This window comes from Prunus mume, linkage group LG2, assembly GCF_029339155.1.
Source record: "Prunus mume cultivar Tortuosa linkage group LG2, ASM2933915v1, whole genome shotgun sequence".
NCBI lineage: Eukaryota > Viridiplantae > Streptophyta > Magnoliopsida > Rosales > Rosaceae > Prunus > Prunus mume.
Window position 1 is genome coordinate 32,172,897 of NC_142699.1, and position 106,204 is coordinate 32,279,100.

Here is a 106,204-nt window from a genome sequence, read left to right on the forward strand (position 1 = left end):
ATTGATTATGTTAATCACTGTTTCAAGCTCAACAGTGAAACAAGCATATGGTAACTTTAAACTATCTTTTAATTTGTTCAGCTTTATCAGCCCAAACGTAAATTGGATAACCAGTACTAGTAACTATCTTCAAAAAAGGAGGGATAAAATCGTCACATATGAAAGGTATCAAACACAAGCATGGAAAGCAGGAGTACATATAAATATCTCTCAGGTATGGATAGGCCACTATGGAACTTCCTCACAATCAGTCTTCTTTGGGCAACAGAATCAAATGTATTAAAAGCAAAATTTCTAGTATACCTACTATGATAATGGATCCCCATACACACTCAAAAGAGAAAGAGAAATAGCACCAGTGCCAATAATGTTGACATTCTGAATACAAATCAAAACACTACCACCAAAATGATGAGGACACTATAATAGATGTATATGCGGGCACTCATAGAGTGGGGGAAGAAAAAGAAAAAAAAAAACCTAAAAAGAAGTGACTAGAGATTTGAATAGAGTATGGAAACCACAGAGTTAACAATAAAGAAAAGTAGTTAGAAGAAAGAAGGACAAAATAAGCACACAGGCTACAATGATGTTAAACCAATAATTCATATTACACTAATCAATTAGAGAATGCATAAACAAAAGGTACCCGAAAATAAAATTTTGAAACACACTTACAACTCTACGAAGAATAGGTTCCAATGATGAGCATAGCTTCTGCAGACTGTCCACCTTGAGAGCTTCTATAATTACACTGCAAATATATATTCAATGGAATATAAAGAACATGACAGAAGACATATTGAACCTTTAGACAAAAATTCATTTAAGTGGCTAATTCATGCATGCAGAAACTTATGCCCAATACAAACAGAGGAACATAAGGGAACATACAAAAGCACCAGACATATGATCTTGAAACTGAAATGAGAAATTATAAAGGAACCGCAAAAATAACAAGTCATTGGGTGTGTCTCAATGAAGAGTTATAGTACCAAATACAAAAATATCACAATCTGATGAGAACAACATGGCTGTAATTGTGCTGTGCAATGGTCATGAAATACGCTAAAGTTAAAATCATATGTCACTCTTATCTTCTTCTAAGCAAGTCATTAAGAAATTTGAGGTAACTTAGCATTTACTCAAAAACCACTTCTAATCGACAACTAAATTAGTCAAAGAAGCACATTGCTCTAGTTCTCGAGTGCGCATCAGAGCAACTAGACGGTCCAAATATAACTATATCAGCTCAAACTAAAAGGGGTTTTTCCTACAATTCTCAAATTATACGACTAATTATTCAAATTAGCAAGCAAAGAATATAATCAACAAAAAGAATTCACATAATCAATTGAAATTAAACAAGACGAAATCCGTTACCTAGCGAGAGCCGGCCGCTTTCGTTCCGGCTGCTCCTCCTCTCCCCCTTCCATTGGCCTTTTCCCTCTCATAGAGTTGGTCCTCTCCATGAGTCTAGTCTGCCTCTGCATTTTATACCGATTTTCAGAACCCTAGATTTCCAGATCTGCAGAACACCAGAAAATCAAAAACAGCTACTTCACTACCAAAACTCACATCAAGAAATGCATAACAGCTAAACACATAACTATCTACAAACTTTTCAAAACTAAACTGAAATTCAACAAACAAAAAAAAAGGTCCATCAAATTTAAACCATAATACCTCGTTTTCTGCTGAAATTTGGAGTGATAATAGAACTGAGCTGTGCGGAGAGGTTATATTTGTCTGTCAGTTTCTTAAATTTGCAGAGAAAACGCGCGAGAAAGTGAGAGAAAGTAGTTTCTGTTTGGAGAGAGAACGAGAAAATGGGGAACCTGAAATAAGGGCGAGCAGTCTCTATTGAGTCTACTCTGGCGACTCTTCAGCAGAAGTGTCAATTATCCAGTGCTTCTTCGACCACGGTACTCGCTTCTTCTAGTTATGCCGTTTTATGTCACGGGAAGACGTTTTGGGACGATATGGCACGTGGCATGAGTCCATTGGATGATATAAAGTGTTGCGTAGGTAAATAAAATCGCTGGCAATGTCTGTAATTGGGGTCCACTTTTCGGTCAATGCTTTAAGATTGTCCGGAGGCAATGTTGTGTTGAATCGTGACCGTACGTTTGACGGCCGAAAAATGAAATATAAAATTAGTTAAATTACCGGCCGAAGAGATATTAATTAAAATGACGTCACTTGATGGAGGTTGGCTTACGTCCTTTCTTTGTCTCTTTTATTTTCAATAAACTTTTTATTTTTCTCTTCTTTTCTGTTTTTTTATTGTGTTTTTTACTTTTCCTTTCTTATTAGTTTGGTATTTTGTAGGTTTTCTTAGTGACATTATTCACTCCTTTCTAATTTTGTACGAAATATATAGTTTGGGTAAAAGAGGGATTCAAACGTGACCTCAGGTGTACGGATAACTACTCTTCATCACTTGAACTACAAGCATATAAGTAAGGGGAGAAATAAAAATGAAAAAAGAGTAGTGGTTATTATTGTAGAATAATAACGTGGCGAAACAATTGTGAAAATGATATTTTAATTATTATTTTATTAAAATAAATTTAAATTACATGTTCAATTTATTAATATCTATTTTCATTATTTTTTTGTTTTATTTTTAAAGTTTATGATGAGATTAGCTATTCTCACCACAAGCGCCAAAGCAAATACACAACCTAGAGCCGTAAAAACTTACATGTGGCACCAAACTGCCAACTACCACCGATATGGTTTATGGACTTACGCATGATAAAACATGGACATAAAGAAATGCTTTTATAAGGGTTGACAAAAAGGCTCCTCTCTTAGCACTAGTAGATGCAGTAGTACATAAAAATGAACTTCACTTATTTTTTTTGCACTTAACTGAGAAACATTTACAAATTGCATATGTAATGCACTAACGTGGAACCCTATAACATTCAGACAAGATCAATCATATAACAAAAGATTTCACTTTTTTTATTGCTAAAGTTCAAAGTAGTATGCACACTTACAAATAACAGGCTCATAGAACCCAGAAGTTAACCAATTAGTTCTTGTGGTTGGGTATAGAATATACTATTATTCTAGGGAGACTTTTCCCGCAAAGACAGACTGCTCTATGAAAATCTCCTGCCCACCCTCCTCATGACTCTAACCATGTAATGAGGAAGCTCGCTTACCACCACAGCATATTGACACGGGGGTTGGTGGGAGGCATGGATATTTGTGTGTGATGAGTCATATTGGATTTTGAAGCTACTATTCGTCCAATTGCGTATTTATGACAGCCCCCCAACCCTCAGTGTCGGCTAATGATTTTAAACAGGGTAATGATTTCTCTATTCTAATTTTATCCACTTACATTTATTTTTTAGTTATAAAATAGAGTGTAAGTGAATAAAATTATAGTGAGAAAATCACCACTCTTTAAATATTACCATTTACATATATAAAATATGAGTCAAGTTGAAAATCATTTAAATAATTAGTTTATCATAAGTTATTTCAGTGTTTATTAAAAAGGTTGACTCATTTTTTACTTTGGTAAAATAAAATTGGATGTGACAATTTGCGCCTACCACATGTGATGACACTTGGAAGGGTCTCTCCAAAATGAAGATTTAAAAATAGGTTCAGATCCTTTTTTGTTTTTGTTGTGGAAAGGACTTATAACTTTCATAAAAGCTTCGAAATGCAATACAACTTCGAGGCCGCCTTAAGTCGCATCGGTGTGAGTATTATTCAACTTGCCGTTCGCTTGGAAACGACATGTTATTAGTCCAATTTTGACTCTGAAATTCGCAATTGCCAATGACTTGAATTCCCCTTTTTTGGCATATTAAATTGTTGCGTAAAGTCGGGGTCAGGCACATTATCTCCCTGTCATAATTCTTCGCTTTATCAATAAGTTTCTCTCATTCCGTCGAGATTCTCTAAAAAAAAAAAATTGCATTTAAGACAATGTAACCTTTACTTAGAAGATAAATATCAGGAAAACTTGATACTTTATATAATGCAAGGAATATTCAACTTTTTGTGTGCGGACTGTGGAGTACAGCGTTTATGTGTGGTTATAAACGGCTAAGATTAGCATGTACCATATACAAACAATTAATTCAACATGATATAATCCCTCCCCTCCACTTTTGTCTTTACGAGAAAGAGATGACAGACCAAAAGGACATGGACCAAAAGAAAACCTTTCTATAATATCCATTATCCAGTATTTCATTTCTTTGGCAATCAACCAGATAATTAGAGAAATGGAAGAAAAAGAAATAGAACCTTTGTAGGATAATTGACAGGAGATATCCTTTGGTAGCATCATCACCATGGGCAGGACAAAACCTAGAGTCTAGTAAAATGTGGTGGATACTATCTTATAGGCTATAGCTCAAGTTGGTATTAGAGATATGCAAAGCCAGCAATTCTGACCGTTGATCGACGTTGCCCCTACATTTGATCAATGATCAGAAATCACCTACAGGTGCATGATCAACGGTCCTTAGTATTCTCGTATGTGTAACAGTGTAACAGCATATCACACAACACCTTGGTAGACAAATTACATAAGCACCCTCCAATCATTGGACAGCATTAGTGGAATTTCAAAGCGTCGGGACACGAAACGGGAGAGAAAGAAACTGGACAAAGGCATTTTCTCGTGTCCTAACTCGTAAGCGGGAGGCATCATACAGGCAAGAAAAGGTGAAAAAGACCCATCCTAAGATAGGAGGGAAAATAAGTATCCCATTGTTAAATTTACTCATTTGCCCTTGCATTTAAGAAATAAATTAATAATATTAAAATATATGGATAAAATACAACTGTCCTTCCCTTACTTTTCCCTATCTCCTCCTATCAAATTATAGAGAGTATAAGCAAATGAACTGTCACACACACTCCCTTATCTTTTATTCCCCAAGGGGTGAGGGAAGGCATTATGAGGGCTAAAAGCCATTGGCATACGGACAAAATAGCCACAAGGCCAACGCATGAGACCAAAATGTAATTAACAAATAAATAAGAATTGCAAGTTGTGGAAAGATTTACTTGAATTCATAGTTGCAAATATTTTAATTGTTTTGAGATTGGCTAAGTTCTTCAAGCCTTCTGTAAACTTTAGTGAGGGCTTCGTTGCAGACCTTAGGAGATGTGCAGGGTCCGCACATGAGATATATGACATGTCCCAAAGGCCTCATGTAAACTCCATCTTCACGGAGCTTCTTCAGAAGGGAGCTTGCATACAGTGACCCATACCTATTCAAAATTCACAGAACAAAACATTTCAAACAAGGGTTATAAAGATTACAGGACACAGCGCAGCGCTGAAATTGTCAGCTATCGCAATGTTGAGTCAAAAAGCTACCGTTGATGATAACACTATAATCATAGCATAGCATTATGATACATGGAAACTTGTTCTTAATCTATGAACTATACAAGCACCTCTACATCTTGTCCACAAGCGAAACATTCATGCACACATACATACATACTACGTACATACACCCACACACACACACACACACAGATAAAAAGATATATCTATAAAATAAAAACCTATTAATTTTTAGAGTAAATATTAAAAGATAGAAGAAGATGTAATGATATAAAGGGTTGGCTGGCCGATTGAACAGGTGACTTCAGGCCAATGATTTTAAAAGTCAACTTGTGGTCTAAATTGTTAAAACTCATAACATTGGAACAATTGCTAGCATCATTATGCTGCACATATCGTATAGGATGATATGGTATTACTAAAGAGCACATGATATTTCAACTTATAATTTTCCAAAGGGTACGGGATGATTTGGTGTATGTGGGGGAATCACATAAACATACAAAGTAATAAGACCATACCCAGCGTTGCAGCCTTCTACTCGGAGCTCTAGAGCACAAAGCGTTCCCAACACAACTACTCTTTGAATTGCAGGATGTGAAGAGATCTGGTACACTAGTTTGTCATCCCATAACTGCAAGCATTTGGAATGATACCATGTGGTAAAAAAAAAAATTTTAAAAAAAAAACACAGAAAAGGAAAGGAATAAAAAAACCACACACAATGACACTGAAAGAACAGCAAGTTCTAACAAAATTTTAAAAGAACAGGTTTCAGAATTTAACTATTTTAGGCTCCAATACCATGTTGAAATATGGAACCAATTAAGCATCATAATGATGTAAAACCCTTTTTTTTTTTTTGGTCTCATAATGAATTAAATCTCAGGCTAAACACATTAAGCTACCCCTTTTGCAATTCTTAACAGCTCTCTCTCTCTCTCTCTCTCTCTCTCTCTCTCTCTCTCTCTCTCTCTCTAATCAACTTGAAATTATAGAAATCAATTTAATGCCAGGTAATTACACCTTCACATCTATTATTCAAATTATACAAGAAAAATGCTGACTGAAAATATATTGAAGGTATTGGATTTGTATGTAGTATTATACAAATGAGACACACACAAGACAATTATAATACACATACCTCGCTAAGTAAGCTTCCTTTGGAAGTGATATTAGGATTTCTCTGAGAATCCTTAAACCATCTTATAGATTTAGCAGCTGCTGTGCACCCGATGGCATGTGCAGAATATGAATGTCCATGCAGAAGGGCCTTTAGCTATAACATTAACAGAAAGTGCTTCTTAGTCTATACATGCATAATACCAACACCAAGAAATGTAAACAAATGCTATACCAGCCCAATTCCCTTTAAAAACATTGCTATACCACATCAATCTGTGTATTCAAATTTGAGCTTAGAGTGAATAATTTAACATATCTTAATAAATGTAAAATCAAATAAGCAATCAAATCAAGTTGTAAAATAAACTTAAGTGTTTCTCATACAACTCAACACACCATAATAAATTACCTTTGAGTCTCCAATAAATGAGTCAAAGACGGCATTGGTAGCCAATGTGGCAGCCAAGGGTACAGTCCCACCAGTCATCAGCTTCCCAAAGCAGGCTATATCTGGAAAACAAGATAGTAGTTCTGCGGCTGACTGTAAAACAAAAGTAACTTCCCAATTAATTAAATAAAAATGTATAATAAAATTTTTGAACAAGAGAATGAAATGAAACCAAGGGTTCCAACCTCTGTTCCTAGACGCCAGAAACCAGTGAAAACCTCATCAAAGATAGTGGGAATATTTTTCTTCCGGCACTCATTCACCAGAACCCGCTGGAAAAGTGGATCAACCATATGCATTCCTCCAGCACCTTGTATAACTGCAGAACAATTCCAAATGAAGAATGGAAAAATTGCTACATTAGTATAAAAGGGAAAGATATAAAGCAAAAAGATGTTATATAATCTTCAATTATCAAAAGAAAACTTAGGTTATAAATCTCAGCCTAATCAGAAAGAAAAATGCCAAACACACCCATGCACAGTCTATAGAGTAGCAGAAAGCCCATCAAAATGACTTCAAATATAAGATATCTCAAGTATGAAAACAAGTGGTGGCCCAGAATAGATGCATCACACCTCACACAAGCAGGTGCAGATTCACTAGATGAAGATCAGGCTTGGGAATTCATAATTAACAATTTTTCATGTTAGGAGTCAAGTAAATTTTCAAGAAGTGTCCAATATAAGAAACTTAATTAAATATATTACCTGATTGATAAAACAAAAACAATCTGATCCAACCAGATATAAAATAAAATTACTGGTATAAGTAATCTTGCCTGGTTCAATAATCAAAGCTCCAATGTACCCTTTTGATTCAGGAAACTTTGATAATTGTTCTGATATATATGTTGAATAAATACCAGCAAGATCTGACTTGTCCCTGCTCTTGACAAAAATATCATCACGGGAACCAAAGGCTGTAGAAGTGCCAATGAATGTAAGAATATGGTACCTTAGTAACAGGTCGAAATAGAATAGGTGTGACAAAAGAGATCACTTACTCATATTTTTGAGATTCAAACTCCGAGAATGCAACCCTTCAGGTAGGGAAAGGTTCCACATATTGTTGGACAAAAAAACCATCGGAGGATCGAGAAAAAAACCTCTTCCATTATACCTGCACGTAAAAGTTATAAATCTTGACAAGGCTCAATGACAAAATAGCTTGTTCTCTATTGCTGCTAGTTAGCTCTATTCCAAGAAAATATTCTGGAATCAAGATACAAATGATCAAGGTAAAGAAATGACATGCAATTCTAAATTGCATTAATGTCCTCATTCTTTACATATGAATGTATAAATGATATTTATAAGTCTTGCAAGCAAACAATCGCGAGAGTCAAGACCACTGAAAGAAGTGATTTTCAGTGTGCATATATTTTATATGCTTTCAGCTTAGTACAAGTAGTAGAAAATGGACAACAAACATAAACATAAAAGGTGAAATAAGAGGGAGCTTTCTTAAGTGAAAAGTTGTTGATACTTGATTTCAAGGAGGAAAAAAAATGGTTATTGTGAACTACCCCACCCCCACTTTGAAGCAAATAATCTAGCATCTTCTATCTATGTCATCAGTAGCCAGCAATATATTCTCTATTGGATGCTGACTTACTCCAAAGTTGATATATAAGTATACAGATTTGGAATATTTCAAGTATCTTGTGACAGAAAATTCATACCATGGTTGTTGGAGGAAGCCTGTATAAGATGATGGTGCTTGTGCTTCCATAGCACCCAAAGTATCACCATGATAAGATCCTTTAAGAGCCAGGACCTGAAATAAACAACCCCTACGTCAAAAGAATTGAAGATTTAAAGGATAGTTACAATAGACAAGGCAACGACTTGGCCTAACTGGGCAAAAAGTAGCCTAAACAATAATAAATAGAGAAAAAAACAGCAGCTAGAAATGTTAGCTTATCTAAAGTTTTGACCATAATTCTTACCCTATCCACCTCGCATAAACTACTCCAGTACTAGCTAAACATGTACAAGTGAAACAACGGAGATAGTAAAATTGAATTCAGACCATAATTCTAAAATTGAATCCATATGGTGCCAAATAAAAAACCAGATACTCATGCTCCAATGCTGAAGATACTTAGTTAATGTACAAATGGCAAAATAGTGTGTGCTTTCAGTATCATTTGTCATCTCAACTATTGAGGAATATTTTCCAACAAAATTTCATTTACTCATGACAATTCAGTTGATCCACAAAAGCCGGAGGCTTAGGAATATTTTAACCAACAGAACTTTTTCTTTATTGGTTTCAGGGAGCAGAGAAAACTACTTGTTGAATTTCATAATGACAATGATTATGTACAAAAGAAGGAAGTGAAACAGTTTTTCTCTTGTTAATTAAACTAATGGTGATGAAGAATTAATGAGGCCTACCACAAGCTCAGGATATCTCTCAGCTGTATTTTCCTTGAGATGATCTAAAAGAATTCCACGATCATAAGAGAATTTACGGAATGCCATTTTCAATGCAATCTCAATTGCTGTAGATCCATTATCTGAAAAATATGTTCGAGAAGCCCAACCTGCGTCAATTGACATCAGCCACATATAAGCAGATGGTTAAAGACCAAGGAAAAATATTTGAATATATGTGACAAATTTACGATATTTTGAAATACATTACTACCCTTTGGATTCTACATGTACCATAGGTTGCCTTTGGCCTATGGCATCACAGAGTTAGTCGAATACCCAAATAAAAGATTCATTAGCCACTTGATAAAGCATTGAAAAACTGTAACTAATATAAGTGTGTTTTCAACCACAAAAGTAGCATACAAGAAAAGTGAATAAAAGGAATACAAGTTACATAATACCAACCTTTTCCAACACCTTCAAGCAAAAGTTCAGCACATTCCAAGGCTGGCTCATAAACATTCTCAGGAAACATTACATGCCCAAATCTTGCAGTTGCATAACCCATATCCCTTGCAAGTTCAGTCTGAAACCACCTAAACAAAAACCACATTAAAAAATTTAGACATTCCATATTGTTCTTTTATATGTCAAATAAATAAAATCATTGATCAAGGGGGCACAACCTGTGCAGGCAAAAAAGATACCTTCCAAAACTTAAAAAATAAACTAAAAGAATCCAAGAAAAATTGAACAGTGAACTAGGGGAACAGTCCTTGTCTTGACAGTCCATATGGTAGCCAAAAATTAACAGCACAAACTTTGCTCTCAATGAGAGGGTATCAGATCAGCTCAAAAGATTCAACTCCATGCTCTCTACTGAAAAGTCTATAAGCATGCTCATACATTTTGCATAGTCTAAGCATAAAGTGAGTGCATGCATAAAACAACAATGCAAACAGGCAACATTATAAGACATAACATACAGGATACATGAGACCATAGGCATCCATTCAGGAATAACATGACCAAAGAGATTGCAAAATATAAAGATTATAAAGCAGCATTATGGCTTTGCATACCGTCAATCAATAGATTGAAATCAAGTATCAGGGCAAGCAATTAACAGAAAGATATTTATAAAGATGACCTGTAAAGTAGCATCAGGTCCTTGAGTCCACCAACTGGCACATGCATCAAATTGTTGAGTTATGACATCATCATCCTGAGCCTAAAATTAAATGAAACAAAGTTAGCTAGGCATTCTATGAAACAGTCAACAACAGAATATGTATCACTTGGAAGAAGTGCAAATAAGTTCTTTATACAACTAGAACTACAAAAACAAATGCGGTATAGGGAACCAATACATATTCCTTTCTTTCATTAAACATTTGATTAAAAGAGCAAAAAAATATATATGACTAGAAATTCTAGAGTCCACTTCTTCCCCATACTACTAGTGAACAGGAAAACATATTAAAAAAAATAGTAGGGTATGCGGTATAAAAACAGTGATCTTCTCAATTTAATGAATGGGGAGTCTGCTTTGAAATCGTCTGCCCTGTACCCTCCCTCCACCCCAAGGATCCCATCCCAAATTGCATGAGCAACAGGTCTTACATGTACTTTTCCGAATGCTTGATTATCATAAAAGATTCCTAACATATCATAGGATTCCCTTAGGTCCAAGATATGAAAGAAACAAATGTTTCCTTGCCTTGGAATAAGTAGAATCAAATGGATTGGTACGATCCAACCTATTATCAGAGATCAATCCAAGGATTTATTTACTTCCCCACCTAGCTACTCTAGGTTGGGGGTAGGTCCAGGGGACATCATTTCATTAGTGAAGCCACATATGCTATCTGGCACAAACCTTGAAGACTGAAAAATTTTCACCGCAGCGTGAATCAATCACTGTAACATCTCCTTCTGATACAAATGTGTGCTGAGTAAATGGCCACCAGAAGACATCTACTGCCCTCCTTGGCATGTCATGCAATCTCTTGATTCTTTCGGTGTAAGCTGACAGCATTATTTCCATCAATGAATCAAATACATTATGAGCATCATCATACCATTCCATAAGGTCATCTGACAAGTCTTGTGGAATAGGTGGCAGTACAAGCACTGGAACACTAAACAACAAATGATAACAGTTAGTATAAATAGATTGTGCAGGACTAGAAGGAAATATTAAACACGTCATACAACAAAAGCATAATTATCATATCAGGTCAAAGACAGTGAAATCCAAATACATAAGCAATGTTTACACATATTTGTCCAGATATAGTTACATATAGTATATAACCACTATTAATAAGAGCAATCCAAATTACCTGTTTCGAAAGTATGATGCTAAAGGCACCTCATTTACAAGGCCGTGATCCTCAAATACAACAGCAACAACATCATAACCTCGAATTTTCAAACTTTCATAAGCTGAAATGGTTCCAGAAATACCACCTAACCGTCCATCTCCGACAAGAATAGCTGGTAAACGGAAAGGCCTGCTCACATATACTAACTTCTCACGTTTAGAAATTTGTTTGACTAGTAATAGCAAGAGCAGGGATACTCAAAGAATGTATTATAAACAACCAAACTACGAATTTGAAGTACCTGTACAAGTCACATTGAAGCGACCCAGAAGGCCCTGGACTGGCAACCCCGCCAGCCGTCTCAACCACGCAAAAAGAGTCCGCTTTCTCCTTCCCAACCCCAATCTGCAAACACCTCTGCAGCATTTTGAGCAAGGCCGAGTCTTCCACCGCCCCGCTTTCCCTCTCAGCCGCCAAGTGCGGCGACACGGGATCTCCCCACGCGTACATTGTCTTACAAAGGAGCTCCGAAATCGGACCGGTTTCAGAATTGTCCCCAACAACCCTCCTCTCCTCACACCAGTCCAAATCGCGCATGCCCTTGTCGAAATTTTTTGGAGCTTGGGGGGCTGAGATGGAGCTGGCGGCCGAGGCCGAGGCCTTGAGGACGTGATTGGAGGCGTGGAGAGAGAGGTGGGGGGAGCGGCGGACAAGAGAGGTGAGCTTAGAGAAGACGAAATGGGAATCGGAGTCGGCGGGGTAGCCGGTTTGGATGGGCTTGAGGTAGAGGAAGGAGCGGCGCCGGTGGCGGGAGAGGAGAGAGGAGGCGGCGAGGCCGGCGGAGACTAGGGTTTTTCCGAGGGAGGTATTGGAGGACCAAATGAGGTAGATGGGGTGAGAGAGAGGGACGGTGAGAGGCGGGGAAGGATTGGTGGCGCCGGCACCGGCAGTGGTTGAGAGGTGTTTGATGACGTGGCGGTAGCGGAGTTGGTGGCGGGTGGGGCGGAGGAGGAGAGAGGTGAGGGTAAGCATGGTGGTGGTGGTGGTGGAATGTGGGGTGTGTGTGGGGTGCAGAAGAGAGAGAGTGTTGGTTGGGGGTTTGCGAGGGTTTAATTAAGGAGGGAAAAGGATGTTGGTGGGAGTTAGATATAAAATGCGTTATTCGTTTCAACCTGAACCTATACCAAAACAAGGGCCAAAGGGGAAAATAATCAGAATTTTCCTCAATAAATTTGCGCAAACACAATTTCAACGCACATTTTACGCATTTTTTTGAACAACAACAAAAAGAAGAAAAAACTGGAATTGACCATAATCAATTCCGTTTTCTACATGAAATGCAAATTCACAACAAATTTCTCTTTATTAATGGATCCAAAGATGTAGGTGTCGTAGGTAAACTAACACTAAAACTGAAAGTTGTTGGCTCAAAAATTAACAAGTGTCGAATAAAGATTCGGCCAAAAAGCGCCGACATGAAAGCCTTCGCTCAACTAGGAAGAAGACAAAAACCTTGCAAAATGCAAGGGTGGGAAAACCTAGCACAAAGGAGTTTGCTTTTGGTTCATGCGAAAGCATGCTTAGGGATGAGAAATTAATTGTTTCCTCATATTTGGTAAGTTTAGTTATGGGAAATAATTGCTTGGCGCATAGGAAAATAAAAGGGAAAATATAACCCTCCTCTCATCTTGGGTTTCATTTTCCCTTCCCATGGAAAACTTTGGGAAAATGAGTTAGCATTAAATGCACATTTTTCATGATCATTTTGTCCCAATTAATAGTTTAGAATTACAATATAGCATTAAATACATTTTTTTATATATTTAATTTCATATGAGTACAATTAGAAAATTAAACAAACTTTGTTTCATATTCCTACGCAAACCAAACATGGGAAGTGAAATAAAGTGGTATTTCTTGGTTACTTTCCCAACATTACCAAACATGGAAAAAGAAACTTTCATTTTTCATCCATTGAAAAAAGACATAGGAAATTATTTCTTATCCTTATTGGAAGAATAAGGAATCCCTGTCGTTCCCATTTTCGCGAATCTCTTGACAAAGCCCCTTCACTTTTCACCAAAACCCCTGACCTTCCTTCATGAATGACCCTAGTGGACTATAGGAGTTATGTTTCTTGTAAATAAGAACTAGTTAATTATAAGTTTAGTTTTTATTTTATTTTATGTAATTTGCTAAAGATTGGTTTAAGAGAGGTACAAATATTAGCCCCTAACAACTAGGGATGGCAACAGGCAGGTTCGGGGCCGGATATGGTAATATCATCCCCGTCTTAGCTCCCCACCCTCACCCCACCCCGTGTCTCTACCACCATCCCTTATAAGAATTTTCGGGGAACTCATGTCCCCGTCTCCATTGGGGGGTTACCTCCCAAACACACCATGAATTCCTAATTTTTTTTTATTTTAAAAAAAAAAATCCATCCTACATTATAACACTTATCTTTCACCTTAAATTATCAATTAACTCATTGACTCAAGATAATCTCAATTCAATTTGACAAAACTAAACAAATATCATATTATATTATATACTACTTAAAAATAAATATATTACTTTACGCATAAAAAATCAGTGACAATCTACAACGATTTTGCTAAAAGTAGCAAAAGACTGTGTTGCTCTTCATTTGCTATTTTCTTTGAAAATGGAAAAATCTATTCCCTTTATAAAGTTGAGGGTGTAAGGGTTGTTGGTTTTGTTTGTCATGAGAAAAATTATTTAAAATTAACAATTATTATATTGTTTAAATATTTCCATAAAAGGTGAGGGCGAAGATGGAGGCTGCGACGAAGGGAGAGAGACATTATCTGTGAAGACTACATGTTTTAGAAGAATATAATATATATATATATATATAGCTTCTATTGAGGATCCCTCAAATAGGCTTATTTGAGGGACACCCCTTGTAGGCCTTACTCCGGATTGTATTTCACTAATCTAAACTGTCTATTTTGTAGATACTCATTCAAAGATCATATCTACAAAAAATCACTTGAATTCGATATCATTTGACCACTCAATTGAGTTATTGAAATTTTAGTACTTTTTTGAAGCACCGTGTTCATTGATTTTATAAGACACAATTGGATATTGAAACGGTTTCCGATTTGTCTAATTTTTTGTAAGGAAGATTTATGAATGAAGACCTAAAAAATAGATTGTTTGGATCATTAGAAAAAAAATTGTAGGGTACCTTAAAGGACGTCTCTCAAATATTTATTTGAGGGATCCCTCAATAAAATAAGACTATATATATATATATATAGATAATTTGGAGATTTGATATTTACTGAGATTATCTATAGATTATTCAAGGGGTTTAGAGGTGTCAAATGGTTATTTGATGAGAGCTAAAGATATTTTAAGCATAAGGTGGATTTCATTAAGCATGAGGTGTTGGTCAAGAGTTGTCTTTTGAGTAGTAGGAGATGGCGTCAATTGCATGCATGCAATAGTTTATGCATGAGCTGCAGATTCAAGCTTGAGGTGGCTAATTTAGTTAATGTGCAATAACATGAGCTGTTGCTTGTAAAAGATTTCGTGAGTCACATTGTGTCTATCTTCTTCTAATTGGACCGAAGGAACACTTAATCCAGCAGTAGCTGCAATTAAATTCTTATAATAGGAATTTGCCGACTTATCATCTTACTTCTTCATTGTAGTCATATCATTCTCTCTAATTTCGTTGCACAGCTGCCAACACTTCATTACTATCATTTCAATTCTTCAATTTATTCTTCTAGAATAGCATTCTACCTTGTACTAGAGAAAGTAAGTGAGAGAAGAAAAGATGGAGAATTGCTTGGACAAGAGGTGAGTACAATCATCTGTTGTGAGTACAACCATATGTTACATATTATTATTACTTGAGTTTGGAGAACATTAAAAGTTCTTGAATAAATTGATTATATGTGGTTTTAATAAATTTTTTGATTTAAAACATATGAACTTGTTCGTCAACACTTCATAGGTAAGTAAAACATGTTTTATATGTTTTTAACTATTTTAAATGGTGTCGAACCATGTGAAAATATGTTTGTGAATGCATTGGTGGAACTCATATGAGAATGGATATATATATATATATATATATATATATATATGATAGTTGTATTTTCATAGAAAATAATGTTTAATGTGAAAAGGAAATTTCAATTGTTTTCGGAACCAGAATGTTTCACAACAAGTAGAGCACTCATATGAGCTGTAAAAAACTTACTGGGTTTGTCAATGACGACTCGGTACACTATTTGACGGTGTAGGGGTTAACTCTATTAGTAAAGAAAATCAAGGATATAAGTAAGAGGCTTCATGTACAGTTTTGCAAGGTGTGCTTTGTTTCCATTGCTAGTAACTTAAAGATTTCCACTGATAATAAGCTTTGAATGAGCAATTATGTAATAGATTGAAGTTTCAATTTATTATGTAATGATGTAGTGTAATATATGACTATGAAGTATGAGTTTGTACTAACATTGTGAGTTTGGAATGGTTGTGTACTGAAAGAGAAGTAGAAACGTTGTGGTGCATTTTTGTGCATTCCAAGCTTCATGTTCCGAATTGTGTTTTTTATTTTATAACTAAGTTGGTTTTAGTTTTGTTAGAAATACGGGTTGTGACAGCTTAGTATCAAAGAATTTGGTTAACTCTAATAGAACTCTAGATTTTAGAGTAATGGATCTTCTGGACTAGACTCTTGAGTGGTCAAGTATGAATCATGATCTTAGAGGTATAGTCCTCTGAATGTTGTTGATTTGTTTTAGTTGTGGTAGTGTTGCTATCATACTTGTTGTATCTTAAGTCATTGCACAAGTTTTGATTAACTGATACTTTTGATTTGTAAGGTATAGATCTTATTAGAGGCAAAGGTCGAGGCTGAGGTAGAGGCAAAGGTTTAGCTATAAGCCAAGCTATACCACATGGTGGGAATGTTCTAGTTTTGGATATTCATATTCATGGTGTGATACCACTTGAAGGAGTTGTGTACATTGACCCTGATATAGCAGAGTTATTTGAAGAATTTCTGTAAACTAGAGTGCAAGAAGTTCCAGAATCGAAACATGTTGGTCCACCAGTGAATGAGCAACCATATCCTATTTGACTTCCTATGTTGATTAGAGAACTTAGATGATTGGAAGCATAATCATTTGGTGGAAATACAGATTTCATGAAAGCTGATCAATGGATTGGTAATATGAAGAATTTATTTGAAATGATTGACCGTACATAAGTGGAGAATAGAAAGTTGGCTACTTTTCCCTTACAAGATGAGGCTCGTGTTTGGTGGGAATCTGTCAAGAAGGCTAATGATGTCACATTTATGGACTAGGACGGGTTTAAAACACTCTTCTATGGTAAATATGTCCCTCATATTGTGAGGGAATGATTGGATATTGAATTCTTGGAACTAAGCAAGGATTTATGACCGTGGGACAGTATAAGGCAAGATTTTGTGAATTGTATCGTTTTGCCCAACCCATGGGTGAGATATAAAGGGCTAGGAAGTTTGAGCATAGGCAAAATGATAATATCAAGAAATTAGTGGTTAATTTGTGCCACAAGACCATGACAGGTGTTGTGGGATGTGTCATTTTTGTTGAGAAGAACAATCTGGACTATTAGAAGAGTCAAGAGGAAAAAAAAAGATTATAAGGGTGAGGAAAAGGCACTAACACAAAGTAACAAGAGTTCTTGGGGAAATGTTCGGAAGAAACAAAGGATGAACAACCAAGCTCCAAACAAAAATGTAGTACCTGCTCAACAGTCTAGGCTAGTGAAATGCTACAACTATAATGAGATTGGTCATACCTCTAGAATGTGTTATAAACTTAGGAATCCAGTTTGTTTTGCATGTGGAAAGCCAATGCACTATACTAATGTTTGTACCCAATGAAAATAGGACAATAAACCAAGGGAACAACCTCAAGTGCATGTCAGAGTATTTGTAGTAGGGCAAAGGAATGTAGAAGTTTAAGGTACACTAACTCTCTTTAATAGTCTTGTAAGAGTGTTATTTGTAATTGGTATTTAGGTAAAGTGGCAAATTAAAACCTCAATGGATAAATCTAAGACAACAATGATTAAATGTTCCTAGTAACAATATAACTAGTTAACGACTAGTCATAGACCTATGAACAAGCAAGAGATACACATATCCAAATCCCCTAATCAAATAGATCTGACAATGATAATGATCGACTGAACCTAGCAGAAATATGACTAGTCAATAAATTAGTCATAAACCTATAAACAACCAAATAGTTCACAAATACAAGGTAAATTAATTAGCCAAAACTAGTATGAAGCTAAGCAACAGTATAACTAGTTGTATAGGCCAATGAACATGTAATACAGAACCTAGATTCATAACATACCAATTATCAAAACCTGCAATCCTAAAAAAAAGCTAAGTGACCCAAGGCACTCAGAATGATCTGTCAGTTTAGGCATCCTCAGTGCTAGCAACAACTAGAGTGCAAAGTGTGTGAACATCCATTGAATCAAAATAGAGATACTTAATATATTATAACTAGTCAACAATAAAGAACATCAAACCCAGAAAATTGTTCACCTAGAAACCTACCATTGGGAAAAACTTGGGGCCATTATTAGACCATGCAATCCACTAAGCAAAGAAGATTCTTACAGAGAATTCACGCACAAGCTCAAGAAATCCTAAGTCTATTTAGGAAACAAGCTATACCTCATCCATGTGATGTTCTTTTCCAAACTTAGCAAAGCTTGCAGCTAGTCCTTCATGGCAACGACAGCTACCTCCTCAGCTCATTCATCCCATGGCACCAGCTTACACAGCTCAACTCCAAACTGGAACAAGAAATTTGGATTCCAAATGACATGACCAATTTCTTCAAAAAACCATACTCTTAAAAAAATCAATCTAGAATCTAACCTAGATCTATATAAGTATGTGTTTGATTTAGCTAGACGTAGATTTTATTTTCCAAAGCAGTTTTCAAAATCAATTTGAAAAACTCATTTATGAAAATGGAAAGTTCACTCAGAGAGAAGGAGTGCAAATGAGAAACCTCAAAAACCTCTCAATAAACCTCTCTCAAGTGACGGCTGCCAAAAAGGAATAAAGTGTACATTTACCCCAAATTCCTAGGTCATAAAAGGACAAATGACAGCAGAAGAATATTAGAGAATAAGACAACTTTATTAGGATCCAGTTGGAATCACACATGAGTTAGCTATCCTTATGATGTAATGAAGATGACTAGTCATACACATACAAGATGACTAGTCATAACCTAATGCATTCTAATGAATGTAATGTGAGAAATTATTTTTGCCAATCCATGATTATATTGAGCCTTCTGAATATAACAATCAGAGGAGAACAACTTGAGTAATTTATCTTAGTTTAATCTTGAGCTTGGGTAATTATATTATGCAATTACAAAGTTGTCAAGGGAAGCTAAAAACCTTAGCTAAACATAACCTAACATTATTTGATACCAGAGCTCCGCATTCATTCATATCTATGTCCATTGTAAGCATGTTGGGATTAACTCATGTACCTCTTGATATGCCTTTACATGTTAAGTCACCACTAGGGGATTTTGCCAAGCTTGAATTGGTGTGTAAGTCTTTTCCTTTGTTGATTGGAAATAATGAGTTCTTTGTTGATTTGATTGTGCTTGCAAACAATACTTTTGATGTGATACTCGATGTTAATTGGTTACAACTCAATCATGTTGTGATTGATTTTATGAGATGAAAGTATCATTTCATGTTCCACAACAACCAATCTTTCATTATAGATGCATTAAGAATGATGTAGCAATGAGAGTCGAGTTCCTAGTTCTACTTAAGAGTGTGGAACATAGGTGTAACACCCCGACTCCAAATTTATTGCATATTTTAATTTATTTAAGTGAAATTACGAATTTACCTTTGGGATAGGGGTAATTTGGTTTTTTTTATCCGAAAGGAATTTGAGAATTCCGGCTATAATATTGCGTAGAGCACGACGAGATGAGTCCGTAGACACGTAGTGGGCTCGAATCGGAGTTGTAACGAGAGAGTTACGATCGAATGAAACTCAGTGGCACGATAGTAATTATTTGGAAAAGGGATTTTTGATAAAAAGTCATATTTGCCCTCATCTCTTCCTCTCTCTCCCCTCCCCGCGCACAACACCCTTCCCCTCCTGTTTTCCTGCGATCGGTGGCTTCAGAAGCCACCGCCGCCACGATCAACGATCGGCCTCGAGGCGGTCGAGTTCGAACCGCCGCCACCCAAAGAACCGTCCGACCATCACCGACATCGATTATAGCGAATTGCGGAAGAGCTCGGAATCGCGCGGTTTGTGAAACTTTGCGGTTTCGTTCGTCGTCGTCCGGCCACCATTTCCGACGATCCAAGTATGGATCTTGAACCTTCGAGCTGTTCTTGCTGCATGTTGTGTTAGATTTGGAGATTTCTCGCTTTGGAGATCGATTAAGCGATGAAAGTTTTTTCGATTTTCGGCCTCCGATTCCGGCCACTTCCGGTCATTTTGCAGGGTATGTCCCATAACAAAATGAGGTTTTACACCTAAGATAGGAAGCTTGGCCGGCGATTTGGAGTTTTTTGGCCGCGGAAATTACTCAAGGCACCCAAGGGCTGCCGGCGCGTGTGGCAGCCTGTTGGCTAGGAAAATGGACCGGCTTTGGGTTCTAAAATGATCTCCTGGTCTCCACGAGCGCATAGGATTTTGCATATCTCAATTTGGATACCGTTAGAGTGCCGACGGATATCGCATATTGCACGTTATCCTGGTTCGCTAGGTTTGGACCATTGGATGGTCCTGAATTGTTAATATGTTAATCTAGACATTCCTAGGATCGTGTAGGATTCGACGGATCATAAAACAGAGTCCCGGATACTCCGAAAATGCCAACCCTAGGTTTAGGGTTTTAGTGACCGTCCGATCATGAGCGATCCGACCGTTCGATCTGGACCAAACTTGCAGGACATGTGTCCTAGATCCTGTAGAACCTATAGGAACTTTTAGATCGGAATTTGGAGGTCGTGGGCCCCGCGGGCCTGTTTGACCAAGGGTGGGTAGTTTGACCCCGGGATTGACCGTGAGACTTCCTAGGTAGTGTTACCTTCCTAGGAAGATTAAAATGACCGTAGTGACGGGTCTTGATTGTATGTTGGCTATGTGGGATTAGAATATTAGTATATTATTTAAATTGAGGGATTATCGGATGCTCTACTAGGGTTGAGGTTTATGAAATAGAGGATTATATAATTATATATATTTATGCGTATATTTAAAGGTATTAAAAGAGTTTAGAATGTCAGTTTGAGGTGCTATACGTACTACTATATGTACCTCCCTGGATATTGATTACACTGTGTAAGTACCGTCATGAGATTGTGTTAAGGTCACACGTGTCGTTGGATTAGCTGGCGTGTTGACAGACCCCATGCGTGGCGTTGGTATATCTGGGGTATGGGGAGAGATGTGATATTGTGTTGAGGTCACACATGTCGTAGGAGTAGCCGGCATGTTGTGGACCCCATACGTGGGACGGTGCGTCCCGACGTATGAGGGGAGATATGTGATTGTGTTGAGGTCACATGTGTCTTAGGAGTAGCCGATGTATTGACAGACCCCATACATGGTCGGGTACGTAGGCAGCCTGAGATAACGCCTAGGTGTAGCTGCGGATTAGATTTAGTTAGGTACTTTGTTGAGATTGGTTCGGACCTTGTCGTTGGTCCCAAAATTTGGGTGAAAGTGTGATGCAGTCGTGTTAGGAGGTTGGAGCCTCGTGTGCTAAATGTTTGGGAAAGTTAAATGATATAAATTACTTTTGGCTTACTTAAGTACTTTCGAATATGTTTTGGCTTAAGGAATGTGTTGGTAGTTTGTTTTGAAGTATTTGAAGGCCAGAGGCCGATTGTTTGAATTGCATAAAATTATCTGGTGCGTGCTGCCGGTTGAGATATTAAAATGTGAATTTTGTACAGGTTGAAATGTGGGGAATGTTCAATTTATAGGGGAGACTTTGCTGAATTTTTGGTAGAAAGTCTCGTGCCCTTGCTCCTTTTTGGAAAAAAGAGGTTATAGTTTAGTGAGTGGGCCCGACATCGGTGTGATGCCGGAGTTTCCACAGGATTCGTCTTGGTTCTGGGAAATTGGGCGGGTCCTGTCAATAGGTTTGTGATTCTGGAAGTCTCAAAGGTATGTGAATATGTAGATGTATTCTAAGATATTCTGGGGTTACCTCTAATGAGGGTAATGGAGTTTGGTATTGATGTGATTCCAGGTACATCACCTATATCAAAGGCACCAACTAAACTAAAAGAGTTGAAGATTCATGTTGAGAAATTAGTTAAGCAAGGTTTGAGGTGCACTTATTTTATTTGTCAAGAAGAAGGATGATACACTTCGGTTATGTGTGGATTATCGATAACTTAACAAGGTGACAATTAAGAATAAGTATCCATTGCCAAGGATTGATGATTTGTTTGATCGACTTAGAGAGGCAACTGTGTTTTCTAAGATTGATTTGAGATAAGGTTATCACTAATTGCGAGTGAAGGATGAGGATATCCCTAAGACAACATTTAGGTCAAGGTATGGGCATTATGAGTTTCTTGTCATGCTCATTCGTTTAGCCAAGGCACCTATTGCTTTCATGGATTTGACATTATGAAAAGGGAAAAAAGGGATGTTAGGGATATGGTGAATGACATAGCGGCTTGGGTGGTGGGGTTGGTAGGGGTGATATAGATATGGGAGGGGAGGGGAAGTTAAATTGGAGATTGTCCTTGAATTGCTTAAATTGAAAATCATAATAGCAAAAATAATCAAATTGAAACCAAATGGACCTTAATGGTAAAAGTGATAAATCATAAGAACCAAAATTAACTTTTTACCTAAAAAATAAACAAGAAAAAGAAAGATGTGTTCCCAACAAGCTCACACAACTTTTTAATGGGATAACTACAAGCATACTAGGATCAAAGGGAAAACCAGCCCTAATTATATGGACTAAAATTCTAATTTGACTCTGACCAATTTTTTTTTCTCTTCTAATTTGACCTTTTATTTATTTAATTTTTTATTTGTCATTCATTAAAAACAAATATTATTGTATTTTTTTTGGGGAAATAGCTCAAAATACCACTCATTTTATAATTTTTTGTGAAAATACCACCCCTCCCCAAAAATTTTAAAACTATCACCTATAAATACATCTTTATTGCAGACTGATTGCACCAAAATCACATATTTAGAAATTTGGTTCTCTCTTAGCTTGCTCAGCCCTCTTTTCTTTCTCTGTCTGTCTCTTTGTCTCTCTCTCTCTCTCTCTCTCTCTCTCTCTCTCTCTAGCGCAACTCTCTGTCTCTCTTTTTGCTCTCTCTCTTTCTAGCGCAATTCTCTGTCTCTCTTTGCTCTCTCTCTCTCTCTCTCTCTCTCTTTCTCTTTCTCTCTTTCTCTCTCTCTCTCTCTCTCTATCTCTAGCGTAGCTCTCTTTGCTATCTCTCTCTAGTGTAGCTCTGTCACTCTCTCACTCTCTCTCTCACGCAGCTCTGTCTCGTTCTCTGCTCGAATCACGAATTCCTCACTCGACCCCATATTTTAGGTATGTCTTTTGAATAGTTACTTGCAACCTTAAAGCTCTACTGGATCGCCGCCTCGAAAGGTAGGGTTGATGATTATTTTCTTAATATCTGTGGAATTATGTGAAATTGGTTTTGTTTTGATTGCTTGGGTTTCTGTTAAATTGGTTTTGGGTTTAATTGCTTTCGGTTAGGTTTTTTGAATCTTCATGCTCATCCATTTGGGTTTTTACCAATTGCATTTAGATTGATCTGGATATATGAATCTTTAAACTTGGGATTTTCCATTTGATGTAGTGGATGCTATTGTGTTTCTATTATTTTACTGTCGTATTGTTGTTATGTTGTTGTTATATTGCTATTATATTTTGGTTATATTGTGTTTATATTGCTATTGTATTGTCTGCTTATTGACTGGTTATTGTGGTTGTACTGTGGTAATAAAATATTATTTTGTCATGGTCAGAAATGGAGACAATTGTTATTCTGGTTTGCTACAATGGAAAATGGGTAACCTCAAAAAAGATGTGCAAATACGAAGGGGGTGACTCAAAAGGCTTAATAGTTCCACGGACCATCACCCTAAACCAATTTCAAAGAAATCCATAAACCAATTTCATACAAATCCATACACCATAAACCAAATTCACAAAAACCCCAAATTTCTAAGAAAAAGGAAGATGAACAGTACGTCGCGGATATGAACCGTGGAGTTAAGTTTGGATGGTGAGGAGGAAGATGACTGCGTCGAGAGAGAGAGTTATACGAGGGAGAGAGCTGCGCAAAAGAGCTGAGCGATAGAAAGAGACGGGCTGAAGAGAGACAGAGCCAAGAGAGTTGAGAGATAACCCAATTTTTGAAAAAGTGATATGGGTGCAATGAGGGGTGGGCATCTCATCCGAATTATCCGCGTACCGATCGTACCGTACTCACGGTTTGGTTTGGTTTGGTTAAATAATTATTTTTTAATTTTAATTATTCTGATCCAATCCTTACCGAGATGTTTGGTTTGATTAACGGAACAATATTTCTAACCTGACGGAAACACGTACCGATCTGATATTTATACTTATTCTATTATTTTAACTACAAAACAAGAAACTAAAGATAAATACAATCAGCACTTTGTATCACTCCTTTATCACTGTTGTATCACTTCTTTATCACCATTCTATCACTGCTTTATCACTTCTTTATCACTTGGGTACTGTAGCACTTTTTGGTCAGAGATGAATTTATGAATTTCCTATGTTTTCCAGTTTCGACCTTTGTCCCCTTTTTTATCTGTAACTTTCCAACCGTTGATCCAAATTTTATTTTCTTTATATGGTTGGATTTAGCATGAAAAACTAAAGAACCCCACGTGGAACAAATGTCAAAATCATTTACATAAATGTAGAGAATTCAGTAAAAATAACACTCAAATGTTCAAACAACAAACACAAGTGGCTCCCATTACATCTTGAGTATATATTGAATGATATAGTGACTAAGTTATTTGATTTCATACTTGGATGAATTAGACTATTGGAATTTTATATTTTACAAGGATAATTTTGTGTATTTGTTCAAGAACTTATGTTATGTGAGAGTATTATAAATTGTATTTTTATTAGTATGTTTTATTACGGTATTACAGGCATATCGAACCAATCTGAACTGAATATTAGGTTAACCGATTTGAACTCTGCCGAAGTCTTTGATTTGGTTAACGGAAGAGAAAATGGTCTACCGAAGTCTTTGGTTTGGTTAACGAAAGAGCCTTCTATTGTTCCGAATCGATATGTGCCCAGGCCTAGGTGCAATCACTTGACAATAAAGATGTATTTATAGGTGGTAGTTTTAAATTTTTTGAAAATGAGTGGTATTTTTACAAAAAATTATAAAATGGGTGGTATTTTGAGCTATTTTTCTATTTTTTTTTAATCCCACCACAAGAATAGAAGAGATGCAAAAATATAAAAAGGGATATAAAATAGAAGTTAAAAAAAAACAAAAAAAGGGAGAGTGATTAGTCCATTAATGATCATCATATTATCAAAAATCTGAAACTGAAACAAAATTAAAAAACAGAGAAAGCGAAAGAGAGAAGAAAAGGAAGAAAAAAAAATGTCCGGTAAAAGAAGAGGCTGGTCAGATTCAGCACCACTACTTGGCCAGCAACATTCACAGCAAAAATCTCAACATCCTTATCGACCTCGTTCAGTCTCTCTCGAGATGAGCACCTCCGCCGTCCCAGTCACCGCCCGCTCCGTCTTCCTCGGCATCGACGTCGGCACCGGCAGCGCCCGCGCAGGTCCCCTCTCTCCCTCCATTTTGTCTAACGCAGAAAATAAGAAATTCGAATATATTTGTTGTTGGCAATGGCATATTTAATTGAAGTTATATCAGATAGGAAGAAGCTTTTGACAACTATAATTGTATCGATTTAGCCGCGAATTTTGCTTCGGCAGTAGTTTTCGTTGGGTTGTGTGAAGTCCTGAATCTAAATTGGTGATGGATGCAGGGCTGTTTGATGAAAATGGGAAGCTTCTGGGTTCTTCGAGCAGCCCGATACAGATTTGGAAAGATGGTGATTGCGTTGAGGTAAGGCTTGAAAAGAGGTGAATTTGATCACTACATGGTATATTGGAAACTAAATAGACACATAATGGTGATTTCTCTATAGCTAGTATATGTAGAGGGCATTGCAAGTGTCAGGGAAAGGAAAATGATTGCTTCTAACTTTTTATTTCCTCCCCGAATTAGCAATCTTCTACAGATATTTGGCATGCGATAAGTGCAGCTGTGAAAGCAGCGTGCTCCCTCGCAGAAGTTTCCAAGGAAGAAGTGAAGGGTATGGGGTTTGCGGCTACTTGTTCGCTTGGTGGGTAACTTTCTCCTTATGTTTTAACATGATGTTCGGTTACTTAAGCTGCTTAAGTGCTTATTATATGTTATGCACTATAGAAAAGACGGAAACTATGTACAATCATTAATCAGGACCAGATGGTTTTCCTTTGCAGTTGCAGTGGACGCCGAAGGCTCTCCTGTTACGGTTTCTTGGAGTGGCGATTCAAGAAGGAACATAATAGTATGGATGGACCATAGAGCTGTAGAACAAGCTGAAAGGATCAATTCACGTAACTCAACTGTATTGCAGTACTGTGGTGGAGCTCTTTCCCCTGAGATGCAGCCTCCAAAGGTACTTACACAGCTAGTCTGGTCATAGCATGGTATTCTGTGTTACACAGTTATACGAGTCCTTAATGAGTTATTTCTTTTAACCATATTCCACTTTCACTGCCACTATCTTACGTCATAGGTGTCTCAATCATATTCACGTGTATAAAAAATCTATATAGGAGGGCTATAGAGTTATAGACGTACCTTTACAGATTAGTAGTGAACATACTAGTTTATTTTATTTCCTTTTGCACATGAACTATTGTACTAAATTATTTATTTATTTTTTCTATGGGTTCTTTTTTCTGTCAAATTAAGAATATCTTTTGCAGCTTCTATGGGTGAAAGAAAATCTGCCCGACTCTTGGTCAATGGTCTTCAGGTGGATGGACTTGAGTGATTGGTTATCATACAGGTACTTAGATCTGCCAGCCAGTCATTTGATATGTGAACCTTTTCAAAACTCCAGGTGGTGCTAATCAAGTTTGACGTGAATTTATTGATAAATCTTATATTTTTGCACAACTTTAGGGCCACAGGAGATGATACACGGAGTCTGTGTACCACAGTCTGCAAGTGGACATATCTTGGTCATGCACACATGCATCAAAACAATGAGAAAGATTCTCGAGATATGGAAGCTTGTGGATGGGATGATGATTTCTGGGAGGAGATTGGATTGAGTGATCTTGTAGATGGGCATCATGCTAAGATAGGTAAATGCTTGTAGACCTAAGTTCTCTATATGTGTATATCTACTCAACTAAGTCTTTATCTGAAAATAGTTTTAGTCTGCTTAAACATACAAGTCAATTTGAGTATTTAATTTCTTGTGCTACCATTTGGGACTATTGGCTTCAGTTAGTAACTTGAGATGAAAACAGGACGAAGTGTAGCCTTCCCTGGCCATCCTCTGGGTTCTGGTCTCACATCAACTGCTGCGAAGGCAAGATATTTTGTACTGAAGATTTCACATTGATTTCAAGTGGCGCTCCCTTGAGGTCCATTAACTAAGCATACAATTTTAGTTGCTAGAATATGAGCACATCCCATTTTTGGTGGGCTTTGGAGGGCGATTCACCATGATAATTTTTTGACAGCTATTCTGTGGTTAGTTTTTTAATATTTGAAGTAATTTGAATTTCAGGAATTAGGTCTTGTAGCAGGGATTCCTGTTGGAACGTCCCTAATTGATGCTCATGCCGGTGGTGTTGGGGTAATGGAAAGTGTGCCTTTGTCCGATTCTGAGCCTAAAGGTTGACAAGGCCTATTTGTTTTCCTTTTAGTTGTTCTAATTTAGTTTCTTTGCCTAAAGGTGATGCATTCTTCTAAATAACTGCTATATGTTCAGAGTCTGATAAGGAAGCTCTATGCCGTCGTATGGTGTTAGTCTGTGGAACTTCTACTTGCCATATGGCCATATCACAGAACAAGCTTTTTATTCCAGGGGTCTGGGGTCCATACTGGTCAGGTATGGAAATTTATAGATCTTTTTCTGTGTGAGTTTAATATCAATTTTATCATGTGATTGCTACATTTTTTAACACCCAAAACCTTCTATCCTTATGGGGATAATTTTTCAGTTGTTGTGTCATTGTAAATGGCACACTTTAATTACTCTTTTTCTCTTCAACATTTTCAGCTATGGTACCCGAATATTGGCTCACAGAAGGTGGCCAGAGTGCTACTGGTGCATTATTGGATTACATAGTAGAAAACCATGTCGCTTCACCTCATCTTGCAAATCGTGCTGCTTCTCAACGTGAGATCCATTGCTCAACTTTTTTATGCTAATAGCTGCTATAAATGAGTTGAATGCCATTCGTGGGAAAATTAAGCTACTGTCTCTGTCTCTCCCTAGGTATTTCTTTGTTTGAACTTCTGAACAAGATATTGGAAACAATGATGCTTGATCTGAAGCGTCCATTCCTTGCTTCTTTGACTGAAGATATGCATGTTCTTCCTGATTTTCACGGGAACAGGTATATCTCTATACATTGAAATCTTGATTTCATTTTTCGTAGTGTGACACATCTCTGCTGAAAGTTAAGCTGCTATGTTTGTGATGGCCCAGGTCGCCAATTGCAGACCCAAAAGCAAAAGGTATGTTGTGTGGCCTAACACTTGATACAAGTGAGAAGCAGTTGGCTCTTCAATACCTTGCCACGGTACAAGGTATTGCATATGGTACGCGTCACATTGTAGAGCACTGCAATGCCCATGGTCACGAAGTAAGAATGCATGCTTCTCAATTCTCTTATTTTGTATACATCACTTTAAAATAGATAAGTTCAGAAAAGGGCTTTTCTTATTAAACTTATAATATTCTTTAATGTATTTACAGTCTCCCCCTCATTCAGAAGTATCACTTTAACTCGTCTTGAACCCATAGTGTATGTTACTTCCATAACTAATGTTACTCTTATTTTACAAAAGCATCCAATTTTCCCTTAATTTGTTTTTTAAAATTGTAATTAATCATATAATGAAGGATATGATTTATATAATTTTGACTTTGAACTTTTTATTTATGACATGTAATATTTATAGGTTGTCGTATAAAAGAGAAAGTTATTAGAATATATTTCAAACGGAGTACCTGAAATGGCCTCAATGCTTTAGAGAGCTGCCTTGGAGAAAGGGATCACATGCCTATGACTATTTGTAACCGGTATGCTTGGTAATATGAAAGTAGACATCAATTGCGCTAATAAAACTCTAGAAGTGATGTGGTTTTGGTGTCTATCGAGAATAAAGTGTGGTTGGTGATACCTTAGCTTCCAGTAGGCTCTCTCTTGATTTGTGCTGTACCAGTTTGGACGTCAACCTGCCATGGTACCAAACTCAAAAACAGAAAGGAGCCATGCAAATGTTACTAGAGAAAGGGAAACGATAGAACTTCTCAAAGTGTAATGGAGTGGAGGCTACAAATTTAAAAGAGTTGTCATGGAACTCTGAAATAACCTAAAACCTGTAACCTTTTTTGAGTATCTGTTTCTTCCTTTGCAGATTGACACAATACTAGCATGTGGAGGCCTTGTTAAGAATGCGCTATTCATTCAAGAACATGCAGATATAATCGGTTCTCTCTCTCTCTCTCTAACATACACATCAGCTGCCCCTCCTTTATGTTTGTAACACGCTTTTTATTTGTCTTTACATTGTTCTTTTATAAAAAAAACCTTTTTCTTCAGAATGAACTTTTATTATCATCATTTTAAGATTTATTGTATCATGCTTCTCTTTTATTTGAACTGGCTCTGTATGCTAAAGATTTTACGGAAAAACATATGAATATATGGTTGATGTATCTACCGTGGATGTGGTTTGGCCAAATGAAACTTAATGATAATAATTATCCTTTTAATACACAAGTCAAAGCCTTTGTTTAATCATGTACATAAACCTTGGACCTACCGTCTGTGATGCATTCAGGTTGCCCTATAATTCTTCCACGAGAAAGTGAGCCTGTGCTCTTGGGTGCTGCCATTCTTGGTGCTGTTGCTGCAAGGAAATATTGTAGTCTGCATGAGGCAATGAAGGCCCTAAATGCAGCGGGTCAGGTACTAATAATGGTTTTTTGAAATCATTTTATTAATTTATAGAGAGAGTTTTTTCACTGCGGGACAATATTAGGTCTGAATTGAAACCTCGCAACATTTTCCAAGGCAGAGCTTGCATCTAGTTGTTTCCGTGCCTACTCTGAGGCATAGGGCTAAATGTGGTTCTTTTTCTTTCCTTTTCGTTTTTTCTTCTGAAATATCCAAGGTTTTGATACACAGGGTACAAAAACCCCTAGATTAGTTCATCATTTAGGAATGTTTGCCAGGGTTTAGTATAAGGTTTTATATTGGAAAAATAATTAACTAAAAGTAGTGAGTTTTTGAATCACAAAGATTGAACTGGTCTTGGAGGTGCCAATGGTGGTTACCCTATCACCAATCATTCGTATATTATTATTATTATTTTTTCGACGTGGACTTTATACATTTTCTATAAATATATATATATATATATATATATATATTTTCTGCATGTGGCAGGTCATCCATCCATCCAAAGACCCTAAGGTGAAGAAGTTCCATGATGCCAAGTACCGCATTTTCCGTGAACTTTATGAGCAGCAGCTATCTCATCGTTCCCTAATGGCTGAAGCCTTGGCGTAGGTTCTTTGTGTCAAACTGGTGGCAGTAGGATGGTCCTCTGGCTCAATTGCTTCATTTCTGTCTCTGGGGGCCCTCTGTATCGGAAGCGAAAACTGCTTGGCCTTTGTGAAGTTACATGTTTGAACAAAACATATTTTTTTTATGTAAAGCAATGACTTGAGCAACTCATTAAGGAAGTTTTTCAAAAGCCAAAGGAATGTACAGGTGAAGCAGGGCCCAAAAATTGAAAATTAGTACAGAAAGAATATGTATAGGCTCATTTTGCCAAGTAGTTTCTCACTTTGTCGTTCATATTTGAAATAATAATACGACAGCCATTTACTTTCACAAGTAGTGCTTTGTGCCTCACCTTTTGATGTTAATCAATTGTTGATAGCAAAATTCAATATGATTCCAACATTTGTTCATATTTGAAATAATAATAGCGACAGCCATTAAATTATAAACCAAGCTAGTTCATAGCTCACAATAAGTGCCAAATAGGGTTTAACACCATAGTGCATTGAACCTAAGGTTTTTTTTACCTAGATTGACCTTAGGCTCTTTCATGCCACTAAGTATGAAAAACCTTTTGATAATGCTTTTATTTAATCAATTGTTGATAGCAAAATTCCAACAATATTTTTTTTAAATGGAGATAAATGATTCCAACATTTGTTTAACATAATAACCTTTGCATCGAGTCGACGACCACCATAATTAACATAATTAAGTCTCTTAGCTTTAAAAGAAAAATATTTTTTAATAGTTAAAACAAGCAGATCTGTACAATTTGAAGCAAACTTAGCAGCTCATAAAACAGTTCTACAAAGCATAAATTGTAATGTCTGAGTTTTGGCCTAGGACAAAGTTTTACATTTTGATTACATGTGTTATTCTGGTTGATGGGATCTTCAACTTACTGCAGTGCTTTTTTAAATTAAAAATAAAATATTTCCACATAGAACAACATACAAAAATGACTCCTGCCTATCTTACAAAACCAATATGATGATACATCGTAATTTTGGAGAACTTATCTAATTGCAAGCGAAGGAAAGCGTGTGGAAATTGATTTAAAGAGATTTCCAAATACTCCATCGAAAAAATAGACTTCCAATATGACATTTTCCTTGTAGGGTTAAGGTCAAGGAGTTGCAACAGATCAATCTCAATGTCGTGATAATACTCCTTTCCTCATCCCTAGCGAATGACCAAAAAAAAGAAAAAAAAGAAACTTTTAATTTTGTTTGGCAGGACTGGATGTTTCTGCACTAGAATTGCTCGTTAGCACCTTCAGCTGAATAGAGATTAGCTGAAAATCGATACCAATGTTGAGATTGGCAGAGCTATAAACAGGTTGAGCCATGTGGAGACTGGCAAGTTGAGCAGAACTGCAGGTGAATACCTATTTTGGTTGATTTTGAGTTATCTAGATGCTATCTAGACAATTTTAAGACACTGAGATGTCTTTGAAAAGTTTTGTTGAGGTTTTCAAATGATGAAATACTTGAAAGTTTTGTTGAGGTTTTCAAATGATGAAATACTTGACTTCTTCTTGATCTATTTAATTTGCTGAACCAAATGTGTAAGAGAAATTAATCTCTTTTGAATTTTGTCTGATTTACCTTATTTGGATTGCGAGGGAAATCTTGAGTTTTCTTGGTGTTCTGGACTTCTTCTTGAGTTGGATTGCTCCTTAAAGAAGATTGCTTGCTTGCTTTTGGTAATTGCAAGATCGTGTGATCTCTGATTTATTTTGATCAATTGGGATTGATTGTTGAGTTTTTGTTCGCCTGATTGGTTGGTTGGTTGGGTGTTTTCTTTCCAGTCTAGACATTCTTGTATTTATAGGAGAAAATGTGATGATTGAATAATACTAGATATTTCCAATTTTTGTACTAATCCCTCATTAATGCACAAGTGGCAAAGTTTTGTTAGATAATGCATTGATCATTTTTTGTCATCTGCTCATCAATGTTTTGGAATGCCTCTTGATCGTTCCTTTTGCAAAACACTGAACTGAAGTGATCAATAATTCCTAGATTCTTCCAAAGTTGGTATCATAAATATCCAAATATCATGGCAGTAGAAAAAAAATCCAGCGATTTGCAATAAATAGCCGTGACTTTTAACTAAAGCAAGCCTGACTTTACTTTCCAGCTTTTTTTTTTTTTTTTTTTTTGTTTTTTTTGTGTGTGTGTGGTCGAAAAGATCCTGTATTCAAAGCATAAGAAGCCCCAAAGCAAAAGGCCCATATAGAGATAATAAAGCTAACCTTGCAAGGAATAGACAATGCATGGAGAGTCAAAATAAAGCAAACAATACATTTAAACTGATCAAGAAAGAAATGTCAGGATAGACAATCCAACCACAAGGATGTTAAAATGATTCAAGACCAGCCAAAAGCCAAATTAAGCATGGTAAGGACAGGGGAGTCCATCCTTGCAAAGAATGTGCACAAGAGAGGTGAGGAGTCCTTCAAGCCAAACTTTTGTACCTTCCAGCTTTTCAGGTCATAATTTCTTTGGAATTTAGTCACCAATAGTGAGGATTTAACGTGACAAACTTTAACATCTAAGAAACTGTGCATTTTGGCTCTAATGGGTCCTTTGCACAAATAACAGAGTTAAAGTGAGGTTAAGTGGGATGTCAGGTGCCAAAAAATTAAGGCATGAATAGGGAGGGATAGACAAAAACATGGACGAAGGATCTGTAGCCATATAATATCCTTATATATTTAAACTTCTTTAAAATTCATTAAAAACACAATTGAATACAAAGTTGGTTAAATATGCCAATTCCACCCAACCTGATTTTTGGGTTGTCGGCTAGATAATGGTTAGAATTTTTTTCTTGTGTTTAAATTTAAAAAAAGGTATGTTGTGAGTATAATGCTAAAAAGACCACATTTTTGTATCACATTTGCATACTGTATTATGTGGCAAGTGATGCATACAACCAACATCCAGATTCTGCATCTGCAAGAGGCCTTTTTTAAAATTAAAAAATTTATTTTAGAATTAAAAAAGATAATGGGTAGTTGTGTTCCATAAAAATAGGACCCATTATCTGATTTTTCTTTTAATATGAAAAAGTGTGAATTTACCACATTATCCTCATTTAATTAATAATTTCAATTCTTAATGTTTGCATTAATCAATGGACATTTTCTGGTATTTTGAATGTTTCACTATTCTCCGCCTTTCGCTTTATATAAAAAAATTCATTGGTAAGGCCTAGCCCAGCCCAGTTTGGTCAAGCTCAAATAATCCAGCCCGTGTGGGTTGGATTTAGCTGAAGTAATGAAACTCATGCCTAACACAGCTTAGTATGAAAAAAATGCATAAGCCCTAAAAGCCCAACCCAAACCTAGCCTAAGCACTAAAAGCCCAGCCCAAACCTAGCCTAAGCCCTATGCGGCATCACACCATTTTTTTTTTGGTCTTAGTACAATTGCTTCTTATTGAAGGAATCCCAAATGAGTACAAAGTTTAAAGAATTTAACATAAAATAAGAACAATAATCTAACTTGTTAAGGGTGCAAAGAAAACAGAAAAAAGGTAAGGATTTTCAATACATTGGTAACTATTGATTTCTCAGAACTTATTGTAGAGGTTTTTTCATTCCGGCAGCTGCTGTAAAGAGCCAAATGTATGAAATTGCCCCTTGAATCTGAGTTCAAGGATCAGACCCCAAGAGTGTTTCGAAAGGGTAGCTAAGCCTTAGGAAACACATTGGTCTTCTTCACTAATGAAACCAACAGTCGCTTACAGATAAATTCTTGGCATGAAAGCTGAGCATTCATGAGTTTAGCATGAGATAGAGAAAGAGCTGTGATTTACTATGAGAAACAGAGGTTTAAAGCAAGGGGGAAGGGATTTTAATGGGATTCATAGAGAGAGAGAGAGAGAGAGAGAGAGAGAGAGAGAGAGAGAGAGAGAGAGAGAGAGAGAGAGAGAAGAGAAGTGGGTGGTTTGAGCAATTTTCCGGCAGCTTGACAAAAGCTTGGTCAGACTTTGGAATGGCTTACCAGAAGAGAAAACAAGAAGAGATGAAGGAATATGGCTTGAATTTGAAGGGTTCCAAGGATGAGAGGTGATGCTTGATTTTTCTGGATGAGGTTGCTTGCCTTTTTGTGAGTTGTTTTCGTAGGAAGAAGGTGCCTCCCTTTTATAGGCACTGGAAGCTCATTCTTCCCAAGAAAACCCTAGTTGGTTCTCTCCAATTTTGCTAGGTCTCCCCTTTCATTTTTCTTCTCTCCCTTTGACTCATCCTATTTTATGAAATCTTCTTATATCCAAACACACAAAGACAAGATTTTTGGGACTCTAAGGCTTTCCCGCAATTGCTTCAATAATGAACTCCCATTTTTGGCTACCTCCTCACCTTTTTTCCTTCCCTTTTTCATGGCAAGAGCTAGTGGGAGAAAGAAATGGGTAAGACCGCTGGTTTGAAGGGTGTTTTGCTCAAGTATCTTTTCGTTTTTTGATGGCTTGTGTTGGGATTTGTCTTTGGCCATGTGCTGGAGATTCCTAGTAGCTTGCAGACATGAGTGGCTTTTGGCTTTTGCCATGGTTTTGTCTCCAGTCATGTGCTGAAGACTTTCAGATATTTTCTTGGTCATTTGGGCCTTCCTAGGGTGATGGGTTAGTTTACTAAGGGAATGGGCCAGCTTCCTAAAGTGATGGACTATTGGGTTTTCTCTCATGCTTACCCATATATTTGGGCTCAAGGAATCGGTGTAACACCCCGACTCCAAATCATTCCCTATTTTAATTTAATTAAGTGAATTTACGGAATTGCCCTTAAGGTGAGGGTAATTTGGTCATTTCCTTATTCGAAGGATTTTTGGGCCACGGGTGGTTTGGTTGCGTAGGTGGCTCTGAGATGAATTTGTAGACAGGCGGTAGGCTTGAATCGGAGTTATACCAAAGTTTTGGCGATCAAATTATTTTCGGTGGCAAAACCGTAAATAATTCGAAAAGGGTATTGGTAAAAATCAGATATCAATTTCACCTCACCTTCTCTCTCTCTCTCTCTCTCTCTCTCTCCCCCGTGAGTCTTCTCTCTCTCTCGCGAACTCTCTCCCGCCACTGTTCACCCGAAAACCACCCGCCACCACATCCAACCACCCCGACCTTCGAGACCGGTCCGTTCGAATCGTAGTGAAGTCCGATCCTGAACCACCCAAATCCCGACCGGAAAGCTCGAGAACCGCGCAGCTGATCGATGGTTCGAATCTTACAAATTCGACTTTGCGCCGCCGTCTCTGCCGGCCATTTCAAGTAAAATTGGTGGGGTTTCTCTCTTTTTACGTGTTCTAGCTGGCTGTTGCATAGACTTGTTCAATTGGCTGTTTAGAATCCGGTTTGAGAAGCTAGGTTTTGGCCAATTTTCAATTTGAAATTCCGGCCAGTTCTCGTCCGATTTGGGCTTGGCCGTAGTTGAAAAGAATGCTCCACTCGTCGAGAAGAAGCTAGGGTAGGAAGGGTGAGCGTTGGTGTGGAGATTTTCCGTCGCCGGAAATTACGCTGCACACCCATGCATTGCCGGAGCGTGTGGCGGTGCGTGGGCAAGGGTGGTGGAGCTGCTAAATGTCCTGATGAGATCCTTAGAATGTCACGAGCGTGTAGGATTTCGCAGATCTCGATTCGGAGGTCGTTTGACTATCGAACCGATTTTCGCATATTGTGCGTTATCCTAGTTCGATAGGTGCTAACCGTTGGATCATTTCCAAATTGAAGTATGTTGCTTTAGACCTTCCTAGGATCGTGTAGGAATTTGCGGATTGTGAATCGGAGCCCCGGATGTTCCGATTCAATAACTTAAAGTTTACGTTTTACGAGAACTGTCCGATCGTGCAATTGTAAGCGATCTAACCGTCCGTTTCGGACCAAACTTGCAGGACGTGCATCTTAGACCTTGTAAAACCTTTAGGAACTCCCGGATTGAAAAACAGAGGTTGTGGGTCCCGTGGGCCCTGGTTGACCTGATTTGAGAAGTTTGACCGCCCAGTTGACCGAATGTCTCCCGAGGCTTTTCTATCGTCCGATTTGGGTAGTTGGACCTTAGAACGTCTCTTTCCGCGTACACTCACTAGAAACCCGAGAAACTAGGTTTTTAATTCAAAATTTTGTTTCGAAGCGCTTGATGTTAATCGCGTGTTCGTATTCTAAAATACGTACTCCGACCAAGCATAATGTTTATTAATGTGCATGGTTTTATGATGGGACCCTCTCAAGGTCAAGTAGTGTGGGACTACTTGTGAGTGGACTTTGTTTTTAATTAATGTGCATGGTTTTATGATGAGAAAATTTATGCATAATGTTTATTGGTATATATGGATATATTATTTCTTCAATGGTGGAAATTGATATTTTTATGAAGTATTGGCATTTTGGGTTTTGATATATTTGAAATGAGTTTGTGGAAAGGGTTGAGTATTGAAATATCTGTTTGGAGTGCTTAAAGTACTACCCTATATACCTCCCCAGATTTGGAACTTGGTTATTGATACTTGAGATACTTGGAATTGTCGGAACTCGGGACATCCTTGATGGGATGTTGCTGTAGACCCTGGATTTGGGGTAGTGTGCGTGTATGACTGGTTTTCAAGCGTACAAGCTTTGAGTATCTCGCTGTATGCGTCTGGTGAGAGTTAGCCCCCCAGTTGGACGGCTCGTTTCCTAGTCACATGGTGAATTGAGGAATGGCTCTGCCATATAGACTAGTCAAACAATCCCCTGGTTGGATTGTTTCCCTAGTACAACTAAATGTTGGTTATATATATAATATATATATATATTTTATTACTATTATATTATATATGATTATTATGTGTGTATATATATATATATTTATATATATGAACATTCATTCGTTTTTGTTTCTCAGTAAGGATACTTCCTCGCCGGTCGTGCCGGTGGGACGTTTTCGAGAGTTTAATCTTTCGGGACTTTTAAGTTTTGAATGGTGGGTTTGTGAAGTGTTCACAGATTTCGAACTTGGTATCCGGTATTTATTTTAGTATATGTTTATATACTTGCTTATGACGATTTTAAGATGCATTTGGAATTCTTGCATGATTTTCTAACGGTGGGGTTATATTACGTTGATTTGTTTGAATTGAACTTTTTTTTTTGTCCACTCACAATTTTCTGTTTTGCGCCTCCCCCAAGAGTGAGCTTAGCGATCGAGCCGGATCTGGTGCTTCCGAACCTTGAGTCTTTGTAGGGACTCATTCATCTTTCTTTTCCAGTGGAACTCTGTTTATGTTGTATTTGAATTTCTTAGATATGCTATGTATCGCCCGCTTGGGGTTTGAATTGTGAGGCCGAAGGCCTTTGTTGTAAATTTTTTAACGCTTTTAAAGCATGCTGCTGGTTGGGTTTATTAATTGTAAACTTTGAGCAGATTGAAGTTTGGGAAATGTTCAATTTACAGGGGAGATCAAATTTTTGGTAAAAGTCTCGGTCTTTAGTAAGTGGGCCTAGTATCGGGGTGATGTCGGTAATTAGGCGGGTCCGTCCCGGTTTCGAGGAAATTCGGGCGGGTCTCATCAATCGGCTTGAGTTTTGGTGCTCCTAAGTAGCCCAAAACTTCCACTCCTTGGACCATCAATAGGCCTCATGAATACTCGTAATCATCCATACCACAACTCGCTCAGCAAGCCCCGGACATTTGCATGGGTTGGGCTCACTTAAGCTTGTAGCGTGGCGTGTTGCTTATTTTCTTGGTGTGGCATGTGTGCAAGCGCATATAATGAATTCTTGCATACCCAAGTTGGATTTCTTCCCAAGTTAGGTGTTATACTGGGTTATAAATATATTTGGGTTTAGCCTTGAATTTTTTGGGCCTCAACACATATTTAATGCGAGGAATACATAATTTATATTTTTTACCTTCTTGTATAAAAATCAGTTTCTTATCAGTAGTATGATATTGCATCAATTGGGTAATCGTACAAAAATCTGTTTCGTGCGGATCTCTGTATAAATTTTTTGGGTTATGAATGAAATCCCCTTTTCTCTCAAAGAAACAAACAAATACTTCACTTCCATGATATAAAAATCTTTTTACATCAATGGATGGGAACATTTGCAATGAAATGTAGAAGATTTTTCTTCACAATATTAGAAATTTAAAAAGCTTTTATTTGCTAACGAGTCTAACCCAGTTAAAAAAGTCTTTAAATTGCAGAACAATAATTCTATATTCGGATCTCATGACATGTTGATAGTGTATGTAAAAAATCTTCGTTCATTTATAATTTAGACTGTCGATTGTATTAAATGTCGCAGGTTGCAGCGCACGTGATGTAGGCTCAACTCAAGGCATATCCCAAATTCCTGAGGAGATAAATAAGATGCTAGAGGAGAACGCGAAAATCAGGTGGTGCCACGTGGCACGCTACCTGGCAAGCAGGCATCGCATCTGACCCAAAGCCAAGCGAACCAAGACACTACGCCTATGGCGGTCCTTCATCTTCACGTTCATCTCCTTCCCCTTTCATCATCACCATCATCTTCTTCACCTCATTCACAGAGCCTAAATTACTCTTACTTTCCACGCCTCTCCAACTCTATTTGCTCTGCTTGATCGTAGGCTCGCAACTAAGGCCGAGGGGGCTGAAGACGCGTCTAAGTGGCACAGAAGATTCCTTGGGGGTCTGTTTTCAATTGGGTATTGAGTTTTAGCATCTGGGATTGCCCAGTTTCCCCATTTTCAGGTACCCAATTCTTGTTTCTGTGGGAAATTGTTGATCTGGGTATTCAGTTTGGATCTAGTTTGATAAAGTTTGGGACTTTTGGGGTGTGGTGGTGTGATTTTGATTGGCTGTTGGATGAAATTTGGTTGTTTTGATCTTATTTTTTTGGTCTTGGCGATTGTTGCGATGGTGGCCGTGATAGGTGTTCGGAAATATGATGGTTTTGTGTGGTTTTGATGGAGTTGTTATAAATGGAGGATTTCTCAATTTCGGTTAGTGAAGTTGAAGAACATGCTTATAATTATCGGTTCAAATCTTCAAAATTTGAAATATATATGGTGTGAGTGTTACTCATGTGTAATAAAGGAATTGCGTGCTTGAGCGAGTCTGAGAACCCAATTGATCAGCAACACCTTCATCAAGCTGTGTACTTGATGGATAGCCCTTCCGCTACCCCTCACTTTGGTTCTAATTCCACCGCTGTTTCGAGCCCTAATTGGAATGAGGAGAGCCCACGTGTTAAATTTCTATGTAGCTTTTCGGGTAGTATATTGCCTCGCCCACAAGATGGGAAGCTCCGGTATGTGGGTGGAGAGACACGAATTGTGAGTGTTCCACGAGATATTAAGTATGAGGAGTTGATGAACAAGATGAGGGACCTTTATGAAGGGGCAGCCGTGCTCAAGTACCAGCAACCTGATGAAGATCTTGACGCACTTGTATCGGTTGTGAACGATGATGATGTGACTAATATGATGGAAGAGTATGATAAGCTGGGCTCTGGTGATGGTTTCACTAGGCTCAGGATTTTTCTGTTTTCGCATCCGGACCAAGATGGGTCATCACACTATGAGGGAGATGAAAGGGATAATGAGAGGAGGTATGTCGATGCTCTCAATAATTTAAATGATGGTTCCGACTTTAGGAAGCAGCATCCTGAGTCCCCTTTTATTAATCCAGTTGATGATATCCATATAGCTGAACAGTTTTTTAGCCCAATAAGTCTTGAGGGTGGCCTTCAGAGAAGTTGTGATATGTCCGCACCTCAATATAACTTGCATCACCTCAAGATACCTCATATAGGATCAGGGCAACACCATCAACCGATTACTCAGAGGTATAACGAAATGGAAGCTCCTTGGAGTCCTGCATACTATTCTCCTAGGCATCATGGGCATCTTGATCCAAGACCAATGCCAGAATTTCCATCTTCTCCTTCCTCTGCACGGTACCGTATTCCATTTCCAGATTTACCTGATAAATGTTTAGATAGAATGCCTGAAGAATATGCACGACAGCCATTGAATCATCAGCCTGCATATGAACACCAAACACAATATACTGAGAATGTTGTGTGGCTTCCAAGTGGAGCTATATCTGGTGAAAAGTCTGGCTTTCCTGGTAACATCTTTCATGGAACCAATGTTCTTGAAGGAAACAGTATTTGTGAGCATTGCCGGATGAATTTCCAGAGAAACCAACCACATTTTGAGCAATCCAACATGGTGAATGGATTTCACCAGGTTGCTAACCCAAGCAATGAGTGTCCTCCACATAGAGAAAGTTTCATAATGAATTCAGATGCAAAGTTGCACCATGAGATATACGCAAGTGAACAGAATAATGGTCCTCCATCTCTTTATAATGAGACTCCAAATCATGAAAGAGGATGGATTCCACATCATCATTTGAATTGTCGGACTGAGGAAGCAAGACCACATGTCTGTGGAGCTGGGAAATTGAATGATCACTACATTGTAGATGGTCCCAGCATGAATTTGCCTCATGGTCCTAGTAATATGGTTGATGGCCATCACGTCTCTTCAAATTATGTTCATCAGCGAGTTGGACCTGAAATTGGAAATGAAGTATTTCATGACCGACCTGTGCCTGCTCCACCCCATGTACACGTTGCTCCTTCAGAAGAGCGTGGGGTTCGTTATGGGAATCCTCCTTATGCCTATGGAGGAGATAGTCCTTACCCGGTGTCTCATGGACATGTACCTGGACCTGCAGTATGGAGAAATGTTCAGAGCCCAATGCATGCTGCGCCCTCTTACGAAGCGTCCAATTCTGCTCCACAAGTGAATGGTACTGTTAACCCAGGATTTCTCAGGCATGAGGATAGTCCAAGGTTTGGCCTTACAGTAGACAATCAAAATATTTGGGCTGACTCGCAGCAAATGTTAGGTTTCGATGGAAAAGTTGTTCCGGACTATTCGTATGGCCACACTTTGAAGTTTAATCCAAACACACTTGGTCAGGAAAATCATCCTCCATTTCCTTCAGACCCTACTCAACCCACACCTGATATGCTAAATTGTGCTAGTCCTTTGGACCCCGTTACTGGAGTTGTGAGGTTGGGGGGAGAAAGTTTGCCTGGAGAAGAAAAGGAGGTAAATCTTGTGGAGAAGCTAGAGAACTCTGACATGCAGGGTATAAGTCAGAACAAATTTTCCGATAAAAATTATGAAATGGTATCTCCTGAGTTGATAAATTCAAATTTCCCTAAGCTTACTGAAGTAAGTGGTGATGTTGTCAAAACTAGTGACAATGATCATTCTACTCCTGAAGTTCCAAAGCTTTCTGTTAGCCATTTGAGTTTCATACCTGAGTTGATGGCTTCTGTAAAAAGAGCTGCATTAGAGGAGGCTGAGGAGGTGAAAGCCAATGTTAAAGAAAGTGGAGATCCTGAGAAGGATAGTTCAATAGCCGAAGAAGCAGCTGCAAACAATTTGGAGCGAGTGGTGAGAACTGAGTTAAATATCTAAAATGAGAAATTGTTCTGTAGTTATCTGTTTTCTCTTCTTAATGCACTGTTGTGTTATAGAACACTCCTGGAGATGGGGAATTGGATTCTGATAACGATTATCTGAACAATTCCAAAATTGAGCCAACGAAGGCTGAGGCAGAAGCTATTTCCAAGGGATTGCAGGTCTGTTTGCTTCAATCTTATGTATTTCTTAAATCCTACAGTCATCATTGGCTTATCCTCATTATTTCCCATGCTATTTGTCTTGGTCTTTCGTGTGGTTTTCTTTAAGCTGTATGATTGTTCTTTGGACAGACAATAAAGAATGATGATCTAGAGGAGATTCGAGAATTGGGTTCTGGAACTTATGGGGCTGTTTTTCATGGGAAGTGGAAGGGGTCTGACGTAGCGATAAAGAGAATAAAATCCAGCTGTTTTGCTGGAAGACCATCAGAAAGAGAACGCTTGGTAGGATCTTTGCACTTTTCCAATCTAGATTATTACAGTTGCTATTGACCTATTACAGAACACTGCCTTGCTTCCCCAGTTTGTGGTTTGTTGATATATTGTTAGTTCTGACATTTTAGATGATATTCTGGTTCCTGCAAATTAGTGCCACAGAGAGAAAAAAAACAGTGACTGCATTATAGGTGTAGTCATCATGGTTATTACATATTATTCACTTTTTAGAACTTTTGTCATTGAAATGAAATTGTCCGGAGAGAAATTATACTTCCGGAAATAGTATTTAATTCTGTGTATTATTATTATCTGTGGCTATGAAATACAACGTTTTCTTTGTTGCTGTGACAGATTGCAGATTTCTGGAAGGAGGCTTTGATACTTGGTTCATTGCATCACCCAAATGTTGTTTCTTTCTATGGTATTGTGCGTGACGGTCCTGATGGGTCGTTAGCAACAGTGACCGAATTCATGGTTAATGGATCTTTGAAACAGTTTTTGCAGAAAAAAGACAGGTATCTAGTGTATTTTCTAGGAAGCAACATTTCTAATTTGTTCTATTGTTCTCTTCTCAATTTCTATATTTGAAGGTCTTATTCTTCACTCAAGCATATGATAAATCTTTTCATTATATCATTGATCAGAACAATTGATCGTCGTAAAAGATTGATCATTGCTATGGATGCTGCATTTGGAATGGAGTATCTGCACGGGAGAAATATAGTACATTTTGACTTAAAGTGTGAAAATCTTTTAGTAAATATGAGAGATCCACAGCGGCCTGTATGTAAGGTTGGCTGATTTAAATACAGATCTGTCACCTCCTTTTGACTCTTAGTTTCCAGCTCCATTACTCTTTTTCTAAGCATGCTTTGTGTTGGGAACTCACATTATGTGCATGTTCTTTAGATTGGTGATTTGGGATTATCGAAAGTAAAACAGCACACTTTAGTGTCTGGAGGTGTTCGTGGAACTTTGCCTTGGATGGCACCTGAACTTCTTAGTGGGAAAAGTAACATGGTAACGGAAAAGGCAAGTGATGCTACACTTGGCACATATGTAGAAGTTTTTGGTCCTCTCAGAAGAATGATTAGTATATTAGTCTTTAGTTTGTTATTTCATGTGTTGTCATTTTCAATGTTGTAGATTGATGTTTACTCGTTTGGAATTGTTATGTGGGAACTCCTTACGGGGGATGAGCCATATACGGATATGCATTGTGCTTCTATAATTGGTAAGAACCAATAATTTGTAGGCTTATATTCTGCTTATTTTACCATAATATGATTCCCTCCATTTTGTTCAAAAGGTGAGGTCACTGTCATCATTTATTTAATAAAACAACATCAATCTCCGAGAAGTTACTTATAACCTTAGCTACAGATCATCTGTGTTTAATGCTAGCTCATATGGGATCACATTTTGATTCATATCTTCTAGCTGAATTCTGTTTTTGACTCACTTCATATATACAACTGCTTGACACTACGAAGTAGATTTCCATTTGTTGCTGGACTTTTCATTCATTGCTTTTGGGTTACAATAATTGAAGAATGTTGATTTGTTCTTAAAGATTGCTCTGTAGTTTTTAAGACTATTTACTTACCCTTGGCATTTATAAAATATTTCAGCTGGTTTGACACTCTTAACCTTATTTACCAACTATATTCTTTGCAATTTGTTTTCATGTTTTGTTTCTCTGACCTGGTAGTAATATCATCTCAGACTTGGTAGTCACTATTATATTTTCTTTCCACGGTCCATTTTGATACGTTATACATTGCTGTTGTAACATGTTTAACACTACACGGATTAACATGTAAACTCTAAATTGTATGTGTATATGCTTAGGAGGAAAAAGAAAGCTGTCCTTATCCTTTTCTCTTGGCAATTTTGCATTGTTTGACTACAGTCATCTTGCTGTCTCCATCCAGACATTAGTCCATGATTTATTATGTGACAACATCTCTTACAAAGTCCTGTTGGCATGCTTAAGATTTTTAATTAAATTGCTTGCATGCTTTCAATCAGCCTATTTTTCTAGGCATTCATTATCGTATGTCATCCACAATTTGAACCATTCCAGCCAAGTATACATAACATTTAATTTTGTTCTGCAATCTGTTTCTTTGTCGTATTTGCAGGGGGAATTGTGAACAACACATTGCGTCCTCAAATTCCCACTTGGTGTGATCCTGAATGGAAATCTTTGATGGAAAGTTGTTGGGCCTCTGAGCCTTCTCAGAGGCCATCATTTTCTGAAATCTCTCAGAAGCTAAGGAATATGGCTGCTGCAATGAATGTGAAATAATTCCAGTCTTGTGCAGTTGATTCACTTCTTGCATTGTATGTTAGCCAGGACTTAGCCAAAGAGGAAAATAAATTGAAGCGTAGATTTTGCAGTGTAAGGCCACCACTGGTTTAAAAGTATATTAAGGCTAATAGTGTAATATTATGCCTTGGTTCATATTTAAGGTACCCTTTGTATACTGCTGTGAAATGGTAATGCTCTTTGAGAAGTGCCGGATAATGCACTTTAGAGTGGCTTTTGCCTGGAAGGGGCTTCATCATACACCAACCGGAGCCATGATGGCACGACCAGAATGTGAGTTTTTTCTTTTTCTTTTTTCAACTACACTTGTATGCTATTACTGTTTTGTGACACTAATAAAGCAATTGCTTTGGCTGTCTTTTACAGGTTTTAGTAATTTGGTTGAGATCACAACGGTACTGAGATCGAAGCTGAACCAAGGTCTCGTTTGAAGGGCATGTATATAAATTAATTGTTATTAAAGCTATATCCTGAGAGGATAATGACGCATTATACTTACAAATTTTACACAATTGAACCTATTTCGTTATTCGTTATTTTATTTTATTTTGGGCCTCTGCTGGGTATGTTAGCCAGGAACATCTGTTTATATGTCAGGCTTATGCTTTGGCTCTTAGAATGTGAAAAGCATATGAGTATTTGTAAGAACCTCTTTACGACATTAAAGTCTGGCTTTAGTGTATTTGATGTAGAAACTATAAAAGCATAGATGTATAAAGTATCTGAATATTTGATCGAATTTGTACACCGGACCATCAAACATTTTGTTTGACATGAATAGTGGCAAATACTGGACAATTTAGGCAATCTACGTTTGCGTTGACCTCTGAAATTTAAATGGCTTAAGATGTTTGAGGTGTTTTGGGCCGTGTTGCAATAGTGTTTTCATATAGCCATCTATTGCTCGGTGACAGACTTCTAATTTACAGCATTAAAAGCTAGAAATCTCAATGGTCAATACCACCAGTCAAAAACAGACAATAATGCAGTTACCTCATGGCATTTGACAGTAGAGAAACTAAAGACCTACTTCTGGTTTCTGCTGATAAAATTTGGATTGTAGTTCACTGCAAAGGTGTTGGGCTAAATGCCAAAAATGGAGGACCACATCCTATCCTATCATCAATTTGAATCTTTTTTGGCAACATACAGACTACTCAGGGGATTTAGTCCAGTGGTAGGATGCTCGCTTAGGGAGCGAAAGGTCCCGAGTTCAATTCTCGGAATCCCCATTTCTCCGAGTTCAATTCTCGGAATCACCATTTCCTTTTTATGATCTTTGCAGTAGTGAAAAAACTGCAAAATGTTAAATGTAAATATGCCAAAATATAAGAGCCAGGCACATGTCAATATTGTGAAATGGTTAGGCCTTCTCCAATCCTAGAGGACTCAAACCCAAATTTTTCCATATCAAAATACTACTATTCAAGTATTGCCCGGCCTTAAACACATTTTTCCCCGAACTCTGCAAACTCAAAATTTGAGTTCCCAACTTTATTAAATTGTTTAAAAACGGTTTAACTTTTTTTTTGGGGGGGTTAATTTTTATAGATAACTTTGTGATTTATTTTTCTGAACATTTATACATAAAAAAATTGAAATTTCACAAACATAAAATTATTTCACTTAAAATGAGAATGAGTGCAGGAGCATAGTAAAAAAAACCAATAGGAGCAAGTTCAAATATAATCATAAAATTATTTCACTTGAAAATGAGCACATGAGCATAGTAAAAAAAAATATATAATTATTTCATTTGAAAAAAAAAAAAAAAAAACAAAAGGAGCAAGTTCAAATACAACCGTTGGATGCAAACGGTCATTGCTCCAGCGCATGCCATGTGTCCAGTTTTAATAAGCGAAAGTGGATGACTTCTAGCCATGATGTGCCTGTTCCTTCAAGTGGGTTCAGTTTGGGCCTCACAAAAATTATTGCCTGGATTGCTAAATGGTCCCAAATTCTGCCTGAAAAACCAGCTGGGTAGTAATTTAGCCTTCCTATATGTGCGTTGGGAGAGTTTTCGGGCTAAAATCCCAAATTTTAGGTTTAGTCCCCTTGCATTCGAGATGGCCTTAGAGCTACGAAGCATAGGTTACCTTTGGAACAAGAACTCCATGCGTGGTACCAAGTGGAATTAATGGATATTCAACAATATTTTGGGTGCTAAAAGGCTTAATGACGAGGAGAGTTTGACAATTGTTGATGACTTGAAGGAGATGGGGCATAGAGGGTTGAGGTCTGACGAGCTCAGCATCTGCCGCCATCTGCAGAGTCTTTATACGATACTTTACATAAAGTGCATGGAGGACTCAAAGATAACAACAGCTTCAATACTTTATAATTAAGAGACTTTTGCCAAGGTGAGCTTTTAGAAAGTGATGGGCTTTTATGTCAATATTGGTTTTGGGATGTGGCAATGTAATTTGGAGGGAAGACATAAAGAAGAAAAGTTTATTTGATTAAATGGATAGGACCTGCAAAAGGCTTGTAGGTCAAGCGGTGAAGAACTTTTATTCTTGAACCGATGGTTCTAGGTTTGATTCCTCCTCTCTAATATCGCTTGTATAATTTTTTTTTTAATGGTAGCAACTTGACTGACGGAGAGAGCACTTATATAGGCACAAGTTTGGGCCTTTTCCACTTGTGGGTTTCAAAATTGTCCAAGAGGAGCCTACACACTAGGGGTGAGCATCGAGATCGGAAAATGAGAACATCGAACCGCACTAGATTGAAAAAACTAGAAAAAAATCGTGTTGACTAAAAAGTTAACAAACCAGCACCTTACCAGATCAGACTGGTTCAGACCAATTCCAATGCCGATTTCACACCTTACAAAACCAGAATAGGATCGACTAAACTACTGCATATTTTTTTAATTAAAAAAAATATTTTAAATCCAATGCTAAATTTTTTAATTTCATAACTCCACAAGCCCAACTTCAAAGTACCTTTCTTTTCTAGGCCCAATCATCTCTCTATGCATGAAATTGGATTATTTGTGAATATTTAAGCCTAAAAAATAAACCGAACTGGACCTACCCCTCCAAATTTTTTTAAAAAAGATATCTAGTACCAAACCGTTAATGCCAATTTTTGGTCAACAAGAGTAAAACCATAAAACTACACGATCATAAACAAATACCACAAAATTAACTTGATTCACTCAATTCGAGCGACACTCACCATCTGTTTTTTTTTTCATAAGCACTCACCATCTGTTGCTTTGAGTTTTTACTATATGAAGGTAAAGAAGTGCAAAATGACGAGAGCTTAGTTGTGTTACACGTGAGGAGAGAGCTATGTATATGGGCTTATATGTTACACCCACTTGTGTGCTTCCCATATGGGCTATATGTTACACCCATACACAAACATGTTGAATATAAGCCATAAAATACAAGGGGAGGATGATTTCTCACACGCACTACCAACGTGCCATAAAAATTTGAACCTGAAGTAATTGATCTGCAAATCAAGATTTAACTAGGCTAGACCCTATTAAATTTATGAGAAGTTTCCTTTTAATGATAATTAGAACCAACTCCCTCCCTCAATTCTTATTAATTAAGTTTAAAAAAAATTTGCAAAAACTATACTTTGGTAATCAAATCGAGTTGTATATTATTATGTGACACCGTAATGAGTATATTAAAGTATTTAAGTATAAGTTTACATACCTCCTTTGTATAAAGGGATGGACACATTGTCTTAACTAACTGGTCTAGTCACGTTTGCTCTTTCTTTTATGCTTTGTGTTTTTCTTTTGGTTGACAATTTGAGAGAGCTTGGTCATTATCGAACCAAGTGTCAGCATGAGGGTTATCATTGCATTTCGTACCTACTACGCATATTTGCGATCCATCAACAAGGAGTAGCCATAGATATATGTATAATGTATATATATGGCTCCATTATATACATTCTAAAATATCTTCACTTTTACCAAAAAATCATGACCAAACAATGCACAACATGCATATGCAAATGAATAATGTATGAGATTTAGACCTATACTCTTATTTGTGTTACTTATTCTTGTCCCTACCAACTACTCAATACCCACCCAAGTTTGATTCATCAAGATAATTAAGAACCTGGTTGACTTGGATTGATAAAATTTTGCTCATATTCGAGTTTGAGAAATATGACATTGATATGAGTTTTGGCTAAACGATTAAACTATCCGAGTCTACGTTGTAGGGCAAATTGGCTTGGCATTACCAACTCTGTATTCTCTCTGATATGCAAAATCTACGGGGTCAAATTCTGTGACACCATCAACTTCCAACTCCTTGGCCCTCCGGAGAATACCATTTGCCATGTACGGTACCTAACACACGCCAAAGACTTTTTGTATATAAAGTCAAAGTTCGCACGTGCCAATTGACTTCATGATATTGTAATATTTCTAAGATACGGATGGTACAAAATCAGTACAATAGCACCAGCTAGGGAGCTGTAAATCTCAATGGTCCATACAAGAAGTAAAAAACAGACAAAGTTACCTCATGGAATTGCAGTAATGAAATTCAACACCTACTGCTCGGTTTTTGCTGATAATTTTTGGATTGTAGCTCACTGCAGAGGTGTTGAGCTAATTGCCAAAAATGGAGGACCACATCCTATCATCAATTTCAGGCTTTTTATGCAACATACAGTTAACTCAGGGGATTTAGTCCAGTGGTAGGATGCTCGCTTAGGGAGCGAAAGGTCCCGAGTTCAATTCTCGGAATCCCCATTTCCTTTTTTGTGTGTTCTTTGTAGTAGAGGAAAAACTGGAAAATGTTAATTGGATACCATTGTCACCAATCTAGCTATTAGTCTAATGGTATTTCTTTTCCCAACCTCAGGAGAGATTCTAAGTTCGAATCCCTAGTGTACTTACCCTTAACCAGCGGTAAATAATGGTGACACCAAATGGATATTATCCTTTTATATATGTTATGTTCTTTTGCTGTCATCAAATTAGAAAAAACAATAACAAGGAGTTTGACAATTGTTGATGACTTGAAGGATGGGGCAGAGAGACTTGAGACTGGTATGAGCTCAGCAACTGCGTCCATTTGTAGCGTCTTTGCGCAACATTTTACATAAAGTGCATGGAGGACTCAAAGATAGCAACAGCTTCAATAATTTATAATTAAGAGGCATTTGTCAAGCTTAATCAATTGGTCTTTGCTGTCTCATTGTGGATTATTGAAAATACATTTGATGTTAATTATGTTATTGCAAGTCCTCCTTTGCATCGTAATTTGTCAACCCTTGTGACGATATAGGTATTATACAAAGCCAAGCTTCCAATTTTTATACATGCTTTAACTGAAAGTCACCCTTATCTTAATTCTTCTTAATAAACTGAAATCTATTTGCTAGCTGGGTGACATGTGTTAAGGGCAACACAAATGTGCTTACTATTACCTAAGAATCAGCATCCAATGTTTTCTACTCCTAATTATCAAGATATTTACTGGAGCATGAAACAATGCTAAGACTGTGTATGCAGCTGGTTAATTTGAAAGAATAATGAGGAGACAAGAAAAGACTTACAACCACCACAACAACCTCTAGAGATTACACAATGAAAGATCTATATAGATCACTTTTCTGACTTCTGAACAAAAATTGTTTTATTTTAACATACTTTGAGAAAAATGCTAGATTTCTGCATATCATGTGGGCTATAGGGCAAAATGAAATGACTTCAAAACTGTAGAAATTGAAACCATTAGTTTGTACTCTTTGGATTCAGAATATTGATTGGACTTTGGCACAATTATGTATAACTTGGATTTCTTTCTCACCATACATATATGGAAGACAATATCTGTGGGGTACACCATTAACATTGGTAACTGAACCCAACAAGAGTATCGTAACTTCATGGAAAATACTTCCCTCCTTACCATGTAAGTAGGAGTTCCTACATTCTAGCTAAAAGCAGTGTGACATATGTGCATAAGTTGTTGTTGTTGTTGTTGTTGTTGTTTTAAAGAATTATTTTTGCATATATGTCAAACTTTGATTCGCAGGAGGGAGGAATATCTCCTTATAGAGAAGGAGGCAAGCAATATCCGTAGTTCATAACCCAACAAAAAGTCAATTAGTTTGTGCCATCAACTTTTTATGCATATAATTTTTACTCTGTTAGAGCAAGAGGGCCTAGCTAGCAAGTCAAATTCATTTCAAAATATATTTAAGAAATCAATTGAGCTAGCTAGCACTAGCAGTAGCTAGCACCAACCAATAATACCGTATTAATATATGTATTTAAGCACAGAGAGTCCATGTTTATCCTGTTATTAGGACCACCTTTACCAGCTCTATTACAATAGTCTTGATGAGGGTTGGTCTTCTTGATGATGAAATGCAACCTTTCTTTCTTTCTTTTTTTCTTTTTTCTTTAAAAAAAAAAAATTCTCATTTTTCTTTTTAGCTAGAGGATGGAATTGCAGTGTCAATGCAGAGATTCTAAAGTCCAGAGAAAGACAAGCAGAAGCTTGTTTTCTTTCTCTCAAAGATCTGAGTCCATTTGGTGATTAAGAAATTAATACTTTGAGGGACTGCTTTTTGAATTTTGATAGTTTCCTCTTGTTATTTCTCCGTGGTTGGGGTTCTGGACCTCCCTCTTTCTCCACCTTGATTAAGAAAGTCATTAACACATTAAAAGGTCAATCAGTGGTGTTTATTTTAAAAGGTTTGAAATCCCTATGCATTTTTCTTTGTTTTTTTTTAAAAAATTCTTTCTCTTGTTTATTATAATACTGCCTTTTTCCTGTTCTTTAATATAAATCCTACGGCCCCTATCCAACTTGTACCTTAGGGCTTTTCTAGCAAAACTAGGCTTTGCTGGGTTTTTTTTCTTAATATTGAAAATAATATGAGAATAATTCTCATCTTCTTTGTATTTTTTTCATTTTCCGAAAGGATTTTCATGGTCAACTACAAGTAGTTCATGATCAAGGTAAGTTCTGCTAATTGTGTGTAGGTTTTGGTGGAGATGACACAAGGCATTTAAAACCTTCAAATCTGTTTTAGCTTATGATAGGCTCTTATATTTTTAGTCCAAGGGCATGGACTTTCCTGTACCAACCGAGAGAAACCCCTTGTCACTTATAAGTCAAGGGGATGGATATGATATTATTATGCACCAGCTTCTTTGTCACTATGAAAATCTAATAACTGCCTTATTTTCCTCAGCAAGAGTTTGAATTCCAATCAGTTTGTTATCATTATTCTGTGTGGTAGATAGCTAGCTAGTTTGAAATGCCTAATATTGAGAAATATGTAAAAGGATAATAATGAATACAATTCAGCTTCACCTGAATATGTAGCAGATTTTTTCTAGAACCTTCGACCTACTATGTTCTTAATTTAATTCCAGTTCTTTCAATTTGTGCTGGTCACAACCAGTACTAGTAAAATTGGTAACCAGATAAATACCACCAGTAATATTAATAAACAGTACTTGTTGTCGCATTTTGTCACTCGAGAAAATTTACCCATATTCGACACCATACTTTGTACGTTTGTTTTTTCATCAATAATTACTATCGATTAATCTCAGAAATAGTAGAATTATGGCCCGACAAAAAAATATTTGAGAAATACAATCTGGATAATATTTCAGAAAATAGATCGAGAAATGTGGATATTTGGATGATAGAACAATAAAGTATGGAAGCAACAAGATGAACACTTAATGCTCTCGTCTTTTCAACTTAAGTACAAATGAAAGTACTATTTCCAACATTTTCGTACTCATTAATTAAGAAATGTATACCCTTAATTTCCCAACATTGTCAACACTAGCTTAGGTAAACACATCTAGGTCTGTGACAAAGTTCTTGCAGAAGTTTCCTAGTTTTCCGTTACTACAAGAAATATCTGACTTTACATAGTTGATTGCAGACTAATCAAAGTCGTTAGCTGTGATTATTTAGAAGAAACTTCCAACAAAAATCATGGTATTGTTTCTATAAAGTTACACTCAATTTCGGTCATATTAGTCGGCTTAATCACATTGATTACGGTCCTTAACCCCACAATTATACTGGTTCAATTTTATTATTTAATCCCAAATGCCTTATTAAATTGAAAAAAAATTGCAGCCAGCATTTTCCTGCATACTGTTTATATGTTTAATCTAACAATATATCAGAAAAGCTATATAGGTTAGCTAGGGTGGCTTAAGAATGGAACATTTCAAAGGATAATAGGATGGAGGCTTCTTGTGATTCACCAGATTCAAATAATAAACAACTAATCCCGGAAAAAAGCAGTTTAATTTAATATTGGGAAAGAAGAAACTTGTGTCGTACTTTGTCCAGTTGCATGCATTGTTAATTATATATGATCGAACTAATCCAAAAAAAAAGAGAGAGAGAGAGAGAGAGAGAGAGAGAGAGAGAGAGAGAGACCTTGATAAAACCCTATAGAAGAAAATTGAGGAGAGGGATAGATGAGTAGAGGTATTTGACTTTTTTGTCCTCATAAGCATCACATCATCCACTCTTCCTACCTATAAATCTTAGTCTTCCTTCCCATTCTTTCCTAACAATTCAGACGCCTTCTTTTGGTACTCACTTTCCTTGAAGATCTTAAAAAGGAAAAAAAGGAACAAAGAGAAGACATCGATCGAGATGGGACGAGCTCCGTGTTGCGACAAGGCCAATGTCAAGAAGGGACCATGGTCACCTGAAGAGGATGCAAGACTCAAGGCCTATATTGAAGAGCATGGTACTGGTGGCAACTGGATTGCCCTTCCTCAGAAAATTGGTAAACACATATATGCTCATCTATAACATAATTTGTTCTTAATTTTTTTTCAGAAACTTGTACACAGATGTCAAAGCATCATTTAATTTGACCTTTTGGTGGGTACGTAACTTGCAGGGCTTAAAAGATGTGGAAAAAGTTGCAGGCTGAGATGGCTGAATTACTTGAGGCCCAACATCAAGCATGGTGGATTCTCAGAAGAAGAAGACAACATCATCTGCAGCCTCTATATAAGTATTGGAAGCAGGTAAAAATTAATTTCACCCATAAACTTTTAACCTCAATATGTTGTCTCTTTTCCCTTGTCTATGATACTTGCACAATAGAAATAATTAATTATAACTCCTTGCTACCCTATGCATCTCATCCAATAGTACAATACAGATCATTGATCCACTTTCCTAGGGTTTCCTTAGTTTCTTCTTGTTGGAATCTAACATGCTCATATTCTTTTACTTCTAGGTGGTCTATAATTGCTGCCCAATTACCTGGAAGGACAGACAATGATATAAAGAACTACTGGAACACCCGATTGAAGAAAAAGTTACTCGGAAGGCGCAAACAGTCTAACATCAATCGATCGCCGTCCGGTCAAAGTGAGGATCACCTCAAGGACGCTGAAGATGCACATGCCTTAAGCAGCTCAGCCCTTGAAAGACTCCAACTCCATATGCAACTTCAAAGCCTTCAAAACCCTTTCTCTTTCTACAACACTCCTGCACTGTGGCCCAAGTTGCATCCTTTGCAAGAAAAGATGATCCAGACCCTCCGATCCATGAATGATCAAAACTGTAACAACCATCTGATGCACCATCATGCTCTCTCAAGCCCTCATCAAACTGTTGAAGGGCATAAGAGTAATAGTGATGTCTATGAACAACTGCAACCCACTTCTGCTTCTATCAGAATTCAGGAAGAATATGCAAAACTCTGCAACCCCAAGAATATGGATGAGTTGGAGAATGCTTTGAATGGCATGTCATCTTCGGATGCCGCATATCATGCTTACATCTCCACAAGCAATCAAGTGGACTCGACTATTGTGGTGACGAAAGCTGCCGATGGTATGGAGCATTCTAACGATGCAGGAACTCATGATCATCAGCAGGTTAATTCGAGCTTCCAAACTGAATTTGGTGACATTCTTAGTAACAAATCTGTTGCTTACACACCACAACAGGAAGATGATCAAATAACTGATTTTGATTGTTTTACGGAAATGAATGGCTCCAAGGACAGCTTGGTGTGGTGGGCTAATGAGTTTGATGCCAAATCTGCATCCTCAAACTCCTGGGATTCTACTTCTGTTCTCCAGTCTCAAGGGATGTTTCAAGATAATGAATTGCGTTACAACCTGTAGTTATGAGTGATAGGGACGAGTAACGTCATATAGACCACGTTTATGGACCGTATTCGGAGACTGCACCACTAATAGAAGATGAACCCACAAATATGAGAGGGTCATACTTCTATCAAAGATGCAGTCTACAATCTGGTTGACATATGTGGTTCAAATAGTTTTAACGAATAGGAAGTTGGGTATGGTAAATGTTCAAGGTCATAAGAATATGCCATGCATGTGTTTTGTAAATTGTTTGAAAAATAATGTCAATATCTTTTTATTGCGTTGCCAAATCTGTTTGACATTCACAAAAGTTTTGCTCATCTACTTCACTGGGAAGCTTTAAGTGGAGGCTCACAAAGAGAACACATATATTAATTTCTGATTGCATGCTAGCTAGCTAGCTAGTGGTTCAGTACTGCTTAACAATATATTCCCCTACTATTTATAGATTGCGAGTAAAACAACCAAGAGGTTCCTTCGAACTAGTACCAAATTTGGAATGCCCTAGCTAGTAGTAGCTCCCAAGATCCAATCACCCTCACGCAATCCATTTTTAATTAGAGTTCGCAGTAATATGGTGAGAAGAACTAGCAGAGATTAAGTGATCATTCTTTTCGGACACTTTCGTATGACAAAGATGCTTTGTTTTGTTGCAAATTCCATACCCCCTTCCAACTTCTCTGTAAGAGCAAGACCTCAAAGCACAACACAAAGTAGACGATTGCAAAGATTTGCATATATAACTGATAACTGCAGGTCCTTGATTAAAACTTGAAAGGGTGATTTATATCCTTTAGATCCCAATATCCCACCTTGGAAAATAAAAATAGTTTCGACTCATCATAACTCTTAATCAACCATTCCTTGCTAATTGTTATCATAGTCAAGTTATGCTTTGAATCAATCATGTTTGACGCATCATTTCAAACAAAGGCAATCAAACGATAGCCTCAATAACCATATAAACACTGGAATCCACTAGAGATGTGACAAAAGTATGAAGTTTTATTAATTCTGAAAATTGGGACAACAACCTAAACCCTTAGCTAAGTTGAAATGAATACTGCCTCAAACCCTAGAACCTCTAGGAATCCAAATAGGAATGAAAAACATAAATAACAAAAATTTCAAAAACGAGCTCAAAACTTAAATGTTGTTTTGGGCTAGTAAACGTCGTTAAATGCCCAAAAAAAGCCCATATGTCACAGCAAAACAGTGAATTTGACTCGTGACATCATTCTCTTTGAAACATTGGATCATATACTAAAATCAGAGCTCGGCGCCAAAACTTACAATTTACTTGATATGCCCATACGCGAGTGTCGCTCCAATTCTTTTTCGATCACTTCCCCTAACTGTTCTACATCAAAGTTGTGACATTAGTAATGTTTTACTGCTCAAATTAGAGAAGTACCAATTTTTTAATGTTTATTCAAGCAAGGTGGATCTTTCTTGAAGTTTCATAAGTGAGTTTTGTAAAGGTTGTTGTTTTTCAAGTGTGTGATAATTAACTTGGCTTGAAATTTGCAGAATTGTTTCCTGCTAGTGTTTTAGTCCTATTTGGGTATGTTTGGAATTCGTTGTTTTGTTGAGCTTGAGTAAATATTTCTAGTGGAACTAGGGCTCGCAAGGTGTGAGTGATCAAGAAAAACTAAGTGCCTTTGTCCTAGTTCCAACCGTACGAGTGACAAAATCTACATTGGCCCAAACTTGATGGGCTCAAATGAAACAATTATTGGCATGGCCCGTTGTCATTTTCTTTAATGTTCGACGCAATGCTAAGCAGTAAATTTAGCAATAGCTACTTCACTTCCCCTTGCCTTAACCTATGCATGGCCAGAGATATCTTTATTTATCTCATCAAAATTTATCTTCCTCACCAATAAGGGTTGGTTCAGTTGGATAAAGTCCCTACACTGTATGTAGCCCCATCAGTGTTCAAATCCTACTGTCTGTAATTTCCTACATAAATTCATACTAGTGAGAGTAGCCAATCTCCTCCTGAACTTTTTTTTTTAAATCAAAATAATTACAAATTTATCTTCCCTTGCCGTGAAATATATATATATATATATATATATATATATTAAAGGCTTTTTTGCCTGAGAAATAACCTTGTTAGACTGTTAGAGGGTACTATTCCGATATTTTAGTTAATTCTGTTAATAAGTCCTATTTCTTAGGGACTAGTTATTTGTGTTTTTATCAAATTCCTCTTAGTCTGTTACCACGTTTTAGGGTGTTGCAAACGTGGGCTGTTATTTTGATTTTATCTCTTTGTAAAAGGCTTTTATAAGCCTGCAGTTTGTTATCAATGAAACAAGAACTTTTCATTCAAGCTTGTGTGTTATAGTTTCTTCTGAGTGTTCTCAACAAACCTTGTATCAATTGAAAAATTAATACGTAAATTTCATATTCTCAACCAACATAAGCGATAGCAAATGTCAGAAGAAAAGAACTTAATTCTATCAATCACGAAAGGAAAAAGTTGAACCAATCGTGCAAAAAAAAAAAAACCATAAGAAAAAAAAAAGACAGAAAATATTCATTACTTACTAATAAGGACAACGAAATAAGTTCATAATTAATGGAAAATAGAAAATAGCAAGGAAATTAATCCAAATAAAACATAAATAAAAAGCAAACTAATTAATAATAGTTGATGCGGTTGTTGCTGGACTTGCTGCTGGAACCCTTGTTAGGGTAAACAGACTTGGTGACCTTCAACTGGGTTTTGTACTCTGTAGTGACCCCTTGCTGCTTGTCCACAAACTTGTCATTGCAAGCGTACTTAGCCTCCTGCTTGTAAACCGTCTGCCCCGATCGATTGTCCACGTACTCTCGTGCCTTGTAGCTCTGTGTGAAATTGCTCGACGACCCTCCATATTGGTCTTTGTACGAAGACCTCACTTGGTTCTGGACCTCATTGGAGACGTTCATCTGCTGCCTGTTGTTGTTGCTTGAGGGCACGGCCTCCACAAAGCCACAAAAACCAGTAACTTCATAGTTTTTGGCCATTATGCGATTGAGAGTTGTTAAATTTTTTTTTTCCCAAGCGAAAGAGAGTTTGGTTGGTTTTTTTGTGAAATGGAAATGGCTTGGTTTGGCCTATTTATAAGCCAGGAGAGGAGTGAACTGTACGTAACTACGTAACGGTTTGGTTTTATCTATTGATTATTTTCCGTTTTTGGATTTTATATCTACTAAATTGTTTTCTTATTATCTTAATCTTTTATCTTCTTTCATGTCGATTTATATATAGAGGGACTCCCTCTACAGGGAGAATGGGAGTTTGGTTAAAATTTTAAAATACCGAAAATACCCTTGGCTTATCAAAAAGTTTTTGTTTTTTGTTTTGTTTTGGTGGAATAGATCAATATATATAAAGCAAAAGGCAGAGAATGACAAAACATCCAAAATACCAGAAAATGTCTTTGGTTAATGCAAACATTAAGAATTGAAATTATTAATTAAATGAGGATAATATAGTAAATGAACACTTTTTCATATTAAAAAAAATTAAAATTAAAAGAAAAATCAGATAATGAATCCTATTTTTATGGAACACAACTACTCATTATCTTTTACTTAAAAAAAAACCCATTATCTTTTTTAATTCTAAAATAAATTTAAAAAAGTTTTTTCCAGACTAAAAAAAAAGCGTGCGAAGAGACTAGTACTTTATTAAAAAATAATAAGCGTAAGGGTATTCAAAAGATGACACTAAAATAAGTGGATATGCAATTTTCTGAAAATTACCAACAAAAAAAAGAAAAGAAAAGAGCAATTGAAGTGCATGTAGTGGGATGATTAATTGAATTTGCGTGCCAAGAGGCTAATTTGGATGATTAACTGAATAAATCACACATCCCTACTATTATAATTGAATGAAATACGTTTAATGTCATTAATTTTAATAAAGTATATTTATTAAAATTATCCTTCTTAGGGCTTTCTATCTATTATTTTTATTTATTTTATAACAGTGCAGAAATAAATACACACAGAAAGTCAGGAGATGTTACTCGATGGTGGGGGCGTCGTGTTTCTGTGATAGAAAGTGGGTAGAGGTTTCAAGGCTTTATTTACAAGCCACGATATAGGAGTAAACTGTAAAACTTCTGTGCCACGGTTTGCATTATCCATTTATTTTCCGTTTTAATTTTTTTTATCTAGTCAATGATTTGTTCATCCTTAATTTATCATTTTATCGTTTAGAGAAAAATTTCTATCAAACTATTTTCATAACTCTTTCTTTGTCAACCAAAAAGCATAAAATATTGATTTTTCTCTATACATAAGAATATATATTAATCATGTGAGGTTTTTTTTTTTATTTTTATTTATGTTCCTTTTTATTTTGTTTGATTGGTAAAAACTTTAAAGTTAGGGAGATTGACTCTCATTCACATAAACAACCTAGGAAGAACTTCGTAACTATCAATTGTATGGATTTACGTTGAAATTATAGATCGCACACCAATGAGGGCGGACTCGACACTAGTGGGGCTACGTAGTACATGAACCATACCAACTGAACCAACCCTCATTGGTTTATGGTCCTTTTTGTTGTTAATTACTATTAATTATACTCTTATAATACTAGTTTATTTTCTTTTGATTTTTTTTCCTTTTTATAATAAAAGTGATAGTCTAAATTAAGAGAGTGAGCTTCTTACACACGCTACATACCAAAATGTCATGAAAATTCGACAAATTAAGGAGAAATTACTACAACTTAAGGCTCTCTTTTCATTGCGCTAAACTCCATTGGCGAAAGATGCAAAATGGTTGAATAAATAGTTAGCAGATCCAACAATCCCACTTCGGTTTCTCCTCTCAATGCCCTTCCAAACACATACAAACTATTACGTATGATAACAGTAACTAAAATAAGATTTATTCGACATTTAAATAAAGCTTTTTTCATGAGAATGAACTCATTAAAACCATTGTATTCATCAACTAAAAGATTGAAACGAAAATGCAAATGCAATGTGCCCGCCCCCTCTACCCCTTCCCATATGTTAGATTAATTTACAATGTCGCTTATATTTATTAAAAAAAAAATATAGAAACAAAAATTTAATGGGAAAAACACATCATAATCTCATCCACTTGTGATACCAAAGTGTAGTTTAATCATCCTTGCAATTCAAGGACACATGGTATTTTAACAAATTTGGAAGAAAATTTGACAGAATTTGTAACATGTCCTTGAATTGTAAGGGATTTAAAACTACATTGACAAAAGTGACCAAATTAAAACTACGGAGACAAAGTGATAAAACAGGTAAACAAAACTAACAAACAATGAGATTTTGCTAAAAGATAATTATGAAATCAATTCATAACAAACTATCATTAAAAAAAAAGACACATAAACCAAAAATAGCAAATAATAAGGAAATCCAGATACACACAATACTACTAGTTATTAGCTAATACTTGATGCGACTATTGTTTGACTTGGTTGCAGACTTGTTAGGGTAGACAGAGTCCTTGAACTTGACTTGGGCCTCACGCTCAAAGGTGTAGCCTTGCTCCTTGTCCACATACTTTTGGTTGTAGGTGTACTTTTCCTCTTCCTTGTAACCCATCTGCCCAGTGCGCTGGTCCACATGCTCTTGTGCCTTGTAACTCTCCCTATAACTGCTTGAAGATCGACAATATTGGTCGTTGTATGACGATTTCACTCGGTTCTCAACTGCATTAGAGACGTTCATCTCTCTGTTGTTGCTCGAGGTACCACCTCGTCATAGCGAACATAAGCATTTTCGGGCTCTTTGTCATAGCCAATGTAAGTATTTTCAGGCTCTTCGTAGACAAAACGAGCAGCTTCCGGCTCTTTGTAGCCAGCATAAGCAGTTTCCGGCTCGTCGTAGCCATAACCAGTTTCAGTTTCGGACTCGTAGATGGCCTCGATGTAGCCAGAATAAGCAGTTTCAGGCTCGTAGTCCATTAAAGTGATAATGGGTTTGCTTTTTGTGTTTTGTGTGTTGTTGAGTGGGTTGTGTGTGAACTGAAGAGGCTTGGACGCTTATTTATAAGTCACCAGGCGTTGGTGATAAGCGTTATCACCGTATTAATTACCGTTGAATGAATGTGATTTTAACGTTATTTGATGCGGTGATAATACTCACCATCCAATAGGAAAAAAACTCTCTAATTTTAGGATCCTAATTAATTCCAATGCCTAGGATCCCAATAAACCTTCCGAAAATAATAATAAATTCGGATTTCCCAGATTTGGCTATTTGGTTGCTGTGATAATGATAAATAATAATATTAGGGTTTAGGAATTTCTTTTCTTTTTCGTAATATCTTGGTGAACGTAAACTTCTCAAGGAATTTGCAAAATATTAAATGTTGATGAAATGAGAGATTTTCGTTTTGTTTGACTTTTTTTTTTATATTAGTACCAGTTGAAAAAGAAAGATTTGATGATTTTCAATTCGCAACAAACTTTCTGATCTTATGGATTCTATATCTTCCACTGATCTTGCTTTGCATTGAAGGGAGTCCATTTTCCCTACATTGAATTTACAAGGAATTTAACATTTTCTTTTCTTGTATGATTTATTGACATTTTTTATTAATGTGGCTGTCCACTTCATCTACCACATAAGGTGATATAAAAATGTGCGTAAGATGGGGGTTGTAGTATTACTCTTTTTCTATGCGTGGAAAAAAAAACCTTTCTGTACCTTCCGTGTATTTGGTTTGTTAATTTTCTTCTAATGACCTTTAGCTGAAGTTAATCTTGTGCAATCAAAAAAAGGTTGTTGACAAATGCTCGTTTGCTTTTTTTGGGCCTTGTGTTCCATTGTTAACCAAAATAAATGCTAATATACTCACCACCAATCAAGGGGTAGCAAATATGCTCTCTAATTTTAATGCTTTCGCAATGGTTGTTGAATATTTTATTTTGGCATCTATTTGAATTGACATTATGGGTTCTATGGTTAGTCTATTGCAATTCAATAAAGGGTTCATCTTATAGAACCCTCTATTGGAATGAACTAAATCACACAATTGCAAGTGAGATTTTATTATTTTAGTTCAATTTCATGCAATAAAATTGCACTAATCCTTAGCCTATTGCAATTCAATAGAGGGTTCACCACATAGAGCCCTCTATCGGAATGAACTATAATCACACCATTGCATAGTGAGATTTTATATATTTTAGTTCAATTTCATGCAATATGGTTGTTGAATTATTTTGGCATCTATTGAATTGACATATGGGTTCTAGTCTATTGCAATTCAATAAAGGGTTCATTATATAGAACCCTCTATTGGAATGAACTAAATCACACCATTGCAAGTGAGATTTTATTATTTTAGTTCAATTTCATGCAATAAAATTGCACTGATCATAACCATTGCAGATGCTCTTAGCAGTGAACGAGTGCATATCCTTCCAATCCAAGTAGCAATGAAAATAATACATAAATAAGAAAAAAATAAAATAAAATAAAATAAAATCATTTCCTTATGTATTTAGCTATTTGCTTGGTGTGATAATGAATAAGTAATAATATGAGTGTGGGATTTTGTTTTTCTTTTTCAAATAGGGAAGTAATTTTTTTTTTCTTCATATGTATATATATATATATATATATATCATATATATATATATATATCCAAAGCGATAAGGGTGTTGGAGGGGAGGGAGGGGGGAAAGGAAGAAAGTAAGGAAGGAATGGGAATAAAAGGTGATGAAATGAAGGACTTTTTGCATTACTTTATTCATGGAATTTTCTTTTTGCATTATAAATAGAAACAATTGAGAATTAAACTAAGTATGTGTTTGGAAAAAATGAAAAGAGAATTCCCATCAGGAATTGTGAACAGGGAATTCAAAGGAAAGGAAGGGCTTTGATTCAAGCTTGATGAAATCTGTTGTGAGATTTGTAAGTGTTGAGTTGGAGACGTTGAATTTGGGTTTTGATTGTTGGTTTAGTTGTTGGTCTTTTTTTGCTGCTCACGACTTCTCCATTTATAGAGGAAGGAAGAAGCTCCATCTTCATATTTTAATCTATCTTCATCATGTTATCGATCACCTAGTGGATGTCTAGTCCCATCTGCATACAAAAGAAATCAAAAGAATGCAAAGTTTTTTTAATTTTTTTAATTTTTTAATTTTTGTGTGTGGAAAAATGCTAGGATTGCATTCATAATTCAATCAAAAAAGCCACTAGTCACAAAGGGCATTACAATAACGGAGTGGTCTAACATCAAAATTAAAACAATCTAGTGCGCCTTTACTAAGGATCGAAGAAACTCTGACGTAGGCATCCCAACTAAAATTGCAAACTCAGAATAATAAAAAATAGATAAATGTTGAAAATAATAAGCCATAACAAAGCAAATAAAACTCTCACAAATGGGAGATGAAAAGTGTTAGTAACGTAACTGACCGAGCAACTAGCTAGGCTAAATCATCCACGTGCCATGCTTTGAGAGGTCATCACTTTAGCCAAAGAAACATTACCACAAATTACAACTCTAAGCAAAGCAAGAGGAGTACCACATCGGAAAACTATAAGAGATGGAGACTCCCTCTCACCTATAAAAGAAGACTACTCTTCCATGAGAAAGGGACTCCCTTTTGGATCCTTGGGCTGAGTTTTATCTTTAATCATGAGCTTCTCCCTTCTTATCTTTATATTTGGGTCCAACTCCATGTACAAATGTAAACATACATTATTATAATAAAAACATACTTCTCCGTGGACGTAGTCCATTCATTAAGGGTGAACCACATATATCTCGTTTTCTTTATATTTATCGATTGCCCAAATCTTCACAAACATGCTGAAGGTCTTTACCTTCACCCATCATCCACCATTCTACCTCTATCTAAGTTGACTCTCCCAAAAAGAGCATCAACAAAAAGCTCTCACAAAGGAGAGGTGAAAGCTCTCACAAAGGAGATGTGAAAACTACACAGAGAATCCAAAGAGTCTCTATGAATTATTCTGAACATAAAGAAACCGTACAAAGGATGGTGGTGGAGATCCGACACTCAGATGCAGCCGTCTGTGATGATTGGAGGAAAATCATAACAAAATGAAGACAAATAGGGAAAACTTTTTGTTTTTGAAAATGAGGGAAAGAGAGAGGGAGGAAGAGAAGAGGGAAGAAGGGATATAAGAGGAAGAACAGTGGCTTCCTCCCTCTTCAAAGGGAAAACAGCCACTTGTAGGAGGGTTTTTTTTTAGAGAGAGGGAACTAGGGTTTGGTATATTTTGTGTGTGTGTGTGTGTGTGTGTGAAAAGACCGCATCATATGAAAGTGTTTAAGTGATAGCAATTCATGCTACTGGCCTAACAAAATAATATATTGGGGACACAACTTGTCCCTTCATATATATATATATTATGTTGGAAGTTTGAATGAAATTCAATGACTTTTGTTCCACATTGGTATAAAGAAGAAAAAGTGAAGTCTTTATAGGTGTGGTAGTCCCACACTTAGTAATTGCAAGTTTGGCCAAGTAGAAGCCTTCAAATTCGATTTAAGCATTAAATATTATGTAGATAATGTATAATATTTAATTATCAAAAAAAGGGGCCTTGGTCACTTCATATTTAAATTAATTTTTTTTAGTTTCAAATTAATAATTCTTATTAATTCGGATTAGTTTAAATAACAGCTTTTTAATAATTGTAACTCTTCTGATAGGGTTTCAGAAGTCTATTTAAATCAGAAAAGGCTCATTCGTTTGACACAGAAAAAACATTCTCATTTATATTGTCTGAGAGGAAAACAAACAAAGTTCGTCAAATTCTAAGTCCCAGTGCTAGGGCTTAGAATATAGATGGTTGAATCCTGAGAGACAGTCACTTATAGAACTTCAAGCATCAAGAAAATATGAAATTACTGTCTTTAGGAACATTGTATCAAATCTGCGAACCTTTATCTTGAATCCAAATAAGTACTGTATTTCAAATTACAGTCGGTTATAAATTCAATTTCGTTGGTATATATATTGTTGATATATAATAATTTTTATTAGTCACTGATCTAACATTTTATTCTTCTCTCCTCTTCGGAGTGGTGCACATGGGCTGCCAATTATTCTTTATTCTTTCTTTATATTGGCTGCACATCTTTTTCTTAACAAAGCTTGTAAAGATAATATTAAAATAAGAGGCATGTGTGGCTTTCTCAATTGGAATGGGTAAGTAGCTTCAATATTCTTTATTCCCTTCCTCCAATGAGATAGTGTCACCTGCTGAATCAAACCAAGCTCCCACGTTATGGCTCAGTTTCTCCATTGATGTAGCTAATGAAAGTTGATTAGCAGCATGTTAACTCCTTTTTGAACATGATTCAATGTAGGACATTCTGAGAAGGCTACACTTATCCAAATGCTCCCATATTTGGATATGTTAGACTAGACATCAGGGGAAACAATTCTCACGAAGAAGTCAACTTCATTTGAGAAGGGGAGAAGGGGAAACAAGTAGAATTGCTCTCTCGTCACCAGTGTCATCCATTTGAACAAGTTTCAGTGTTTAGCACTCTGAGAATGATACACTGATTGAATTTCTTCCATATTTGGATAAGTTGTCGTAGACATCTGGAGGGACAACTCTCATGAAGAAGTCAACTTCATTTGAGTAGTGGAAAGGCCCTTTCAGAAACTATTCATGGGACTGACAGTCAGCTTCAGTGTTTGTCCGCTTAAGGCCGTTATACTTGTCTAGTGGCTCCCAACATTAGATATGTTGTAGAATACATCTGTGGGAACATCTTTCATGAAGAAAGCAAACGCCATCGGACATTTTAAGTCCCTGTCAGACACAATATATCTTACTGCAGCTGACTGATACTAAAATGCCTCTTGAACATGCTTCAGTGTTTGTCCATTGGAGGATGCAATACTTGTCCGATTGCTGCCAAATTTGGATTCGTGATAGTAGACGCTCAAAATGAACAATTTGTAAGAAGAAAGTGACTTCATTTGAGCAATGGAAATTCCCAGTCGGCCACAATGCAGCTGACTGCAGCTATGCTTGATCATGCTTGGCCATGTTTTTGGCTATATTCTAGTTCGAAGAGCAATATCTCCTATTCTAGGGCAATAATGCTATTTTTAATCTAAACAGGAGTTAAAGGATCAAATTATCACTTTCTAAGAATTTGATTAACCTCTTCAAAATTTAAAGTCAAACGTTAAAACCCTCAAGCAGAAGAAAAAATGAAATAATTTTGTCCGGGAAATGAGTCCAATGACTTAAAAATGTGGGCCTATCTACAAAGATTAGATAAATACTATTACATAATTAAGAACGAATACGATTACTAACAAGTAAAAGATGAAAGACGACATAGATAATAGACAACCTTACAACCCTTACATATTAAATGGATACATTTCTAACAATTAACCACAACAGCTACCCTAACAAGAGCTCCAACAGCCACAAGGGGGGGCAGCACATGGTAGAAATGCCGCTACAGCTGCCGGTATCAGCTTTGGCAGCAACCACATTGCCGCTGATACTGCAGCTACCTTCAAAATCTGAAACCAACTCATTTTTGCATGCAATGGGATGTTGGAGAGAGGCTTTGGGAGCTGGAACCCTATTATTTACTTTATTTTGTAAAAGAAGCCGGACTAATTGGATTTCCTAAGGAATCCTTTACATTTGCATGCTTTAATTTAAAAGTTGAGAGGTTTTTCTGCTTTTTTGAAAAATCTATTTACCTAACTCTTCGATTATTGTAGCTGCGTTGAATTTGTTTACTTCTTTGGATTCAAATTTTCCATGCATGCATGGGTGCGTCAATTCTCAATGTGCATTGGAAACAGCTTCTGACCGAATACTGCTGCTAAGTATGGTTTAATAGTGTACAGTTGGGAAGTTCGTCAGAAAAAGATTGCTACTTCTTATATTTTAACTAGGGACACAGAAAAGAAAAAGAAGAGCAACATTCTCGATGCATAGTAAACACAAGCATATGGACACGGAAACTTTAGAATACCAACTTGTGTACCAACTCTCTAATAGGCAGACATTTGTCTCCACCTCTATTAGGGTTGGTACACAAAGATATCTTCTAGCATTAGTAGAATTCCTGCTGCTGTCATTTTTTATGAGTTTTGAACATTGACATCTTTATTATCATCCACACATTCTAAAATGAGCCATTAGCAAATAATCAATCTTGTATAGCAAAAAGCGCGGCTGCAACAATCTTCTTGAAAATCCGAAACCAATCCATTTCCAGTGACCAGTACGTATTAATTGTATATATAGCAAAGTGTTCACTGTTTCAGCTGGATGTCGCTGCATGTATTTGAAATATTACTTTGCTGTATGCAATGGTTGGAAAGACTGGAGGAACCGTTGTTTATTCATAGTTCTAATTGCAATTGGAAGGGCTTCAAGAGATACGATGCGCTTATGAGAAATGTTCAAGAGACACATCCAACAAAACCTTCATAATTAAGATTACTATTTCATAATAAATATTAAAGACAACGTACATATACTAACTTGACAGAAAATTAAAGACAACGTACTATTCCCAAAACCCCATGATAAAAGTTAAACGATGTCACTTTTGCCCTAGCATTTTGGCTACATTCTTAACAACAACCACAACACCCACGGCAGCTCCAGCAACCGCAGCAACGGGAGCCATAGCAGGGGCAGTTACCGGTAAAACTACGGTAACAACAGGGGCAACTGAGGTAATTACTGCTGATGCAACTTCAACAAGGTGGAAGAACGACATTAATGAACTGTTTTTGCACTCGAAATTGCTCAAAGCTACACTGTAATAATGTTTTGCAATGGTGGAAAAAGTTTTTGGTAAGACTTGAGGAACACTTGTTTATTTATAGTTCTAATTGGAAAGGCTTCTGATTAATTAGCCAAAATTTTCTCTTCGGTTATTGCACCTCGATTAAAATCGTTTGTTTCTTCTAAGGTCAGATTTTGCACGCATGCGTGCGGGCATCAATGGACGTTGGAATATGAACAGTTTCTGACTACAAGGCTGAAGGCATAATGATAATAGTGCCTCCAAGTAATGATAACACCAAGGGTGGCGCCACAATGTTCATATTCAATATCTTGGCCCTTGATTAATGAACTTTTATCCCAATTTCTTATTGGTTTGAATAACATTTTTTTTCTTGGTACAGTTAATGTGTAATTCGGTATTTCAAGTAATTGTTTATAAGATTTTTTTACTCTAGTCCTTTATATTGAAGCAAATTACAATTTTGTGCTCGTTTACAGATGTTTTTGTATGTTTATTAGGGTTTAGGTAGTGGAGAATTCGGAATTCAAAGTCAAGTAGGCGAAGCTTACATTAAAAACTCGATGTTATGAGTGAATTTCATTAATAAACACAAAAAAAACAAACACCTAGCTAGTCAGGGAGACGTAATGAGCATTACCCTCAAATATGTATATTTATACAAAGTGGTGAAGCCAAGTTTTCATGTGTGCATGAGTCTCACAAAATATGAACAATAAAAATTCGAATTCTTACAAGACATACAAAAACATTAAAAATCATATTGTCTATTTATTATAATCATAATTGCCCTCGATGAGTTTTCATATTTTGAAATCATAAAACAAAATTAATATTCACCAACACAAGTTCACAATTGCACAAAGGGACATACAATTACATACTAAGCAAGAAAAATTATAAGGGATAGACAAATACATACTTGGAGTTGAATAGCGAATTATCAAATATCTCTAAAAACCCAATAAAATCAGTAGAAAGAAGAAATCAATAAGATTAGATAAATACTATTACATAATTAAGAACATATATGCTTACAAACCACGATTACTAACAAAGTAAAAGATGAAAGATGACATAGATAATAGACGACCTTACATCTCTTGCATATTAAAATGGAAACATTTCTAACAATTAACCACAACAGCTACCCTAAGAGCATCTCCACCTACAAGGACTAAGTCTAAGGGAAGGGCAAGCAAGGGCTGGCCACTATTCACGTGAATAGTGTCAGCCTTTGCATTTAATAGTTCCACCCATGAGGGCAAAGTCTATGGCAAGTCTAAGGCAATTACTATTCATTGTACTTTATTTCCTATTTTTTTATACTTTAAACCATTAATTTTGATAAGTTTTTCAGATTATATTTTCGGTTGTCATGTGTCACTATTTATTATAAAATTTTCACTTAAAATTTAAGATAACATTTTTCGGATAAAATTTTCAAATAAAATTTTCGGATAAAATTTTCGGTTGCCACGTGTCCATATTTATTATAAAATTCACATCCCACTCATCATACAATTGAAATACCTACTGACTCATCATACAATTGAAATATTCTTAGTTCTCATAGTCCGACACAATGGAATACAAGGACAACTCCATCATTGGCAGAGGCGGTTCCACCGGATCACGACGTGGATGAGTATTTTCCTTCGGAGGACGTAATAGTACCATTATTTCTTACACGAAACGCACCACTAGAATTGACTGGGGGCATTGTTCACTTGAGGAGCCATGTGTAATGGTTTTCCTCTTCTTTGTTTTGCCTTGACTAATCTATTAAAAAAAAGAAATTGAAAATGCAAGAAATATATATATATATATAAAGACATTAAATTGAATAAAACGGAATTTATTTATTTTTTTTACCTCGTTGCCAAGATTTTGACCTATTCGAACATTTGTCCACGACCCTCCGACTTCGATGGAAGATGACATTTGTATTTTTGCACAAATGAAATTTTGTAGTAGAAATTTGGTGTGGAAAGTGAAAAATATTAGAAGGAGATGAGTTTTTATGAAGATTTGGTGTAGAAAGTGAATAAAATGGTTAGGTATTTATAGGGAAAAAATACATAATTTTTTGGTATTTTTAAAAAAATTCAGAATTTTTCAGAATTTTTTGAATTTTTGCAATTTTTTAGCCAAAAACAAGGACCGTCGATTGAAAAAAAAGATCGTCCCCAGCGTCGCCGCGACACGTGGCACTTTACTGTTGGATTTTGCGATCGTAGGAAATCAAATTTTTTACCGTTGGCGCGTGTAATTCACCAAATAAAAACGTGATGCCGCGCTAACGTCACAAAACTATTGCCCTTGGGCTTGCAGAGTTGGTGGGACCCACCACGAAAAGCCATCTCGGATTCGCCAGGGGGCCCTTTCCCCCAGTTTGGGTCCTGCGCTGGACCTACCCTAACAAGAGCTCCAACAGCCACAAGGGGGGCAGCACATGGTATAAATGCCGCTACAGCTGCCAGTATCAGCTTTGGCAGCAACCACATTGCCGCTGATACTGCAGCTACCTTCAAAATCTGAAACCAACTCATTTTTGCATGCAATAGGATGTTGGAGAGAGGCTTTGGGAGCACCCTTACTTTATAGTACTAACTGGAAGGGCATGCATGCTATTATTTAGGGAGACTTTGGAAAAACACAAAGGAGAGAGAAATTTTGTAAAAGAAGAAATAGACAAAATTGCCCTTATTTATTTTTGGATTTCCTAAGGAATCCTTTACATTTGCATGTCTTTAATTTAAAAGTTGAGAGGTTTTTCTGTCTTTTTTGAAAAATCTAAATTTACTTATTATATTATTTATCTAACTCTTCGATTATAGTAGCTGCGTTGAATTTGTTTACTTCTTTGGGATTCAAATTTTCCATGCATGCATGGGTGCGTCAATTCTCAATGTGCATTGGAAACAGCTTCTGACCGAATACTGCTAGTCAGTATGGTTAATAGTGTACAGTTGGGAAGTTCGTCAGGAAAAAGATTGCTAATTCCTATATTTTAACTATGGACACGGAAAAGAAAAAAAAGAGCAACATTCTCGATGCATATAAACACAAGCATATGGACACGGAAAAGAAAAAGAAGAGCAACATTCTCGATGCATATAAACACAAGCATTCTTCTGCATTTGTAGAATTTCTGGCTGCTGTCATTTTTTTATGAGTTTTGAACATTGACATCTTTATTATCATCCACACATTCTAAAATGAGCCATTAGCAAATAATCAATCTTGTAATAGCAAAAAGCGCGGCTGCAACAATCTTCTTGAAAATCCGAAACCAACCCATTTCCAGTGACCAGTACGTATTAATTGTATATAGCAAAGTGTTCACTGTTTCAGCTGGATGTCGCTGCTTGTATAGGCTTTGAAATATTACTTTGCTGTATGCAATGGTTGGAAAGACTGGAGGAACCGTTGTTTATTCATAGTTCTAATTGGAAGGGCTTCAAGAGATACGATGCGCTTATGAGAAATGTTCAAAGACACATCCACAAGTAAATGATCTGAATTGGTTTCTGCAAGGAGATAACCAAGTTAGAGCATCCACAATGATGCTCTCTATTTTTTAGCTAAAATTTGGCTAAGAATATAAGAAAGTTATTTTAGGAGTTCTCATAAAAATTTCAACTCCAACCATACTCCCTAATTTGGAGAGTCATAAATGCTATAACTCTTTTTTGATTGGTCCATCTCTATTAAAAAAATAAAATAAAAAATGGTGAGCATTAAATATAGGTTTGAAATACTCATTAAATAAAGCAGCATTAAATTATAGGGAACCACTAGGAGTCCTTTCTTTTTCCTCAGATTTAGGAGCTCTTAGAAGACTCCCTATTTTAGGAGGTGGATAGGGATGGTTGGAGTTATTTTTATGATTCCTCCCTTAGACAAATTTTAGGGAGGAATCATAAAAATACTAACTACGCTCCTTATTCACCTTAAAATAAGATGGACCAATCAAAAAAGAGTTATAACATTTATAACTCTCCAAATTAGGGAGTATGGTTGGAGTTGAAATTATTTAGAGAGCTCATAAAATATATTTATTATATTTTTAGCTAAATTTTAGCTAAGAGCATCTCCAACCTATGTGTCAAAAGTGTTACATAGACATTTAACGGTTAGAAATAACATCTCACATCACTCCAACCGATGTGTCAAAGTGATGTGGAATAAAGGCTGAAGGTTGAGATGTTATTTTTGACATCCCAAAAGCAAGATGTCAAATGAATATTTTATTATTTTTAAAGATAGTTAGTTGTTACTTTCATTTATTATTTTCCTTTTTATATTATTTTTCTTCTTTATCTTAAATGATTACAATAATTATTTATTTGACATATCAGGTGAAGTGTAAAACTGTATAAATGTTAAATTGCCACATCAGCCATCAAATTTAAATTTGATGTTTGGTATTTTACATCTTTCTTGGAGATACTCTAAGGAATCCAGAGAGCATCATTGTGGATGCTCTTACAACTACCTAAAAGCATCTCCAACCGATGTGTCAAACATTTTTTTGCCACATTTGACATTTAACAACTAGGAATAACATCTCACATCACTCCAATTGATATGTCAAAGCTGATGTGGAATGAAGGATGAAGGTTGAGATGTTATTTTTGACATCCCAAAAGCAAGATGTCAAATGAATATTTTATTATTTTTTCTTTTATTTTCTTGTTAATTAAAAATGAATCAACACTAAAATGTAATAAAATAATAATTTAATTTGACATATTTGGTGGAGTATAAAGCTGTGTAAAGATGTCAAATTGCCACATCAGCCATCAAATTTAAATTTGATGTTTGATATTTGACATCTCTCTTGGAGCTGCTCTAAGCAAACAAATCAATCTATTAAGAGCAAAATATGGGCAAACAAACCTTCATAAGATTACCATTTCATAATAAAGATTAAAGACAACGTACATGTACTAACATGACAGAAAATTAAAGACAACGTACTATTCCTAAAACCCCATAAAAAAAGTTAAACTACTTCACTTCTGCTCTAGCATTTTGGCTACATTATTAACAACAACCCCAGCACCCACAACAGCTCCAGCAACCGCGGCAATGGGAGCGACAACTGGGGTAGTTACCAGTAAAACTACGGTAACAACAGCGGCAACTGGGGCAATTACTGCTGCTGCAACTTCAACAAACTGGAAGAACGACATTATGAACAGTTATTGCAGTCGAAATTGATTTTGCTCCAGAGCCCCTTCGGTTAACGTACCTCTCCATCGAATAATTCGGATTTTACATGCACGCGTGCATTAATATTCAATGTGCATTGGAATATGAAGAGTTTCTGCATCCATATGGAGCTCTAGAGCTAGCTCTTTTGTCATTGCCATGATTTTTATGCATTTGAAAAGTTTGTCATAAATAAATATAATTTTTATTTTTTAAAAATATTTTAAGTTGATATTGTTTTGTTTTTGAACTTTTTTTGTAACTTACATTTGGAAACCACTATTACAAGAAAAAGGGTAAAATAAAAAGGCAAAGATGAGTGATGAAAAAAAGAAGTTTCAAATGGGTTGGAGGAATAACAAACTGTTGCAGTAGAAAAAGTTTACATAAAAGAGCCAAATAGGTTAGTGAAGAACGCATATGAATATTAAGACTTGAAGAATGAGGTTAGAGATGTTGGGAGTATGTAAATGTGAGCCTGTAACTCAAAATCAATTGGCAATGGATGGAGGACCAACACGTGAATAGCATGTTGGAATGCTATATCAGAATGTAAGCATCCAACCCAAAACTAATTGAAAATGAATTAATGACAGGTTTATTAATCCTTAATCGGAATCAAAATAAGGAGTGTACGTATTACTCCGGTGTTTACTTCACATAAAGAAAAGAAAATGTAAGTAGGGTCTACACAAAATCAGGAATTCAAATTTTGATTTTGGAGAAATTGAACTCTTGGGTGGGAGGTGGTGTTCTAACTATTGTAAGAACTAACCCATTAAGAATCCAATTTTTTACCCATTATATGCTCACACAATTTTTAGTAGACTGGAAACACCTGCTGTTCTTTGACCAAAAAAAAAAAAAAGACCTCATTTTGTTTCTTTCTTCCCGAAGTACGTAATTACAGAGTACTATACCCTGTCTAAACTTTTGAAACTGCAACAACACTAGGTTTGGGAATTTCTGAGGATGACAAAACTGGCAACCAAGCCACACAAATAAAATGTTTAATCACTGGAGATTCATCGCCTTCGGCTTCTGATACGGCTTGAAATGTCGTCCACAGAGGACATATCATTAGGCACACAAATAAGGGCTAGATCCTTCATTAATTACTCCGTTCTTTCTTTCTTTTTTCTCTTAAGGACCCAATCCAGATATGATCAGGACTTCTTCATCCGTTTTATGATGCTGCATCCGTCACAGCCACAGTCTTGTGCACTCTATCAGAAGCTTTCTTCACCTACAGAAGGCATGAAAAGGAGTATGAGATGAATGTAGCACATATTCATACATGAAACAGAACATGGCAAGGCACTTTACTTCTTTTTCCCAGTTAGTGCATGTGACTATGATTGAAAGAGATACTGCTTGCACAAACAGAGCCACAGTAATTCCAATCCAAAGACCCTGTGAAGAACATGTTGACTTGAAATTAATATGCGATTTGTCAAAGTATAATCCTCAAAAAATATATATATATATATATATATTTCTATAGAAGATTAAGAATGTGGAATATAAATTTGAATAAATAAATGAGCAGGGGAGAAACATCCAGTTACCTTCCCTCCAATGTGCAGGACAAAAGCTAATATAATTGAGATAGGAATGCCTATAAGATAATAAGCTCCAAGATTAACATAAGCCCCAATCTTTTGCTGCCCACTTCCTCTTATGACACCTGAAATTGTAATTGGAAGTAACATTTTGTCAATCAATCAATTATAAGATGACAGGCAACTAATAAGGTTATCTCAATCTTTCACAGAGGATGCCCTGACATGAATTTTTTTTCGAATTACACAAAAGGTTTGCAAACCCAGATTCAAATGAGAAATTATACTGTGATGGAAGAAGTATTTGAAGAAAAATGTCAGAGACCTGAAAGAACAGATTGAATTCCATCAAAAAAGTGGGCTATTGCAACCCACAGTAATATTTCTCCAGCATATTCCACAACTTCTTTATCTGTGGTGTAACAGTAGCCCCAAACTTTTCGACCCAATATCATGACAGCAACAACCACAATGCCTTCAGTAACAACCATGGAGAGTGTAACACATATGGCAAGATGGGCTAGTCGTGGTTTCCCAGCACCCAATTCATTTGAAACTCTTGTGCTAACAGAAAATAATAGAAGAATAGAAAAAGATTGTTGAGAAAATATGCAAAATAAAGACAAGTATGAAACTTAATGTAGCCATAAACTCACCTTGCTGCACCACCCAGTCCGAGGGGGATCATGTAAGTCAGTGCACATGTGTTAAGGCTGTGTGAATATGTCACAATCTGTTAGTAATCAGTGTTTCCGCTTCAGTTTTTATTACTTAGAAATCAAAATTTTGGGAGCTGTCATTGGCATTTCAAAATAACACTGGGCTCATTTGAAATTGCACCGGGGGGGAGAGTGCACGATGACTGTTTTGAAAGTCAATATCAGCTCTTAGAATTGATACTGTTCTATTGTCATTGCTTAGGGTCAAATGAAAACCTGATTGACAGGACTGAGGTTTCAAGCTTTGGATTAGGAAGAAGACCAGATAAGAGGACCATCATTTCAAAGCACCACATTTCTAAGCTGTACACAGAGACATATAAAACCATCAACCAACGATAGTAGTTCACATTGTGAAATTTCAAATGACCACATTTCTTATTTCATTTTAAATCTCAAAATGTTACCTGATCATTACAGCTGAAGGAATGGATAGTTTAAGAAAACTGAGAATTCCTTGAAAGGCCTCCTTTGAGAATCCAGTCCATGTGTGCTTACAAGAGGGAGAGAATCTGACATAAAGAAACAATAACAATGCATTGATCCAATATGCGATGCAGTTTGCCACAGCCGCACCTTTATATCCAAGGCTGGTCTTGTATACCAGAAGCCAACAGATAAGCAAGTGTAGCAGAGTTGCAGTTCCTGTGGTAACAATCATGGGAACCACATTGTTCTGAGTTTGCAAGAATCTGGAATGACATTGAAGGATTGCGTAAGCGAAAAGGCTTGGTATCATGTAACAAGCAAATTCCCCAGCAGCAGCAGATATTTCTGGATCTTGACCCAAAAATTCAAGAATGAAGCCTGTATTGGCCCACACAACTGCAAGAGGAATGCTGACCAGCAAAAGAACAATCATTGCCCTCTGCATATGTATACCAAGCATATGATATTGTTTTGCTCCATAGGACTGGCCACAAAATGTGTCCAATGCGCTTCCCATTCCAATCTAATCAGCAAATTAATAAGAGGGAAATGAAGACTAGGATTATTATCGAACACAACATAAGCATTACAATTCAAACATCACACACACACACACACACACTATATATATATATATATATATATATAATATATGTGTGTATATTATTTTTTGATAATAGGAAAAGCCATCTTACCATCAAGCTGATACCAGTTACTGAAGCAAATGAAGTGGCCATGGAAGCACCTGAAAGTGCAAGTTCTCCGAGATGACCAACATACATGACTGAAACAACCTGTATACAAAACAACAAGAAATTTGATGACACAAGAGGCCCTACTAACAACAGCTGCTTCTTCACTTCCACGAAAAACTCATCTCGGGTCAGCTGTTGTCCTTTTCTTGCTTGATAGTCATGTTCTTGATCTGCAAATGGAATCAAGGGTGACTCAAGATCACCTGCTTGTTCTTCTGCATTCATTTGGTACTTTCTTGTTCTTCAGAGAGGAATATGTGTTGAAGGCGTAGAACACAAAGAATCCGCCGTTGTTGCAACCTGCAAACATATTGATCACGGAATATTGTGACTCAAATAAATCGAGCAAGCCACATGGTCCAAACGATCTGAACTTGCAATAAAATATTTATTTCCTTGAGGATCCCTCAAATAAATTAGGCTAAACTGTTGTTTTGCCCCTTGAACTATACCATAATTGTTAATTTTCCCCTTAAACAATTTTTTCGGTAAATTCAGAACTTAAACTACATGAAATTGGCCAATTTGGGACTCGCTCTGAATTTTTTGGATATCCATCCAAATTTTAATCACGTGACCTGGCCAATTTTTAAGTAAAAAAATGTAAGAGAAATTAGAAGAAAATTTATATATAAAAAAAAGTTAAAAGAAAAGAAAGTCAAAAAAGGGTAGAAAAAGTTCCTTCGAATGGTTTGGTAACGGGGTGGTGCTATGCCTGGGTTTGGTGAAGGGGGTGGTGCTCTGCCTGGGCAGAACAGAACACACCATTCTCTCTGTTCATCTCTCAGACTCTACAGCAGAACCTAGAAAAGGAAATACAAAAACGTGTTGTGTGGGAAAATCAACAAAGATCTTCATTTTCGTGGTCACATTGTTTGTGGCTATTAGGGTTTTGCACCATGGCCTCCAGAAAATCCATAAATGCTCCGCCCATTCAGACCTTGCCACTCTCTCTTCTCCCTCTCTCATCTTCTCCAACCCCAATTCCAGTTCAAACCAACCTCCACCGACCACAATTTGAAGCCCACCTCCTCCACCGATCCCAATTCAAACCCCACCTCCGTCATAACTTCATGTATCCACGGACGCAATGCTTGTACGTAACCACCACAGTCACCACCATTTCACGAGCGCAGGAAATTAATAGCTCTTTGGAAATTTTATTCCTAAAAATTGAGGATGTGAATGTCACATAATTTGGGAATTCAATTTGGTGTTCAAATTTGGTATACCTAGCTAATATTATTGATAATTCAGAGTCTCAGTTTGAACAATTATAGTATGGTACTAAAGTATGACAACATTGTATAACTCATCCGCGTGTTATACCATGGGTTATCAATTGTTATTTGAACAAATCAAACTGAAGGCTTCCCCTAAAAACGGGATTTGTTTATTTAAATATGTGGGTTTATATGTACATTACTTTTGGACTAATTATTTTCTGCATCTCTTATCAATTTCTGAATTGACCATTTCTTAAATCAATTCAAATTGGATGTTTGCCCTGATCAGCTCTGCCTTCCTGTCTTATTACTTGCTATAGAAGAAAGGTTTACCAGTAGATAGTTGTGCTTTAGTGAGGCAGAAACAAGTGAATAACGTGCTCATTTTGTTTCTTGCAGTACTAAAGTTAAATAATTTACCCAATGCAACACCAGATTGGGGAAATTATATGAAGATCTATGATAAATATATGCTATAGTGCATGATTAAGACCACAACCTTCGTTTCTTGTCTGTTAAGTTTTCCCCTTTCTGAAGTATTCCTCTGAAGGACCCAATCTGGATGTGATCATGACTTTTTCATCGGCTTTACGAAGATGCATCCGCCACGGCCATTGCGTCATACACTTTCTTCACCTATGAAAGGCATGAAAAATAGAGCATTAGATTAATGTAATTAACAGAATCGGATACATGAAACATACTTCTTTTTCCCAATCAATGCCTGTAATTCCCATCCAAAGACCCTGTGAAGAGCATATGCTAAGAAAATGCATTAAAACGAATATTTTTTAAAAAGTGAGGGGACTTGAAATTTTTTTTTGTGGAGAAGTAGGAAGGTACCTTCCCTCCCATGTGCAGGACAAAAGCTAACAATACTGCAGTAGGAATTCCCACAAGATAATAAGCTCCCAGATTAATATAAGCCCCCATCTTTTGCTGCCTACTTCCTCTTATAATCGACATTCTCAATCATACCCAATGCTTTGGCCAAAGACTTCCGAACCATTTCTTTGGAGCATTCTCTCTCTTTACTATAGATAGAGATTTTCTTGTTATACACTCACATGCCTTCATGACTTAATTAAGAATCCCTACCATATCTTGAGTTATATATGCCTATAAGAACACGACTATATGGCATGATCTAAGATCAACAACGCTTTCATAAGGTAACACCAACGTTGAGAAGGGTACTAACTTCTACTCAGATACTCTACATGTACATCTCTTCCAACCATGACTACGCTATGTGCTCTACACCTCCTTTTCCCCTTGATTGAAGGAAGCCTCTCTTCCCAACCTCTAATAACACCAACGTTGAGAAGGGTAATAACTTCTACTCAGATACTCTACCTAAATACATTCCCAATTTCATTCGAACGTTGGCGTCAAACTGGGCTACGCCGGGTACCACATTGGTGCCTCTTAGGAGACATGACCATCCCTTTTGTGTTGATCACCACTCGAGCTGAAGAAGAAAAACTTATTACTGCTGATCGGCGTAGTGGAAACTTTGACTTTACGTCAAAGTCCTATGTTGAGCATTAAAAACCACCCGTCAACAAGAGGATAAAAAAATGAACCGCCAACATAGAATCATAGTCTATTCATGATGAATGATGCCAACTACAATCCCATGCATGCATAGGTTTCTCACACACACACTACCATGGTGTCATGGGAGTTGAACTTAAGACCACTGGCCTGCAAGCAAATGTTATTTTCCATTGGGCGTTGGTTATTTGAAAGATGTTTTATGTTGGATGGAACTGATCCAGTCCAATTATATATGTTGAATCTGTTTGGATTGGATTGCTTACCTATATTGAATTCTAATATGACAAATCAAATTCTAATTGGATTGGATACTGATTCTTCAAAAGAAATTGGATTGTAACTGATGCATAACCTGTGTATAAACGTTAGCTTTGTAAATCGTATGACTTGATGATAATTTAAAAAATATGAGAAAGCGTGACATGAATTTGATGCACCAATTGTGATTTTGGACTCCTCTATAAATGGAGCAGAAAGGTTTGCCAGCTCTGCTTACTGACAAAGTAACGACTGAATGGGGCGCATTTTGTTTCTTGCAAATATGAAACAGGGGAGAGTCTTCACCTGAATTTCCAACATCTATCAAAATATCTCCCATGAAAAAAATTATGCACATAACTAAGCAGAAGAGCCTTCATTATTTTTTTAACTCTTTTATTTCTGAATTTGGCTCAGAATTATACAATCTAGCTATGATCATGACTTCTGCATCAGCTTGACGACTCAGCCACGGTCACTCTGTTGAACATTCTATCAGAAGCTTTCTTCACCTACAAAAGGAATGAAAATGGAGCATGAGATGAATGCGACAGAGACTGATACATGAAACTTGACATGACAAACAAGTTTACTTCTTTCTCCCAATCTGTGCATATGACTATGATTGCAAGAGATAGTGCTTGCACAAATAGCGCCATAATAATTCCAATCCAAAGACCCTGCGCAGAACACATAAATTTTTTATATCCATGGAAGATTAAGAAAGTAGGTTAAAAGAAAAGTAGTATGGAAGATTAAAACCACAAGGATCTGGTGTCACCTTCCCTCCAATTTGCTGCACAAAAGCTAATAAGACTGCAGTAGGAATTCCTATAAGATAATAGGCTCCCAGATTAACATATGCCCCAATCTTTTGCTGCCCACTTCCTCTTATGACACCTATAATTGTAAATCAAAGTCTCTTCTTTTCAATAAATCGGCTACAGAATATTTTCTTTAAGATGAGAAACTTGGGTATACAGAATAGTTCAGTGTTTCACAATGACATACTTCACCAATTGCACTTATATATTATGTTATTTCTTTATGAAATCAGTTTTATGGTATAAGCCTGGGATTATATGAAGTTCTGGAAATCGAAGATTATAACCGAAAATTCTATTGTTATGAGAGAAGAAATTGAGAGAAATAGCAAGAACCTGAAAGAACAGATTGAGGTCCATCAAAAAAGTGGGATAGTGCGACAAAAATCAACATTTCTCCAACATACTTCACAACCTCTTTTTCACTGCTGTAACAGTAACCCCAAACGTTTCGAGCCAATATCATGACTGCAGCAGCCACAATGCCTTCAGTAACAACAATGGATAGTGCAACGCATATTGCTATACACGCCATTCGTGGTTGCCCAGCTCCCAATTGATTTGAAACTCTTGTGCTAACAGACAATGTACAAGTAAAGAACATAGAAGAATTTATGAGACAAGTACTCACAATAGAAGCATGCAGTACTTAAATCTAGCTGTGTACTCACTTACCTTACTGTACCACTGAAAGCCAGGGGAATCATGTAGACCATTAAACATGTGTTAAAGCTGGAATTGTATCACAATCGGTTAGTAATTTCTTGGTTTATATTGAATTTTCTCATTATTTACTAACAAGAATTTGTATTTTCGTTAATTCATTCGTTAGCGTCAAATGTAAAACCTGATTGAGAGGGCTGAGGTTTCAAGCTTTGGATTAGGAAGAAAACCTGATAAGAGCACTATCATTTCGAACGACCAGACTTCTAAGCTGTTCACAGACATAAAACCAAATAAGTACTTAACATATCCATTCTAAGTCTTTAATGTTCCAATGGTGAGTCAACTAAAAATTACCTGACCATTACAGCTGACGGAATTGATAGTTTTAAAAAATTGGGAATTCCATGAAAGGCCTCCTTTGAGAATCCAGTCCATGTGAGCTTACAAGAGGGAGAGACTCTGACATAAAGAGCCAATAACAATGCATTGATTGAATACGTGACGGAGGTTGCCAAAGCAGCGCCTCTGTATCCAAGGCTGGTCTTGTATACCAGAACCCAACAGTTAAGCAAGTGCACAAGCGTTGCAGCTCCTGTGCTAACAATCAAAGGAACCACATTGTTTTGAGTTTGCAGGAATCTGGCATGCGATTCTAGGATTGCGTAAGCGAAAAGGCTAGGTATCAATAAGCAAGCATAGTTGCCAGCAGCAGCTGATATTTCTGGATCCTGACCCAAGAATTCAAGAATGCGGCCAGCATTGGCCCATACAAATGCAAGGGGAAGGTTTACCAGAAGAAGAACAAGCATTGCCCTCTGCATGTGTATGCCAAGCATATGATACTGTTTTGCACCATAAGACTGGCCACAGAACGTGTCTAACGCGCTACCCATTCCTCTCTATTCAACAAATGAAGAGGAGAAATTTAGAGAAAAATGGAGCCTGATATTATCATAATACACAAAAGTAACAAAAAAAGTATAAAGTTTTTTTTTTTTTTTAAATGGACAATAACAGGGGAAGCCATATTACCGTCAAGCTCAAACCAGTCACCGAAGCGAATGAAGTGGCCATGGAAGCACCTGCGAGGGCCAGCTCTCCAACATGACCAACATACATGACTGAAATAAGCTGCATGCCAAATAGCAAGAAATTTGATGCGACAAGTGGCCCTGCTAACAACAGCTGCTTCTTCACTTCCTCCACAATCTCATCTTTGACCGGTACTTGTTTTCTTGATAGTAATGATTGTTCTTGGGGAACTTGAATCAAGGCTGACTCGAGACCAGTTGTTTGTTCTTCGAAATCCATTTCTTGCTGTTCATACGGATGCTGGAAGAGCTATAAAATGGCCCCAATCCCACATTGAAGAACAAAAGGTAGTGCTCCTCTCCCTTCTATAAAGAGGTCATCTCCAACATTCTCTCTTATGCCAATTGTCTACTAGGCCACAGCCATTGTGGCCTCTCCATTATTAAAGTGAACATACCAACCTAACCTTTGTGTTATGTACCAATTGCGGTAACAAAATGGATCTCTTAGCAGATTTTGATCGAATCAACAGATTTGTTAAGAATAATTAGAAGATCAGTAGATAATTAATATGCCATATTTCAAGTTTGTGAAAATAGTCATTACCCCAAAAAACAAAAAATCGGCCTCATATGCAACTTGAAAAGCAAATTAATCATAGAACGTTGCAAATCATGTCCAACAATCAGGCATATTGTTTTATATGCTCCCATATTGTGAATTAAACAGTTGGCTCCCTCACAGCTTGTTGCAGCTTGTTGCATGATCGGTTCGTGGCAGAGGTGCATTTTCAAAGAACCAGTCTTTGGATGTGTCTTTTGATGCCTAAAAGTTTGAATTATATATATGAACGTTAGAAACACTTCATGTACATGAATTAAAAATAAAAACACACTCTTACATAAAGAGGAGTGTCCTCATTGAAGTGGTACCTCTTGATTAAGAGGTGCAATCCAAGAAATACATGGTTTCTGGATTAAAGTTATACCAATTTAGAAAAGACACAAACTCCTACATAAATAGAGGAGAATTTTCTGCAAAAACTACTTACATTTAATCATGTTCATTCATAAACTCTCCTCCTAGTTTCATAAAGCAAAAACCATCTAGAGATTATAATATGTAGCAATAGCCTCTAGACATTCTTGATTCTAAAGTGTGTTTGGGGTTTGTCTTTGAGTGTGCAACTCGTTGACATACAACGCAGCTATAGGTTGGGCTTCATTGTATCCATGGGCGGAACCACACTAAGGGCTACACTGGGTTATAGCCGAGTGAGGTTTTTTAGGGAAAAAACATCAAACTCTTTATATATTTAACTTGTTTTAAATATTAGTAAATATATATTAACTTATTTAAGTCCAAAAAAGTCCAATTCTTTATGAATTTAGTTGCAGACAAGCAATAAAAATACACATTAAAAAAGTTACACTTTCAATTCTATCGTTGAATATATTTTTATTTTGATAATATGTGTTTTTCAGTTGCATTTGATATGTATTTATTTTATGATAAAGCTTATTGGGAATTAGTCAATAGGGTTATGAACTAACGTGGTTTATATGATATAATATTTACTTTTATTTATAGAAACCTATAGAAATTGTAAGTAAAAAAAATTTATCATTAGATTTTAAGTCAATAACTTTAGCTAGCCCCACGCATTGAAAAATTCATGGTTCCACCATTGATTGTATCCACAAGACTTATTTGCGTACCTTTGCACCCAAGTTGTGGGGGCAAACAGAGTCTGAAAGTTAGCATTTACATGCCTTGAAGCAACCTTTCATATCTTTCATCTTCCATAGCCATACCCATAGACATACACATCCAATACAATTCCCATTTACGCATGCTTAAATGGAACAACATGCTTACATGAAATGAGACAAACAATGAATTGGGGAAATTGGGAATGACAATGAGAGATGAAATGGATATGAAATCAACTATTCCTACCTAATCAATCTAATTTTTGAGTTTTTAGGTGTACATTACCAAGGATGGACCCGTGATTTCAAAAAGGTGTGGGCTAAATTTACTTTATGTACAAACTTATTGAAAACTAGATGGTACAAGTAAATTTCATTGATAAAAAAAAAAAAAAAACATACACCTTTGGGAGAGAAAAAGGGGGGAGGGGGGGCACATAATGAGCCTTACCCCTCAAATAACACTTATATAAAGTGTTGTTAATACAAAAAACAGTGTCAAAACTATTTGGTACATTTTAATATAAAACTGTTGTATATGTGAATAATGACTAAAATATACATGATGTTGAAAGCGTTATGCGCTAATCATATGATGGTAGTGGTGGTGGTGGTGAAAGAGATGGAGGTGAAGATGGTGGTGAGGATAGTGGTTGTGAAAGTGGAGGTGGAGGTGGTTGTGATGGAGGTGGTGGAGGTTGAAGAGGAGAAGGTAGATGTGGAGGTGGTGGAGGTGGAGGAGGAGGTTGTGGTTGTGGTGATGGTGGTGGCGGATGTGGAGGAGGATGTGGTGGTGGTGGTGGTTGTGGAGGTGGTGGGTGGTGGAGTTGGATGTAGAGGTGGAAGTGGAAGTGGTGTCATTTTTAAAAATTAATGATGGTATTTTGGGAATTAAAAAAATTTATTAAAGGCTCATCTTTGCTTCTTTTAACAGCAACTTAGAGCATCCACAATGGGCTCCCTAAATCACATCATTAGACAAATTTTAAGGAGGAATGATAAAAATGCAACTCCAGCCACGCTCCCTATCCACCTCCTAAAATAGAGAGTCCTCTAAGAGCTCCTAAATTTGAGGAGAGAGAAAGGACTCCTAGTGGCTCCCTATAATTTAATGCTGCTTTATTTAATGCGTATTTCAAACCTTTATTTAATGCTAACTATTTTTTATTTTATTTTTTTAATAAAGATGGACCAATCATAAAAGAGTTATAGCATTTATGACTCTCCAAATTAGGAAGTATGGTTGGAGTTGAAATTTTTTAGAGAGCTCCTAAAATAGCTTTCTTATATTCTTAGCCAAATTTTAGCTAAGAAATAGAGAGCGTCAATGTGGATGCTCTTTTTTAGGAGGTGGATAGGGAGCGTGGTTGGAGTTGCATTTTTATCATTCCTCCCTAAAATTTGTCTAAAGAAGTGGTTTAGGGAGCCCATTGTGGATGCTCTTAGCAACTCAGAGCCTGCTTTTAAAAACTGTTGTCAAAATGCCACTGCTTTTAAAATAATCGAGATATTTTATTTTTACCAAACACCTTAAACTATTTAACTTTAGAGTGAAGCAAGATTTTTTGCCAAAAAAAGCAATCCCAAACGGAGCCTTAGAGTCTTCACAACGTTAAAATCACTAATTATTGATTCATTGTCTATATTATCAACAAATTCTCTCAAAAATTCCAATAAAAATGCTACATATACTTAAATAGTTAAATATCTAATAAAATCCCTAATTGACAATTCATACAAGCAAGCAAGAACACCAAAATCAATTTCAAATCCTATTTGATAATAAACTTATGATCCCTAATTGATATTTCATAAACCCTAAATAATATCCAAAATTTTGAAAGAAAAGAAGATAAAGAATGGAAAGATTACCTTGTAGTTTGGTTTAATTAAGTCTAGACATGACATGCATAATTTTCTTTTTATCAAAGAGTAGGGGTTAGCCGCTGATGGTCTGCTATTGTGCAAGAGAGAGAGAGGGAATTCATTTTTTTTTTTTTTTTGGGAAAAGGAGAGAGAGAATGTCTGTGGTTAGTTAGCTTAATGGGAGTCTAATGCTTTTTAAGGTGTGGTGTGGGGGTTAGTTCCTATTTTTAATTTGTTGGACAGCCTAGTCCTAGTTAGATTAGTTAATAATATCTTATTTGGGTGGCCCATGCTAAGGTATTAATTTAGTCTTAACAAAAACAAGTTTCCTGGGCTATAGCCCAGATTAGCATGTTAGTAGGACCGTCCTCATTACGGATTCTAATGTTATGTGCTAGTAAAGACGAGAGAAATCACCAATTGGAACAGTTCGATTATTCGTATGTGAACAAAACGTAGGGAAGTCAGGTCATCGTAATAATTTCAATATCCACCCCAGGTAACATGAGTGCATGTGCTCCGGCGGCATCGATCATGGGTCTATATACAAACTAGGTGAAACACCAAAATTAAACATCACATCTCTTTTGCCTTGAGACCTTGTATTCAAGCTAGATTATTGGGACAAACTCCACGTTTATGATGGAATAAATAGAGCCAGTTTTGTGATTGCTTCTAATTACCTACCCTCGTGCATGCATGACAGGACACTCCTTATAGCCGAGGCCTAGCTCAGATTTCGAAAGATCCCGTGCCAGCCACGTGATCTTTTTTACTCTAATTGCATGAATGTGGGCATTCATATATCTGAGATTATATGATACATATAAGTGGGTGTTCTTGCTTCCTTCAAGTCTCGTGGGTGTTTTTGACTTTATATATATAGATTCATTTTTATTCTAGCAAGGGCCATGAGCTTCTTTTTAGATTGGCAAGATAGATGAAAAAAATGTTTGGCACCGACGACATGTTGGATGCTGTCACTGATGTAGTGCAGTTCGGGGTGTGTTAGTTTAAACACTCAGAACAATAGGACAGAAAAGAATATGAGAAGTTGAAGGGAAGAAAAGATAGAAGGAAGGCGGAAATCAGAGAATTTAAGAGAAGGTTTAATCAATATTCAAACTGAATTTTAAAGAACTATATGGGGGTATTTATAGCAAACTAAAACCTAGAGACAATTGGATAAAAATTCCTAACTAAAACAGAAATCCTATTCCTAATAAAATAGGAAACTTAGAAACCCTATTAGAATTTGGAAAACTAAAGAATTTAGGAAACTAACAAATAAATTAGGAAACTAAATAATTTAGGTCCTACGCAACTTGCATCAGTCACTCTCATAATGGAGTACTTTATTATTGATAATAAATTGAAGTAATAGGAGGAAGTGATTTGCAATGACTTTGCATGAAATTAAACGTGAAATCATGAAGAGTTAGATTTTCCTTCCTATTGTTGCTATTTTCACGGATATGCCATTTATGCCGATAAATAGGCATTCGAGAATGCCTTGCCTTGGAGATCATCCGGAGAAGAGTCACAAAGCATTAATAAAAAGTTTCTGAGTGTAGGAAAGCCGTCAAAGAGAGAGAACAATATTGTCAATTGTAGTATGAGAGGAGTAAATACAATTATGCAAGGGGTTTACATCTCAAGTTGTTAAAAAGCAAGTACTCCTACACCCTAGGTCCTTGTGTTCGAAGCCCTTCTCCGCCAATATCACGTGTATAATGAGAATACAATTACTATAATACTTTTAGAATATATGTACATTAACTCTCTTTTTTCCTGTATAAGAATTATATTTGAACTTAAGACCCTTTTAATGCCCACCTCGCTCTAATGCCACTTGAGATGGTTTCTACGGAGGTTTTTTTTATGTTGGGATTTTTTGTATTTTTTTTTGGGCTTTGGCTTCCAGGTTAAATGTTTTGTTGTATTTTGGGCTTCTTTTTATATTATGTTTGGTTGGGCTCTTTGTTTGGGGCTTAATATTGTAGCTTGGCCAAACCTTCCTCTTTTCTTTGGAACAATCCTTTTTGTGTATTCCTTCCTTTGCCAGAGAACTTTTTTTTTTTTGTTTTTTTAATGAACAAAGTTTAGGAGGAGGGGAGGTTACTCTGTTTCAAGCCTTTTTGAGGAGTTACAGAAGGTTTGAAATTGGTACTTCAGTGAAGGGGGTAAATTAAAACCCCAATAGACAAATCTAAGACAACAATGATAACTGTTCGTAGAAACAATATGACTAGTCAATCACTAGTCATAGACCTATGAACAAACAAGCCTAGCACAGACTTATCACAAATCAAATTTTAAAACCTGCAAGCCTAAAATAGAACTATGTGTCAACCTAAGCACTCAGAAAGACCCGTCAATCTACGCATTCCATGTGCTAGCAACAATTATAGTGAAAGGTGTGTGAACATTCATCAACATTTAAGAGATAGCAGATATAGTGTAACACCCATGACCCAATTTAATTGTTTTATTCAATTTATGTAATTGTGAAATTACAATTTTGCCCTTGGGGTGTATGGTCACTTTGGTCACTTTTTGATCCAAAAGGATTTTGGGGAATTGAGTGGTATTGTTGTGTAGAGCTCGTCAATAGGAGTCCATAGATAGGCAGCACGCTCAATTTCGAGTTGTGATGAACACTTAAAGGTCTAGAAACAAAAAGGACAAAATTGGAAAATTTAAATTTGTTACATAGCAAACAGTACCGCTACAGATGTTTGCTACAGTACCCCCGCCAACTCTATTTCTCTTCTTCTTCTTCCCTTGTGTTCTCTCTCCCTCTCCTTAAGCATAACAGGCCAACCACTTTGGCTGGCAATTTCTCCCGACTTCGGCCATCGTTTCAGGCAAGACCGGTCCCAAAATCTTCGAATCTTCGTCCTCTACCTAACCCACTCAAAATCCCAAGGATTAGAACGCTGGAAGTGTCGGCGATTAAGTTTTCGACGCCATTTTGGTGACTCCGGCCACTTGTTTTCGTCGAGTGAGGTATGAAACTTCATATACTCTTCGTGATCTATCCATTTATGTAGGTATTGCATATCGATTTTAAGGTTTTAGAGGTCGTTTAAAACACTCACATAGGGCTCACAGTTTGGGTTCGTTCCGGCTAGTTTTTGGCCATGGTCCAAGAACAAAAATCACTCCCCTTGTTAGTCTGAACGTATTGGTATAGGTATTTTAGGGTGTTTCGAGAATTTTCCGCCACTGAAATTTTCTCAAGCTACCCACGTGCTATTGGAGTGTGGGCCATGGGGTGATGGCCCATTGTATTCAGATTTATTCCCCTTGTCATCCCAACCAAAAATGAAAAGCTTGACCAAACCGTTGACCATGGTTCGTTTGAGACAGTCTCGTCCTTTGGAAAGTACTAGAATAGACTTAGGAATTTTCTAAGATGGCGGGTCCACGTTAAGTTCCGGGAACTATGGTTTGATTTGAAATGCGCAGTTGAGGCCGTATAACAAGTTTTGGTAGTGTTTGGACATTTGTTTTAATGTGCATTACTCTGTGAACATTTGAAATGTATGTTTATAGTGCTTTAATTTTGAGATTATAATATTGTTTAATTGTGGTTTTTGGCTATTATATTGATATAAATGAAGCTTTGGGGATGGTGTGAATTGATGCATGATTTGATGTTGAATGATGATAAGTCCTGTGTGAATCTGGAATTCAATTATGATTGGGAAAACCAAATTAGTTAGTATTTAATATTTTGGTTTGAGGTTATGAATGTGTGGGGTATAAGTATATGCTTTTGAGAGTTGTTGTCTATACTACAAATGTTTTGATTTATGCAAGATATGATTATGGGATTTCCAAGGATTAGGAATTGATGGATAATGGATACTTGGAAATTGTGGTTATCGTTTAGATATGATCGGAACCTGGGCACCCTTGAGTGAGTGTTCAGCTCGTCCCTGGCCACATGGTTGTTGAGGATTCCTCCATGTGATTCAACCAAACGATCCCTAGTTGGATTGTTTCCCCGATACATGATGTGCACTATGATATGTACCTTCCTGGCACTTGGATACTTGGATATGGATACTCAGGTATAGATACTTGGATATGTCGGAACTCGGGCACCCTTGGCATGGTGTTTCGTAAAGGGGTAGTTTGCATGCGTAAGACTTGTCACAGGCGCACAAGTATTGAGGATTCTGTTATGCGTGCTGGGAACCTAGTCTCCCGGTTGGACGGCTCGTCCCTGGCCACATGGTTGTTGAGGATTCCTCCATGTGGTCTAGTCAAACGATCCCTAGGTTGGATTGTTTTCCCCTAGTACATGATGATAGTGTAAGGTATGTGTGTGTGTATATATATATATATGTACATACATATTAAATATATATATACATATGTGGATTCGTTTTCAGGTTGAGATTCTTGAACTTTTGTTTCATGAGTACTCTGCACAGATATGAACGTTTGATTTATAGTTTGGAAAGTGAGAACTGATATGAGTTTTGACCTTTTTTATATTGAAACTACGATCAATATTATTTTGTGTCATAATGTAATTGGTTGAATTTGTCTTTGATTTGAAGTTGTGAATACCAAAAGCTATTGATTATACAAGCAAGTGGATATGGCACTTGTAGCTCTATTTGGAAAGTGTTGTTTAACAACATACGCCTTGGATAGGGTATGGTTGTATGAAAGAACTGATAAAAGGAAAGGAACTTATAAAGTGTTCAGTGTGTGCCTTGTCGAATTTGATGTTGTAAATGAATCTAAATTTAATCATTGGTATTACTTTAAATAATCGTATATTATCTGAATCATGATTGTTGATTTAAGAACTACGTGTAACTTAATCCTTCACAAAGGGATACGTAGGTAGCCTGGGGTTTAATCTAGGTACAGCCGCAAAATAAGTTGTTTGAGCTGTGCTTGTATTGTTCTAAGTGTGTGAATGAATTTTGTATGAAGAAAGGTCTTTTCTGATTTTTGTTACAGGTGCATGGATTTACAAAGGAGTTTAAAAGCAAGAACGTTTTAGAAAATGTTTGGTTATGAAGCCAAATGCCTGTTTGTTTGTTGTGTGTAACGTACTTTCTACATGTTGAAGTTTGGTGATTTTAAACTGTGTTTTTAATATGTTGAAAATTTTGATAAAGTCCATTTTTCAGGGAAGACTCGGAGACTCTGCCGAAATTTCGGTAGAAGTCTCAACCCTCTTTTCCTTTGTTTTAAAGGAAGAGGATGTTTGAAATTAGTAAATGGGCCCGATATTGGTTGGATGTTAAAAAACCACAGGAGGCCGGAATTCTGTCATATGGTATGACTAATCATAAAATCAACAACAACACACTAGAAATGTTCACCCAAAAATCCACCACTGGGAAAACTAGGGGTCATCACTCTGACCAGGCAATCCACTATGTCAAGAAGATTCTTACAAAAAAAATAATCACAAGCTCAAATAATCCTACGTCTATTCGGGAAATGAGCACTACCTCCCTGTTCAACCCTCTTCTCCAAACTTAGTTGAGCTAGTAGCTTGTCCTTCATGGAAATGGCAGCTAGCCCATAAGCTTATTCAACCCATGGCGCCCCAACTGAGCTCCAGATTGTCATTGATGAATGAAATATAGATTTTAGAATGAAATTGACAGTTTCTTCAAGAAACCATCTTCTTCAAGAAATCAATAGAGAATCAAATCTAGCAAGGATGATGAAGTGTTTAAACTAAACCCTAGATGCATATTTCAAAAACTAATTTTTAAAATCTCATAATGAAAATCCAAACCTCACCAAGTAGAGAATGCAAAGTAAAAGTTTTACTTTCAAAAATTCTCAATTGGTGAAGTTGATTTCGAAAATAGAAGTAGATTTCAAAAGCTATTTGAAAATCTCATTTCCAGAAGTCATGAACACTCTCAGACAAACCAAAGAGAAAACCAAGTTTTCTAAAATTTTGAAAATGAAAGAGATGAGAGATTAAAACTTTGATATGCAAAGCTATTGTCAAATTTTCTAAAAAGAAGTAGCTTTCAGAATGAAATCTTGAAAACCCATTCCTATGCCATGAACACTCTCAGACAAACCAAAGAGAAAGCCACGTTTTCCAAAATAGTGAAAATGAAAGAGATGAGAGATAAAAAGTTTGTATCACTAACAAAAGTTTGAAAAATGAAATTTCAATGAAAGCCCAAAAGAAATTCAAGAACCCATGAACTCTTCTCCCAACAACCAAAACCTAATTTATGCACATTCTCTCACTAGAACTCTCTCTCTCTCTCTCTCTCTCAAAAAACCCATTTGAAAAATGTAAATGAGAGAGTTGGTAGCCAATGATTAGACATATAATAAGCAAAATCACGTGCTTTAGTTAAAAATCTCGTGCTGGAAATACTGTCCTATATGACTAGTCATCAAGACATTATTGTGATGAAGATGCTGATTTTCCTAATGATGCCCATTATAAATGAATGCATAAATTACCATGGTTTTGTACCCTCATAAGCTCTTCAATGCACTTTAACTTTGTAGCAAATAACCAAGGCCTAATTTCTAAAGATGAGCTAAGTGGAATTACATGAAAGTGTACATTTGGCAAGGAAAGCCAATTCTAAGAATTCTAAACCTAACAAGTCTTAGCTCCTTTTTTAGTTTTTACAGATTACCCACCAAGAGGGATTGTTGGTAGCGGAACTTGAACCTAGGCATTGATAACAAAGAAAACCCTTTTGTATGTGCTTTAATGAAGCATTTTTAATGACCAAAAAAAAAAAATACATACCACCTCATGTACACGCATCTTGGGGCTTTAATTTACTTATCACCCACGTAAAAAAAATGTTGCTTAAATTGATTTCAATTCATCACTTTTTTTTTTTTTGGTCTGAAGTTTCAATTCATCATTTAGCTTATGGAAGCTTGGCCATTTTCAGCACAATTTTATTGTTGGCTCATTCCTTTTAGGAGAAACTCTATTGGACGATTTGATCAAATAACGACCATTTTCAATCTCAATGGTTTCTAATTTGTACTGTAAACTTCATGGGAAGCGCTTGAGTGTATGTGTTTGTGAAAATGCCTAGGAAAAAATTTCCGTCTATATTGTATATTGTTGGTGCTCAAGTAAATGTCTATGTCACCAGTTTTTGTCCAAATGCATCACTGAAAATGCTCGAGAAAATTTATGAAAATGGAAAATAAAAAGTTCACAAGAACCAACTTGAAGATTCCAACCTAACATTTTGATACGATCATGACTTCTGCATCAGTTTTTGCTACAATGCATCGGCCACGGTTGTCGTGCTGTACACCCTATCGGAGGCTTTCTTCACCTACATAAGAAATGAAATATGAAGCATGAGATGAATGTAACAGAGATTGATACATGAAACCTAACATGACAAAGTAGTTTACTTCTTTCTCCCAATCTGTGCATGTGATTATGATTGCAAGAAATAGTGCCTGGACAACTAGAGCCACGATAATTCCGGTCCAAAGACCCTGCGAAAAACATGTTAATTTGAATCAATAAAATGTCCCTGAAAGATTCAGAAAGTAGGAGATAAACTACAGTAAGACAAAGTATGGAGGGGACTTGAAAAAATAGAAGTACAACGACTATATGTCACCTTCCCTCCAAGGTGCAGGACAAAAGCTAATAAAACTGCAGTTGGGATGCCCATAAGATAGTAAGCTCCCAGATTAACATATGCCCCAATCTTTTGTTGTCCACTTCCTCTTATGACACCTGAAATTGTAAATTCAAGTCACTTTTCATCAAATCAGCATAAAATCTTCCCTGAAAATGAGAAACCGCGGCATACGGGTAGTATTCAATCCCACAGTTTGATCATATGAATTGAGTAAAACCTTTTTATTATCTTTTGTTCTGTTGACTTAAGTTTTAGCTATAGGTTATGCCAAGGTTTGCAAAACCAGAATCAGAAGGAAACAAAATCTATTGTTGTGAGAGAGGAAATGGTGAAAAACTGCAGAAACCTGAAAGCACAGACTGAAGTCCATCAAAAAAGTGGGATATTGCAACCAAAATCAACATTTCTCCAACATAATTCACAACTTCCATTTCACTGCTGTAACAGTTGCCCCAAACTTTTCGACCCAAAATGAGGACAGTGCCAATCAAAATGCCCTCAAAAATCACAATGGACAGTGCAACACGTACTGCTAGAACTGCGAGTCGCGGTTGCCCAGCACCCAATTGATTGGAGACCCTTGTGCTGTTATATAGAAGTAAATAACAGAATAGAATACTTGAGACAAAATGTGCAACAACAGGAACATACAAAACTTAGATGTAGATCTAGAGTCTTAGACTCACCTTGCTGTACCACTGAATGCCATGGGAATCATGTAAATCATTGAGCATGTGTTAAGACTGCATGTGTGTCAAAGCCGGTTAGTAATATCTTTGTTTCTGCTTCATCTGCTTCATCTTCACTAACAAGAAATATGAAAACACTCTTTTTAAGCTTAGTTAGTAAAAATGCAAACCTGATTGACAGAACTGAGGTTTCAAGCTTTGGATTAGGAAGAAAACCAGATATGAGGACCATCATTTCGAATGACCAGATTTCTAAGCTGTCACAGACATAAAACCAACAAACAACTATTAGTAAGTGCCAGCATTTCAAAATCTCAAATACATCGAAAGATGTCGAATATTTTTATTTCGGTTTCCCACTGTATTTTAACCATCTAATGTTACAATAGTATTAGTGAAATAACTAAAGGTTACCTGATCATTACAGCCGAAGGAACAGAGAGTTTGAGAAAATTGAGAATTCCATGGAAGGCATCCTTTGAGAACCCAGTCCATGTGTGCTTGCAATAGGGAGAGACTCTGACATAAATAACCAATGCCAATGCATTGATCCAATACGAGATGGAGTTTGCCACTGCAGCACCTCTATATCCAAGGCTAGTCTTGTATACCAAAACCCAACAGACAATCAAGTGCAACATTGTAGCAGTGCCTGTGCTAACAATCATGGGAACCACATTGTTTTGACTTTGCAAAAATTTGGAGTGGCATTGGTTGACGGCATAAGCAAAGAGGCATGGTATCAGGAAACGAGCGTAGCTTCCAGCAGCAGCTGCTATTTCTGGATCTTGACCCAAGAACTCAAGAATATGACCAGCATTGAACCATATAATTGAAATAGGAATGCAGACCAGCAGAAGAACAAGCATTGCTCTCTGTAAGTGTATGCCAAGCATATGATACTGTTTTGCTCCATAGGACTGGCCACAGAAGGTGTCTAATGCACTGCTCATTCCTATCTGTTCAACAAATTAAGATTAAAATGAGGACTATTATATCATCATTGGTTCAAACACATCAAGCATTACAATTTACATACATCATACTATATATGTATATATAATATGCATATATAAATAGCACAAATTAGATAAACAAAATTAAGGAGAAGAGCATTTATCCCTTCCTCCGCGGTTCTGTGAAAGAATCCCCCCTACCCCAATATCTCATGTATCAAAAAATAAAAATGAAGGGGGAAAAACTAGAAGTATTTTTTCTCTCTTTTTTTTATAACAGAAAGTACTAGGCTGCCTCTCTATTAGATTTCACAGTGGTCTTAAGCTCTCTGTGTCTCTCTATTTTGTCTGAGTCTTGAGAGTATAAGCCTTTTATGGTATAGGTTTATTTCTACTACAATCAATTATCCTATAAATTACAAAGTCATATGAAATAAGAAAAGAAGCCATCTTACAATCAAGCTCAAACCAGTGACTGAAGCAAATGAAGTGGCCATGGAAGCACCTGCAAGTGCCAGCTCTCCAAGATGGCCAACATACATGACTGAAATCACCTGCATACCAAAAAGCAAGAAATTTGATGACACAAGTGGCCCTGCTAAAGACAGCTGCTTCTTCACTTCCTTGATAATCTCATCTTTGGATAGTCTTCCCTTTGTTGCTTGTGATTCATGTTCTTGAGGAGCTGGAAGCAAGGGAGATTCAAGACCAGCTGCTTGTTCTTGGGCATCCATTTGTTCTGTTTTTCCTCTTCAAAGAGCAAGAGCTGATGGCATCAACTATGTGGACGAAGAGTTATGTATAAAAGGGTAAACTGCCCAATACCCCAAACTATTTCGACGGTCGAAATTACAACTATGAATTAATTTTTCAGTCAATTTAGCCCTCATATTAAATTTATTCGTTAATTTCGCCCATACTGTCAGTTTTTTGACAATTCTATCCAAATGCGGGTCAAATATAAGGGTAAATTTGACGTTTGACATTGTATAATATTAAGAAAAATAAGGAAAATGCCCCCCACCCTCGATTTCTTCTCCCTCCATTTCCCAACCACCACCCACAGACCCATCCCCTCCTTACCCCCGCCTACAGAAACCAGAATCCCCTCCCCTCAATTTCTTTCTCCTCATTCCCCACAAACCCCTTCCCTTTTTCCAATCCCCAACCCGCAGAACCCAGAACCATCGCCCCTACCTTTGATTTCTTCTCCCCAAAATTTCCAAACCACCACTAACAGACCCGTCCACCCTCCTCCCACCCTCTACATGCAAAACCAGAATCCCTTCTCCCCTCCCCGATTTATTTCTCCCCCATTCGAGCTCTTTGAAGAACCAGAGAAAAAAAAAATCAATTTTTAATTCAACAGTTAAGCATATGTCTGACATGATAATTTTTTAACAAAGATTTTGATGGAAATTGCCAAAAACTAACAATGGGGGGTAAATTGGCGATAAAATTTATTATGAGGGCTAAATTAGCAAGAAAAAAAGTTCATGGTAGAGATTTCGACAAGCGTAATAGTTCAGGGTGTCTTTCGGCAAATAACCCTATATATAATGGGAATTGAAACGTTGCTGGCAATTATTTATAGCGAGTGTGGAGGCCTATTATCTTTTGATGGACTTGGGAAAGGCAGATTTTGAACTTGAAATCTTTATTTTTCTTTGGTAGTAAAAAACTTGAGATTTCTTTCAATATTAGGAAACCGATGTATCATTATACTCTAGTTAATAAAATATGGAACAGGAAAAGTACAAATAAAATATGTACATGTTTTATTTGGAAAATTTTCTACAAGATGCAATTGAAAAGTTCAGCCACTATATAATATTTTAATATATATATATATATTTTATCAATAATATGTGAAAAATACGTATGTAATAGGTGAATTTTATATGTATTATTCAAAATATGTACAAACGTGTATTGTATATTTTCTTTTTTTTAAAAGTGTATTTTACCTAGTCTTTAAGACGTGTATGAAAAACGGAAATATTATTGAAAAATATGTACGTACTTGTATAATAAGAGCATTAAACCGAAAAATACTCACTAGGCATTAGACTAAGAATCCCACCATAAAAATTTATGTAATATTAAAAATTGACTGCCTCATTATGTGATAATAAATGTACTTCTTGAGCATTTTCCATTATTTAGTAGTGTTATTTAGTGATGTAAAATTTGTAAACCAAAAAATAATAAGGTATGTAACATTTAATATGTATTGTTGAATGTACATTACTCTAATAGTAAAAATGTGGATATTCATCCTCTCTTCTGTATATGCATATTCGTCTAATAGACTTTGTGCCAACTAGATAACAGTATCAAGTTTTTTTTGTTTTTTTAAATCTATGTAAGTGTATAACATCACGTGACATATTCTTATTGAACTCATACATCACGTGGCATACTTTTATTATTGTCACATATAATAATTTCTCTATTTTCATTGAAGCACAGAGTTTAATAAATACAAATTTATAAATAAACCCAATCCTAGACATGTATTTATAAAAAAACCCAAGCATTATTTAAACATAGAAACACACCCAAAATCAACCCCAAAGTCAACTTTTGGGTGTGTTTATAAATGAGTTTTGAGTGTGTGTAATGATGGGTTTTGGGGGTGTTTATATGTTTAAATAGTGCTTGGGTTTTTATAATTTCAACTCCTATTTTTGGTGTTTTAGTGAAACTCCCTTTAATAAATTTGCAAAATTTTTGCAATTTTCTTCTTTTTTTTTGGTCAAAATTTTCCTCTTTTACAAGAATTGGTGGAATACAGTTGGTTCACGTGAGTTATTAAAACAAATGAATTATGTTTTGAAGGATAGCATCCACAGAGATAACTTTGTCTTTTCCTCTGTTTGAAATTGGAAGGTCCTTAAAATTGATTTTCATTTGATGTGCAGTCAAAATTGGTGGATTTCATTGACAATTCATCTGTATGTGGAATCCAGCCTCGGTGATGTCGGCATCTTGTTTCAGTCATGCATAATAATGGTATATATGTCCATGTCGGTCCTCCATTGTCCTTTTGGTCTTACGATATCATAGACTGCAAAGAGGAATGTAAGAATATTTTATAAATATTTTGTGTAGCTCACATGAATTGACCTATGTAGTAAATAAATTGTTTAATTGGTTTAATAAATATTATTCATAATAATTATATTAGTCAAATAAAGAGAAGTAGTTTCCTATTTTATTAATGTGATAGGTGGTAATTGATTATGGGCTTTACTAGGAAACAGGGTCTTCTCTCTACCTATAATAGTGCACATACCCATCTTATGTGTACGCCGATGAAGACACGTATTAGGGTTTTCTAAACTTGCAAAAGGCTAGAGAGAAAAATCTATTTCCTCCACACTGACGACTCACCTACGGATCGCTCAAGACAAATATCTTGATATGATAGAAGACTAATCATTCAAGGTATGTATGTAATTTAAGTCTAATTGAATTTCCGCTAATGCTATTGTGAAAATCATGAAGTTCAAGATCTTGGGTCATAGATTGGGTTCTTATGGTTTTATCCAATATTAAGTTTACATGTGATATCAGAGCATGGTTAAGAACTTTCATGATCTTCCATTATGAATTTTAGGATTTGATTTATACTTATTTGAATCATATATATGTATGTATTGGTTGTGCCGTATGAAATATGTACCATTAAACCAAGAAGGATTACTTTCATTTAGTTGGCAGTATGAATGGTCAATCTTATGAATATTATTTCCTTTTGGTTCTGGTGCTGTATCCATGAAGTTGTTTTAACATGCTTCTCTATGCATAGAATGAATAAATAAATAAAAATAAAAATTTGTTTTGGTGAAGAAGTTCTACGTGCAATCATATGGATGTGCCAGCAATTATGTATTTTAATTGCATTAGAGAGATATGATATATATTTGTATATGCGATGTTATTGAAGCATATTCTGTCTCGGTGTAAGTGCTTTTGGTTACATATTAAATTATGTTTCCCCTTATGCAATATTAATTTTGGGAAAATTGCATGATATTTACACTAAATTAAGAATTGCAATTATATAAAATGAAATTTGTAATAGGATGATGTATTAAATGTATGACCACTTATGAACTCATGGAATGATCCTGGTGTAGACATGTACAGTGAATTAGAGTTATTTAAAATAATAAATGTAAACATATTGTATTTCATTGTCACTGTATTTTGTCTTATGAGGCGAGGCAATCTAAAGTTCTATTGCCCACTACTGTGTTAAAAGGTCATACATTTATCGGTTAATCTAATGATTGGTTAACCATTAAAGTGTATTAATTGATTCTGTGTAATCTATTAACTATTACAGTTGTTAATTTAATTTGACATTCATATTATGAATAGTTTGTTAGTCACCAAAGTGGCCAAACTAGAATGTTCCTTGAATATCAAATTAATTAATCTAATGATCAATTAATCATTAAAGTGTATTAGTTAATCTTATGTAATTGATTAACTAATACAGTTGTTAATTTAATTTGACGTTCATATTATGAATGGTTTGTTAGTCACCAAAGTGGCCAAGCTAGAACGTTCCTTGAATATCAAATTAAATGATAATTAATCAATTACTTGTGATTTAAGGATGCATATAAATGAGGTTGAACCTTATAAAGTTTTCAAGGTTCGAACGTTGATTTTCACCATTCATAAGATATACAGATCACCCAAAGGTGGATCCACTATTCATATGATTGGTGATATAAATGAGGTAACTTGTATATGTTTTATTTAGATTTGTTTTGGATATCCAAAGATATCAAAGCCTTTCTAACTAGGAATATACATTTACCAATAATGTAAAATAAATGCATCATAATTGTTAATTATTGGTACTGTCATAATTTATCCCAAAGGAGAGTTGTGATGATACATCTATTGATGTTCAGACTATACAAGTCTTATATATGTTTGTACGTGTTTATTACTCGATGCATTAGTATTATAAGCATATTACAAATTATATTGCAATGTCACTTTTAGGTTCGCTTCATTCTCATGTTTGATCTAGTTTAGATTTAATTTCTCATTTTGTTCTGAACAAGTCCAATATCACCAAAGTGTTCTGGGTCTTGATTAGGCATTTCAAAATGAGAAACTCATTGTTATTATGGTAAAGCACTGAGGATTAAAAACTTCCCATAAAGCCTGTAAAAGATCAAACATATTGAGCTTTATGTTTATGGGAATAAATAGACATTATAATATAAATTAAGGCTACGCTCCATTAATGTGAATAATGCTAAAGAATTCTTGAGAATTGCTAACAAGTCCATTACATGGGCAATATTGGCTGACCTTACCATCATGAAATTTGATGGTATGCGAAGCATGAATGAATGAGTGCATTATTGAGCGGACTAATTTAGCGGCAAAATGAAGTCCTTTGGATGAAGAAGATAAATCAATTTTACTTATGAAGAAGGCAAAGCTTTTACACAATACGATTCGAAAAGAAAGATAAGTCTTCCGCTTTTATGTGTTTCGAATCAATTTTTCTAGATGAATTTTCTTATGATGCTTGATGGATTAAATTATGTGCTAAAATTCATGTTTCTAATAGTTCAATGCAAAGTTGCTTTTGATTTCACTTTTTGGAATTATATATTCAATTTAATGGCCATGATTTAGATTTATTGAAAGCGCATTATGTTCTTACTATTTCAAATCTAGTTGGAATTTTGTTTGGAATTTGGCAATAATGTTTTATCCTTTATAGTTTGGTTATGACTGTTTCAGTCTCTTACAAAATGTCTATTTTGTTAATTGTGGTATTCTATTAATGATTCGCGAAATTAAAGTATGATGACATTTTTCTTTAAATGTTTTTGATACTTTGCATGATTGATTTAGAAGTGACTGCTATTTGACAAATTAAAATTTAATGTTCTTATGGCATAAATGACTGGTAATGTGTTCAGAGAAAGAACTAAGGAATCAGTAAGGAAAGAGGTTCTTCTGAACCTATATTTTATTGATCTCTTATTGGTGTGTAAGTGGATTGTATTAAGGAAAACAATTTAAATACACCAAGAAAGATGCCATAAGAAATTTTTAACTAATTGAAATTATTTATAAAACATGTGTTCACCTTATAATGGACTGTCCTTTGGTTAGGGGTATGTGAAGTAATTTATCGTTACATATACCATTATGGATACATGTTCTTACTACAACTATTATGCTAATTGGGCTCCTATTAAGGCAGTTTCAAATAAGAAATTATTTGAACTGCGGAAAGTAAGGAAATCCAGTTTGAGGCACCGTGATGTTTTGGGTTGCTTAGTGGGAGTAAGAATATAATGTTCACATGAGAAGGGATTGGACCTTCAGAATGTTTTCTGATAACCTTATTGGTTACCTAGAAAAGTACAAATGGTATAGATTTTATTGTCCTAACCAGGGTATGAGATTATTGAAATCAATAACGTCAGTTTCATTTTAAATGGTGAAATTAGTGGGAGTGAATAACCAAGAAAATTGGTTTTATGAAAAGTTCGTGTGTAAATTTTTGCATGCATACTTCATAATGAAATTGTTATTACTACAATTGTGAACAGTTTTAACAACAATGAATAACAAATTAATGAATAACTAATCACTCCATTATGTCTACTTCACTAGTGAAAGTGTAGTAGAGACCCACAAAGAATAGCATTAAGATGATATCAAGACATTAAGCGTGTTGGTATTTGCTACTCTAAGTGATTATTTGGTAATCTACAAGACTCTGACTGTGAGTGTTAAGAAAGATTTTGATTTTATTTTCACATGTCGTTAAACATATATTGATTCTACGAAATAGATTTATGCCATAAATGATGAGTTGAAATCAATTTGCCGGAATGAAGTTTGTGATTTCATCAATTTGCCTACAAAGGACGAGTTGTGTGTAAGAGTGTCTTCATGACTACATACAACTCCAATGGCAATATAGATGGATATAAAGACACACTATTGGCCAACAATCTTACTAAGAAAGATGTCATATGTTATAAAGTGACATTCTCACTTGTTTCTAAGAATGACTCACTTGGAATCATATAATGGTATTTGTAACTCATTATGAATTAGAGTTACATTGTATGGATGTGAAAGATAAAATATTATATGAGTGTTTAATAGAGAAGTCTGTATGAATGAACCTGAAGACTTTTCTTTTATTGAAAGAAACACATGCTTTATAAACTGAAGAATTCACTGTATAAAATTAATAATTAGTGATTATTATGGTATGCAAAGTTTAATAATATCATAATGATTTTATTTTTATTTTATTTTTAATGAAAGCACTATTAATTGTTGTATGTAACTCAAGGTCAATGGGAGTAAGTTTATATTTCTCATTTTGGATATTTATGTTGTTTTGCTTGCTATATATTGGTCTTGGTTTTCATTGTTGAAACCATTAAGCTTTTCTCTAAGAACCTTGAATGGAATATATGGATGAGACTGTTAATGTATGGTTTTTTACTATTTTCTTTTGGCTTCCCTTGACAACTTTGTAATAGGATGTGTAATGTAATTTATCAAGCTCAAGTCTAGATTAGGGAAAACTTTTATTGGTGCTCTTCTCTAATCTCTGCTCTATGGTAGCTCAAGCTAGTTAACAAAGGTATTGAGCATTGCATATCATTACATTAAACAGTCTTCATAAAATGATGACTAATCATCCGTTTCTCATATGACTAGTCATCCTTGCTTCCAGCTGGATAACAAACTGTTTTGTCCTATTCCTCTTTCTCTCTCTCTGCTGCCATCTGTGGTTTTCGACCTAACGAATTTTTGGTCTGTAAAGGCCACGATTTTGGTCATTTAGCGGTGTCTCTTTTGCGTGGAATTTTGGGAAAGATTGTTTTGCTTTCTTTCTCTTCTTCCTCAAGAGAGAACCATATATTTTTCATCTATGAGTTTTTCCAATTGATTTCTTTTTGAAAAACTGCTTTTGAAAACCCGAATCTGCATCTAGCTATTCAAATCATCTCTCATTTATATCTAGGTCAGATTCAAGACTGATTTCTTCAAGAGTATGGTTTCTTGAAGAAATTGGTCATTCTCCTTTGAATCCAAATATTGGTTTTGGTCCGTGTTGGAACTTGCAAGCTTGTGCCATGGGATGAACGAGCTGGAGAAGGAGCTGCCATTGCCATGAAGAACTGAGCTTCAAGTTTTGCTAAGTTGGAGAAGAAGATTGCACAAAGGAGGTATTGCTCATATTCCTAAATAGACCTAGGTGAATCTTGAGCTTGGTTGTATTTCCTTTGTAAGAATCTTTTTCTACTTAGTGGAATGCCTGGTCGGTTGATGACTCCCAGTTTTTCCCAATGGTGGGTTTCTGGGTGAACAAAATCTGTTTTGCATATCTGTAATTTTTCTGGGTTTGTGTTCTTGGTGGTTGACTAGTCATCTTTATCTGTTGTTTGATGTTTGCATGATTTTGATGATTTCACACACTTTCACATAGTTGTTGCTAGCACAGGGGATGCCTAGATTGATAGGTCCTTCTGAGTGCCTAGGTTGTCACTAGTAATCTTCTAGGGTTGCAGGTACATTGTGGCATGATCTGTTTGTTCTCTTGATTGTGATTGTTCATGACTAGCAGTTGACTAGTCATACGTGTATTTGGTCAAGGTTTAAAGTGTGTGAAGATTGCTGTGTTGTTTTGTCTTGTTTGTGTAATTAAATTTACCATTTGTCACCTAAGTACCAAAATTTAAATGAAATTAAGCTTGGCAAGCTTGTAGGAAAACTGAAAACCTATGAGATGGAATTGAATATGGAAGAAAATGAGTCCAAAAAATCAAAAAATGTTGCACTTCAAGGAGTGCATGTTTCCTCTCTGAAAGTTGGTGAAAAATCCTCAGGTTTTGACGATGAGATGGCATTGTTTGTCAAAAAATTTAGGAGAATTCTTAAGGATAAGGGAAAGTTTGCTAGAGAGGGCAGCTCTGGTAGTGAGAAACTGTTTAGACCATCAACTGATCGGTCTAATGAGAGGAATAAGGATGTCAAACCTTTCACGAAAGATTTTAGAAAATCTGTCAAGTGCTTCACATGTGGAGGCATTGGACACTATGCTCTGACTGTGCAAACAATCAGAAAAAATACTCTAAAGGAAAGGACAAGGCCATGAAAGTGAGCTGGAGTGAGAGTGAAAATGAAGGGTCTCAAGAGGATTCATCTTCCTCTGATGTTGATGACCAACATGTTGCCTTTGTTGCCTCTGTGCAGCCCATGTCTGATGAATCTGATTCCGAGTCAGATGACCTGTCATACGAGTCATTAGGAAGAAAATATGATTGTTTGTTTAAAGAGACCTTGTGTTTGAAAGAAGAGAGCCTCAAACTTGAGGTCAATAACCAAGATCTTCAACATGAAATTCTCATCCTAAAAGAAACCAAAAAGGAGTTAAGTGACAAATTTGAGTCTCTAGAAAAAGAAAGTGATGCTCTTGTGTCAATTAGGAGTAACCTTGAGAATCAAGTTAATGTGCTCAAGGAAAGTAACATTGGTTTCCAGAACTCAAACAAACAGCTCCTAGGTGAATTGAATGAAGCAAATAGGAAGATTATATCTATGACCATTGGTGCTTCAAAAATTGACAAAATGTTGAATATGGGAAAAGTTCATGGGGACAAAGGTGGCCTTGGATTTAATCACTTTGGTTCTAGTTCGTCTAGCTTTACCACTAATTTTGTCAAATCGAAACTCCAGTCACTGTACCTCTTGATGTTCAGCAGGTTGTCAAGAAACCTAAGTTTGTTCCAACTTGTCACAGTGTGGGTTGACTGGTCATATTCGACCATCTGTCATATGTTTAGCAGATAAGACCAGAAAATTGTCTTCAAAATCTAAAAGGAATCCCAGATCTTTGCAAGATCAAGTTGATCATTTGATGAATGAAGTTACTAAGATAGCCAAACTTGTCTCCCTCAAAATGAGTTCTCCCATTGTGCCTAAGTCTACTTGGATTGCAAGAGGTCATACCAAATCTCTTGTTGTGCTAAATGCCTTTGCTGCTTCAAACACCAACTCTTGGTATTTTGATAGTGGTTGTTCCAAACATATGTCAGGGATAAAAATGTTTTCTCATCCCTCACCCCTTTGATGGAGGCACTGTGACTTTTGGTGGAGGTCATAGGTCTCAAGTTGTTGGAAAAGTACTGTTTGTATCCCTGGTCTGCCCGAGCTTAAGAATGTTAGATTTGTTGAGGTCTCACATCCAATCTCATTAGTGTGAGTCAGCTGTGTGATGATGGAATAGTAGAGGTTAGATTCTCAAGCATGGCTGCAAAATCATTGGAAAAGGTGACAATGAGATTGTTAGCGTGGCAAGGTCTAGGGACAATTGCTACTGCATTGATGGTGTCAATGATGCAAAGAAGTAGTTTGCAACAAGGTTGTAAATGAAACAAGTGTTTTGTGGCATCAAAGGCTTGGACATGTGAATTTTAGAGACTTGCATAAATTGTCCAAGAGAGAGTTAGTAAGTGGTCTACCAAAGCTTGAAAAATCTGATCTGCATGTTTGTGAAGGATGTCAATTAGGCAAACAAGTTAGAGTGTCACACAAAAAGGTTAAACACATTCAAACTAATGTTAGTCTAGAACTTGTTCACATGGATCTTGTTGGTCCTATCCAAACCATGTCCCTTGGTGGAAAGAAATATATTCTTGTCATGGTTGATGATTTCTCTAGGTTCACTTGGGTCTCATTCTTACGTGAGAAATCTGAAACCTTCCAAAGGTTTAAGTCTGTTTGTCACCTTTTGCAAAAAGAGAAGATGACTAGTCATCTACCTCTTGTTAGAATTAGAACAGATCATGGCTCTGAATTTGAGAATTCTCAGTTTCTGAAATTTTGTGAAGAAATGGGAATTAAACATGAGTTCTCTGCACCTATTACACCTCAGCAAAATGGTGTTGTGGAGAGAAAGAATAGGGTGCTTGTAGAAATGGCAAGGGTGATGCTAAATAGCAAAAATCTTGCTAAACACTTTTGGGCTGAAGCTGTCAATACGGCTTGTTACATCTCAAACAGGGTATTTGTGAGGTCTGGTACCAAACAAACTCCCTATGAGATTTGGAAAGGAAAGAAGCCTAATGTGTCATATTTTAGGGTCTTTGGTAGCACATGCTATATTTTGAGAGATAGGGAGCATCTTGCTAAGTTTGATTCTAAGTGTGATAAGGGAATATTTCTAGGGTATTCCACCACAAGCCGAGCCTATAGAGTGTACAACTGTAGGTCCAGAACCATCATTGAATCCATAAATGTCACTATTGATGATTTTGCTGCATCTACAGAGATGGCATTGGATGAGGATGATCTT

General features: G+C 36.3%; 8 protein-coding genes and 2 non-coding genes across 14 annotated transcripts in view; 5 read left to right on the forward strand and 5 right to left on the reverse strand.

The window, feature by feature from the left end:
- Positions 1-1,927, reverse strand: part of LOC103323440 (Calmodulin-binding protein) — a 7,619-nt gene extending 5,692 nt beyond the window's left edge. Inside the window, exons 1-3 of the mRNA XM_089047430.1 lie at positions 1,687-1,927; positions 1,384-1,528; positions 679-754 (exon numbers count right to left, since the gene is read on the reverse strand). Of these exons, the coding sequence (XP_088903556.1) occupies positions 679-754; positions 1,384-1,493 (186 nt within the window). The 5' untranslated portion in view covers positions 1,494-1,528; positions 1,687-1,927. The remainder of the gene's footprint in view (positions 1-678; positions 755-1,383; positions 1,529-1,686) is intronic.
- Positions 1,928-4,777: 2,850 nt separating this feature from the next.
- Positions 4,778-12,836, reverse strand: BIO1 (adenosylmethionine-8-amino-7-oxononanoate transaminase). 2 transcript variants are annotated; one of them, XM_016791404.2, is made up of 14 exons: positions 11,927-12,819; positions 11,644-11,814; positions 11,178-11,439; positions 10,449-10,529; positions 9,764-9,884; positions 9,317-9,465; positions 8,599-8,693; positions 7,921-8,036; positions 7,696-7,836; positions 7,100-7,233; positions 6,876-7,007; positions 6,486-6,620; positions 5,860-5,972; positions 4,778-5,256 (listed from the first exon to the last, which is right to left on the reverse strand). In XM_016791404.2, the coding sequence occupies exons 1-14, from the start codon at positions 12,655-12,657 to the stop codon at positions 5,073-5,075; spliced, it is 2,565 nt and encodes an 854-aa protein (XP_016646890.2). In that variant the 5' UTR covers positions 12,658-12,819; the 3' UTR covers positions 4,778-5,072. The 2 variants fall into 2 exon arrangements, with proteins under 2 accessions (XP_016646890.2, XP_088902341.1); XM_089046215.1 differs by lacking the exon at positions 5,860-5,972 and having other exon boundaries at positions 4,996-5,256; positions 11,927-12,836.
- A 12,404-nt stretch (positions 12,837-25,240) lies between these two features.
- Positions 25,241-30,896, forward strand: LOC103323442 (FGGY family of carbohydrate kinase). Of its 3 annotated transcripts, XM_008225438.2 has the most exons (15): positions 25,246-25,531; positions 25,742-25,821; positions 25,984-26,101; positions 26,241-26,419; positions 26,733-26,815; positions 26,932-27,116; positions 27,285-27,346; positions 27,548-27,656; positions 27,752-27,871; positions 28,043-28,162; positions 28,262-28,382; positions 28,475-28,631; positions 29,410-29,482; positions 29,836-29,963; positions 30,444-30,896. In XM_008225438.2, the coding sequence occupies exons 1-15, from the start codon at positions 25,345-25,347 to the stop codon at positions 30,564-30,566; spliced, it is 1,845 nt and encodes a 614-aa protein (XP_008223660.2). In that variant the 5' UTR covers positions 25,246-25,344; the 3' UTR covers positions 30,567-30,896. The 3 variants fall into 3 exon arrangements, with proteins under 3 accessions (XP_008223661.2, XP_008223660.2, XP_088901717.1); XM_008225439.3 differs by lacking the exons at positions 29,836-29,963; positions 30,444-30,896 and adding an exon at positions 28,745-28,793 and having other exon boundaries at positions 25,241-25,531; positions 29,410-29,481; XM_089045591.1 differs by lacking the exon at positions 25,246-25,531 and having other exon boundaries at positions 25,997-26,101.
- Positions 30,897-38,910: 8,014 nt separating this feature from the next.
- Positions 38,911-45,540, forward strand: LOC103323443 (kinase superfamily with octicosapeptide/Phox/Bem1p domain-containing protein). The gene is made up of 9 exons (XM_008225440.2): positions 38,911-42,002; positions 42,086-42,190; positions 42,323-42,475; positions 42,821-42,984; positions 43,114-43,261; positions 43,379-43,501; positions 43,616-43,703; positions 44,614-45,074; positions 45,168-45,540. Exons 1-8 carry the CDS (start codon positions 39,609-39,611, stop codon positions 44,778-44,780), a joined length of 3,342 nt encoding a protein of 1,113 aa, XP_008223662.2. The 5' UTR covers positions 38,911-39,608; the 3' UTR covers positions 44,781-45,074; positions 45,168-45,540.
- Positions 45,541-45,961: 421 nt separating this feature from the next.
- On the forward strand, positions 45,962-46,033 carry TRNAP-AGG (transfer RNA proline (anticodon AGG)). The gene has a single exon. It is a non-coding gene; the product is annotated as a tRNA-Pro (tRNA).
- A 3,434-nt stretch (positions 46,034-49,467) lies between these two features.
- Positions 49,468-49,539, forward strand: TRNAP-AGG (transfer RNA proline (anticodon AGG)). Its single transcript has one exon. It is a non-coding gene; the product is annotated as a tRNA-Pro (tRNA).
- A 3,840-nt stretch (positions 49,540-53,379) lies between these two features.
- Positions 53,380-55,205, forward strand: MYB36 (myb domain protein 36). Its single transcript, XM_089046283.1, has 3 exons — positions 53,380-53,576; positions 53,694-53,823; positions 54,039-55,205. Exons 1-3 carry the CDS (start codon positions 53,441-53,443, stop codon positions 54,934-54,936), a joined length of 1,164 nt encoding a protein of 387 aa, XP_088902409.1. The 5' UTR covers positions 53,380-53,440; the 3' UTR covers positions 54,937-55,205.
- Positions 55,206-73,894: 18,689 nt separating this feature from the next.
- Positions 73,895-76,835, reverse strand: LOC103323445 (protein DETOXIFICATION 16-like). Its single transcript, XM_008225442.3, has 8 exons — positions 76,336-76,835; positions 75,619-76,163; positions 75,428-75,514; positions 75,149-75,205; positions 74,818-75,056; positions 74,499-74,617; positions 74,257-74,343; positions 73,895-74,176 (listed from the first exon to the last, which is right to left on the reverse strand). Exons 1-8 carry the CDS (start codon positions 76,618-76,620, stop codon positions 74,117-74,119), a joined length of 1,479 nt encoding a protein of 492 aa, XP_008223664.2. The 5' UTR covers positions 76,621-76,835; the 3' UTR covers positions 73,895-74,116.
- Positions 76,836-79,608: 2,773 nt separating this feature from the next.
- LOC103323446 (protein DETOXIFICATION 16-like) lies at positions 79,609-82,511 on the reverse strand. Its single transcript, XM_008225444.2, has 8 exons — positions 81,962-82,511; positions 81,284-81,828; positions 81,111-81,197; positions 80,939-80,995; positions 80,600-80,838; positions 80,221-80,339; positions 80,033-80,119; positions 79,609-79,951 (listed from the first exon to the last, which is right to left on the reverse strand). The coding sequence occupies exons 1-8, from the start codon at positions 82,238-82,240 to the stop codon at positions 79,892-79,894; spliced, it is 1,473 nt and encodes a 490-aa protein (XP_008223666.2). The 5' UTR covers positions 82,241-82,511; the 3' UTR covers positions 79,609-79,891.
- Positions 82,512-92,688: 10,177 nt separating this feature from the next.
- Positions 92,689-95,598, reverse strand: LOC148920065 (protein DETOXIFICATION 16-like). 2 transcript variants are annotated; one of them, XM_089047240.1, is made up of 8 exons: positions 95,283-95,598; positions 94,286-94,830; positions 94,042-94,128; positions 93,869-93,925; positions 93,529-93,767; positions 93,159-93,277; positions 92,944-93,030; positions 92,689-92,861 (listed from the first exon to the last, which is right to left on the reverse strand). In XM_089047240.1, exons 1-8 carry the CDS (start codon positions 95,559-95,561, stop codon positions 92,805-92,807), a joined length of 1,470 nt encoding a protein of 489 aa, XP_088903366.1. In that variant the 5' UTR covers positions 95,562-95,598; the 3' UTR covers positions 92,689-92,804. The 2 variants fall into 2 exon arrangements, with proteins under 2 accessions (XP_088903366.1, XP_088903367.1); XM_089047241.1 differs by having other exon boundaries at positions 95,333-95,503.
- Between the last annotated feature and the right edge of the window lie 10,606 nt (positions 95,599-106,204).

Excerpts from the sequence above, each read along its gene's own strand:
- LOC103323442 (XM_008225438.2), top strand. The coding sequence starts at position 25,345 with ATGTCCGGTAAAAGAAGAGGCTGGTCAGATTCAGCACCACTACTTGGC. Across the intron at positions 27,117-27,284 it reads TGGGCATCATGCTAAGATAG|GACGAAGTGTAGCCTTCCCT; the intron begins GTAAATGCTTGT and ends AGATGAAAACAG. Across the intron at positions 28,383-28,474 it reads CCTGATTTTCACGGGAACAG|GTCGCCAATTGCAGACCCAA; the intron begins GTATATCTCTAT and ends GTGATGGCCCAG.
- BIO1 (XM_016791404.2), bottom strand. The coding sequence starts at position 12,657 with ATGCTTACCCTCACCTCTCTCCTCCTCCGCCCCACCCGCCACCAACTC. Across the intron at positions 11,815-11,926 it reads CTTCAATGTGACTTGTACAG|GCCTTTCCGTTTACCAGCTA; the intron begins GTACTTCAAATT and ends ATATGTGAGCAG. Across the intron at positions 7,234-7,695 it reads AGCTTTGATTATTGAACCAG|TTATACAAGGTGCTGGAGGA; the intron begins GCAAGATTACTT and ends ATTGTTCTGCAG.
- LOC103323443 (XM_008225440.2), top strand. The coding sequence starts at position 39,609 with ATGTGTAATAAAGGAATTGCGTGCTTGAGCGAGTCTGAGAACCCAATT. Across the intron at positions 42,985-43,113 it reads TTTTTGCAGAAAAAAGACAG|AACAATTGATCGTCGTAAAA; the intron begins GTATCTAGTGTA and ends ATCATTGATCAG. Across the intron at positions 43,502-43,615 it reads GTAACATGGTAACGGAAAAG|ATTGATGTTTACTCGTTTGG; the intron begins GCAAGTGATGCT and ends TCAATGTTGTAG.
- MYB36 (XM_089046283.1), top strand. The coding sequence starts at position 53,441 with ATGGGACGAGCTCCGTGTTGCGACAAGGCCAATGTCAAGAAGGGACCA. Across the intron at positions 53,577-53,693 it reads TGCCCTTCCTCAGAAAATTG|GGCTTAAAAGATGTGGAAAA; the intron begins GTAAACACATAT and ends CGTAACTTGCAG. Across the intron at positions 53,824-54,038 it reads TATATAAGTATTGGAAGCAG|GTGGTCTATAATTGCTGCCC; the intron begins GTAAAAATTAAT and ends TTTTACTTCTAG.
- LOC103323446 (XM_008225444.2), bottom strand. The coding sequence starts at position 82,240 with ATGGATTTCGAAGAACAAACAACTGGTCTCGAGTCAGCCTTGATTCAA. Across the intron at positions 81,198-81,283 it reads CCGTCAGCTGTAATGGTCAG|CTTAGAAGTCTGGTCGTTCG; the intron begins GTAATTTTTAGT and ends GTCTGTGAACAG. Across the intron at positions 80,839-80,938 it reads GCTTTCAGTGGTACAGTAAG|CACAAGAGTTTCAAATCAAT; the intron begins GTAAGTGAGTAC and ends ATTGTCTGTTAG.
- LOC103323445 (XM_008225442.3), bottom strand. The coding sequence starts at position 76,620 with ATGAATGCAGAAGAACAAGCAGGTGATCTTGAGTCACCCTTGATTCCA. Across the intron at positions 75,057-75,148 it reads GGACTGGGTGGTGCAGCAAG|CACAAGAGTTTCAAATGAAT; the intron begins GTGAGTTTATGG and ends ATTTTCTGTTAG. Across the intron at positions 74,618-74,817 it reads AATTCAATCTGTTCTTTCAG|GTGTCATAAGAGGAAGTGGG; the intron begins GTCTCTGACATT and ends TTACAATTTCAG.
- LOC148920065 (XM_089047240.1), bottom strand. The coding sequence starts at position 95,561 with ATGGATGCCCAAGAACAAGCAGCTGGTCTTGAATCTCCCTTGCTTCCA. Across the intron at positions 93,768-93,868 it reads GCATTCAGTGGTACAGCAAG|CACAAGGGTCTCCAATCAAT; the intron begins GTGAGTCTAAGA and ends TCTATATAACAG. Across the intron at positions 93,031-93,158 it reads TCCTGCACCTTGGAGGGAAG|GGTCTTTGGACCGGAATTAT; the intron begins GTGACATATAGT and ends TGTTTTTCGCAG.